Source organism: Triticum urartu, chromosome 1A (assembly GCF_056163025.1).
Source record: "Triticum urartu cultivar PI428250 chromosome 1A, HENAU_Tu73, whole genome shotgun sequence".
Classification (NCBI taxonomy): domain Eukaryota; kingdom Viridiplantae; phylum Streptophyta; class Magnoliopsida; order Poales; family Poaceae; genus Triticum; species Triticum urartu.
In genome coordinates, this window is record NC_141873.1 from 548,618,542 (window position 1) to 548,762,720 (window position 144,179).

A 144,179-nucleotide genomic window follows, 5' to 3' on the forward strand; every position below is an offset into this window, starting at 1 on the left:
ACAGCGTCCATTGGAGCTTAGCTGGACCCTGTAGTCGACAAAGCATTGCACACGTTCTTGCGTGAGAACTGGGATATATTCTCCTGGCACCCTTCAGATATGCCAGGAATCCCACGAAGACTAGCGGTGCGTAGCCTGAATATAATCAAGGGCTTCAAGACAGTTAAACAGGCACTGCGCCGATTTTCTGAACCTAAGCGTCAAGCTATGGGGGAAGAATTAGCAAAATTAGTGGAGGCCGGATTCATCTGAGAAATAAAACACCACGAGTGGTTGGCAAATCTAGTAATGGTGCCCAAGAAGGACAAATCCTGGCTGCTATGCGTTGATTTTAAAGATTTAAATAAAGCCTGCCCTAAGGATCCCTTCCCTTTACCTCGCATAGACCAGATCATCGACGCCACCGTCGGACATGACTCGATGTGCTTCCTCGACGCCTACTCCGGATACCATCAAATCAAAATAAAGGAGTCCGACCAAGCCGCAACTGCATTCATCACCCCCTACGGGCCATTTGTAAGTGCATCTAGTGCCCCTTAGTGATTTTGGTGTATTGAAGACTTATAGGTTAAGGGACTAATGCGTTTATGAGTGTACACAGGTCTATAAGTCCATGAGGAGTTTGATATTAACAGAGAAAGTCGACCCCTAAAAATGAAGTTCTTCGATTGAAGACTTTGGTATTCTGAAGACTTTTTGAAGACTTTGAAAGTGAAGAAATTGGTGTGACCTTGAAGACTTGGTATTCATTCGAGGAACATGAAGCGTGAAGACTTTTTTTTCGTAGTTTCATTTTCTCTTTCTTGAGTCATAGGAAACAATGTACTGTTAAAGGGGGTTGAGGAAATACTAAGGAAAAATTTCCATGTGATGCTCAACTCAAAATCCTACACCTACCAATCCCTTTGAGTGAAGCCATTGGAAATCGCATACAGTTCAGTCATATTCTTCAGTGACAGAGACGAAGTTCTTCTGGTCGCTGAGGAATTTGTTCTGACTGAGGAGTTAGGTATTCGCCAGTGCGGATTGCCTACATAGTGAGGAACATGATAGCCCTGAGGAATTTGAACCTCAAATTTCCGACCGTTGCTGTGCTACGCGCCAGCTGTCCCAAAATATCTTATCCACCCAACGGTCATATCATTGAAGGGCATTTATGCCTTATCATGTCGGGCTGCTCCCTAGGCTATAAATAGCCGCCCCCTGCAACCACTAGCTAGTTGGCTGCTCTGAGAGAAACTGACACTTGTCATTTGAGAGCATCCCATCCTCCGAGGACTTTGAGCGAAGATCATCGAGTGAGGAAAACCCAAACCCAAACACCTACAAACCCAAAGTGATTGAGCATCACTGAAGAGATTAATCCTGCGTGGATCCGACGCTTGTCACCTTTGAAGACTGTGCTTCTTCCAGACGGTTAGGCGTCATGGTCTAGAGCATCCAAGAGGAATTGTGGATCGCCGAGTGACCAAGTTTGCGAAGGTTCGGAAGTCACCTGAAGACTTACCACGAGTGATTGAGCGAGGTCTGTGTGACCTTAGCTCAAGGGGAATACGGTGAGGACTAACTGTCCTGGACTGTGTGTTTAGGACTGGGTGTCCGGGACTGTGTGTCCTCAGGTCTAAATACCTAGCCACCCTAACCAGATGTACAACTGAGACAGCAGTTGGAACTGGTCTACCAAATCATTGTCTTCACCAAGCCAACTGGTTCTATTTCCTCAACACTTTCATTTCCTCATTACTGTGTTGTGTGCTTGTCATATCTGTGTTTGAAGACTTTGACTGAAGACTTTCTCAATTTCCTCAGTTCAATTTCTTCAGTCTGTTTGTCTTCATCCTGTGTTATCCTGTGTTTACGCTTTCTGTACTCTGTGTCTGTCTTCATTTCATGATGACCATGCTTGTATTCTGTTATGTTTACTTCTAAGTACTTATTCCGCTGCAAGTAGTTCTTCGCTAAGGAATTTCCTCACCGGCAATTTCCTTAGTGAAGAATTCATAAAAATCGCCTATTCACCCCCCCTCTAGTGGATATAACACACTTTCAATTGGTATCAGAGCAAGGTACTCCCTTGTTCTGTGTGATTTTGGTTTAACCGCCTGGAGTTTTAGTTATGTCGACCGCAGGTATGAAGAAAGTGACATGCCCCATATTTGACGGTCACGAGTATCCCAAATGGAAGGCCATGATGAAGAAGCGCCTCATGGCGATGAACAGCGAACTGTGGACCGTCACTGAGATTGCTCTTACCGATCTGTGCAAGACGGCGGGAGCTAATGACATTCGCAAGTACACTCTTCTCAACCTCACGGCGAAGGACGTCACTTGCTTCTGTCTGTCTCTAAATCAGTTCAGGAACATCATGCATCTCGATCATGCGAAGCTTATCTGGGACCGTCTCTCTGAGGTCTATGAAGGTCATCGAACCCGTCATGATCCTTGGTTTGAGGACTTCAAGGAATATCTCAAAGCGATGACATTCGAACCAGAATCATCATCCTCTTCATCATGCCTTATGGAAAAAAGTGCTGAGGTAACTGAATGCTACCTATCCGAGTCTAGTGATGATGAATCTGGTGATGAATTTGGACCCAGCTATGTCAAACTCGCTTCCCTTGTCACTAAACAACAAAGAGCTTTAGAAAAAGTTCAATACATGCTAAATAAGAGCGATGATATGTTGGGCACTACTAGGAAAAGGGCTATAGATAGGATTGACACTAATGGCGCATCAGGGAAGTAGTGCACCACTACTATATACGAATGGCGCACCAGTTGGTGATGCGCCATTAGTGTGGAAGACTCTAATGGCACACCAGAAAATAGGTGCGCCACTAGTGATAAATTTTATTTTTTTTCATTTTTACATACATACTAATGGCGCATCCTACCGAAGTGCGTCATTACTAGTTCTAACTAGTAATGGCGCACCAGACAAGGAGTGCGCCAGTACTGAATTTTTTTTTATTCTTTTTTTTGCAAAACTACTAATGGCGCACCGCCTCACAGTGCGCCATTACTAGTTTAAACTACTAATGGCGCACCCTGTAAAAGTGCGCCATTAGTATATATATATATATATATATATATATTACTTTTACTCGATCTCGATCCCCCTCCATCTCGATCTCGATCCCACCCGCACCCTCCCCCGCTAGCTCCACCGCCGTCGACGACCCACCGCACCCTCCCCCGCTCCACCACCGCCGCCGACGACCCCCCGCACCCTCCCCCGCTCCACCACCGCCGACGAGCACCCCCCGCACCCTCCCCCGCTCCACCACCGCCGACGAGCACCCCCCGCACCCTCCCCCGCTCCTCGGTGAGCTCCGCCTCCTCTCCCCTCTTCATTTTTAAAAAATAATAAGAAGAAGTGTAGACTACAATTGTTGTTAAACAACAATTATTACTGTTTTTATAAAAAAATATTACTGTTTCATATTCATATTCATTTTCTAAAAAATTATTACATGCAACAAAAAAATTACTTATGGCGCACCTCTCGCTGGTGCGCCATTGCTATATATAAAAAAAGATTACTAATGGCGCACCTCTGCCTGGTGCGCCATTGCTATGTTAAAAAAAGATTACTAATGGCGCACCGACCGCGGGTGCGCCATTAGTAAGATTCCCCCTAGCTAATTCCCTCCCTCTTGCCAGATCCCCTTCGTCCCTCTCCCTCGCTCCCCTAGCTAATTCCCCCCGCTGCCCCGACCCACGCCGCCGCCGCCCCCGCGCCTCCATCTCTGTCGCCGCCCCTGCGCCTCCTCGAGACGAGCGCCACCTCCCTCGCCGTCCCCCCTCTGCCCGCAGCCGCGCCCTCGACGTCCTCCCGCCCAAGTGCCCCCTCCCCCCGCGGCCCCGCCTGCGTCAACCTCGTGGTCGCCGTCCAACACCGCGCAGCCTGCCCAGGAGGACCGCCGTTGTCTTCCTCTTCGACTACGAGGACCCGGACGAGCTCGGACGCCCTCGGACGCCCGCCGATTTCCTCCGCCTCGGCCACCACCGCCACGGCTCGACGCCGAATTCGCGCCGCCTCGACTAGCTCCGGCTACCCCGAGTCGCCCTCGACCTCCCCAGTGAGCACCCGAGCTGCTTACCCCTCTTCCCCCTCTTGATTTCCTTCTGATGTGTTCTAGGGTTAGGGGTTGGAGAATTTTGGACAAGAAAAGGGGTTGGAGAATTAAGTAGCTAGGGTTGGGGAATTAAGTAGCTAAGGAGATTATGTTTAGAGCATCAATGATGGGTGTTGATATACCTCTGGATAATTTTGATTTTATTCATGTTCTCAAGGAATTGGAATTATCCAGGGAACAAATTAGTAAGAAAACTGAACACTGTTTAGATATTCATGACTTGAATGGAAATGTCGCCTCCCTGTGTCTAAGTTGGCATGATACTGTAGTGGAAGAGGAGGAGAAATTTACTGTAGTTTCTAGAAGAATGAAAAAGTCTCCTGCTAAGAGAAATGTCACTATTTCTTCTCTTACCTCCTCTTCTATACCTTGTACTAGAGGTCAGCAAAAGAATATCAGTTCTACTTTGCCCCCTAGTAGATCTGGATACTATTTCTGTTAGGAGATGGTGTTATATTAAGATGCATATATTGTTATGTTACGCAAATTGTATCATCTTGCCACTTAAGTCAGCCTTCCCTTTAAGCAGAAAATTCAGTTAGGAGCTGCTGTCAAAAACTTGAGCTACTGTCAAAAAATTCAGTTAGGTACAGTTAGGAGCTACTATCAAAAACTTGAGCTACTGTCAAAAAATCAGTTAGGTACAGTTAGGAGCTACTGTCAAAAACTTGAGCTACTGTCAAAAAAATCAGTTAGGTACAGTTAGCATCATGTAAGAAAATGGCCATAATGTGCCCTGATAATGATGTATTTTGTCATAAAAATATATAGTGGACTCCCATGATAATGACATGCTGCTAGTAGTTACTTCCACCATGAGTTTCATTAACAGCAAGTCAGTTTTGTTTATAGTTGAAAGTAAGTGTGTGGTTTGAAAATCAAACAGAAATGTTTTCTTAACTCAGAAGCCTATTACTGCACCTGTACTGCACATTACAAAGTCTCCTAGTACTTAACCCACCCAAGCTATGAGGCAAAAATTTCAGTTAACTGTTATGGACAATTGTCAATTTTCTGTAATGATGATGGAACATTATAAAGCATTGTACTCCAGTGTATATGAAGGATACAAAAAATTTAGCAACTTCTTTGATTTTATAAAGTTGTTCTTATATGGGTGAAACTTCACTTGTTTTTAGGCTAGTGCAGGGTGTTGCTTTATTCTGTCATCATTTGTAACTATGTCACAAATAAATTGTTCCTTCTTCTGTATTTGAAGTAATGACTGTTCATAAGCTGAGGCATGGATTAAGTTGTTTCTTTGCTGTACCATTATATCTGGATGATTTTTTGTTTGGTGACCTATTATATCTGGAATGGAAGCTCACATAAGTTGAGCTGATTTTTTCCATATGAAAGCAGAGGACCATATGGTCTGTGGCTGGGTTTTTTCTCCGACCATTGTGTCGTGATGAATTTGCAGGTACCCCGAGAGGCCCTTGAGTTTGCCGGAATGTCGATTAACTTCCGTTCCGGCAAATTCGGGTACTCCATATGTCCTATTTTCAGCAAAGGTCATGCTGAAATTTTTCATGAATTTTAGCATGACTTTGCTAAAAAAATAGGACATATGGGGTACTTGCGACTAATGCATGGGCCGGGGTATCGTAGTACTTAGTTAAGTAGGATCAACTGCCCCGCCATTCTTGCTGCATTAAACCATAGGTGGCAATAGAGCCAAGTGATTAGGCCCAACTTAGAATTCTCCTTAGCATCGATAAACCCTAGATGATAAACCCAACATAGGTGGCAATAGAGCCAAGTGATTAGGCCCAACCTAGGGTGCCTCGGCATCGATAAACCCTAAATTATGAAAACTTAACTTGGCTTCTATAGGGTGCCTTGGTGTCGATGAGAACCTAAATGATGTACGCTTAGGCTTTTAGGGTGCCTCGGCATCGACAAACCCTAAATGATAAAAGCTTAGCTTTTAGGATGCCTCGACGTCGACAAACCCTAAATGATAAAACCTTGGCTTTTAGGGTGCCTCGGGAGATGGTAGACAAAACCCACTACATCGATGGCTCCGAATTAACAACTTACAAGGAGAAAAATCATTTGGTCGGATTTTGTACTGACATTGAGAATTACAATATCCACAATCAAACTCCTCAACATTATGGTAAATACATGCCACTAGTGCATGTGTTCAACTACGGTAACTACTATGGAGATACCCTGGTAAGATTTTTACTATTACGATATCTGTGCATCTTTTGCATACTTCTAAAACTAGTACATCATTGCTAACTATGAAGTTATTACTATGTTTTTCAACAGATAATCCCAGAGAATTGTGTGCCTCATATGATGTATCAGAAAGGTAGTCTTAATGTTTTGAACATACAGCCAGGTCATCCTACGAATCTCAACTGTCCATACAAGATTTCTAAAAGAAGTGGAGACATGAAAATCAAAGGATGGAAAAAATGTATGGATAGTTGTAAGGAGCTTCTTGGAAGCAAAAGGAAGCGAAGCGCAAGAATTGGAGACAGGATGTTCTCCATTCTCCATAATGGAGAGTCAGGGTCTATATTGTTTTATGCTATTTTAGCTTAAATAGGGTATTTAGGTCCTGCCTGATACTGATGATCATGTGCTAAGAACAATTAAGTAGGGTTGGTTCAATGACTATCAAGATGATGATCGTATGACTTGTTATGAATAATGAGTACAAGTTGTATGATGATGATTAGTAGGAATTTTTAGGATTAGTATTACTTCCGACAAACTCGATACTCGCGGTCTCGAGACTTGTAATGCTTTATCTTTGTTCGGTCTTTTGAATTCGGAGACTGATATGATGAATTGTATTCGGAGACTAATCTTCTATTGTATTCGATGAATCTGCTGTTGCTGTGTGCTACTGTCTATATTCTGTCAAATAATATATTTTGTAACCTGTGCAAAAATCAGAAAAGTAAAAAAACCTAATATTCATACTAATGGCGCATCACCAAAGAGTGCGCCATTAGTATGCCAAGTATACTAATGGCGCATCCATCTGCAGCGCGCCATTAGTGTGCCAAAGCACATGGTTAAATATGGCCCCCGGGAGGCATACTAATGGCGCATGTTGTTATATACTAATGGCGCACTAGATGGTGCGCCATTAGTATACCAGATACTAATGGCGCACCAGTGGTGCGCCATTAGTAATAAATACTAGTGGCATGATACTAATGGCGCACCAGTGATGCGCCATTAGTAGGCAAAACTGGTGCGCCATTAGTAGGCCTTTTCCTAGTAGTGTGGGTGAAGAAATGGATCAGTCAAAAGCTTTGGCTGAAAGTCTTCAGAGACTTCATACTAAGTATGATACCCTTCAAGATCAACACAACACTCTCTTATCTGATCATGAGAAGCTTTCTTATGAATTTCTTCAAAGAAAGCAAGATCTTAAGAAGCTAAGAGTGAGTTATGAAGATCTTCAGAAGGAGCGCGATTCATTACTTGCTCAACAAATCAGCGCTGCTCAGGAAGAATTTGTTCCTCCATGTTTGAAATGCATTGAACGTGAATCTGCTAATTCTTCACCTGAATGTTCAAATGCTTCTAATGTTACAAATTCTTCACCTGCCTCTGCTATCACTAATTCCTCATCCGAGGACATTGCTAGTATCACTGACGATGCAGGGCTGAAGGAATTGTACATGACAGGCATGTACAAAAGCCTCAAAGGGCATCAGACTCTTTGTGATGTGCTTAAAAAGTAGATCCTCAACAGGAACCCTAGGAAAGAGGGTATTGCCTTTGAGAGGAAACTCAATGCTGATGGTACATATTGGAAGCCTGAGAAGTACCCCAAAACCCCATGGGTTGCTGCAAAGGGACCTCCAGTTGATCCATCTAATTTATATGGCTTTACGTGTGAATCTTCTCATTCTTCCGATGAGTAATTTGACTCCAACTATAAACTGTTCAAAAATCAGAATGGTGAAGTATTTGCTAGATATGTTGGTACTAACTGCAGGAACGGTTCCCCTATGAAGAAAATCTGGGTTCCCAAAAGGTACCTTGAAAGTCTTCAGGTGAATGTCCTCATGACACCACCTGTGAAGAATAGGAACCCCAGATCAAATTCTTCATATGGACCAAATTCTTCATATGGATCCAAGTCCTCATACGGACCAAATTCCTCACGTGGATCAAATTCCTCAAAAGGATCAAAGTCCTCATATGAATATCATCGTGCTAACAACTCTATTTCGCAGGGAAGAGCCAAGGCCTATGAATATGAGCATTATTCTTCTAACCATTATGTTCATAAGTCCTCGAAGAATTTCTCTGCTTATTCATGTGCTAACCCTAACTCCTCTTATGTGAAACGAAATGGATTGGCTTCTATGCCACCTTTCTCATATGGAGCCCGCAGAGTGATGAACTCTTTGCCACCCCTTCAGATGTGGGTGGTGAAGAAAAAGAACTAATCTCTTATGCAGGGTCAGGTCTCCAGACGTGCTCAAACATATGAAGAATTTGCTGGAGACCTGAAAAGTGCCTGAAAGGATGCAGGCTAATCATGAAGAAATGAATCCTCATTTCTCACATCCTCTTACTGTTATATCTGTCTTACTGCTTCATGAAATTGATCTGATGAATTTGATATCATATTCTTCACTGATGAAGTATATGAGTTCGTAAGCTGCACTAATTCATCTGCAGGATGATCAACCCAAAGCCAGTGAGTGGGTCCTCAATGGTGGATGTACAAATCACATGACTAGTGACAAAAATCTATTGATGGATGCTCCCTTATCACCATCGCATCTGAAGCATATCATCTTCGCAGACAAAGGAAAAAGTCAGGTATTGGGTCTAGGTAAGGTTGCGATCACAAAGGATCGACACATGGACAAAGTCATGCTTGTCGAGTCCTTAGGATACAACCTTATGTCTGTCTCAACGCTTTGTGATCTTGATATGGTTGTTGTCTTTGGCAAGTATCGTTGTGTTGTGGTTATGGAAGCTGACAATCAGGGGCGGAGCCAGGATTTGAGCATAGGGGGGCAAAGAGACGATGCTCAAAATACTTGTTTATATTTTCTCTAGCGCATATAAGCACAATGGTGGACATATGTTCGACAGTTACTGATTTATGTTTAGCTCTACTACACCTGTAAGATTTGTAGGTGTTAAGAACTGAAGCAAGTGGGTTAGAACTATATATTTTTTACTCTTTCGCTTCATTTTTCCAACATAAATTATAGCTAATATAAAGACAGAACATAAATTAGATCTATATTCGTCATCTGATCACATGCAACTATTTCAAGGCATCACCACATCAGAAAAAGAAGATTACCTGAATCTATATGCATTGGGATTTTTTTCCAGGGAATATAACTTGAGAATTTGTTCAGCGACAACTAGACGTGATACATGCCTGATTACGCCACCAACGTAAATCAGCAGCGGCCTTCGGAGGATTGACGAGTGCCCAATTTGTACAAACGAGTAGTGGAGGAGGAGCCATCGTATCTAATCTGAATCCGGTAGAGATAAACTGCACGGAGAGCTGAGGCGGCAGGACGGCCTCGCTAATCATGGGAGATTTGTTCGAGAGAAGCTACTCACGGGAGAGGAGGAAGGGTTGATTGGGATTCTGTATGGGCCTTAGTATATGATTATAGTGCTTTTAAGCTTGAGGATTAGGGGGGCCAACACGTGATGACACTGCTATTTAGCAAGCCCATGTTCGCCAGTAAGTAAAATTACTCGATCGATAGTGGGGCCAGGCCCCTGCTCGCCCCCCCCCTTGTCTCCGCCACTGCTGACAATTCCAAAGTCTTCGAAGGCTTTAGGAGAGGAGACTTGTATATTGTTGATTTCTCTACAGGACCACAACCAGCCGTGTGCCTACTTGCAAAAGCTTCAGAAGGCTAGCTATGGCATCGACGTCTTGGTCATGCAGGCATGAGGAATTTGCATACGCTTGCAAAGAAGAAGCATGTCATTGGCATTGAGAATGTCAAATTCCTCAAGGATCACTTATGCGGAGCCTATGAAGCTGGAAAGATGACCAAGGCCAGGCATCCAGCGAAGACTATCATGACCACCACTCGACCATTTGAATTGCTTCATATGGATCTCTTGGGTCCTAATCATTACTCAGCAGTCACTAATGATGCATCTCTATATGGTCTTGTTATTGTTGATGATTATTCTCGTGACACATGGGTACACATTGTTACTTACAAACATGAAGTGCAGGAAGTCTTCAAACGATTTTCCTCGAGGGCTTCAACCAACTTTGGTGTGAAGATCAAGAACATCAGAAGTGATAATGAAACTGAGTTCAAGAATTCTGGTCTCGATGACTATCTTGATGAACTTGGTATTACTCATGAGTTATCTGCTCCTTATACTCCCCAGCAAAATGGCGTCGTGGAGCGCAAGAACAGAACTCTTGTTGAGATGGCTCGCACTATGCTTGATGAGTACAAGACGCCTCGTCACTTCTGGATTGAGGCAATTTATACTGCGTGCCACATCATCAACAGGGTATATCATCACAAATTCTTCAAGAAGACTACCTATGAACTCCTCACTGACAAGAAACCCAATGTGAGTTATTTCAAAGTCTTTGGTGCTAAATGTTGGATCAGAGATCCTCATCACAATGCTAAATTTGCACCGAAAGCACATGAAGGTTTTATGCTTGGTTACGGAAAGGACTCCCACACCTACAGAGTCTTCAACAACGTTCTTCACAAGGTTGTTGAAACTGTAGATGTGCGGTTCGATGAAACTAATGGCTCGCAAAGAGAGCACCTACCTTCTGTGATAGATGAACCAGCACCTGAGGAATCTATTAAGTTCAAGGCTACTGAGGATGTCATTCCTACTGAAGAATCTGGTGAAGAATTCATTCCAGAGCATGAAGAACGTCGAGCTGATGCACCTGAGGAAAATGCTGAAGAAAATGGTGCTGAAGAAAATGCTGATCAAATTCCTCGATGACAACCAGCTCATCCTCGCGTTGCAAAAGAAGTGCAAGTGGAGAAGATCATCGATGACATTGAAGCACCAGGTCCTCTCACACGCTCAAAATCTTCACATTTATCTAACTTTTGTGGGCACTATGCTTTTGTCTCTATCACAGAGCCTACTAAGGTAGATGAAGCATTTCTGGAACCTGAGTGGATTCAGGCCATGCAAGAAGAATTACATCAGTTCGAGCTCAACAACGTCTGGGAACTGGTCAAACGTCCAGATCCTCGCAAGCACAATATCATTCACAAAGTGGATCTACCGCAACAAGCAAGATGAAAATGGCCTTGTGGTGAGGAATAAGGCACGACTTGTAGCTCAACGCTACACACAGGTTGAAGGAATTGATTTCGATGAAACTTTTACTCCTGTTGCTAGACTTGAGGCTATTCGCATATTACTTGCTTATGCTAACCATCATGATATCACTTTATATCAAATGGATGTGAAAAGTTCATTCCTTAATGGTAAGCTTGAGGAAGAAGTATATGTTGCTCAACCCCCAGGTTTTGAAGATCCAAAGAATCCTGACAAAGTCTTCAGACTCAACAAGGCCCTCTATGGCCTCAAGCAGGCCCCTCGGGCGTGATATGATACTTTGAAGGAATTCCTCATGAAGAATGGTTTCACACCCGGTTCTCTCGACCCTACTCTCTTTACTAAATCTTATGATGGTGAACTGTTTGTGTGCCAAATATATGTTGTTGATATTATCTTTGGTTGTACTGACCAACGTTATAGTGATGAATTTGCCTATATGATGAGTGAAGAATATCAAATGTCTATGATGGGAGAGTTGAAATTCTTCTTAGGTCTTCAAATTCGTCAATAGCGCAATGGCATACTCATATCTCAGGAGAAATACCTCAAGGATGTACATAGGAAATTCGGCATGCAAGATTGCAAAGGCGTCAAAATTCCTATGCCCACAAATGGCCATTTATGCACCGATGAAAATGGTATTGACTTCGATCATAAGGTATACCGCTCCATGATTGGTTCTTTATTGTATTTGTGTGCATCTAGGCCAGATATAATGCTTAGTGTTTGCATGTGTGCCCGATTTCAAGCTACACTGAAGGAATCACACCATAAGGCTGTGAAGCATATTCTTCGATATCTAGCTCACACACCAACACTTGGATTATGGTACCCCAAGGGCTCGACTTTTGATCTCATTGGATATTCTGACTCTGACTATGCTGGTGATCGTGTGGATCGCAAGTCAACATCTAGTACATGTCATTTCCTCGGACGATCTTTGGTCTGTTGGTCCTCGAAGAAACAGAACTGCGTATCACTGTCTACTGCTGAAGGTGAGTACATTGCTGCTGGTTCTTGCTGTGCTCAACTTCTATGGATGAAGCAAATTAAACTCTCAAGGACTACAGCGTCAACGTGAAGAATGTGCCTCTCCTCTGTGACAATGAGAGTGCCATCAAGATTGCTCACAACCCAGTTCAGCACTCGAAGACAAAGCACATTCAGATTCGTCATCATTTTCTTCGTGATCATGTGTTGAATGGCGACATTTCTATTGAGCATGTGAAGACTGAAGAACAGCTAGCCGATATCTTCACAAAGCCCTTGGATGAGAAGAGATTTAGCAAGTTGCGGTGTGAGCTAAATATCTTAGATTATTCGAATGTTTTTTGAAAAGGACACTCATCCTAACACTTATGCAAATGATGACTTAGATGTGCAACACATGAAGAAACGTTTTTCTTAAATCAATGAAGAATAACACTCTAAGTGTGAAGAAATTAATGAAGAATTTGATTCTCAGAACCCTACGACAATTGTACGCGGTGTCTGAAACCATCATTCTTATACAGTGGGTCATGCCACCACCAAAAGTTGAAAATCTTCAATTTGAGTTTTTTTCCTCAGTTTTGAAATTCCTCAATTGTTCAAATTCTTCAACTTTGCAAAATCTTCACTGTTTCCGTCATTCTTATTCATTGGCTATATATATATATATATATATATATATATATATATATATATATGAGTTTATGTCCTCTACAACATTCACTTATGGCTAATCCTTCATTTTGCGTTTTCTGCTAAGTGAATGTGATCGGACCCTTCCCCCTCTATGCTAAACTCAACCCAATCTATTCACAAATTCTTCATGTGCATTCTATTTGAAACTCGTTCAAAATCTTCACTATGTCCTTGTCAGCTGAAGAATTTGCGAATGGAACGTTAAAACTTATCTTATCCAAATTTTCGGCTTTGCCGCTCAAACCGTACGTTCTGCATCCCACGATAGACTTATCTATTCACCCACAATCTAACATGATCTCCACTTCTCAGTACGTGGGTGACACATGTCAAGCGAATGAGAAGGGTCAGGGGCATGTTCGTCCAAAATCTTCGGGCGAACAGTTTTTCACTGTGGCTATAAATACCCCTCTCCCCTTCCTCACTTCCTTTACTCCGCTCGACCTCTCTCTCCCGCTCGAGCTTCTCAAAACCCTAGCGCCGCCGCTACTTCATCGTCGCCGGTGAGGAAGAGCTTCACTACCTCGACCTCGTTGACGTCATACTCGCGCCGACCGCGGAAATCTTCACTCCGCCGCCGCCGTAGCCGTCTTCCTCCGCCGATTTAGGGCGTGGAAGATATGCACAGACGAACTTCTCATCTCTACCTCACAGTTCGTCGTGTTCTTCGTCCAGGGTAATTAAAAGTTACTTTCACTGCCCTCTTTGATTCGAATGTTTTCTACAAAATCTTCAAAGGTGTTTTTCTTCAAATCCTCACACACTAAACACCTCACAAGTCATCTGTTCTTGATTCGTTTCTCTAAGCATCATTTTCTTAAAGATTCCTCAATGGAACCTAAGACAAAGAACGCTTAGTGAAATTCTTCAAGACTCATCTGGTAAAATTCCTCAAACTTGTTCTTTTTGAAAAACCTTCTAAGAACGCATATGACCTCTCCAAATTCCTCGCACCTATACTCTGTTCACAGGTACTCATGTCTGCTGCTGAATCACTAGGTTCTCATCAACTTAACTCATTTGCAGCGTTCCTCGAAGAAAAGTTGCATACTTCTTCAGAGAATTCGATTGTTCAAATTCCTCAACTGAAGAATATGGCAGACGGAAAGAAGCCACAGAAAGGAGGAAAGAAGCCTAAGGTCATGACTGCCTTTGAGATCCCTGATGATATATACAAAGACTATTGCACTCCTGATGAGGCCAAGTTTGGTAAGGAGAACAAAAATCAGCGCAAGGTGCGCATCCATAGGATAGAAAGGAGATGGGCAAGAAAGTGGAGGGAGTACAGGTATGTAACTCCCAAGTACATGAAGAAATTCGCTCTAAACCCTCCATGCCCAAGACCTCCATTGGCACCTGGCCAAGAAGCAGATCCCACCAGCCTCAAGCGTGGTGAGGACTATCCTGATGAATGGGCCAAGCACCAGGCCAAGTTGGCTAGACAAGCCAAAGAAGCAGTGAGGAAATTCAATGAAGACTCTGCTGCTGCTGCTGAGGCCCCTGTCAAGCCAAAGAAATCTATGACAAAGAAGCCTGCGCGTAAGCCAAGTGCTTCACCTACAGTGCCCTCAAGGCCAAGTTCCTCAGCAATGCCCTCACGGCCAGAATCTTCAAAGTCCTCAAGGCCAATTCCTCATGCTGCTCCTGCTCCTCCAAAATCCTCAGCAGCTCCTCCAAAGGCCTCAGTTGTTCCGACAAAGTCCTCAGCACATGTGCATCTTGCCATGTGCCAAAGGACTACAGGCATCTCCATTGCCTCAGGTGTCTCAGCTAGTTCCTCAGCTGCACCCAATTCTTCAACGGGTCCCTCTCTGCTGAAGACAAAGGCCACTGCTGGACGAGGTCCTCGCCCTAGTCCTCAGAAGAAGCAGGTTGCCTTCCAAGTGCTGTCTGAAGAAGACGAAGCTGATGATGAAGAACTTGCTGAGATCATCAGAGATAGGCAAGTCAGGGCCGCTAGAGCCAAGGGCACAAATGTGCCTCTGCTTTTGGATTCCAAACCGATCCTCGACTATATTGATCTCTCGCACAAGGACCCAAACACTCATATGCCTGATTTCAAGTTGACTCCTGGCCAAAGTCACATGTTGACCCATTTCATCCAAGAAGAAAAACGGAAATATGAGAAGGCCGGGCAGATCAAGAAGGCGCAGTACAGGAAGGAGAAATTTCTAAAGAACAACGTTGTCTCTATGACAACTGATGAACTTATAAAAGTCCAGTCTGAAATCAAAACCCTCAGCGGTGATTTCAATGCCTACTATGCTGATTGGCAAGGAGCCAAAGTCAGGTTTGTTAAACTGACTGAGAAGTTCACCACCAATGTTGCAGCCCCATCGCAACAGGAAATTCCTCTGGCTGAAGCATCTGCTCAGCCAACTAAAGAACATGCCAGCACCACTGATGACTTTCAGGCTGCCGAAGAAAATGCTAGTTCTAGGGTTGATGACTGTATTCCAGTCGCTGAAGAAATTGCCAAGGCATCCACTAGTGGTGCGCCTGAAGAAAATGAAGAGGTCAGGGCAACTACATCAGTTGTGCCTGAAGAAAATCAACCAGATTCCTCTGCCCCTCCTGCGCTTACCCCAACTCCGATCCTTCCATCTGCATCAGATGTGAAGAAGACCAAGGCTGCAAAGCGTGCAGCTGTGAATAAAAGGAAAGCACCAGCTACTTCAGATTCTTCAGCTCCGAAGAAAATGAAGCCTATGACAAGTTCATTTGAAAATCCCATTGATGTTGTTCCGATCTCAACCATGCCATCAAAGGACCTTGTCCCTTTTGATGAAGAATATGTGATCCCTAGCGGATCTGATGAAGAAAATCCTTCTGCTGCTTCGTCAGAGCAGATGGATGAAGAAATTGAAGCGAATCAAATCCCTTCAACACCAGTTGTTTCATCGCCAATGCCTCAGTTCACAGCTGAAGAGGCTGACGTTGAAGAAATGGAAGATTAAGATGTGGACATTGGTTGTACCACACCTGTGATGAATGATAACTTTTGGGAAAGTCAGCACCCCAACTCTCCACTCTTCACACCATTACAACAAATACCTCAGTCCCCTGCACAAACTGTTCAAATGGGCTCTGAAGAAACTCACCCCAACTCGTTTGTACGTGAAGAAATTCCAGCCACTAGTGCTGAAGAAACTGCTGCTGCTGATCATCTGAAGACGCAGACTGTCACAGAAGAGGAACCAGAAATTCTTCAGCCTGAAGAACCTGAGATTGCGATTCCTGAGGTTGTGATGCAACTCACTGACACTCCTCTGCCCAAGCCAAAGGATCCATTCTCAAGGAAGCAAAAATTCAAGGCTGAAGATTTCTTCGGCGAGCATGTATTCTTCACAGACTACAACCCCTATGACTCTGCTCGCATTAGGAAGAGGCGTTTCTGGACTGCCAGCCAGGCAAATTTCTATTCCTCAGTGCTGTTCAACAAAGACAAAATCTTCGATCATGCACACATTCCTCACGTGAATATGGAATCACTATCGTGCTTCGAGCCAGTCCTCAGTGTTCTTCACGATGCTGGATTGTTAAATTTCTGCACTGACATATGTGATTGGAATGAAGAACTCATTCTTCAATTTTATGCGACGCTGCACATCACAGGAGATTCTGAAGATGTGAATTCATGGGTCCTGGACTAGATGTCTGAAAATACACACTACAAGGCACCAGCAACTGAATTGCTTCGTGCCTTACCACTCAGTCCTCCCCTTGAAGCTGCTCGTTGCGTCTACAGTGAACCTGAGCTTACAAATCATTACATGCAAGTTCTGATGAAGCCTTTGAAGCCAGGGCAGGCCCCTCGAACCAAATTCCTCGTCAAGGAATTATTATATGTGCCTCGGACTGTCTATCGCATTTTGTCGAAGACATTGAGTCCTATCAAAGGCCACGACTCGAATGAAGAAGAAGTCGTTGGCATCATGAAGAATTTGCTTTTCAATATCATTCATGGCGTTCCCGTCAACTTTCATGATTTCTTCATGAGGACTCTGGCCAATATCGCTATTTCACCATTTGAGTTGAAGCCTTATGCACCTTGGATTATGAGATTCATCAGAACAAGGTCTTCACTCAACTACAAAGCTGATACACTGAACCATTGCAGCTATTTGCCTCCGATTGAAGTCCTCAAAACGGACATTTTCCTCAGCTGATGACAAGGGCAAGGCCGCTGCTGTTATAGATGAAGGCATTCGTCCACTGGATGGTCAATTTCGCAAGGCTACATCCTACTCAACCAATGACGACTCTGCCACCCATGACTCTGCCGCCAACACTGCCAAGCAAAATCCTCAAGGCACATCACCCAGGGTGATGACTGATCGTGAGCTTCTCCTCAGTCTTCATCAGAAGGTTGATCGCAATCATAAATGGATCAAGAGATAGTTTGGTTCAATTCTTCACAACATGACCTCAACCCACAATGCAGTGAAGAAAAACCAATACTACCTCCATGAAACCTTCAACCGTACCTGGGTTGTTTTGTCTCATGTCTATAGCGAAGAAGATCTGAAGAAAATGGGTCTCAAGGAAGATTTTGACTGGTCTGCACCTCCACCGAAGAAATACAAGAAGGTCAAGGTTCCTTCCTTGGTGGCCAGCTCCTATTCTTCATCGCGCGACACCGATGAACATGAAGACTTGGACGACACTGCGGTAGGCCCAACTACGACAAGCGACCCCAACAACGCTGACGCTCCTTCATCAACTTGATATTCTTCAGGGGCGTTAGTCCTCATTTTCGATCCTTTTGGTCATTCGATGACAAAGGGGGAGAAACTTGAGTTAGTCTTCAAGCGGGTCTATTATATGGGCGCTTTTTTGCTAAATTACAACTCTCGTTCTTCTGATGAATTTGCTGGATCGAGTTGTAAACTTAAACCCGATGGTGCTCTGATACTTCTGATGTGTTTATCTGCATGCTTATTCCTCCTTAATGTTTATGCATGCATGCTGAATTACATCAGTCACCATATTTCATCATGCATTTCAAATTCTTCATATTATATGTCAAATGCGTGTATGAATTACAAGATATAGGGGGAGATCTCCATGATTCAATTCTTCAAGTGTGCATTGCTTCAAAAGCAAATTCCTCACTATGCACATCTTCAGGGGGAGTTCCTCTATATCTTGCAATCAAATTCCTCAATATCAGTATTTACACTTCATATGTTTATCCCTGTTGAAAACTTAACCTATATTGTCATCAATCACCAAAAGGGGGGAGATTGTAAGTGCATCTAGTGCCCCTTAGTGATTTTTGTGTATTGAGGACTTATAGGTTAAGGGACTAATGCGTTTATGAGTGTACACAGGTCTATAAGTCCATGAGGAGTTTGATATTAACAGAGAAAGTCGACCCCTAAAAATGAAGTTCTTCGACTGAAGACTTTGGTATTCTGAAGACTTTCTGAAGACTTTGAAAGTGAAGAAATTGGTGTGACCTTGAAGACTTGATATTCATTCGAGGAACATGAAGCGTGAAGACTTTTGTTTCCGTAGTTTCATTTTCTCTTTCTTGAGTCATAGGAAACACCGTACTGTTAAAGGGGGTTGAGGAAATACTAAGGAAAAATTTCCATGTGATGCTCAACTCAAAATCCTACACCTACCAATCCCTTCGAGTGAAGCCATTGGAAATCGCATACAGTTCAGTCATATTCTTCAGTGACAGAGACGAAGTTCTTCTGGTCGCTGAGGAATTTGTTCTGACTAAGGAGTTAGGAATTCGCCAGTGCGGATTGCCTACATAGTGAGGAAAATGATAGCCCTGAGGAATTTGAACCTCAAATTTCCGACCATTGCTGTGCTACGCGCCAGCTGTCCCAAAATATCTTATCCACCCAACGGTCATATCATTGAAGGGCATTTATGTCTTATCATGTCGGGTTGCTCCCTAGGCTATAAATAGCCGCCCCCTACAACCACTAGCTGGTTGGCTGCTCCGAGAGAAACTGACACTTGTCATTTGAGAGCATCTCATCCTCCGAGGACTTTGAGCGAAAATCATCGAGTGAGGAAAACCCAAACCCAAACACCTACAAACCCAAAGTGATTGAGCATCATTGAAGAGATTGATCCTGCGTGGATCCGATGCTTGTTACCTTTGAAGACTGTGCTTCTTCCAGACGGTTAGGCGTCATGGTCTAGAGCATCCAAGAGGAATTGTGGATCGCCGAGTGACCAAGTTTGGGAAGGTTCGGAAGTCACCTGAAGACTTACCACGAGTGATTGGGCGAGGTCTGTGTGACCTTATCTCAAGGGGAATACGGTGAGGACTAAGTGTCCTGGACTGCGTGTTCAGGACTGGGTGTCTGGGACTGTGTGTCCTGAGGTTTAAATACCTAGCCGCCCTAACCAGATGTACAACTGGTTCTATTTCCTCAACACTTTCATTTCCTCATTACTGTGTTGTGTGCTTGTCATATCTGTGTTTGAAGACTTTGACTGAAGACTTTCTCAATTTCCTCAGTTCAATTTCTTCAGTCTGTTTGTCTTCATCCTGTGTTATCCTGTGTTTACGCTTTCTGTACTCTGTGCCTGTCTTCATTTCATCATGATGACCATGCTTGTATTCTGTTACGTTTACTTCTGAGTACTTATTCCGCTGCAAGTAGTTCTTCGCTAAGGAATTTCCTCACCGGCAAATTCCTCAGTGAAGGATTCATAAAAATCGCCTATTCACCCCCCCTCTAGTCGATATAACGCACTTTCACCATTCTGCTTTAACACAATGGCCTTCGGGCTGAAAAATGCAGGCACCACATACCAGTGCATGATTCAAACATGTTTGGAAAATCAAATCTGCAAAGCAGTTGAAGTATACATAGACGACGTGGTCATCAAGACCAAACACGTAAACCTGTTGGTGGACGATCTCCGCCAAACCTTTGATAATTTGTGGGCTTACGATATACGGCTAAACCCAGAGAAATGTGTCTTCGAGGTCCCTGCCGGAAAACTGCTCGGGTTCATTGTTTCCCATAGAGGAATAGAGGCCAATCTGGCTAAAATCCGAGCTTTATCCCAGCTAGCAATACCTACGGAGCTGAAACACGTCCAGAAATTGGCGGGCTGCATGGCAGCCCTGAGCCGCTTTATCTGCCGCCTTGGTGAAAAGGCACTGCCGCTCTACAGACTTCTCAAACGGACCAAGAACTTCGAGTGGACCGATGAAGCAACTGCTGCAGTGGAAGAAATAAAAATATTATTAGATGGCAATCCTATACTAGCAACACCCAACATCGGCGAACCCATGTTGTTGTACATCTCGGCCACAAATCAAGTGGTGAGCGCGGTTCTCATAGTAGAACGAGAAGCAGAATTAGGCCACAAGTTCCGGGTGCAGAAGCGAGTCTACTACGTACCGGAAGTGCTCACCCCATGCAAGTCTTGGTATCCGCATTATTAGAAGATAGCCTATACAGTCTTTATGGCATCCCGGAAGCTCCAACACTACTTTCAAGAGTGTTAGGTCATGGTGGCATCCGAAGTAGCACTGAATGACATAATCAACAACAGGGACGCCATTGGCCGCATTGCAAAATGGGCCATAGAGCTCCTTCCTTTCAAAATCGTGTACAAACCACGTCGAGCTATTAAATCTCGGGTGTTGGCCGATTTTGTAGCCGAATGGACAGAAGACGAACTCCCCAGGGAATACAGTACATACTCACATTGGACAATGTACTTCGACGGCTCCAAAATGCTAGCCAGACTTGGGGCTAGGGTGATCTTGACATTCCCCACTGGCGATAACATCTGGTACGTACTACAGATTATGTACACTGATTCTACCAATGCAACCGAATACGAGGCCCTGCTGCATGGGCTTTGGATGGCAACATCAATGGGTGTACAACAGCTCGAGGTATGGGGAGACTCCAACCTTGCCATCTCCCAGGTCAACGGCGAATTTGACGCTAAATACCCAAAGATGGCGGCATATCGTAATGTCGTCCTTAAAATATCCGCCCGATTCGAAGGACTGGAATTTCACAACGTCTCCAGAAACAGCAATCAAGTTGCTGACGTCCTCGCTCGCATAGGCGCCGGTCCCTAAGAAGACCCTTTTGGAACGGCATTTTGAGCCATCAGTGGTGTGGCAGGACGAGGGCAAGGACGTGGGAGCCAACAGCTCTGAACATATCGTCCCTCCTGACATTGAGCCTGATGAAGAAATCGTCGGAGGCTCGACAATCGAAGAAACATCTTCGGCTCACGAAGTCATGGCCGTAATCGTGCCATGGACCAAGCCCCTTCTTACCTACCTTCTTTGGCAAGAGCTCCCCGATGACCAGACGGAGGCACGACAAATAATTTGGCATTCTAAAGCTTATAAGGTCCATGAGGGCGAACTGTACAAGAAAAGCACTACATGAGTCCTCCAGAGATGCATATCGAAAGAAGAGGGGTAGCAAATTTTGGCCGAGATACATGCCGGCATGGGCGGTCACCATGCGCAGCTCGGGCCCTGGTAAGCAAGGCCTTCCGAGCGGGGTTTTCTGGCCAACCGCTCGTGCCGATGCTCACACATTAGTCCAACATTGCGTTGGATGCCATCTTTTCGTAAATCAAAGCCACATGCCCCCCACGGCTCTTCGGGCAATTCCGATCACCTGGCCTTTTGCGGTCTGGGGGCTGGACATGGTCGCACCACTTAAAGGGTGACCAAAAGGAAGAAATGCCTACTAGTCATGGTTGACAAATTCAGTAAACGGATTGAGGCGAAAGTAGTAACTTCTGCCAAGTCCAGACCAATCATCGACTTTATATTCGGCGTGGTCCACCGTTATGGTGTCCCCCACAATATAAGAATGGACAATGGATGCAATTTCACAGCCCAGGAGGTAAATGACTGATGTGCCAACATGGGCATCAAGCTTGATTACGCTTCGATATACCACCCACTGACCAACGGACAGGTCAAACTAGCCAATGGACTAATCATGAGCGGCATAAAGCCCCATCTAGTCCGTTCCTTGAAAGAGTCTGACTGCCATTGGGTGGAGGAGCTCGACTCCGTATTATGGGTAATGCGCACCACTCCTAACCGGTCAACAGGATACACATCTTTCTTCATGGTGTACGACGCAGAAGCGACCTCATTCATGACGCGCCTAGAGTGCGCATGTACGAAGAAAAGAGTCGAGTTAGATCGGCAAGACAACCTGGACGCCCTGGAAGGAGAACACGACATAGCTCGGGCCCGCTCTATGTTTTATCAACAACAAGCCCGGCATTATCAGAGCAGGGAAGTTCGGGCGAAGGCATACAACGTAGGCGAACTCGTCCTACGACTCCCTGAGAAGCAGAAGAACAAGCTCTCGCCCAAATGGGAGGGTCTCTTCATAATCGATGAAGTACTAGCAGGAGGAGCATATCGTGTTCGCAACCCGGCGAACAATCGCCTTGAGCCAAATCCATGGAACGCAGCTCGGCTTCGGCGTTTCTACGACTAGTCCGATGTCACCACTCCAACCAGCCTTTCCTTCGTTACAATTTTTCTTTCTTCTTTTTACATTTTTTGGGTGGTTAGCACCTTCCAGGCTGTGCTCGGTTAAACCGAAATATGTTAAGTTCTTTAGGTATACATCTTTAAATGCACTACCTAGATCTACCTGGGGCTTCTTTAACGAAGCCGATCAATATATTTTTCGTGCACCTATTCGCCTTTGTTGTGTCTGCACCCTTCCCGTACCATTTCAAGCCATTATATGCACCATTTGACTTAAGTTTTTATCAAGCTAGGTTGCCTGGCTCCTATGCTTGCTTTCTACGTTCTCAATTATTCGGCTAGGGGGTAAAGGGAGCACATCTGCAATTGCTACGACCGGGTCAGCCATGTACGTGCCTTAGACGGGTGAAACCGAAAGCTAGTGTTCTTAAGAAAATAATGGGTCGGACACAAGGAAAGTGAAAATAATTTGGTGCTCACCACCAAAACTTTGGGGTTCTGCTCCCAAAGTGACTAACACTCGCATACTATAGGTATCCAGATAAAACTTCTATGGTCAACATGAAAACCCGAAGAAAGGAAACCATGGAGGAACTATTTTTTTTGGAAGATGTTTCTTACGTTAAAAAGTAATATAACATAACTCCCCGCACGCGTCCTGTCTGTCCACACCAAATGGCCGGATTGCCTAGTTACCCGAAGTGATTTCATGTTCCCTCAGGTCACATAGTACGAAACACTCCCCAGCCACTGATTGGGGAGGCGGAAGCCGATAGCCGGTTAACACAACGTTTACAGTACGGATGGAGAATGTTTGATGTAAAGTACATATATACATAGAATCAAACACCCTATTCCTGTCCTAGATTATCTATCATGCTATCTAGGGCACAGTCCTCCTGGGAGTACCGGGCAGCAGGCATCACTTGTTCATATACCAAGTGGAGAGGTATTTCTTGCCCATCCGGCCCTGCCGGTCCAACACGAGCCATATGCTCTGGCTCGAGTTTGGTAAAATGGGTCTTCACTATTGCCCAGGCCTCCCGCGCTCCCTCTCGACAAGCTGATATCTTCCGTAGCTCAAAGCATCGTTGAGCTCCTTTAAATCGATTGGCCAGTTTGGCTATCCCTTCAGGAGGCGTCTCGATCGGCCATAACGCCTTGACTACGCTCTTCATAGCTTTCCGAGCTCGGTCGTGCATGATGGATATCTTCTTTAAAAGGTTCCCCCCAAACGAGTCAACTTCTTCTTTGGGCGCCCGGTGAGGAGACCTAACATGAGGAGTGGCACGTCTTTTACATTCACGCAATACACATATTCTCCGTGATTACAATTTGAAATATCACTTACCGAACATGGCACCTCTTAATTTTTGGATCTCCTCAAGGGCTTGTGCCAATTGAGTTTTCAAACTCTCAAGTTCTTTGGCCTACTACTGGTTTTCCACCTTGAGCTTGTTCTTTTCCTCATGGCTTCCGGCCAGTACTCGGCGGCCAGCTTCCTGCTGCGATTCAGCATACCTTTGAGATTCCTTCGCCGCGTCTAGGTCCTTTTGTAGTTAACTTATGGACTCAGCTGCTACAAGGGAAGTTTGTGTTAAACAAAGTACCCTTGACAATACATCTATATTAAAGCTTTTTACTGACCATGTGCTTCCTGGTGAACTTTTTAACCTCTTCCAGTTCAGCCTTCGCAGCGGCCAACTATGTTCGGTCTAGCTCCAGGTCCTTGGATAGTTTTTTGTTCTGTTCCCTCGAGGCTTGTCCAATGCCACCAATATATATACTCTCAGATCCTTAACTCGGCCGTCCCGCCCAAATTAAGGCTCGGGGTGCTACTGGATTAGGATTTATGTTTGGTTCTAAAAACCAATCTCGTACCTGCATGTTGGTTGATAGAAGGGTGGCAATCCCCTCAAGGCCGGCTCGAGTTGCTCCAAGGTATGCGTCTACCAAACTAAAAGCATTAAACTCTTGGTCGGAAAAGGCTGCATGACGTAGGGACTCCTTCCGCCGTCGGTGATTCATCACACTTTCGACTTCAGAATTGGTAACTGAGACATCCCCAGGATCCTCTGGAGGCTGGTCTACGGCAGGAGTCCCCGCATTCACTCCGGCCCGTGCCTAGGTTCTCAGTTCGGGATTACCCCCTGGTGCCTCCTTGATGTCTTCAGACGTTGTGGGCGGCACGCTTCTTCTACAGCTCCCATGGCCACCTTGCGCTTGGAAGCTCTGGCATTAGTCGGTGTTGACGTATTCGGCGCCGCTCTTGTCGGTGTTTGGCGCGTGGCACGGTGACCCTTGGGAGTAGAAGTCAGCATACTTGGAATGGCGCGAGGCAAACACCCTTTTGGGGAAGAGGCCTTCTTGCTACTTATAATGGAAGAAGGAAGGGTCCCAGAGTGATCGGCTATAAGGGCCACCTTAGAGCCATCAAGGCTCTCCTGGTAAAAGACCTCGTCCTCGAAATCGATTGACGTCTCTGGATCGTCATGGAATCCTGGGTCGTCATCACAGAAATGGCTCTCTGGTTGTGGAAAGGAGCAGTTGATGGTCTCGACCAAGCGCCTCCAATTCTGTTTGAAAAAATGGAAGATCCAGTCAATAGATGCGGGCGTAATGTCCGGACTATGAAACAAAAGTTGAACTTACCCGTTCAATGGGGTTATAGCTTGAGTAGTCATCCATGTTCCTTAGACGGGAAAACTCTTCTTCCTCTCCTTTGAAGAGATCGGCTAGTATGCCAGCCATTGCCGCCTGGTTATCAGGCCCCTTCCATTTGTAACGGGTCGCGTCGCTTGTCCCATTGTAACACCACAGGGGATGCAACCTTTGTTAAATAAGGAATTCTTTCTTGTTGAAGAGGTTGCACGCACCGAGCAATGGGGGCGGCCATTACATCAATAATGGTCAATTTACTGCGGGCAGCAGCCTCACCTTGGCGGCCAGGTGCTGCACCTTGCACTTTCTTCTTGAGAAGGACTTTTTGGCTGCCAGTTGAACCGCTTCTTTAAAGGAGCGTCCGAGTATTCGGGCAGACCCCTCCGAACTGGTTCGAATAGGGGAATGTCTTCAATATAAAACCATTCTAAGATCCACTCTTCGGAATCATTTTTGGGGTCCCGATAGGATACCCCGTCCCTACTATGCGCCATACCTCGGCTCCGCCTACTTCAAGAATTGACCACCACGGTACGGGGAACAAGGCAGAAGTACTTCATAACTCGAAATGGGCCCGCAACCCAAAAACATCTCGCAAAGGGCGACGTAGCCCGAGATGTGCAATATGGATCCGGGGGTGAGATGATGGAGCTGGATCCCGTAAAACTCTAGCAAGCCCCTCGGAAGGGGTGAATAGGGAAGCCCAGACCTCGTAAAAGGAAGGGCACGAAACATACCCTCTCTTCCTTGCTCGGGGCAGGGAAGTTCTCCGCAAAAGCTTCGCCGTTCACGGAGATTAATCCGGCGCGAATAGATGTAAGATCTGAAGTGGGAAGATATCCTTGTGTTTGGAGTCCGCTTAGCTAGAGGTGTGAAACTAAGAAACTAGCCCAGTCGCCTGGGAGAGGGCCATGAGGGCGTGAGGATGATCCTGGGGCACCGGGCATTTTTTCCAGATTTCTCTGGTCTTGTCTTGGCTTCTTGATTTGGGATGGATGAATCGCCCGTCACGCTCCTGACCTATTAAATAGGTACGTCTTATCTGGCGCAGAGGGGCGTCTGTAAAAGATTACTAGGTTGTTCGCCTCCTACTGGCGCACGAAAATCGAGGGGTGTCTTTAACCCTTGATAAAAAAATTGATGGCGAGGGCCCTACGGCGACTTGTTGGATCGAAAGGTCATCGGCAGCCGAACTATCAACGGCCGAACATGGAAGGGGTGAAGAACTCATCTCGCAAGCCGAAGACTTTGGGCGTACAAGGCGGTTGGAAATCACGAACCCCAGCGGGCTACTGAGGGAGTCCTGGACTGGGGGGTCCTCGGGCTACCAACGCATCTCTTATGGGCCAGACAGGTGGGCCATTATGCGACTATTATAAGGCCGAGCTATAAGGCAACTCCGTGTCCGGTCAAGAGACCTTCAGAGCCTTGGTGTGTCTATCGAAAATATGCCCTAGAGGCAATAATAAAGTGATTATTATTATTATATTTCCTTAATCATGATAAACGTTTATTATTCATGCTAGAATTATATTGACTGGAAACTTAAATACATGTGTGGATACATAAACAAATACCGTGTCCCTAGTAAGCCTCTACTAGAATAGCCCGTTGATCAAGAGATGGTTAAGGTTTCCTAACCATAGACATGTGTTGTCACTTGTTAATGGGATCACATCATTAGGAGAATGATGTGATGGACAAGACCCATCCGTTAGCTTAGCATGTGATCGTTCAGTTTATTGCTACTGCTTTCTTAATATCAAATACATATTCCTTCGACCATGAGATCATGCAACTCCCAGATACCGGAGGAATACCTTGTGTGTTATCAAACGTCACAACGTAACTGCGTGATCATAAAGATGCTCTACAGGTATCTCCGAAGGTGTCTGTTGAGTTGGCATGAATCGAGATTGGGTTTTGTCACTCCGTGTATTGGAGAGGTATCTTTTGGCCCTCTCGGTAATACAGCATCACAAGAAGCTTGCAAGCAAAGTGACTAAGGAGTTTGAACTAGGTAACGAGATTGAACTAGGTATGGAGATGCCAACGATTGAATCTCGGGCAAGTAACATACCGATAGACAAAGGGAACTACGTATGTTGTCATACAGGTTCGACCGATAAAGATCTTAGTAGAATATGTAGGGACCAATATGGGAATCCAGGTCCGCTATTGGTTATTGACCGGAGAGGCATCTCGGTCATGTCTACATCATTCTCGAACCCGTAGGGTCCGCACGCTTAACGTTCACTAACGATATAGTATTATATGAGTTATGTGAAATAATGATCGAATGTTGTTCGGAGTTCCGGATGAGGTCACGGACATGGCGAGGAGCTCCGGATGTAAAGATTGATATATAGGACGATGCTATTTGGTCTCCGGAAAGGTTTCAGAATGCACCGGGTATTCATCGGATCACCGGGAGGGGTCCCGGGAGACCTACGGGGAGTTTATGGGCCTAATGGGCCAAGGGGAGGAACACACTAGCCCACAAGGGGCTGGCGCGCCCTCTCCCTGGCTGTCGGCCCTCTTGGGAAGGAAAGGGGGGCGCCTAAGGCAAAGGAGCCGTCCCCCCTCCTGCCTTCTCCTCCACCCCCTAGGAAGGAAAGGGGGCGCCTAGGGCAGGCGCCCTAGGTCTAGCCGCCGGCCCCCTTGGGGCGCCCTAGGCTGCCTTCCCTCCCCCCACCTATATATATGAGAGGAGGGAGAGGGGCAACACACACCACGATCCCCAGGCCGTGTGCGGCGCTCCCTCTAGTTCAAGTTCCTCCCCGTCCACGTCCGTTGTGCTTGGCGAAGCACTACGGATAGTTTCACCACCTCCGTCACCATGCCATCGTGCTGCCCGAACTCATCTACTACTTCGCCTCTCCTGCTGGATTGAGAAAGCGAGGACGTCATCGAGCTGAACATGTGTTGAACATGGAGGTGTCGTACGTTCAGTACTTGATCGGGAGGATCGTGAAGGTGTATGACTACATCAACCGCGTTGATAAACGCTTCCGCTTAGCGATCTACAAGGGTATGTAGATGCTCTCCCCCTCTCATAGCTATGCATATCCATGGATAGAGCTCGCCGAGGAGTGGCTAGTTGCTCCAGGCCGGCACGCGGATGGCGCGGTCGCAGCGGTACGACACGACGTCGCCCATGGCAGCCACGATGCTTGTGCCGCCGTGGTCCCCCGCGTGCCGGCCTGGAGCAACTAGCCACTCCTCGGTGAGCTGGCTTGGAGCGGTGAGTTGCTGAACGATGCATCGGTTTGGAGCTTCTGCCTCCGCAAGATGGCCTGCAGTGGCCTGAACTATCAGGGAGGTGGAGCAGAGAGTTGCCTAGCTCGTATTTCGACGGGCTTGATGGGCCACCCAACCAGCTTTTATGCCGGAGAACTCGGCTTCCTGCTTGTCGGATGCCATGGAGATTGTGGAGAAATGGTGTGCAATGAGGAGATGGGAGCGGAGTGGTGTGATTTTTTGCCCGACGTCTGCCATCGTATAAATAGCAAGGAGACGGCCAAAGTGTGTTTGATGACGGACGACTCGTGAACAGACGTGTGGTCGGAGTAGGCTTCATGGCACACACGTGAGTTTTAATGGAGGAAGGCGGGTAGTCTGCGGCCATTTGGATACAGCGGGGAGGGGTGTTCAGCCGGGCAAGCAGCGGGCGACGCTCTCTTGGCCGACGTGCCGGTTCAATGCCAGCAGTGAGAGATTGCGTCCGTCTGCGCGCCCTTCCGTCCAGTCAAGTTGCGGGCATCAATGCCGGCCAATGTATGCTCTGGGCCGAGATGAATGCAGCGCGGCAAGCGGCGCGGGCGTTTGATGGAAAGCGCGGGAGAGATGGGTGGGACTTTTTTTAGGCAAGAGCGGTCAGACACGGGTGTGAAAGCTATTCGGAAGCCCATAAAGCCTTTCATATTTATCTTTGATTTACGAGAAAAAGTGCGTCCGGACCGTCAACCAGGTACTATACTCTCTCGTGAGTAGATCATTTCAAAAGTAAGAGGCCGGTGCTTGGGTTCCCCAGAAAAAAAGAGGCCCGTGCTTGGAGAATTGAACTCGCATGCTTCGCTCAGTTCTCGACAAAGCCCTCATGTGCACATTTACATGCACAGCTGTTTCCACTCTAATCGAGGGGCCGTCCAACATTTAATAAAGACAGTGTTCTTCCCCACAAACTTTGGTTTGGCTTTACCTTTGTTCTGTCTTGCATTAGCTTATTTTAGCACATCCCCTCCTCAGTGCTAGCTAGTCTTGCATTGGCGGCCACAAATAAACCCACACGAACACAGAAGAGAGGGGGTAAGCCATGGAGGCCACGGTGCTGAGCGTGGGAAAGTCTGCGGTGAATGGAGCGATTAGCTACGCCAAATCCGCTGTGGCGGAGGAGGTGGCCTTGCAGCTGGGTGTCCGGCGGGACCAGACCTTCATCACAGAGGAGCTTGAGATGATGCAGGCCTTTCTTATGGCCGCGCATGGAGAGCCAGATGACAACAGAGTTACCAAAATCTGGGTGAAGCAAGTCCGCGACCTGTCTTACGACGTTGAAGACTGCCTCCAAGATTTCGCAGGTCGTTTAGGAAAGCCAACATGGTGGCCGTGGCACATCCCTCGCAAGTTGCGAGTCCGGCACCGTTTAGGCAAGCAGATGAAGGAGTTGAGAGCAAGGGTTGAGGATGTGAGCCAGAGAAACCTGCGCTACAACCTCATCAAGGGTTCTGACTCCAAGCCTACCTTCAACTGTGAGCAGGTTGGCAGTGGCACCAATAGTACAAGGATGTCTCACACCGATGAAGCAAATTGGCAGAGAGACAAAGCAAAAAGGGATCTCATTCGATTGATCGATGACAAGGCTGATTGCCTTAGAGTTGTCGCCGTGTGGGCAAATAATGATGATTCCGGGGAGACGTCCATCCTCAGAAGGGCCTACCAAGACCTGAAGAAACACAACAAGTTTGACTGCTGCGCCTGGATCAAGTTGAAGGGTCCATTCAATCCAACAAAGTTTCTGCTGAGCATTGTGAGGCAATTTTATGCCAATTATCTTCAAGGTGCCAGGGAAAGAAAATATGCAATTATAGAGGGCAAAGTTCTGAGGAAGATGGGAATGATGAAGGAAAATTGTTTGGTTGATGAGTTCAAGAAATATATGAATGAGAGAAATTGCCTAATTGTACTTGATGATTTATCCAACACTGAAGAGTGGAATCACATTAGGACATACTTTCCAAACAATAAAGGAAGCCGGATTATAGTATCCACACAGAAAATTGAAGTAGCAAGTTTATGCGTAGGGCCAGAGGATGTAGCACCAGAGCACAAGGAATTGTGTGTTGATAATAGTATTCTTTATGCTTTCTATGAAAAGGTAATATTCTAATCATAAAGTTATTTCCAGTGATTCTACATTTATTGTTCTTCTTGTTGAACTTCTGAGTTAACTAAATTCCATGCGGACTTATGTCATCGGGTAAAATAACACAACATGGAAGACAAATCATGAGTTTGCCAAGTGCCATTAGTCATTGAAACTCAGGTTGTGCTTGAATGGTTTGTGAGAGTGGGTTATACATTTGTACTCCTTCACCAGGATTCAAACCCTTGGTTTAGCTCTTTGGACGTCTCATTAAAGTAGGATTCTCTTGTATTGGTAGGTCACACCTATGTTATTGGTGATGCTCATACGTAGGTGTAAATTCATATGTGTGTATGCACATCTGCAGTTTGTACTTGGTGCTTTAAAAAATAAACAAAGTACCTTCCATATTTCATTTAGATTTAGACTGGATTATTAATTAAACTAGTCTTTTTTTGGACTCAACTAAATTAGCATGTCCCAGACCTGTATATCACACAATCAACATATTTGTGTTTCTTCGATGCTGTGGAAATCATTTTAAGTTGTGTCAACTGTGAACAATACCATATCATTTTGAAGTATGCATGAGATCTACTTCAGACAAACAGAGCAGGGCTAGGTTAGTATTTTTCTGCAGGCAAAATTCTGTTATTTCCCCATGTACAAAGACATGTGGCCATCCCTTCGATATGTTTACTATATACAAATGAAGGAGATATAAGCAAAAAAAAAAAGGAAAATAAGATTAGTACCTGGTCCAAACTCCAAAGCCTTCTGGCCCATCCTAGTGACGGACCATATTGATGATTAGATGTTACTAAGACCAGATGTAAGCATAAGCGCAGTATAGTAGAATCCGTCATCATAATGTGGGCTGCTCAGCAAATTATTAGAAAGACAAACAGAGTAAATGTATATTACAAAATATATGCATGCTAACTTGCAATTTTTTTTACCATAAGCCTTGCCTTTTTATAACTCTGGAAATATCATAAATTATTGAATACAATTTTAAATGTCTACATGCTGTATCGTATTGTACATCATACCCATTGTACTTGGGAGAACTACTAGAAACGAACGACTGTGATAACTGATAAACTGGTGCGGATATGCACTATAGGTAGTATATTCGTTTTGACTACATACTTCATTTAATTTACTTTATATTGCATCCTAATTAACTTGATTATTGTGTCAGGGCTGTCAAGATGGAATATATTCAATGGAAGCAGGATCCAGTTCCAATGCATTTGGTAGTAACAGTTCTGCAGAGATCAAGACCATCACTCGCACAGAGACAAAGGTGTCCGTTTTTAAGGAATCTCAGCTCATTGGAAGAAATAAAGAAAAGGCTGATATCATCAAACTAATTACCAATGAAGATAAGCAACAACTTGAGGTGATCTCTGTGTTTGGAATGGGTGGCCTTGGGAAAACTGCACTTGTAAGAGATGTCTACCAAAGCGAAGAGCTCATAGGCAAGTTTGACAAGCGTGCATGTGTCACACTCATGCGTCCTTTCAATCCTGATGATCTCCTCCAGAGCTTGGATATGCAAATACATGAAAACGAATCTGAAAAAAAGGGAGAAGGTGCAGAAGTTCCTGAAAATAAGGGAGAAGGTGCAGAAGTTCCTGAAAAGGAAGGAGGTGTAAAAAAGGGCAAACAGCCATTGCATGATTTGAAAGGAAAGAAGTACCTGATTGTGCTTGATGATATATTGTCCTCTACAGAATGGGATGCTATAAAGCAACATTTTCCAGCAACAGAAACAGCAAGCAGAATAATAGTCACCACAAGGGTAAAGAAAATTGCTAAGCATTGTTCAGAAAAACAACATAACATGTACAAACTTGAAAGTCTGCAACCCAAGTATGCACGTGGCCTCTTCATGGAAAAGGTATCGAGAGTTTATTGTTGTACTCTGTTTGTTTGGTTAAAAGACATTCTTTCGTAGGATGTAGCGACATGCAGCAGCTATCACACGGTGGAACCAATAAATATACCCTTCACTTTTCTGCTTCTCGATGTGTGGATTAATTGAGGTTTCAGGCTGAGATATTTTATTGAATATTTCCAAAATAATTAGGCATTCGATTACTTATTTATCTTGTCAACATGCATTGGTGCCATCACAGCTAAGAGATACAATAGTACTTTGGCCAATGTTATAGTGTAGAGACAATATGTATTTAGGCTATGGATGTGAAGTAACACCTAATAATACGAAGAAATCTTTCTCTGAGTCAATCCCATTGCTCCTCTTCTTTGAGAAGCACAATGATCCTTTTCAAGTTTCCATTTTCGTTTGGAACATGAGCTCTTCTATCTTCATCTCTTTTTTGGCTTTGTACACTCTGTTTTTCCTTTTTTGAACCAACAGTTAAGAATTCATATTCTCTGACTTGCTGCATCGAATACTAAGTCACAAGATTATGTTAAAACAAGCCATTTAGTGATTTATTTTCACATTGAGTATCATTTTAGGATTCCATTTCTTTATAACATGCCCAAAATGGACTCTAGCTTATACTCCCTATGTTCCATAATGTAGTGCGTATAGATTTTTTGAAAATTTGAAATTTGCAAACTGTGACCAAGTTTATAGAGAAAATTATTTATATCTACAACGCTAAATATATAAAATATGAAACTATATCTTATAATAAATCTAATGATATATGCTTGGCACTCTATATGTAAATGTTTTTCTTCCAAAACTTGGTCAAAGTTTGTGAAGTTTGACTTCTCAAAAAATCTATATGCACTACATTATGGAACGGAGGGAGTACCAACTCATTCAAATTAATGTTCTAATATCTTTGCCATTTTTTCAAACAGCATTTATATTTGTTTCTCATCAAACAAATGTCAACTTCTGGAAATCTTATGCCCTATTTAAGATTAAAAATTTTTTGGTAATTTATAGGATCTGAATCATACTGGTTTTTTTATATAATCATAGGACAAATGAATAGCTACAAAATCATATAGGGATCTCCTCATAGGTATTTTTGAGGAAATCAAACATTTATTAAAATCATACTGCTATCCCCCCCCCCCCCCCCCCCCCGGCCATTGTCATCGCAGTGATTCCTTTCCTTAAAAAGTTATTTTGGCTTTCAGGATATGTTCAAACTAGCTCTCCAAAAGGTTTTCTAAGGCGTAAAATTCCATGCTTTTAGTGAAAGAATCACTGGAATCGAATTGTATCTTATTTGATATATACGTGGATGCTAAGAAACACATGTTATACCAATTTCAGGTATTTGGCAGGGATACAGATTTGGATGAGCAATACCCTGAGTTGGTTGAGCAAGCAGATCTGATCCTAAAGAAGTGCAGTGGACTTCCCCTTGCAATAGTTACCATAGGTGGGTTCTTGGCAAACCAACCAAAAGTCGCACTAGAGTGGATGAAACTGAATAGGCATATTAGTGCTGAGTTGGAGATGAATCCAGAGCTTGAGACAATAATAATAGTCCTTAATAAAAGTTATGATGGTTTACCCTATCATTTGAAGGTTTGTTTCTTGTATCTGTCTATCTTTCCTGAAGACCACAAGGCAAGTCGGAGACGTTTGGTGCGTCGATGGACAGCAGAGGGTTACTCAAGGGAGTTCCGTGGCAAGTCCGCAGAGGAAATAGCAGATAACTACTTCATGGACCTCATAAGCAGGAGCATGATTCTGCCGTTCCAACAGTCGATTCACAATAGGAAAGGAGTTGACTCCTGCCAAGTTCATGATCTCATCCGAGAAATTAGCATCTCAAATTCCACAGAAGAAAAACTTGTTTTCAGATTGGAGGAAGGTTGCAGCTTAAACAACCAGGGTACAATCCGCCACCTTGCTATAAACAGCAACTGGGAGGGAGATGAGAGTGAATTTGAGAACATAGTGGACTTATCCCGAGTACGTTCGGTAACAGTTTTTGGACAATGGAGAACGTTTTTCATTTCTGATAAGATGAGGTTGCTACGGGTGCTAGACATGGAAGATGCCTTTGGTGTAGTTGATCATCACCTTGAGCATATCGGGAAGCTTATTCACCTGAAGTACCTCTCTCTAAGAGGATGTGACGGTATTTCTCACCTGCCAGATTCAGTGGGTAATCTAAGACAGCTTGAGACACTAGATATCAGGGGTACAAGAATAATCAAGTTGCCAAAGAGCATAATCAATCTTCAGAAGCTAAACTGTCTTCGTGCTGGTAGGAAACCGATGGACGAGAATGATTTTAGGGGGGGTATACCAGCGGCATGTCTTTTGCCTGTTCTTTCGGTGATGCTTTGCATATATTGGTGTGCCCCTCAGGGTTCCAGTATCGATGGGATGAACCGCTGTGACATATGCACTTTCTTTTGCCGCGGACTACTCCCAGTTGCTGCAATGCACCTGGATCGGTATGGTGTTTTACTACCAAGAGGGATGAATAAATTGAAAGCCCTACATACATTAGGTGTTGTGAACATTGCACGGGGAAAAGTGATGCTACAGGACATAAGAAAGCTCAACAGGTTGCGCAAGTTGGGAGTTACTGGCATCGACAAGAAAAACGGTGAAGAGTTCTGTTCAGCAATTGCTAGTCTAGGCCACCTAGAGTCTTTGTCCATACGGGCGGAGGGGGAGCAAGGTCTGTGTGATTGTTTGGACGAGATGTCCTCGCCACCAAAAAACATGCAAAGTCTCAAGCTGTACGGCAACCTGCCCAAATTGCCGGAATGGATCGCAGGGCTCAAAAATATCGTGAAGCTGAAGCTACGGAGCACTAGGATACTGGACTCCAAAGCCGCCATACAAGCCCTTGGGAAAATACCAAACCTGACCATCCTGTGTTTGTGTAATGAGGCGTTCAAGGGTGAAGAGGTCCGTGTCAATTTTCATCTGGAGGCATTCTCGAGTTTGGTGGTGCTGGAGCTGGAATCCCTCAGTAAGCTCAAATCAGTGGAGTTTGAACAAGGAGCAACCCCTAAGCTTGAGCTGCTGCAGTTTTCTGGCACATCTGACATCAAGTTGTTTTCTGGCCTACCAGCTCTACCAAGCCTCATGGAAGTTCATCTTGGGTCTGACAAAGTTGGTGATAGTTATGTTGAGTATGGTAAGGTCTTTGTGGAACATTTGCGGACTGAGCTTGGCGATAATCCAAATCGACCCATTTTGAAGAGGCACTGAGCGGAGCTCCAGATTGCATCCACTGGAAGCTAGTATTGGTGTCTCCCTGTTTGGCTCTTCCTGTTCGCATGTCTGGATTATGTGTTCATTTTATTGATTTCCTAGATGGGGGTGAACCGTGTTCAATGAACTGTACTATGAAAACTGATGGCCTACTATGGAATTGAGTAGGGGCATCCAGTCGGTATCTATCCAGATGAGATGGAACAGTTTATTTCCTTTGTAATAAGCATTGTAATAACATAACATGATATTTCCATTCCCTTCTGTTAGGTCTGGAATGATGTTTTATTCTTCTCTCTGTTTTGTCTCTCAAGTCTATTACTTTATACTCTCCTTGTACTGATTACATTAGTTATGCTGAAATACTGTCTACAGCTAAATTCATCATAGGAAAAGTTGCTCAAATAAGTTTTCTTTTTTTTGCTTTGCAACCACACATTGATGCAATTGGATCTTGTAACTCCTTTGTTTGCAGAACAGCTATTAGTTCCTATTTTCTTCTCTCTGAAGTCTACTTATTCAGTGCAGCAATAGAAGCAACGGGGACTTGTGCATTTCCCTAAGCTTGTGTAATACTAGCCAGTTCACTTTCCATATAAGAAATCGCAAAAATACTCTGCAAACAAGGTAATCGCTACAGCCTGAATCCACTCTGAATCTACAGGAGGACTCATTGCAGAATTTCAGTGCCATTGACGACAATACGATTGAAAATAAGGATGTGGTTAGTACCTGATTGAACTTCTTGAACATCATTTGGAATTCTATCCAAGGATTTCGACTTTTATGTTCTTTATTGTGTGCCAACACCTACAATTGCACCCCCAACATGTCCACGGCATTATCCAGCCCAGAAAACTTCCCAAAAGTCATAGCATCAATTGAAATCAGCTGGGCAGACTCCTGGATTTCAAGACCATGTACTGACTTGATAGAAATGTGATCGCTTGATATAGGAACCATATCAGTTACATGACCTTAATATTAAGGCCATACCTGAATTTTTCTCAAATTCTGCTGCATATCTGTTACTAGAAACATCACTTTGGTTTTCTGAAAACAAACATTGGTGCTAGTGCTTGGCAATATATGGTGATTGTAATAGAACAAAGCATTGGTAAACCTGAATGTCCTTTTTTGTCTGCATTTTGAAGATAGTATTCTGTACGTATTCCAGCATCATTGCATTCCAAAATTTCCAAAGAGAACAGCCTGACCATTTTCTAAGTGGTATCTGATAACTCAAAAGCTTCCCCTGAAGGTTAAGAATCAGTCTTCTTTACGATATCAGTTACTGACTTGATAGAACTGGTAGCTTGAAAAAGGAATCAATGTCTTCGTGAATGTAGCTCAAAATCTGTCCGAACTGTTACTAAAAACACCGCTCTTTTTCTGAATATGGGCATCTGAAGCTAGTGCTTGACAGTACATGCTGTCTGGAATGTACGTCGCCACTTGATTGGAACAGAGCTATGTTTTTACATGTGCGGGCAATCAGGTCAGATAATGTAGAGGAGAAGATCCAGGTGGCCAGTGAGCTACTTACCCAAAAAAGAAACAGCGTGACTGATTTACTACAATCCTATGGTCACCGCACCCCGTTCCAATTGTTTCTTTGCTGATGATTTGGTGGCATACACCAAGTTTCTTTTCTTCTTCTGCTAACGCATAGTAGTTCAGATTTGATGCTGTCAGGCCACTGAAAGCTTGTGCAGGTCAGAGTTCCAGTAATGGCCTGTTGAAGATCAGAAGTTAATTAAGAAGGAATGACATCCCCGTTAAGTCCAGCACGAACGATCAAGTTACCCAAATCAGGATCAAAAACTCCACGCCTCGAGGTACATCGATCGCGACAGTGCAAATCACCAAAATTACTGAACCAGGTGGCGTAATTATGAACTCACTGTAGACTGTACGGATCGCCCGCCGCAGTATGCCCTCCGCTCCGATGAGGCAAAGCCGCGACGAACTCGCGGCCCTCGTGCCCCACATCACCGCCGCCGCCGCCGCGCTCTTCCACTCCTCTCCGTTGGCTGCCGCCGGCGCACTCCCAGCGGCGACATGTTCAGGTATGGTAAGGGCCAGCGCCGCAAAAAAAAAAAAAAAAAAAAAAGAGAGAGACAGGGCCAGTGCCGCATAGGAGAAAGTCCTACATCCGTGGGCCGAGGGCGATTGAATTGGGCCGTAAAATAAACTTGGGCTGCAATGGATAGGTTTTTCCTTCACCGCCGTTTAGTGTTTCTTTTGTTCAGTCAGGTTGACCGTTTCTTTCGCTCGGTCGTCTGGTCGATCAGGATCTTCTTTCGTTGATCGCTGTCAAGAAATAAAGTTCGCAAATTTGAAATTAATACATCAATTTGAAAAAGACACGAATTAAAAAATCACGGAATTAAAAAAACATTCACGGATTTGAGAAAAGATCATGAAATAGAAAAAGTTCGTGAATTTGAAAAATGTCTACGGGTTTGAAAAACAATTCACGGATTAGAAAAAGATCATGAATTCGAAAAAAGTTCATGAAATTGAAAAGGTTAACTGATTTCAGAAAAGTTGATGAATTTTAAAAATAATTCACAAGTTTGAAAAAAGTTAACAGATTTTGAAGAAGATCATGGCATTTAAAAAAGTTCACTAATTTGAACAAAGTTCACAGATTTGAAAAAGTTGTAGATTTTGAAAAGGTTCATTAAATTTGAAAAAATATTCATGAAGTTTGAAATAAGTTCAACGCTAAAAGTTCATGAAATTTGGAAAAAATTGTGACCTCGAAGTAGTTACGAGTTCAAAAATGTTTGTGGGGTTTGAAAAAAAATGTGAATATGAAAAATCCTCATACATGCAAAAAAAATATTTGTGGATTTGAAAAAGTTTCATGTTTTTGAAAAAGTTCATGGGATTTGAAAAAAATTCACAAAATTGTAAAAAGTTCATACATGTACAGTACTCACTTCAAAGCACACAGAGACAGGAGAAATTACTCTATGTTTTTCTGATTTATATTGGGCTGAATTGACAGCTAGTACTATATAGATCCCTAAATAAATAACAGTGCGTGCGTTTGAATGGCAACATATGTTGTGCAGCAGAGGGTCCTGAGCCATGAGTCTGCATACTCATCGGTGTGAATATTGTTCTGTACCTTGGAGAAAACTTGTGCCTTATCTGTTTTAGCCGCTGGAGTTTTTTTTTTTAGGGAAAGCCGCTGGAGATGCTCTCTAGCTTGGGAATTGCTCAAATCTCTCTACAACATCTTCGAGCCCAAAAGGCCAAAAGGCCGAAGTGGGCCGACACATCCTCTCGCAGCTCTGCGCTGTGGCCCAACTAATTAGGGCCCTGTCCCGGGGAAAAAGAAGTCGCACCGGTTTCCTCTGTTCTGTTCGGTAATAATTCCCGAGTGTTCGCCGAGCCGCCGTCTCCGCCTGCGTCGCCGGTCCAGCGGGTTCGCTTCTCCGGTTCTCCCGTTGCTGTTCGTCGCCGCCCTCTGCCCCCTCTAGCCGACGGATTCTTGGTAAGGAAGCTATAGCTTGCACCGTCGCATGGATCTCTTTCTGCCATCGTTTTTTTCCCCTTTGTTGACAACCAGATCTCGCTGCGCTATTGTCTTTCCTTCTGCCATAATCAATTATTTCGACAACTCTTAATTACCCACGCTAATGCAGTAGCAACTACTACTAACAGCAGTAAGTATGAGGCGAAAATTTATTGGGTTGATCTTGCTGGCTCGTTTCAAATCAAAATAGTACTGTATGTGCTACTGTCCAAAGGTGCCATGTGTTTCGGTGTCTATTTCTTCTCAGGTACTTCCTCTGTTCCGAATTACTTGTCGCACGCATGGATGTATCTAGATGTATTTTAGTTCTAGATACATCCATTTCAGCAACGAGTAATTTGGAACGGAGGGAGTTCTGACAGCAGCAAGTGCACTATTCAAACAGAAAAGAAACTGGGTTACCTCGGACCCAAATCTATTCAAATTTATAGAAAAGTATGCATCGAGGTTCACAATACTAACACCCAAATTATCCCCATATGTTGTGTTGATTTCACTGCAGACCATCTTACTGTATTTTACTAGATTATGACAGGTTAAATGGCCACGACTGAAATTGGGGGTGACATGATGGATAGCAGCAGAAGGAAGAGTGCCGAGGCTGCGATGATCACAGGAGCTCAGGTGTTCCCAAGCAACAACAAGAGGAAGAAGGCCCTTCTACTATCTCTTTGTGCACGGTTGCTTCCTGATGAAATGATGTTGGAGGTGCTGCTTCGGCTCCCTGTCAAATCCATTCTCCGCTTCCGGGCCGTCTGCCGCGCTTGGGCTGCACTATTCTCCTCCGAGGATTTTTGCAGCCACCACATGGCCATCTCCAAGGTGGTGAGACCAGCACCAAAGCTACTCATGCTTGTCTCGCCCACAACAGGATTGAACTCCACTGCAATGTACTCATGCTCGCCGTCAGGCTCCAGAGATGACTTACTCTTCACAGTTGACACCGCACGCCGCAATTCCATGGGAATAGTGACGCCCTCGACAGGCCATGGACTCACCCTTCTATATGATGATGCCGTGCCAGCTTACTATGTTTGCAATGCGGCTACACGGGCAATCACACGTCTGCCGCCTCATGGTTCTCCAACATATCGTTCCGCTACCGGGCTGGGATTTGATGCCCGGACTAGGGAGTACAAGGTGGTGAGGTTGATCACTGGGGGTTGCGGTGACAAGGAGAGGAACAAGTGTGAAGTGTACACGCCTGGAGCTGCTTGCTGGAGGCCGGCTGCCGGTGGAGGAGTACCTTTCAGGTTGTCCAGGTATGCAATTTCTGCAGCTATACATGCGGCGACGCACAAAGTGCCACCGGTGTTTGCCAACGGATTACTACACTGGTTCATCGGTCCTTCCCTTATCGCCACAAGGACAAGAGCTCCCATCCTAACATTTTCCTTGACGGACGAGACCTTCGGATGTGTCCGATCACCACCACCCTTCTGGACATCAGAAGTGGACCTGCGCTACGGGTCTGAAAAAGAACACCTGGTTGTGATGGATGACCGCCTGTGCATGGTCCGTGACCTTCGCAACACAATCCCTCGTGATGACACTTTGGAGATCTGGAAGCTGGTGGATTATAGCCCTGGTGAATGGTCACTGTATCATTGAATTCATTTGTTCGGGCACGTGGGAATATATTTGCTTGATGCGATGGCTGTGAGGGTTGTTGGACTCATTGGCGGCTGCAGTTCAGGGAAGAAGATAGTCATTGCTTCTAGCAATTACAAGTTCCCCGGCCAGTTTGAGCAGAAGCTTCACACCTATGACCCTAGGTGCCAAGCTCTAGAGACCATCCTTTCCATCACCGAGACACACACACATAACAGGCCTGGTTCAACATTCAGTTTATTTGAAGAGAGCCTTGTTCAAGTGCATAATAAACCAATAGATAGCTAGCCATGCGATCTATCATGGCTAATGCATGCCACTAAATCAGACAGACATAAGGTCTAAGCTTTTGTGCAACTAGCTGCTCAGATTGATTTTTGACTGGAAATTTTGTTCTGTAATGCATTAAACAGTAGAATATGGTGAATAGACCAAAGGTCACTGTTGTGGATATCTTCTATCACCCGGAGTACTTCAAATCTCGTCGATATTATACCTGCCACATGTATTGTGGCGGTTCTAGCTTTGAAGTTGGTTAATGTTATACCTGGGGTAAGAGAAGCTCAGCCAAAGTGCTATCTTGAGGCGATGAATTTCTTTTTGGTTGTTCATGCTCCATTCATTTGAAAAGAGTATTAGTTTGGTAACACGACACAGAATGATTTATGGGAAATTAGTCTGTAAAGAGTAGTAGTTTGGAAAGGTCTGTAACATTTGGGCTTAGAAATTATTAGTTGGTAGATCTATGACGAGGATAAAAATGTTGAATGCATTGATTAATGAAATTTGTCAACCACAGTTTACTTGGGCGTCTGAACGTTTTAGAGATTTCTGCATACAAGTTTTCATGTTGGAACTAAATTGTCCCAATTCTCATGCATGTGGGTGTTGTGGTAGGGACATGACGAGATCGTGATGATTGGATTAATTTCCAGTTTATTTGGGTACGCATCAAGTTGGTGTTCAAAGCGGCCAATATTTTTGTCTACTCTGTTGTGTGCTTAGCTAGATGGTCACATGTTCAGAACCACTCTTAACGACACAATGATCATGGTAATTGCTTGCACTGTTCTACGCGCTGTAGTTATGTTTCTTCTATACTCTCCTTGAACGTCTCATCGATTGAATAATGCACTTTCCTGTTTGTAGCTTGCAAATATATCCATCTGATGTTTCAGTGACAAATTGATGATCAATAGATCAGGCTTTGTGCTTCAAATCCGTCTGACCGAGAAGGCGATGGCAAAGATTTATGCGGATCTGGCTTTTGATACGAAGCATCCATTCATGTCCATAATATGTTCTGATCGTGCTTGCATAATTGTCTGTAGGTATATGCAACTTTTTCAGGAATTTTCTCAATAGTTTCTTAAGTAAAACAATCTTATACCATTGGAAGTAACACCACTGGCTAGGCGGTAATGATGTTCATCGTTTACATGTTTTATAACAGAAGCTTAAACCAAAATCATGGAGATTGGGAACCTACCATACACAGGAAGCGGCACGCCCTCCCAATGATGTTGTGGTAGTATTGAGGAAGATTCACCGGTCACCACGGTTGGCTACCTTGCCCGCAACCACTACTAGCAAGCTCATGCCAATCACGGGTCACCTCTTTTGTTAACGGCACCTGCTACATCATTAGCAATTCAAAATCAACAAGGACTTTCAGATTTGTTCTTGTTTACCAAAACGTCACTAGTAGAAAACAGGACTTTGGTCACGGGGCAGTTTTCACATTAGTCCCGGTTCAGTCAAGAACCGGGACTAACGTGAGCATTTATCCCGGTTCGTGCGGCTAAGGCATTAGTCCCGGTTCACCTGGGCCCTTTAGTGCCGGTTCGTGCCATGAACCGGGACTAAAGGGTGCGATGCCCATTAGTCCCGGTTGATGGCACCAACCGGGACTAAAGGTACCTTTAGTACCGGTTGGTGCCACCAACCGGTACTAATGGGTTTGGAGGCATTAGTACCAGTTCATGGCACGAACCAGTACTAAAGGTCCCATTTTCAAACTCCCCCCCCCCCCCTCCCCCATGTGGACCACCTTTTCAGTTTTAGAAACAACAAAAGAAAATGATGGAAATGTCAAAAAAATAAAATAAAATAAGTTTCCCATGTGATATGTGGTCTACTTGTTGGGAAAATTTACAAATATGAATTTCGACTTTATTTGCAAAATCTCTCTGGAATTTGTAAAATGGGGATAACTTTTGCATACGAACTCGGATTAAAAAAAATTATATGAAAAATCATCTACTCGAAAAGTTACATTCGAATTTAACTGGGGGAACCCCGTTAAACATTTTTAAAATCCTCAAAAACCTAACAGAAAAAAAGTTACGAGGCTTTTAAGATCTAGAGTGGAAAAAATCGAAAAAATAACTAGTCAAATCTGGTCAAACAGTGGTCAAACTGTCGTCAAACAATGGTCAAACTAATTATTCTAGAATATTAGTGTTACTAAATAATTATTTCAGTTATTTTGAATTTTGGTCAAATCTGGTTAAACTGTGGTCAAACTAATTATTCAAGAAATATTAGTGTTACTAAATAATTATTGTTTTTTAAAACAATAGTTTCAAATTCAAACAGTGAAATGTGTCACTTCATGCTCAAGCAAAATTCATGAAGGTTAATAGGATTGACATCTTAATATTGTCAGGAAAACAACAAGTGCAGACTTGGAAACGAGAGAGAATAGAACCCGGAAGTTAAGCGTGCTCAAGCTGGGGGAATGGGAGGATGGGTGACCGTTCGGGAAGTTAGATGATTTGGAATGATGAGGGGTGATTAGAGAATAAATTGAGCAGTGATGAGGGGTGGTGATTACACACTAGAGGTTAAAATAATTCAGAAATTTGAAAATTAAAAAAAATTCAAAAAAAAATTCAAAAAAAAATCATAAAATTTCCTTTAGTCCCGGTTGATGTTACCAACCGGGACTAAAGGTGGAGCTCCACATGGCCGCGCCCTTTAGTCCCGGTTCGAAAACCGGGACAAAAACCCCTTTTTTTACTAGTGCGTGACAGGAAAATGGATGAATAATTATGAAGTACTCCCTCCGTCTCAAAATATAAGAACGTTTTTTACACTAGCATAGTATTGAAAACGTTCTTATATTTTGGGACAGAGGTAGTATCTGTTTATGCATATTGTACATCGAAACAAGAAAAGGACATACATGTAAATTATGTCGGGTAACTTGCTTGGATTCTTACCTGATTTTGAGTTACTTCATAACAATGCACAATTAACTGTCTATGATTTTCCATTCACACAATGCAGCTATTTATCTTTCGATATCACAAGAACGTCAAGAAATTCATATCTTCGTTATCCTTAGTGCTCGACTACTTGCAAAAAAAAAACACATAATACTACTAGTACTACAAGCCAAACCACAAAAAACAAGGGCAATGACGACATCAAACATGTTCTTCATACTTAAAGGTTGCGCCTGGATTTAATTGGGCATAATCACGTGCATGACAACTACATAGCAAAAATCTTAAAGTCCTTCAGTTACAGAAGATTTCAACAACAGTGACTTTTCGTCTATTAGCCTTTTAGCATGGATCCGTAGTTTCTTTAGCACATTTTTGAATGCCAGGTCTTGATGAGTTTTATGCACTGGAGCAAGGCTCTCTTCATGTAAGCTGAATCTTGAACCAGGGATGAAGCCCATAAAAAAGGCGTGTGTCTCGGTGACCGGAAGAATGCCCTCTAGAACTCGACGGCTAGGATCATATGAGTAAACCTTTTTCTGAAACTTGTCGTGAACCACGTGCTTGCTAGTACCAATCACAATCTTCTTCCCCGACTTGCAACTGCCAACAGTACCAATAACCCTCACAACCTGTTCCTCAGCAAATTCACCTTTTACCTGCCCGAACAAATCGATTCGATGATTCAGCGACCAATCACCGGAGCCATAATCCAGCAGTCCCCAAATCTCCAAGGTGCCGCCATGAGGGATTCCGTCGCGAAGGTCCCGGACAATGCACAGCTGGTCGTCCATCACAACCAGGTGCTCTCCTTCTGACTGGGACCAGGAGCGCGGATGTTCTCTTGGTCCCCAGAACGGCGGTGAACGGACACATCCGAAGGTCTCCTCTGCGACTGAAAAGGATACGATAGCAGCTCTTAGCCTTCTGATGATAAGTGAAGGATTGATCAACCAGTGCAGGAATCCGTTCGCGAACGCAGGCGGTATTTTGTTCACCGCCGCATGTTGAACTGCAGAATTTGTAAACTGGGACCATTTGAAGGGCACTCCTCCAGTCGCCGGCCTCCAGCGATCGGCTCCGGGTGCGCACACATCACAGCTGATCGTCTCCTTCTCATCGGAAAGCCCATTGATCAACCTCACGACCTTGTACTCCCTTGTCCCGGCGTCAAATCCCAGCCCGGCACTGGAATCGTATGTGGAACACGGTGCGGTGTCAGGCGTGTGATCACCCTTGTAGCCGCATTGCAAACATAGTAAGCCGGCGCCGCGGCGTCATACAGGAGCGTGAGCCCGCAGCATGGCGAGGGCGTCACCATTTCAACGGAGTTGCGGCGGGCGCAGTCGAAGGTGAAGAGTAAATCGTCTACGGGGCTTGACGGAGAGCAGGTGTACACTGCAACGGAGCCAAATGTTGGTGCGGGCGAGAGCACCAGTAGATTGGGGGCGCGGGGCAGCATCTTAGAGGCGGCCATGTGGAGGCTGCAGAAATCCTTGGAGGACAACATTGCGGCCCAGGAGCGGCAGACGGAGCGGAAACGCACAATGGATTTGACCGGGAGCCGGAGTAGAAGCTCCAGTATCATGTCATCAGGGAGCAACGGTGCCGATGCACAAACAGATACAATGGCCCTCTTCCTCTTGTTGCTCGGGAGCACCTCCGCCGCCTTCTTCTTGGCGGCCGCGCTGCGGGATGGCATGGCAGTGGCACTCCTCCTTGTTTCATGAGATTAAGCCGCATCCTGGACACTAGTAGTAGTAGTAGATATGCTGTATATTTGTATTGTTTTGGCACGAACAAGCAAGTTGAACCAAATTCCTTGGCAAAAGAAACGACGATGGCAAAAGGAAGAAGAGATCTGAGAAAACTAGGGTTTCCTTACCAAGAGCTCACTCCAGTCCAGGCGAATCCATCCATCCGCTGGAGGAGAGAAGGAACTCGTATGAGGAACAATTCATAAGCTAGGCATAGGAGGATTGGCGGAGGTGGGGTTGTGGATGGATGGCGGCTCGCCCAAAGAAAGATGCGATCTTCTCGTGGGAGAGACGGATTTTTCGGCATATATAGGAGAATATCGGTAAGATGGGTCGATTTGGAGGTTTCGCCTTACCAGCGGAAACCGATCCCGGGTTGTTCCTTTTCTCGGTTGGAAAGAGTTTGTCTCTCGTTGATTGCTTATTACTGGGACTATAACAGCGAGAGGCCCCCTTTTGGACCCCAAGATCACACGGGATTATTAGGGGCAGATAGTCATGTCGTAGATTTCCTCTTGGTTCACGTGAGAGTTTATTATGTGGGTGCTCAGGCACTGAGTCGATGACCAGCACCCTGAGAATGGCACCCCCACTCGAAATGAGCAACAAGAATGGATACAACTTCCGACTAAGCTGCGATGCATTACATACAAATTTGGTAAACTCTATCCCAGAACTCTGCATATCATGAAGCATTTATTCCATTTTGTCAAGCATCACGAATATAGTGCAAAAGGGGCCCTCTGGCACATTCCTTTGATTGGAATTGTTCATTAGGTTCTGACTTGTTGCTTGACAAAATAAACCGGCAAGGTGCCAGAGCGTATATTTGAGCGTGCCAGCTTTGGCGTCAAATTGTGTACTATATAGGACCAAAGATACAAGAGGACTTGTGTTATGGAAATCATAATAACATGAACTCGTACGTGATACAGACAAGGTACAGCAGAAAGGTGTCCCCTAGACAGAGAGATCCTCAAGCACAAGGAGCAAAAGCACAAACACATGACACACCTCACAGCTGCTGTCATCTAATAAGAATATAATATGACCTAGATCGGAAACAAAGAATCAGCTATATATGCCCCCCAAGAACAGGGGAGAGATCGATGTCACCAAACAAGGAGTAAAGGTGAACACACACTAGGGAACGATAAGTCGACAAAAAATTATTTTGACCATGCAACTGCGTCGATCTCTGCTTGGGCGCTCCGGTATAGCTCCAGCCTCTTGGCGAGGTTTGTCCTCCGCTCCATGACCGCGGGGTCCTCGTCGAGGAGCTTCGAAAGTTGCCTAATCTGCATATGCACATGTACGTTAATTATTGATATTCCACCGGATTTCTCTTAAAGACCCAAGGGAAGTGTGAATCATGAGTATTAAAAAACTAAGGACTAAAATTGACTAGTTGGCTGGCAATGTACTACCGCATGGTACAGACAGAAACATGCATCACCATGGAAGAAACATAGCTCAGAAATAACTTAAAATCTACATATTAGCGGTTTTCTAAAGTACGCAATGAATAAACAGAGAGTCCATGTTAGACTGTGGTGAGAAATACATGCATACCAACAGCTAGAGTCTAGAGATGATAAAAGGAAAAATGAACTCTCTGAAAATATATATTAAGCAATAAAAGAACCCTATATCAAATCTACAGTAACATCACCAATCAGGTCGCACTTGTATGTTCCAAATCGAAGACTCAAAGGACCTCCACGTGTTTCAAAAATCTTACCTCTCTTGCTCCCAGCTCAGTAAAGAAGTGGTCGAGCAATGAGCGCTTTGCCTCACGGACTTGGCAGTACACAATAGATTTTGGGATGGAGTTTCTCAATGTTGAAGATACCATGTTAACATATGCCAGAACAGTTGTCCCTGAGGTTGAGTAGTAATTAGTAAATACAAATAAAAAATAAGGTATCGATCAAGCAATACACAAAGACGTGCTAAATAGAGAACATATCAAGTGAGACTCAATTGTGACCAAATATGGAAATTTTAGCTGCTTCAAACTCTAATAAAGATGAATCAATATACTAGCATATCAACCTTGAGAGAATACCACTGTCATTGGGCAATTATGGAAGGGTATAATAAAGGAGTAATAAGTGTATAAAAGATACGTAGATGCCTTACCAATTCGTCTTAGATAAGAATCATTATATCTATCGAAAATAGAGTGGCTTGGATTTCCACCCTTCTCAACATCCTGAGGAAGCTTCCTGAAGAAATCTACAGTTAAGTAGCTTGTTTCCATATCAACTAGCTTTAATGTGTTCTTCTTGCTTTCATCCCTCATTCTTTCCAACGACTCAAAAGCTGCATTGCCAACTTCCACACGAAGAGTGGGGAACTGCTTGAGCTCCTGGAGAAAGGTAAATGAACATTTCAGCTAAGTATTTAACCAGCATTTTTAATTAATTAGACTACCTTTTCTTTTCAAATCCACTTATACATCTGCCTACAATCTTAATGCTCAAAGTTCTGCAGAAGATCTGAGTTCATATCAATAAGAAATACCTATCCGATGCAAGTACTATCTTTATTTATAAAAAATCAAACACTACAATTTTATTTTGATTTAGAAATGTATCCCGTCCTAATACAGCCAGTTAATAACTCATCACACCACCAGAGAGCACATATGCTCTAGTTTATACTCCCTCCGTTCTTAAATATAAGTCTTTTAAGAGAATTCACTATAGACTACGTAGTGAGCAAAATGAGTGAACCTATATATACTCTAAAAGGCGTCTATATACATCCGAATGTAGTCTCTATAGTGAAATCTCGAAAAAGACATATATTTAGGAACGGAGGGAGTAGAAAATATTATGATTGCATCATGTAGATAGTGTAAGAAAACTTATTTGGTAGGAACTGCAGAACGACTTACATGAGTTTCATTTATAGCCTTGTGGACTAGTTCCTTTAGGATTCCATGGACCTGTCAATGTGGCAAAAAAAAATCAAGTTCTGAAACTATTAAACCAGCATTGCTGAATAAGTAACAATCTGGTTGCTCGGTGAACCCAGTGGCAAAAATAAATAATTTTGAACTGCTGAAGCTTTTATTGAGCAGATTAATCTAGTTGGCCTACCGTGTCAACAGCTGCCTCGGCAGGACCTCTGATACTAACAAGACAAGATTCTATGAGGCGCCGATATCCTTGCTCTGGAGCTATCAAGTGAGGCTGGTATCCATCAGCTTCCGTTATGAGCTTCCTCACATTTTCCATTGACAGTTGCTTATCAAACTGCAACCGTTTAATTGCCACAGGAAATTGATTGTCAAAGACATGGTAAATTTTCTCACCACCAGGGCGCCTGGATAAAAGAACATTTGGTTGGTCATCATGATTAGAAACAGAATAACAAGCACATAAGCAAAGTTGCAACTGGTGGAATGGAATGAGTGTGTGACATTTTGACATGATATTGCACACATTAGCAGCAAATTATTTAGTTGCTCATTTAGCAAAGCAGTTCAAGGGTCATGTAAACATGGTATTGTTTATTTCAACATCCGTGAGAATAAAGAAGGTCAAAACAACAGACAATTAGCTGGTAACACAAAATTGCCAGACCAGCTATGCACAGTGGTGAGTATAGTATTCGTCTTGCATATGTATTCATTTTGCATATTCCAAGCTTAATTACTAGATTACTAGATGGTTCCTTTCATCTGAAAGGAAATTGTTATGGCAATTGTACATCTAAGGCTGATCAACCTACGCAATACAATAAGTTTATGAAAGAGAAACCGAACATTAAGAACTTTCTGTACAAAATACAAGAAACAAGGACAATCTACTAGAGAGACCTGCGTTGCATATATTTATTTATTTTACTATAGACCTGTGTTGCACCACACATGTACACGCCACAACACCAAATTAGTCAACAGGATTAGGAACTTTACTAGTATTAGATTGCCTGTATGCAGATCAGGAAAGATTAAACGTTGCCATTCAAAATTACAAAAGACCTGCTAGATATAGCAAGCATGATATTAAAAAAACTGAGCAAAAGAGAAATTCCGTTTAAGACATACACTCCATCCAGATGCTCTTTGTAGATGCCATCAAACATGCGGCATATTTCCATAATCGTGTACAGCTTTCCCTGCGTGTCACAAAATATACGATTATCACAATGTATGCAAGTTTATTGAGTGCTGAGCAAAGAAAAGAAAGTCACACTTAGACCCACACAATACAACGAAAATAACATCAGTGCATCCATCATAACTTGTAAAACTGGAAATAATCTATACAGGATTCATGAAAAGGATGTCACAGAAATATGACTATTGGGAAGAAAGGTAAAAAATCAAGAGATGAGATTCATTTACTTTGCACCAAGCGAGCATAAAGCATAAAACACAATCCCATCATGCGCAAATCGAACTAAGAACATTACAAAGATGGACATCAACAGTGCACAAAAATTTAATAGGAGTACATTTACTTCTACTCAATAACTAAGGCCATAAAAATAAAGACGGGTGATAATAAATGTATGCTGGATCAGGTCAAACAAACTCATTTGATTAAAGAAGAAGCAAACTCGAGACTTACTCCAGCATCATTAGCAATGGGCTTTCCAAGACGAGTAAGTTCAGTTTCCAGCTCTGCAACTGTCTTTGTTATAAGAGACTGGAGACCAGGGATTCTTGATTTAATAACAGACTCCAAATGCTGCATTTACACCAAAAGTTTGTCAGAAAAAAAGCAAAATAGCATAAAATGTATTCTGCATTAAAGAGCAAAGGCATACCTTTGATAGACTCTTTGCTAAATGTTCTGATCCCATCCTATGAGCGAGATGCTTGTATTCTGGTGTGTTTGCAAAATAGTCACGCTCTCTACGCCTAGCAGCAATCATGTCCACACTCTTGTTAATATCTTGCTGGGATCGATTGACAACACCAATCCATGGAAATTGGAGCCGGTAAGCTCTTCCTTCCAGTATCTGCACAATCAAACTCAGTAAGATCTGGTTCGTGGAAATCTAGGATGGTCAATGATCAGATTAGCAAACATATGTTCTAACGCATGTTATCTATTTGCAGCTGGGATAATATTTGTGAGTGAAAACACAGTAATCAGGGGGTTGTTAGAACTGAAGTTGTGTTTGGATTGTGTTTGGTGGACGATGGTTACCGATTATTTGGCATGCCAAATGCCACCTAGCCCACTCTAGTTCATTTTTGTTGCCAACTTTGGCTAACTCATGGGCAAACAAAACCTTCACCATATTTTGGCTAGCCAACTTTTTGGTAGGGAAAGTTTGGGCTAAAAGCAAACACACCATGAGTTTCTTTGAACAAACATTAACTCAAAGGTTTGGGCATACATAAGAAGATTCAAAATCCATGGTATTAATGGTATTAGTCCATATATAGCCATACTGAAAAGGAGGGCCGTACAATTTCAAGAGTGGAAACTTATGGAAAGGTGGGGCAAAGTGAGGCATAATTGTCAACAAAGATCGGCAGATCGCTAGTAGTAACAAGATTGGGTGGTCCGTAGAAGATCGATCACCTTAAGCAACATCACAGTAAGGAAGATAGCATAACTATAAAAAAGGCCAGTGTTTAACTTATGGAAAGGTGGGGCAAAGTGAGGCATAATTGTCAACAAAGATCGCTAGTAGTAACAAGATTGGGTGGCCAGTAGAATATCAATCACCTTAAGCAACATCACAGTAAGGAAGATAGCATAACTATAAAAAATAGGCCAGTGTTTAGCACTTGATGGTTGAACTTACATCAACAGCATCAGTACCCTTGTCCATTAAATCAATTTTCGTGAGCACACCAAAGGTCCGTTCACCTGAATCAACAAAAAGTAAAGTTCAAGCTCAGAAATGGTTAGAAGTGCCAAGAGCAATGGTACTTGAATTAAACGCAATTATTATATGTGAATTTTCCTTTCCATTAACAGAGTTGGCCCACAATAGGATCACACAAAAAAAACATATCAAGCCAATTGTCAATATAATATGGTTGATATCCACAAAGACAAATTGCAAGGTACAGGTATTATCAGTAGACAGTAGTTATCATTATATCTCCTATTGGTTCAAGAGATAAGGTGAAGATCACATCAGTCTGAAGTTTTGTAGCATATTAAAAGTAAAGAAACCCAGAATAATAAGCTTTAAGAGACATTAGTAATAGGGAACATACTATGACATTAACCACATTACACAAAATGCAGTTCACCGAACCGGCTGCAACAAAGGCATACCTTTTGGGTCAACTTCCCGTGAAATCTTGATAGCATCAGAAGTCGCAAGATCCTGATTGGCTGGAGAAACAGCCAGAATGATGCAGTTGGGCTGAAAAATACCGAAAAAGTTGTTTACACAGTGCATGACACGATAATTAGCCCAAACATGCTACCATATGGGATATGGCTGATAAAAAAGCATATTAGACCAAATATGCATTACATAAATACTTGTAAAATTTGTACATAACCAAATATAGCCCCATCTTATACAGGCAAGACAAGCATGGTAAGCAATGATAAAGAGCGATTACTGGGAAGCAACATTTAAGCTGGTTACACTTAAATACCTTTTCAATGAATGCTCGAACCATGTTTTCAATTTCCTGAACAATACTCTCCGGCTGACCCTCTAACAAGCATAAAGACAGTAGCATATAAAAGAATGAACATCTTAAACAAGAATAATAGAAGAACGATGGCTCATATGGTATAGTCACTTACCAACAGCAACTTTAGTAAGCCCGGGAAGATCAATAAGAGTCAAATTCACAACTGCAATGATAAGAAGTGTTACGACATGACAAAAATAAAGAGGACAAACCATACAAAGAAGTTTTGAAGGGGGAATACAACATGGCTATCCTACCAATGACTAGGATGACTCCGTACTAAACTGATCAAGGGATAAGCTAAAGGTAAATCACAATACCAGCAGCAAACAACAATCTTTTGAATTGAAAAATGGAGGTGCATGACTATTTGAGATTGACAAAGCACTAAAATAACACCATTAAACCACTCCCCTGCTGTACAGACTTATTACCAGCATTGCTATCAGACCACTTACCGTTTGGAGAAAATATGCTTAGATGGATGGGGACAGATGATATTCCCTTTCCATGGCCGGTTTGTCTGTCAGTTTCATCAGCTATCTCCTTCCTCACCATGGCTGCAACGATACAAATTTCATCATGTGACGAGTAGCATCGAGGTGAACTATAAGAAAATGAATTAAAGAAGCACTTGACAGAGTGCCAACAATTGCAAGGCTTGGCTTATCTTTTAGGAAATAACAAGCTACAGCTTAGTGTGGCAGTTTGAATAACAGTGAGTTCTGACATCAAGTTGGATGTTTTGATGAGCCTCACAAACTCAAATTACATTCCACATATGCCAATATGGTTCAATATTATCACAATAACCCCTCAACCATGCATTAATCATAATATTATCATCATAACAGTAGCACTTGAAAACAAGACGAAGAATAGATGAATTACCGAAATCGGTGAATCTCTTCCTGGGGACATGCATGAACTCTGCATACTCCCTGTCTCCATCAATCCTATGGAGTTGCAGAACCAGCGGGCGACGGGTGACAATGCCTGCAGAATCAAACCAAACCAAACAAATTAATGCGTCAGAAAAAGCAAAACAGGACGCCAAAATCGACAAGCTCTTACTGCTTGAACAACCATACCTGAACCCCTGGGCAGGAAATCCTTCCCAACAACGCTCTCCAGCACTGAAGATTTGCCCGAACTCTACAGTGTACCAAAGGAGTTCAAATGTCAAAACACAGAACCGTGTACCCACTCGCAATGAGATGCGCTTGAACTACTCGTAACAGAGCAGGTTCATGCAGAATTGCTTGGAACTACGAGGATTTTCAACGCACAGCTTAGTTGATCCCAAGTAGTGGTAGTATCTAGCTTCCAATTACTGAATTACTGGTCATGTGGGCAGCTAAGTGCAACGAAACTGTAGTGGCGGGTTCAAACAAGCAGCAGCGGCCCAAATCTAGCTGCCAGCGCCTACGGCAGCGGCAGATCCGAGCACGGCGAGACCGCGTGTCCGCAGCCAAATCGCGCAGTCCTACCAGCAAGCTCGCGAGATCCACCAGACACAGCTGGGGCGCCAGATCCGGCGGAGGGGGGAGAAAACGAACGGGGCGCGCACCTGGCCGCCGACGACGGCGATGGACGGCAGCGAGTCCCAGAGGGTGGGGAGGGCGCTCTCCTCGCCGTGGTCGCCGAGCGCCGTGCAGGCGCGCTGCAGCTTGTTGACGAGCGAGATCAGGTTCTCCATGGCCGCCGGCGCGGGATCTGGCCGGATCCGATCGGGCGGGCGGGATGGTGGAGGTGGGAGGGGGGAGACGAGACGACGCCGACTGCTGAGCCGAGCCGCGTCGGTCGGGCTCGAGCTGCGTCTGGTGGTGGTCTCGGGGGGGCGCGTGCGCGTCGAGTTGGTTTGGGTTTGGAGAGGGGAGGGGAGGGGAGGGGACGGGGGCTGCTTCGTGGGGAAGAAACGGAGCGTGCGGCCGTGCTGGGGGTGGTGCTGCGCGAAATACCGGATAGCCCCTCCCCTCGTGCCTTCCTACTGCCGCTTGTGAGGTTCGAATTTTTTTGAACTTCTCAAGCAAGTTGGTAATAAATGTGAACTGAAATTCCAAACATGCTTCCATCTGACCATTCCTCAATATTTTTGGACCCCCAGGTGGCGAACGTTGGCACTTGCGAACGATTTCGTTGGCATTTTTAGTTGTGAGGGGTGGCCGTTCTTCGGAGCGACATGCCAGTTTCTAGCAGAGAAAGCAATTTTTTGTTTAAAGCTGCCACCGTTTGATCTTGTCTCAGAATTAAAAATGCCATCAAAAGGGGCTCGTTTGCCACCCATCTCTCAGCGAACAGTCGCCAGATAGGATTTTAAATGTTTTTTGTATGAATTCGGGTGCCTTGGTTCTGGCCATTACTTTAGGTTTGGTTTTGTTTTCCTTGTAGGGACGGTGTTCAGAAAATGAAGACGTCTCATCTTCGAGCTGGTCTTTCGGGCTCTAATTCTCCTCGAGCATGTCCATTATGACGGATTCTATGGAGCTTTGGCATAAATTCATGTCGTGTTGGGCGAGGGGGGGGGGGGGGTTTACTTTGATTTGGTTTGTGTTGGGGTGGTGGCCACGTGATGGAGGTTTCCTGTGTTGGTCGTGACGCGTTTTGTGTGCCATGTGTCCTTCTCTTTGCCATCTGTGGCCAGTGTTCGGGCTAGGCGGATGTTTAGGATGTGTAGCTTGTTAGTGTGGTGCTCCCTGTCTCTCTGCTATAATTGTTCTCTTCTACCTATCAATGAAATGATACATAATTTTTGTGTATTCACGAAAAAAAGTAAATTCATGTCGTCTCCTTAAGGCAACGAGGTTATTGTTTCTCACTCCGCGTTTGTGATGACGACATACGATGTTAGGCGCTTCGGATCAATAGGGTTCAACGGCAACGAATGCGGCTCATGGGCCTCGGTCCAGGGACATGTGCACGAAAACTTACCAACTGTCATCGGCAAGCTCGAGCTCCTGTAGGGGAGCGACGACATCGGCGCGCCAACGAATTGTATTGGCGGCGGTAATGGTCGTTCAATGGTTCAAGGACCTTAATGTTGGCTTTTATTATGTTGGGAATGATTTGTACTTTTAGTGTACTCTTATAATAGATTCGAGCCCTTCTTCGCAAAAAAAGGTCTCCACATCAAAAAAAGACACTAGGCGAATTTGAATTCTTGAGAACGTGCATCGATCTGACAGCAATCCTCTTAATCATTTTTATGTTGCATATAAATATTGACTTTACCAACTTTATATCATCACTTGGAAAAAAGTGTAACTTACTTTTGCGCCCACTTATGCTATCGTACAACTTCACATCTTCGAAGATCGATCTCATGCCATGAAAGGTGTCCTAGACTACTTTTTTGGAAAGGACTTAGATCTATTAGATCAGTTATAAAAAGTTGTACAAAACACCCAAAAAAATTTACTCTGAGATCCCTAGACCACCGATCACTCTTGCTGTCAGAACGAGCCGTCAACACGTCGTTGTCGTCACTCGCATACCAGAGTCGACCCGAACTTATCGATGACAACCAAGAAAGCACGTGTAGGCCCCTAAGAACCAATGCTCCAGAGCCGCAGTCGTCGTCGTTGAATCCTTGAATTGATCTAAAGAACCTGAAATCAAATCTCTTCATTGTGTCCGCACAATGAGAAATACTATCCTCCCTGCCCCGAGGAGGTGTCAGGAATCTATGCCGAAGCTCCTTCCAACACATCCTGACAAACGAATTTGAGGAGAACGGGGCCTGGAAGACTGACTCAAAGAAGAAGCGTCGTCATCCATCTGAACTCCACCTACGCAGACCGAAATCCTAACCTATCTACTGCTAGAATTCACCTCCATGCAATGGTCGTCAGGCAAATCAACAAGCTCGCCGACGGAGATTGAGGGAAGGAAGGCATTAACCTAATCTCCATTAGAGATGGGAAAGTAAGATTATCCAAGATCACTAGAGTTTCTTTTTTTAAGACGCTACATATTGAGTCCAGCTTGAACCTACGAGCCACATCAGAACTTGAGCTCGTGAAATTTTTTATGTGGAATGTTTTATTTTCGACCTCAATAGCCAGCGAATGTTCGTTGGGAGAGATGACATTTGCGAACATTTTTATGACAAATTCTTCGTAATACACATGGTAAAATCTTCAGAACACATGACAATTCTGTCAACAGAGGATTTTGCTATGACAACTGTCGTGTCCGCTTGTAGAATTGACATGTTCCCGCCACATAAATTGCCCCCAAAACATTTTCCATACACCCCTAGCGAAATACCTCTTTTTTGCGAGTGTGGAAGGAGGGCACACAATGTTAGCTAGAGCCTTCAAAAATGAAGTGCAACACCATGCAAGAAAAAAAATGCAGCACAAGCCCATTCATTCCAAGTAGGATCGGTTGAAACTTTTAAAACTTGAAGATCCTTGAAAAAAACTGTAAAACTTTTTATGTTTGAGATGTAAACTTTTAAAACTCGTTGAAGACAGAAGGACGTGGGAGCGCGTGTGTACGGCCTGTGGCGTCGCGCGATCTGGTGCGTGTGCGGTGCGGTTGGGGCCGCCGATGGGTGGTCGCGGTCCACGAGCCCCCTCGTGGGGACCGGCTGGCTTGGCGTTTGAAATTCGAACATCCGTCGCGTTCTTCTTTCTAGCCATTTGATGGCGGAGCGGTTGCATGCTATTGCAGGTACTGGAGCTGCAGCGTAGCATAGTTACGTCTTTTTTTTGCGGGGGCATAGTTACGCCTTCTTTTCTTTCACTAATGTCACGTGTCAAACGAGGTTTATTACGTGACAGCGCGGCGTAATGAGATGAGCTCGCCGGCATTATTTACCATCCGCGAGACCGTGACTAGCCTACACACCGCGTCAAAGCGTCCGTCACTGTTGGTTTTTCTTTAGGCAACCGTCACTGTTGGTTGCATTGGGCTATGCCACGTTCGGCCTAGCCATGTCTCAGTTTTGGGCTCATCAATCATCATACTCCATGATAGCGTACGAGTGTGTGCATGCAATCAGGCAAAGGAAGAGAAAGAAACCTTTATGTGCCGTCAAACTAGATATGATGAAGGCTTATGATCGAGTGGAGTGGTCGTTTCTGGAGCAAGTCTTACAGCGGGTGGGTTTTGTCCAAGGCTGGATTGATATGATTATGAGATGTGTCCGGACAGCCAGATTTTCGGTGAAGCTTAATGGAGGTTTTTCGGAGCTGTTTCTGCCATCTAGGGGCCTTAGACAAGGTGATCCGTTGTTCCCATACTTGTTCCTGTTTTGTGTGGAGGGTTTTTCGGCCTTGTTGAAGAAAGCTCAGCAAGATAATCGCATTCGTGGCGTGTCATTTGGAGGCACTGGCCCCCAAATTACCCACCTGTTGTTTGCTGATGATAGCATCGTTTTCTTGGAAGGTTCACAAGGAAATATGGAGGCCCTTAGGAGTATTCTGCAAGTGTATGAGGGTGCGTCAGGTCAAAGGGTAAACCTTCAGAAATCATCCATTTTCTTTGGGAAAGGATGCCAAGAGGACAATAAGGCAATTCTGAAAGGAGTAATTGGGATTAATTCCGAAGCCCTCAGCGAGAAGTATTTGGGTCTACCGACCGCGGTGGGCAGATCTAAGGACGGGACCTTCAAGTATGTTAAGGAGAGCGCCAAGGGCAAAGTGATTGGCTGGAAGGGTCAAGGGCTATCCAAAGCTGCAAAGGAAGTTCTGAATAAATCTGGTCTGCAAGCAACGCCGACATTCACTATGAGCTGTTTCAAACTCTCAAAGAAAATGTGCCGGAACCTGACATCCATCTCTTCCAACTTCTGGTGGGGTTCAGCTCATGGTGAAAATAAGGTACACTGGGTCGCATGGGAGAAAATGTGCATGTCGAAACGTGAGGGTGGCATGGGTTTCAGGAACTTCGAAGCTTTTAATCAAGCTCTTTTGGGGAAACAAGCATGGCGGATCTTGCAAGTCCCTGATTCGCTATGTGCCAGAGTGCTTCGAGCGAGGTACTTTAAGGACTTGTCTATCATGAATGCTACCTGCCCCTCAAATGGATCGTTTACCTTCCGCAGTATCCTCATGGTCGAGACCTCTTGAGGGAGGGATTGGTCTGGAGGATCGGGGATGGGTCTAAGGTCCTAATTCACCATGACAATTGGATCCCTAGGAAGGGCTATCTTCGTCCACTGGGACAGACTTTCATGCATGGTACTACGCGGGTGGCTGACCTGCTGATTGAGAATGGAAACATGTGGGATGAAGCAAAAGCTGATGCCATGTTCTCTCCTGAAGATGCTTCGGACATCAAGCAGATTCCGGTGGGAGGGATTGGAGTAGAGGATATCTTGGCTTGGAATTACACTAAAGATGGGGAGTACACAGTTCGGTCTACATACCACTTGGCTATGAGCATGAGAAGAGCGGCGTCCGGACGGCCGGGGTCGTCGTCTTCGGTGGTGACTCATAGGAACTGGCTTGCATTGTGGAGCTCCCACGTGCCTAATAAAGTTAAGGTTCATACATGGAGGCTCATATCAAATGGATTGGCAACTGGCTCTGAATCGCATCAGCGAAGAATTAAGCCGGGGGTTTTCTATACGGTTTGTGGAAGAGAGGAGAATCTGATGCATCGCTTTTGGACGTGCTATCACTCAAAGTTGTTCTGGCAGGCATTGGCGGAGAGGAGAAGCATTGCACCACCCTACCCGCCGGCCGGGATATCTTCAAATCATGCTGTCGGAAGGTGGCTTAGGGGCTGGATGGGAGATGCAAGGGACGAGGAAAGGGAAATGCTTATGCAGGGTGTCTATGGTTTGTGGTTAGCCCGGAACGAGATGAGGGAGGGCATGCGCATCAAAGCAGCACATGATATCGCGGCATCTATTTCCTCGTTCATGGATGTGTGGTACGAAGCGGTGAAGAAGAAGGCCAGGGACTCTACACAACCGGTGCCGGAGGCGTGGCTACCACCGGAGCTGGGCTGGATGAAGGCCAACGTGGATGGGGCGACTTCCAAAACTTCAGGCCATGGGGGCGGGGGTGTGGTTCTCCGCGATCATGGGGGAGCGTTCCGGGGGGCGATGGCCCACTTCTTCCCTTATACCTCAAAGCCTGAGCTTGTGGAGTTGAAGGCGTGTAGACAAGCGCTTCTATTTGGGCGTGAGCTGGGGGTGCAACAGCTGCAGGTTGAGATGGATTGCAAAGAAGCGGTGAGCATGATCAATGGCAACAGCAAGAACCTATCGGTGGCTGCTCCGATCGTTGAAGACATCAAGCGATTGATGCATGAATGGAATGGCTGCAAGGTCACTTGGAGACGGCGGACAGCGAACAGGGCCGCTCACATTCTGGCTAAGCTAGCAGTAGGGGACGAGGTGTGTGTTGAATGGCGGATGTCGCCGCCTGACTGCATTCTTAGTGTGTTAGCGGATGAAATTCCTAACTTTGCTTAAATAAATTTGGTGTTTCCCTCAAAAAAAATCATCATACTCCATGCCCCGTACTGAGCCCATGATAATCCATCCATGCACGTCGGCTTCCACTCAAATTAAGGCCCAAAACCAGCAGAGCTATCCCTGATCCGTAACGCAACATTCGTAGTTTCGCACCGGAGAACAACACGTCAATCGGCCAAAAAAAGTCTATCGGCCGGAAGAATCGATCTCACGCAACCCTAGCAGCTCCTAGCAACCACACCCCGGCGCTGATCTACCAGCGCGCGCACCGCAGGCACGATGCTCCGGCCGTTCCTCGCTGGGCGTCACCCTCGCCATCTCCTCTCCCGTCGCCACGAGTGCCGCCGCCTTGGCCGCCGTGCGGACACGATCCCGTCCGGGAGCTACATGTCGTCCGAGGACAAGACGACGAACAGCCACATCGATCGCTGCTCGGAGGCCAAGGTCGTGACCCCTGCCTCTGCTCACCGGTACGGCCGCACGTTCGCAGGCTACAGGAAGGGGCATCTGTACCTGGTGCTCGACGACTGGAAGAAGGGCTTCAGCATTCACAAGCTGGACCTGCACGACGGCTCGGACGGCGGCGACTTGGCCCTGCGGCCTCCCGTCCACCGCCAATCAAGCAAACAAACTAATTACTGGAGCTTCGCCGCCGTTGGCAGCAACATCATCGCCATCGGAAATCTAAGCTCCTCGGGGACAGGTTGCGTCACCCTCGCGTACGACACCGAGACAGCGGGGCTGTCTATCATCCCTGATCTTCCAAAACCTTTGCATGGTCATTAGATCCACGCCGCAGCGGCAGGGAACCAGCTGTACACCTTCGTGGGTAACTTGGATGATCAGGAGGGTTGCTCCGAAGGATGCATGCATCGCCTCGAAGATGTGCCTCCGTCGACGGACAAGGAGGCGTACTGGTGGGGGAACAAAGACCACTGGTCATGGAGCAGCATCCCATCGACACTCCCTTTCAACGTGTACCAAATGTTGTCGATCGCAGTGCATCCGGAGGGAGGAGGGCGCACACTGTTTGTATCGGTGGAGGGGGGGTGGAGCCTCGGACCCCTGGAGCGAGGGCGCTGGCAATGGTGCCTTGGGCCACTTCGGCGAGGGCATCCCCTCCCGCACCTACTCCTACGACATCGAGAGCGGCAAGTGGACGGGCCATTGCGAGTGGGGTCTACCCTTTTTCGGCCAAGTCCACTACGACAAGGAGCTCGATGCATGGGTTGGGCTCCACAAGGCGCATGGAGACCCAGATGGCTACATCTCCTCGTGCGACGTCATTTGTCCCAACGAGAGCCCCCCGCGCGCAGCCGGCCTGGAAGTTATGCATGGAGAGGTTGTTCGATCCTCATGCGGAGGCCATGAGGCTATACAGGGATAGGCACGTCCCAGCTAGTCTTGCGTACATGGGTGACAGTACCTATTGTCTCGTCGAGGTTGTGCCGCAAGAAAGATTTAAGCGGAGGCGATGCACCAGCACCGGTAGCAAGTGCATGATCCGTTTGTCGATGTTTCAGCTCAAGTACGGCAAAAACGGCGAGCTCAGAACCACCGCGCAGAGGCCTAACCGCTCCTACCTCTTTCCCAAATATAATGAGAATTTTCAGGTGCAGGCATTCTGGATGTGATGGAGGTTGTATGGCACCACGTGTTGGATGCATCAGGGCGCATGGTTAAAATTAGAGGTAATAGCAGCCTAGGTACCCTAACTTGTATAGGATGTGATGATCTAGTCCCAAACTTGCAAAACTAGACTAAACCATACCCCAACTTGCATCCAATGTGATGTTTTAGTCCCAGACCAATGAGAACTTGCCAATTGGCTGGGCCGGTCAGCGCATGCATATTTTCACAAAACCCCCTGCCGTTTCGCTGAATCAACCCGCACTCACCCCCACCTGAATTAAATCTGTCGGAATCGAGTTCACGTTCGTTCGAGAGGGAGAGGTTGGTCGCTGTCGGGGCGACAGAGCTCACGGGCTGGCGAGGCGATGGTGACGTCAGCGACCGAGGCGTCGTCGACGCCGTTCGCCGGCGGCATGGAGACGCCGGCATCTGCTCATCTCGTCCGGCCGTTGGGTGCATTCCCTCCTGATTACTGTGAGCTCGGCGCCCCATCTCTGCTTTCTTTTCCTCCCTCTCCTCTCCTCTGCTTTGCTCCTCTGAGCTCGTCGCCCCGCCGTTTGCAGCTCGAATCGCGTCCATTTGTGCTCGAATCGGGGTCGTCTAGTTGTGTTTTTTCAGTAGGGTCATGTATGGCGAAGTGGAGCTAGGTTTTCGGCCGATGAAATTAGGTTTGGGTTCGACACGATAGCTAGGGTTTATGGGGGACAAATTAGATGTTAATGCCTTTGTAGTTGCCTTTTTGTTCTGCTTTAGCCTGTACTCTACTCAAGCATCTGTTCGTGTTGTGAAATTTAACTAGTTTTTGTTGTTGAACATGTTCAGTTATCTGTAGTTCAATGAATATGTTCAGTTACTATATTTAACTGAATATGTTCAGTTACTGTAGTTAACTGAATATTTGCAGTTACTATAGTTATCAGAATTTTGTCAAGTACTGTAGTTATCAGAATTTTTTTCAGCTTACTATAGGTAACTGAAAGGTTCAGTTAACTGAACCTTAAGCTATTGTTCAAGTATGTTAAATCTTTGTTTATTCAGTTAACTGAATATTTGTTTTTCAACTGATGCATCTTTGTTTTGAATATAGTGTGTGATGCAGCAAATGGAGAAAATGTGGACAGTCCATTTTTTACACTGAAACTTGAGCATGGTGGAATTTTCTGTGGCCCAATCAGAAACCTGGAGTACTGGAACCCTTCTGTTGAGGTGCTAGACTTTGTTGACTCTGGCACTTTCTCTTATGCATTCCTTGAACAACACTTGGTTTGGTTGGGATATCCTTTGAATGAGCACATCATTTACTTGAGAAAACCAAATAAACCAATCTCAGATGGTTTGATCAGAATTAGCAGTGATGAGGATGTGCATCATATGATAAGAGCTAGTGCTGAGCATAAGATGCTTGTAGTCATGGTTGACCATACAGATTTCATCAGTAACTTCAGGTCTGACTTGGTGTGCACATTGCCCCTATCTTTGATACCATCAACAACAAGTTCTGCAACAGCAAATGCATCCCCTTCCCATAGCCTAGTTTCAGTCTTTGTAGAAGATCCTTTGTCAGAGATTGCAGCAAATGGAACAGGCCCAGAGATTTTGCTTATTGATGGTGCTGAGCAGAACTTGCTAACTGAAGATCCCTTTTTAGAGATTGCACCAATTGGAACAGACCCACAAAGTTTGCTTATTGAGGATGCTGAGCACAACATGCTAACTGAAGATGGAGAAACAATTATTGAAGATGTAGTTGTTTCAGATTCTGATTTCAGTGACAGTGACTATGACATAGATGATGGTGATGATGATCTTTATGATGACAACATTGACTTTGATGTTGATGAAGAAGCTGATCAGGATGAGGATGATGTGGAGCCTGAATACTTGCTTGAGGATGAAGATCTCAACCTATCAACTGAGCAAGCAGATGAACTTAGGTACAAGTTTAAAACTTTCAATGCAAAGGTGGACATGATTTCCCCTGTGTTTAAAATAGGGATGGTATTTGCTGATATGGTTGAGCTAAGACATGCACTGACTGCATATTCAGTTAGAAACAGAGTGCAGATCAAGAAGATAAAGAATGATAAGAGGAGACTTGAAGCAGTTTGTGAAGATGGTTGCCCATGGTATCTGTATGCTTGCAATGACAACAAGACAAGGGGTTTTGTCATCAAGACTTACTATGGAGAACATGTGTGTCAGAAGAAATGAAAGATAAGGTCACTGACAGCAAAATTCCTGTGCAAGTATTTCATAAATGAGTTCAGAGATGACCAGAAGATGTCACTAGGTACATTTTCAAGAAAAACCACCAATGAATTTCATGTCACCCCTAACAGATGGAAGCTAGCTAGGGCAAGAACTGCAGCACTTAAGGAGATCCATGGTGATGAAGTAGAGCAGTTTAGTAGGCTTAGGGACTATGGTCATGAATTGAGGAATACCAACCCTGGGTCTACATTTCTTCTGTCAACTGAGGTTGTTAGAGACAAAGACTTCCCGCAGGGCAGGAAATGTCTGAAAACTCTATATTGGTCTTATGATGCATGCAAAAGGGGTTGGCTCAAGGGATGCAGGCCTATTATTTTCATTGATGGCTGTCACATGAAAAATAGGTTTAAAGGAGTGTTGCTTAGTGCAGTGGGTATTGATCCTAATGACTGCATTTTCCCCATTGCAATGGGTTGGGTAGAAGTAGAGTGCACTAGTTCTTGGGAGTGGTTTCTCACTACATTGAGAGATGACCTTAACATCACAAATACTGCTCCTTTCACTATTATGAGTGACAAGCAGAAAGGTTTGATCAATGCTGTGCAAATAATCTAGCCAGATGCTGAGCATAGGTTTTGTGTTAGGCATATTTATCAGAATTTCAATGAGAAGCACAAAGGAGAGCAACTGAAGCAGGATCTGTGGGCCATTGCAAGAGCACCAAACATGGTTAAATGGAGCCAAAACTGTGAGAAAATGGATGGACACAGTGCAGCTGCTTTCCACTGGACTGAAAGACTTGATCCAAAGACATGGTGTAAATCATTTTAGTGTCTTTCCCAAGTGTGATATTGTGACGCCCCCGATTTGACCGTACACTAATCATACACGCAAACGTGTACGATCATGATCAGAGACTCACGGGAAGATATCACAACACAACTCTACAAATAAAAATAAGTCATACAAGCATCATATTACAAGCCAGGGGCCTCGAGGGCTCGAATACAAGAGCTCGATCATAGACGAGTCAGCGGAAGCAACAATATCTGAGTACAGACATAAGTTAAACAAGTTTGCCTTAAGAAGACTAGCACAAACTGGGATATAGATCGAAAGAGGCGCAGGCCTCCTGCCTGGGATCCTCCTAAACTACTCCTGGTCGTCGCCAGCGGGCTGCACGTAGTAGTAGGCACATCCCGAGTAGTAGTAGTCGTCGTCGACGGTGGTGTCTAGCTCCTGGGCTCCAACGTCTGGTCGCAGCAACCGGGTATAGGAAAGGGGAAAAAGGGGAAGCAAAGCAACCGTGAGTACTCATCCAAAGTACTCGCAAGCAAGGAGCTACACTACATATGTATGCATTGGTATCAAATGGAATATGGGTATCATATGTGGACTGAACTGCATGCCGGAATAAGAGGGGGATAGCTAGTCCTCTCGAAGACTACGCTTCTTGTTGGAAATATGCCCTAGAGGCAATAATAAAATGATTATTATATTTCCTTGTTCATGATAATTGTCTATTATTCATGCTATAATTGTATTATCCGGAAATCGTAATACATGTGTGAATACATAGACCACAATGTGTCCCTAGTGAGCCTCTAGTTGACTAGCTCGTTGATCAACAGATAGTCATGGTTTCCTGGCTATGGACATGGGGATGTCATTGATAACAGGATCACATCATTAGGAGAATGATGTGATGGACAAGACCCAATCCTAAGCTTAGCTCAAAGATCGTGTAGTTCGTTTGCTGTAGCTTTTCTGAATGTCAAGTATCATTTCCTTAGACCATGAGATTGTGCAACTCCCGGATACCGTAGGAGTGCTTTGGGTGTGCCAAACGTCACAACGTAACTGGGTGACTATAAAGGTACATTACAGGTGTCTCCGAAAGTGTCTGTTGGGTTGACACGAATCGAGACTAGGATTTGTCACTCCGTATGACGCAGAGGTATCTCTGGGCCCACTCGGTAATGCATCATCATAATGAGATCAATGTGATCAAGTGGTTGATCACGGTATCATGCATTACGGCACGAGTAAAGTGACTTGCCGGTAACGAGACTGAACAAGGTATTGGGATACCGACGATCGAGTCTCGGGCAAGTAACGTACCGATTGACAAAGGGAATTGAATACGGGATTGATTAAGTCCTCGACATCGTGGTTCATCCGATGAGATCATCGAGGAGCATGTGGGAGCCAACATGGGTATCCAGATTCCGCTGTTGGTTATTGGTCGGAGAGCCGTCTCGGTCATGTCTACGTGTCTCCCGAACCCGTAGGGTCTACACACTTAAGGTTCGGTGACGCTAGGGTTGTAGAGATATGAGTATGCAGTAATCCGAAAGTTGTTCGGAGTCCCGGATGAGATCCTGGACGTCACGAGGAGTTCCGGAATGGTCCGCATGTGAAGAATTATATATAGGAAGTGTAGTTTCGGCCATCGGGAAAGATTCGGGGTCACCGGTATTGTACCGGGACCACCGGATGGGTCCCGGGGGTCCATCGGGTGGGGCCACCCATCCCGGAGGGCCCCATGGGATGAAGTGGGGAGGGGAACCAGCCCATACTGGGCTGGTGCGCCCCCCCTTGGGCGCCCCTGCGCCTAGGGTTGGAAACCCTAGGGTGGGGGGCGCCTCCACTTGCCTTGGGGGGCACTCCAACCCCCTTGGCCGCCGCCCCCTTGGGAGATCCCATCTCCAGGGCCGGCGCCCCTCCAGGGGCCTATATAAAGGGGGGGAGGGAGGGTAGCCGCACCTCAAGTCTTGGCGCCTCCCTCTCCCCTGCTACACCTCTCCCTCTCGCAGAAACTCGGCGAAGCCCTGCTGCGATCACTGCTGCATCCACCACCACGCCGTCGTGCTGCTAGATCTTCATCAACCTCTCCTTCCCCCTTGCTGGATCAAGAAGGAGGAGACGTCATCCGCTCCGTACGTGTGTTGAACGCGGAGGTGCCGTCCGTTCGGCACTTGGTCATCGGTGATTTGGATCACGGCGAGTACGACTCCATCATCCCCGTTCTCTTGAATGCTTCCGCTCGCGATCTACAAGGGTATGTAGATGCACTCTCCTCTCGTTGCTAGTTGACTCCATAGATGATCTTGGTGAAACGTAGGAAAAAAAATTTGTTTTCTGCAACGTTCCCCAACACTTCTGGTAACCTCCATCTTGCAGTAGGAGAAGAGAGTAGATGGTAAGTTCACCAAGTAGCATCACATAGCATAATCCTAACCGATGATCCTCCCCTCGTCGCCCTGTGAGAGAGCGACCACCGGTTGTATCTGGCACTTGGAAGGGTGTGTTTTATTAAGTATCCGGTTCTAGTTGACATAAGGTCAAGGTACAACTCCGGGTCGTCCTTTTACCGAGGGACACGGCTATTCGAATAGATCAACTTCCCTGCAGGGGTGCACCACATTTCCCAACACGCTCGATCCCCTTTGTACGGACACACTTTCCTGGGTCATGCCCGGCCTCGGAAGATCAACACGTCGCAACCCTACCTAGGCACAACAGAGAGGTCAGCACGCCGGTCTAAATCCTATGGCGCAGGGGTCTGGGCCCATCGCCCATTGCACACCTGCACGTTGCGTACGCGGCCGGAGAGCATACCTAGTAACCTCCATTACAAAGGAAGTTGCGTTACGCGGTCCAACCCGGCGCGCGCGCCGCTCAGTCGCTGACGTCACGAAGGCTTTGGCTGATACCACGACGTCGAGTGCCCATAACTGTCCCCGCGTAGATGGTTAGTGTGTATAGGCCAGTGGCCAGACTCAGATCAAATACCAAGATCTCATTAAACGTGTTAAGTATCCGCGAACGCCGACCAGGGCCAGGCCCACCTCTCTCCTAGGTGGTCTCAACATGCCCTGTCGCTCCGCCACAAAGTAGCAGCAGGGGGCCGTCGTGAACCCAGGCCCACCTCTACCGGGATGGAGCCACCTGCCCCTTCAGCCCCCATCTCCGAACAGTATCATAAGTAATGTAACAGTATAAGTATATATGATATGCCCGTGATCACCTCCCGAAGTGATCACGGCCCAGTAGTATAGCATGGCAGACGGACAAGAGTGTAGGGCCACTGATGATAATCTAGCATCATAAACTAAGCATTTAGGATTGCAGGTAAGGTATCAACAGCTGGAGCAACAATGACATGCTATGCATCAGAATAGGATTAACTGAAAGCAGTAACATGCTACACTACTCTAATGCAAGCAATAGAGAGAAGAATAGGCGATATCTTGTGATCAAAGGGGGGGCTTGCCTGGTTGCTCTGGCAAGAAGGAGGGGTCATCTTCGATGTAGTCGAACACACGGACATCGGCAGCGGTCTCGGAGTCTACCGGAAAGGAGTAACAGAGGCGGAACACAATAAATAACAGAGCAATCAAATGTAACACAAAGCAAGACGCGGCAATACGTTGTGCTAGGGGTGACCTAACATAGGGACAGGCGATACCGGCGAAGGGGGGAAACATCCGGGAAAGAATTCCAGGTGTTTTGCGTTTTCAGGCAGATGAACCAGAGGTGGAAAGTTGCGTGTTTGCTATGCTAGGGATGTGTGACGGACGAACGGACTGCGTAGCCGGATTCGTCTCATCGTTCTGAACAACTATCATGTACAAAGTATTTTCATCCGAGCTACAGTTTAATTTTTATGAATTTACAAAGTTTAAAATGATTTTCTACATTAATTCGAAAATGAAACAGCGAAATACTTTTGTCACCTAGTGTTATTCTAGCAGTAGTGTATGACAGTGGGACCAGTGGGGTTGGGTTGACCCAGTCAAATGTTGACTAGTCAACATATGAACAGTGTAAGGGGCCACATGTCATTGACTTAGACTTTTGTGAAATTTTGTTCTTCTTTAAACTAACAGCGGGTCCACATGTCATCTACTATTGGACTAATTAACTAGTACTCCTACTAATTAGACTAAGAAAATTAACTAGCCCCTAAACTAGTATTTGGGCCAGACACACACAACACACTCATGCTCGGCCATGGCCATGGATTGGCCATGCCAAATTAGTAGCGGCTGGAGCATCACCTAGCAGCCGCGGCAAGCATCAACATTTAGGAGCAGTAGTAGCTAGCGTCCAGGATGTAGTAGCACGCGAGGATCAACGATGCTGCGTAGCAAGTAGCAGTGGCGAGAAGCAGCAGCAGTACGAGCAGAACAGGGAGCAGCAACAACTAACATCGGCAAGCAGCAGGAGCAAAAGGCGAGCAAGGGCGCGGCGCGCACGCACGCGGGCTAGCATAGCGGGGCAGCAGCAGCGGCAGTGGCAGCACCGCAGGAAGCAGTAGGCAGAGCAGCGCGCGACCGCGGCGGCAGGGCAGAAGCAGTCGCGGCAGCAGGCGGGCACCGGCAGGGAAGAAGCAGGGCGGTAGCGGGCACGGCGGCTCACGGCGTCACGCGCACCGGCGGCCGCCCGGGTGAGCAGGGGCAGCCGGGGTTGGAGCAGCAAACATCGGCAAGGGGTGGCGCGGGCGCGTGTGTACGCAAGAAATCGAGCGCGGCCATGGACAATGACGGCCGAGCTTGGGGACGACGGTCCACGGAGGCGGAGTTGAAGGGGAAAAAGGTGGGAACCGCGTAGCTCACCGAGATGGGGTCGGAGACGTGCTCGGGTGGTTCGAGGATGTGCGGTGGCGCGGATCCACGACGGAGGCAGCGGTGGCCGAGGACGATGAAGCCGCCCGATCCACGCGATGTAGGGACTCCGGGCTCGAGGTCGTGGATGAAGAGGAAGCAGCAGACGATGGCGATTCTCCTGGCGCATTCCTAGACGGCGTGGAGGTCAGTGGCCGCGACAACTACGATGGCATGGCGTGGTGGTTTCGGGTGTGTGTTTGCGGCGAAGAGAACAAGCGAGGGAAAGAGGTAATGGCGCTAGGGTTATGTCCAGGGGCTCGGGTGTGACCTTATCCACGGAGGGGAAGCCGCGGGATGGCTGCCACCGCGGCCATGGCGCCGTGGATGGCCGCCACGCCTTCCCCCGCCTCCTGTAGAGATAGGTTGAAGGAGCTGGGGGTGGGCTGGGCCGTGAGCTTTGCTAGGTGGGCTAAGTGCCCAGCAGGTTAGGTTAGTTTCTATTTCCCCCCTTTTTTTGTTTTCCCTTTTCTTTTTCTGTTTCTTTTTATTTGTTATGTTTGTACTTATCTTAAATAGCAAATAAGTATAGTAAAATAGGAAACTTGTCCCCATAATTCACATTCCAAAATTAGACAATGCCACAAAAAGTTCAAACCCAAAATAAAATAGTTTAGTATTTTAAAAAATACAAAAGCATTTAACTAATGGTTTTAGCTACTGTTTTAATTAGCTTAGTGCATTTAAACATTTTATAAAAATGTGGTTTCTTCACCAACCTTTAGTATGGATTAATTGGCACAAACCGAACATATTAGCTTTAATGCTTCAAAACTTTCACCAGTCGACTTTTTTTGAAGTTTAATTCTAAACCGGTTTGAACTAACGTGAGGTTAACAACCGTAATCGAGGTGACGCGGCATCATTAACAGAGGTTCACTGTAGCTTAATTATCCGGGCGTCACAATTTTCCTCCACTACAAGAAATCTCGTCCCGAGATTTAATAGGCGTAGGGGGGAAGGTTCTGGTTACGAAATTCTAGCGAGTGTTCTCGGTCTTAATTGCTCTCCTCGAAGTGGTCGATCCATAACGCTGGTGTCTTCACACTTCAGCCTGAGGTCATCATGATGAAGTTAGCATCCTTTCTTCGGGAACTCCATCATACTTACGAAAAGGATAAGGGGTAGCTTCAGAAAAACGAAACTCTACAAGGTGGCTATCTAGTTTATAACTCAGGGAAGGTGGTAGAAAGTAACTCTCAAGTTGAAACTTAAGAAAATATCGGGAGCAAAGTAAGAAGGTAAAATAAGAAGTTTCAAGCGGGTAGGCAATCGTTCGATGCCTGAAACAAAGTGTGAAAGGGGTTCAAGCAACGGGAATAAGTATTGTGTCTCATACCAGAATTGATGATCTCTCAGAAGGTGGCTCGCGAATTACATATGAGGTCACGCGTGAGGAATAACTTCGGGAACAAGGGAGGTGTACAGGAGAGTCAAGTTTCGATCCTGTGGAACTGTGGGTTATGGGCCCATCATGTGGGATAAAGGTGGAAAGGGCGGTGACTTCTTGCACGATCATGTAAGTAAGGCATGTCAGAGGGTAGCCTGCCATTTATGTTGGCAACAACGTTGGTACCAAGGGCGAGGGACGAAGAGAACCATTTTCCTGCTCGTTGAACGAGGCGGACCAACAGGCAAAGTTCTCGTCCATCGGTGGTTACCGGAATATTATCAACAATATTAACAGGGTCTTACTGACAGAGTAGTTCAACGAGGTGCTTACCTAAGCAGGAGAATATTACTGCTTAGCTCATATAGATCACCAGTAAGTTTAAACAAAACAATGGAAAGGAAAAGGTGATCATCATATTAAACATAACAATGGAAAGGAAAATGTGTTTAAACACATGTTTCAGGGATATATCCTTCCCAAGGACAAGCAGAGCATGATATCCATGACGGGATAGAAAGTAGAAAACCATTTAGATTAGGGGAGAGGAAGTTCATGACATTACCCAAACAACGGTGTTTGAATAATTGATAAAGGAAATTTAGCATGGTGTTTCAAATGTTCTTATCGTGATCAGAGTACCACAGACATGCTTCGAGATAGCATTGATATGGTCTTCAAGCAAGGGTCGGACTTCGGATACACGAAGGATCCATCAGGATAACTTATTAAACAAGGCATTCAATTTCCTCATGGAAAAATGGTTAACCTTGTTAAAAAGGAAACTATAACACTAGGTCCTCCGGCCAGGTGTGCTAGGCATGACATCACCTTACCAGGTCACATGAAGACCAATGTTATAACGCTTGGAAAATGTTCCAACCATCATACCTGACCGAGGTTCAGATCCGATTGGTGTCAGGATACCTCAGACTTAGGATGCCTGAGAAGAAAAGGTGCAACACAAATTGACAAGATGACATTATAAGATTCTCGGGAAATGAACTATAGAAGCAAGTTCCAAAACAAAAGTTCATCATTAACCAAGGAGAAAATGAGGATGTGGTTGATGGAGTCAGCGACAATTCATCGAGATTAACCAAAGACGGATTTCCATCATTATGTGAACAAGGAGGTAACACTTGTCAGATCAACTGATATAATGAGGTATGCTCAAGGAAAACATACATAGTTAAACATTGGTTGAAAAGTGCACCCAAAATAAGGGCTTAGGTAGCATGATCAATGTTAGAATGGTGATTCGTTATCCAAGAGTCTAAGAATGAACTGTCAACCATTAACTGCAAAGCAATAGGGTTGCTAGAAGTTTTGAATTTTACACCTCATAGTTCATTTGTCGGCATTCCGGTTATAAATAACACGGGTACTAAGAAGGAATGATGATGGTGAGAAGTATCACTTGTATTAAGAGTTCTCAAGAGGTGGTGAAATTTCCCATGACATCTTGTCATTAAAGGTGGTAATATTCCAAGGTAAAGAAGAACAAATGATGGATAGCAAGGAACTCAAGGTATAACCCAGAACACGAACAAGTTTGTGTTCGAGGGAAGGCAATAAAGTGGTCGATGACAACACAAATCATCGAGGGCAAGCATGGAATTTCTCATCATGAATTTAATTGATATCTCGGAAGAAGTTAAAATGTTGACGATGATCACGACACACTTGTCGAGAGGTTTCTTGAAGATGTAATCGATGGGCAATGACATCAAGTCAAAAGAATGGTGATGCGAAAAGTTATTGCAACCAAGGGTACGACACAAACTCGAAATCAAGCTTGATGTTCAAGGCGAAATGGTATGACAAGGAAGATCGACGTAAGTTTAGCTCCTCATCGAAAGTTGTGCTCCGAGAATAAGGACCAGGTAGCACAGTTAACATTTAGCACAATAATGAATATAGCCGATCAGGCTAGGAATGACGTGATGGAGTATTAAACTCCTCAACAACAAAGTACTAGAAGGTACTGAATTGTAGTGCAGATTCGATTCACTAATCGGCATTCTCGATTGACGACAACCCAGAATCCATGGACTGATTATGACGGGGAAAGGTACTACTTCATCAGAAATTCATAAGATGAAGTGCAATGGGTTGATATCCTCGAGATACCAGGGGGTAATACTCGAAGGTAGAACAAAATAGAGGTTGGACTGGTGTATTGATCCACAGAAGACAAGTGCTCAAACTTGCCCGTGAAATGGGGTCAAAGAAGAACATATGGTCGAAACCACAATTGCAAAAGGCCAGATCCCAGATATAAGAACTTATACCAAGGGAAAATTTAATTTAAGAGAAGCTCTAATGATAAGATCTACATCGTGTCCATGGGCATGAACACAAAGTTCAAGGTCGACTCCCACTTCTTCAATGCATAACCTTTCATTTACTGCTCTAGATAAAAAAATGATTTCAGTGTCAAAACCTACCTGGTGAATTACCAGAGGAGTATGACCCATGAAAACTTTCAGGTTCACACAGATTAAGAAAGGCATAGGTTCAACCCGTCAGGGTATCGTGGAAACATATACCACAAGCTTCAATCGTAAATACCACCAGCTCGAAAACAGAGCATGGTTGAGAAAAACAGAGGATACAATTTACCAAAAGCATTATGTATCCGAAGAAAGGCTTACAAGGTTATTGAATAAGGAGGATACTGTCGAATAATAATCCAATAAAGGATCTGACGGTCCATAGCGGAGCTGATGTGAGCATCGGCACACAGTCAGTTGAAGAAAGGTTGCAACGGCATCAGATTATAGGACACCTGAATGATTTGATGCTTAGATATCAAAGGCATTATGATTTCCAAATAGAAGGATCAGAAGCAGACGCTCTGATCAAGGGTGGATAAGTTCAATAGACCTAAGGGTACAATTGACGGCAAACAGATTGGTCGAGAACAAGCTCATGTTCAAAAATGACGTCTGAGCCAAAAAGATAATTTAAAAGGATCAACTGATGATTGCGTGCATTCGCACTCATGTTGAATCAATAGGATCAAAATAACGGTGTCTAAGGATACTAACGAATATTGCCAGACATATGTAAAGCATCCATAATGCAAGCAGACAAGTATTACAGAGCAATAAGCTACTAAGGATTTTTGGAGGATCAAATAGTATTTCGAAGACCATTGTGAAACACATGAACAACTGGGGGATGAGTGGATACTCGATAAGTGCGAGAATTATCCATAGGGGTATTCAGATGACAAAGAACGGCAAGGCAGTAAGCTCAAAATATTATCGAAACAATGACGAGTATTTCGGGGTATCTTGTAATAACAAGACCAACTGGGGACGAATGTAAGAATAACAACTGCAAGTAGTTATCCATAAGGGTTGACGGTGGAAGAGGAATTGCAAATGCGATGAACACAAGCTCTCGGGTTAACAGCAGAGAGTATCTTCAGGGTCTTCACGTGCAGCGGACGATCATTGGTAATAAGGGGCTCTCCGGGTGAAAGTGATAACGAGATCCTAATGTTAGATTTAGCAAAATTCATTTAACCCGAATAGAAGAGAGATCAGAGTTCCAGAGTATAGACAAGGAGTGAAATATCCTAATACCACCCAATGGCGACGTGGGCCCGTAAGCCACACAGCCATGTTAGTAAAAAAAATTCAATGACTAGACTCAACTTCGGCCAAGGAGTTGAAAAGGGGGATTCCTACAGGCAGTCGGCTCTGATACCAACTTGTGACGCCCCCGATTTGACCGTACACTAATCATACACGCAAACGTGTACGATCACGATCAGAGACTCACGGGAAGATATCACAACACAACTCTACAAATAAAAATAAGTCATACAAGCATCATATTACAAGCCAGGGGCCTCGAGGGCTCGAATACAAGAGCTCGATCATAGACGAGTCAGCAGAAGCAACAATATCTGAGTACAGACATAAGTTAAACAAGTTTGTCTTAAGAAGGCTAGCACAAACTGGGATATAGATCGAAAGAGGCGCATGCCTCCTGCCTGGGATCCTCCTAAACTACTCCTGGTCGTCACCAGCAGGCTGCACGTAGTAGTAGGCACCTCCCGAGTAGTAGTAGTCGTCGTCGACGGTGGCGTCTAGCTCCTGGGCTACAACGTCTGGTCGCAGCAATCGGGTATAGGAAAGGGGGAAAAGGGGAAGCAAAGCAACCGTGAGTACTCATCCAAAGTACTCGCAAGCAAGGAGCTACATTACATATGTATGCATTGGTATCAAATGGAATAAGGGTATCATATATGGACTGAACTGCAGAATGCCAAAATAAGAGGGGGATAGCTAGTCCTTTCGAAGACTACGCTTCTGGTAACCTCCATCTTGCAGAAGGAGAAGAGAGTAGATGGTAAGTTCACCAAGTAGCATCGCATAGCATAATCCTAACCGATGATCCTCCCCTCGTCGCCCTGTGAGAGAGCGACCACCGGTTGTATCTGGCACTTGGAAGGGTGTGTTTTATTAAGCATCCGGTTCTAGTTGTCATAAGGTCAAGGTACAACTCCGGGTCGTCCTTTTACCGAGGGACACGGCTATTCGAATAGATCAACTTCCCTGCAGGGGTGCACCACATTTCCCAACACGCTCGATCCCCTTTGTCCGGACACACTTTCCTGGGTCATGCCCGGCCTCGGAAGATCAACACGTCGCAGCCCTACCTATGCACAACAGAGAGGTCAGCACGCCGGTCTAAATACTATGGCGCAGGGGTTTGGGCCCATCGCCCATTGCACACCTGCACGTTGCGTACGCGGCCGGAGAGCATACCTAGTAACCTCCATTACAAAGGAAGTTGCGTTACGCGGTCCAACCCGGCGCGCGCCGCTCAGTCGCTGACGTCACGAAGGCTTTGGCTGATACCACGACGTCGAGTGCCCATAACTGTCCCCGCGTAGATGGTTAGTGTGTATAGGCCAGTGGCTAGACTCAGATCAAATACCAAGATCTCATTAAACGTGTTAAGTATCCGCGAACGCCGACCAGGGCCAGGCCCACCTCTCTCCTAGGTGGTCTCAACATGCCCTGTCGCTCCGCCACAAAGTAGCAGCAGGGGGCCATCGTGAACCCAGGCCCACCTCTACTGGGATGGAGCCACCTGCCCCTTCAGCCCCCAACTCCGAACAGTATCATAAGTAATGTAACAGTATAAGTATATATGATATGCCCGTGATCACCTCCCGAAGTGATCACGGCCCAGTAGTATAGCATGGCAGACGGACAAGAGTGTAGGGCCACTGATGATAATCTAGCATCATATACTAAGCATTTAGGATTGCAGGTAAGGTATCAACAGCTGGAACAACAATGACAGGCTATGCATCAGAATAGGATTAACGGAAAGCAGTAACATGCTACACTACTCTAATGCAAGCAATAGAGAGAAGAATAGGCGATATCTAGTGATCAAAGGGGGGGCTTGCCTGGTTGCTCTGGCAAGAAGGAGGGGTCATCTTCGATGTAGTCGAACACACGGACATCGGCAGCGGTCTCGGAGTCTACCGGAAAGGAGTAACAGAGGCGGAACACAATAAATAACAGAGCAATCAAATGTAACACAAAGCAAGACGCGGCAATACGTTGTGCTAGGGGTGACCTAACGTAGGGACAGGCGATACCGGCGAAGGGGGGAAACATCCGGGAAAGAATTCCCGGTGTTTTGCGTTTTCAGGCAGATGAACCAGAGGTGGAAAGTTGTGTGTTTGCTATGCTAGGGATGTGTGACGAACGAACGGACTGCGTAGCCGGATTCGTCTCGTCGTTCTGAACAATTATCATGTACAAAGTATTTTCATCCGAGCTACGGTTTAATTTTTATGAATTTACAAAGTTTAAAATGATTTTCTACATTAATTCGAAAATGAAACAGCGAAATACTTTTGTCACCTAGTGTTATTCTAGCAGTAGTGTATGACAGTGGGACCAGTGGGGTTGGGTTGACCCAGTCAAATGTTGACTAGTCAACATATGAACAATGTAAGGGGCCACATGTCATTGACTTAGACTTTTGTGAAATTTTGTTCTTCTTTAAACTAACAGCGGGTCCACATGTCATCTACTATTGGACTAATTAACTAGTACTCCTACTAATTAGACTAAGAAAATTAACTAGCCCCTAAACTAGTATTTGGGCCGGACACACACAACACACTCATGCTCGGCCATGGCCATGGATTGGCCATGCCAAATTAGTAGCGGCTGGAGCATCACCTAGCAGCCGCTGCAAGCATCAACATTTAGGAGCAGTAGTAGCTAGCGTCCAGGATGTAGTAGCACGCGAGGATCAACGATGCTGCGTAGCAAGTAGCAGTGGCGAGAAGCAGCAGCAGTACGAGCAGAACAGGGAGCAGCAACAACTAACATCGGCAAACAGCAGGAGCAAAAGGCGAGCAAGGGCGCGGCGCGCACGCACGCGGGCTAGCATAGCGGGGCAGCAGCAGCGGCAGTGGCAGCGCCGCAGGAAGCAGTAGGCAGAGCAGCGCGCGACCGCGGCGGCAGGGCAGAAGCAGTCGCGGCAGCAGGCGGGCACCGGCAGGGAAGAAGCAGGGCAGTAGCGGGCACGGCGGCTCACGGCGTCACGCGCACCGGCGGCCGCCCGGGTGAGCAGGGGCAGCCGGGGTTGGAGCAGCAAACATCGGCAAGGGGCGGCGCGGGCGCGTGTGTACGCAAGAAATCGAGCGCGGCCATGGACAATGACGGCCGAGCTTGGGGACGACGGTCCACGGAGGCGGAGTTGAAGGGGAAAAAGGTGGGAACCGCGTAGCTCACCGAGATGGGGTCGGAGACGTGCTCGGGTGGTTCGCGGATGTGTGGTGGCGCGGATCCACGACGGAGGCAGCGGTGGCCGAGGACGATGAAGCCGCCCGATCCACGCGATGTAGGGACTCCGGGCTCGAGGTCGTGGATGAAGAGGAAGCAGCAGACGATGGCGATTCTCCTGGCGCATTCCTAGACGGCGTGGAGGTCAGTGGCCGCGACAACTACGATGGCCATGGCGTGGTGGTTTCGGGTGTGTGTTTGCGGCGAAGAGAACAAGCGAGGGAAAGAGGGAATGGCGCTAGGGTTATGTCCAGGGGCTCGGGTGTGACCTTATCCACGGAGGGGAAGCCGCCGGATGGCTGCCACCGCGGCCATGGCGCCGTGGATGGCCGCCACGCCTTCCCCCGCCTCCTGTAGAGATAGGTTGAAGGAGCTGGGGGTGGGCTGGGCCGTGAGCTTTGCTAGGTGGGCTAAGTGCCCAGCAGGTTAGGTTAGTTTCTATTTCCCCCTTTTTTTGTTTTCCCTTTTCTTTTTCTGTTTCTTTTTATTTGTTATGTTTGTACTTATCTTAAATAGCAAATAATTATAGTAAAATAGGAAACTTGTCCCCATAATTCACATTCCAAAATTAGACAATGCCACAAAAAGTTCGAACCCAAAATAAAATAGTTTAGTATTTTAAAAAATACAAAAGGCATTTAACTAATGGTTTTAGCTACTGTTTTAATTAGCTTAGTGCATTTAAACATTTTATAAAAATGTGGTTTCTTCACCAACCTTTAGTATGGATTAATTGGCACAAACCGAACATATTAGCTTTAATGCTTCAAAACTTTCACCAGTCGACTTTTTTTGAAGTTTAATTCTAAACCGGTTTGAACTAACGTGAGGTTAACAACCGTAATCGAGGTGACGCGGCATCATTAACAGAGGTTCACTGTAGCTTAATTATCCGGGTGTCACAGATATTCTGCTGAACAATAACTCTGAAGTATTTAACAGCTACATTCTGGAAGGCAGAGAGATGCCAGTGTTGTCCATGCTGGAATACATCTTTTAGAAGATCATGCAAAGGCTAGTGAGTAAACGGGGAGAGGCCATAGAGAAGTGGGCAGGGCAGAGAATATGCCCAAAGATCAAGAAGAAACTAGACAAGAACACTGAGTTTGCTGCTAATTGCCATGTCTCTGAAGCTGGCCAACAATTGTTCAGAGTTCAGTCTGGTAACTCTAGTTATACAGTTGACTTGTGCTTGCACACTTGTGACTGTAGGAGATGGCAGCTCTCTGGAGTACCATGTGGCCATAGTATAGCATGCTGCAGGGAGGAGAGAATTGATCCAGAGACAATGGTTCATGACTGCTACACTGTGGAGAATTATCTGAAAGCATATGGATACACTCTGGTTCCACTTAGAGATCCAAAACATTGGGAGAAACAGAATGGAGACAAAGTATATCCACCAGTTTTCACTAAATAGTTGGGAAGGCCAAAGAAAAACAGGAAGAAAACACCAGAAGAGAAGAGAAGCAGGAATGGTGTTAGATATCTGAACAAAAAAGGTGTGACAATGCACTGCTCAATTTGTGGCAGAGCTGACCACAACAGGAAAGGGCACTACAGGTGGCAGGAATCACTAATTGCAGAAGGAGTAGAGCTTGTTGATGATAACTATGATGATCCAACATTTCTTCAGGTATACTTCTGTTGCATCTCATTTTGCACAGTTGGCTCTAATGCATGAACTCCCTAAAATGACCTTATCTGAACATCTTTCTTTGCAGAACATCTTTCCAAATAGGCCAGATCCTAGGTTGGATCATACTGAGTCACCAACTAGTATGGTTTTTAACATGGCCAGCAGGGAAAGAGCAAGAAGACCTCCTCAAAGGGTCCATGGCCCACTGCCTGAGCTCTCTTCATTTGTTGCTGCTGCTGGGGCTGAAATACCACAACCCAGGGTGACTACAGAAATGAATATTGCTAGGCAGACAAGGGCAAGAACTGTAGCTGACATTGCAAGAGGAAAGAAAAGGAGAGGCAGAGGAGAGGTACATCCAAATGCAAGAAGAGGAAGGGGAGCAAGTGCAGTCTCAACTCCAGGAAGAGGTGCAAGGCAAGATGCAGGGTCAGCTCCAGGAGAGGGAGCAAGTGCAGGTGCTGGGAGAGGGAGAGGAGCAAATGCAGGTGCTGGGAGAGGGAGATGAGCAAATGCAGGTGCTGGGAGAGGGAGATGAGCAAATCCAGAAGCTAGGAGAGGGAGAGGAGCAAATCCAGAATCTGGGAGAGGGAGAGGAGCAAATCCAGAAGATGGGAGAGGAAGAGGAGGCCAAGCAGGTGAGAGGGCATGGTGGCTGATGTTTGGAGATGACATTGCCAGTCATATTCCTGACCTAAATGCTCCCCCTGATGATTTTCCTGCTGCCTGATCTAGTGGCAGTTCTCAGCCACCATTTTTTGACAAGGCCTATACTTATGTAACTCATAAACTGGCGTTATTTTGTTATGTCAAACTGTGGCATAAATTACCTCATTTTTGGTGGCAAAATGTGGCATATATTGCCTACTTTTTTGGATGACAAACCATGGCATACATTGCCCTTTTTGTAATTAAATATTATAATTAGGAGTTAACTGAATGCTGGAAGACATTTGAATCTTGGAAGACATCTGAATGTTGCAACATATCTGAATTTTCCTGTTCATTGAATTTAACTGAATTCTGTGGTGTTAACTGAAGTGATTTTTGCTGCTTTTGACTGAAAAAAAACTTTAAAAATTGTTTTGGAGTCAATACTGCTGATGTTAATTAAAAACACTTTTTTAAAAAAATGTTTGTCCTGGGTATCGAACCCAGGACCTATGGATAGCAAATCTAACTGCATTGCCAGTGTGATAGTAGTAGCGATTTGTTTAGATAGTACCACGCACTATAGTTAAGCAGACCCACCGTTCCACTAGCTCGGTCGCTCCGCCAATTCTGTGGTGTTAACTGAAAAAAAGATTAAAAATGTTTTGGAGTTAATACTGCTGTTGTTAATTAAAAATAATTTTCAAAAAGAATTGTTTGTCCTGGGTATCGAACCCAGGACCCATTGTTTCATAGGTTGAGCTCAATGCCAATGCACTAGTAGTAGTAATCTTGCTAGATGCTCATTGCTACACTTCTTATATTGATATAAACTCTAAGTGCTAATCAGAGTGGTGTCATTCGCTCTTCCACTCGTATTAAGAGGCCACCAGCCACCAGCCACCGCCCCCACTCACCACTTCCGTTTCACGACGCCTCGGGCTCTACGCTCCCCACCTCTCACTCCACCACAAGAAAACCCTCGCCGGCCATCTCGCCGCCGCCGCCGACGCCATGGACAACCACCCTGCTTGGTAGAGGATGGTCGACGAGCTGGCAGGCGACGATGAGGTCGCACGCGCGGAGCTCCAGGAGATAGGCCGATGGTTCCCCAGCGTCGACATGCTTCGGAACCACGCGCGGGGCCTCATCGACGCGATGACCGACGACGAGAAGAGGCGGGCTCTCGTGGACGGCCCAGGTACCCCTCCGGCCAACATCCTCCGCTTCGCAATGGTGGAGACGCGCTCTGACGATCCGAGGCAGCGCGCACGTTGGTGGATGTACATGTCCGCCACCACGCCGTAGCCACAGCCGGATCCGACGCGCGTCTGGTCGAGGATGCAGCGCATCCACAATGTGGTTCTGGCCCTGCCTGCGCCGGTGCCCCTCGTCCACATCGACGATGAAGACGTCTCTCTGTCGTCCGACTCGTACTGCAAGGTGGACTCCGACAATGACTCGGGCTACAGAGGGGATTCAGACTCCTCTGACTCGTATGCCTCGTCTTACGATGTCGACGTGTCGGTCGTTGTCCTGTCAGACGATGAAGAAGAGGAGGAGGAGGAGATCCAAATGCTCGCGCCTGTCCACAATGCCAAGGAGGGCGACAGAGACCTCCCGATTGACGTGGAGGTGCTCCCAGATGTGCCTGACATCGTCAAGCAGGAGGTGGTGGCTGACGCAAAAGAGGAGAAGGTGGCGGCGGTAGCACAGGAGCCGGAGAAGACGAAGAAGAGGCCATTTGGAGGGGAGGTGCGCCGCTCGGAGCGCCTGAAGCAAATGAAGAACTGAAGATGCTGAAGATGCTGGACATGCTGAAGATGATGCAGTAGTAGTTAGGTATGCTGAGTAGCAAAATTTCAGCATATAAGTTATTGATATTTTGGCTTAGTCAAGGTAGGTGTGCTCTATATAAGCAGAGCACATACATTAATTCTAATGTGGAATGCTATGGTAGAACTGCTGCTATATTGTCTGAACTTTGCTGCCATGGTTAGGCACTTAAGTTGTTATCATGGATGCTATCTATATAGTTATGCTGCTTTGCAATCCCTATATTGTTATGCTGCTTTGATTTGCTGTTGCTTCTGCTGTTAGAAATGTTCTGTTAAGTTAACTTTTAACACTGTCAAAAAGTCAGTTACAATGCTCTGTTACAGTGATGTTTTATTTCCATTGTTGCTGTAATCTGGTACTATGTTGCCATGGTGTTCCACTTATGATGCAAAACTTCTATATGCCTTCTGTAGGTGTGCTCTATATAAGTAGAGCAACAACAATGATTATGATTTTGGTTAGTTTATGTTAGGCCTATATATGGTACTATTTTACAGTTCTGTGTACAAGCTTAAATTGGCATTTAACATTTAAATTCATAAAACCTCAGTGCACTGAATTTTTGTTAACTGAATATAACTTCAGTAACATAAACATGTAGCTAACTGGATCTTAGGTTTATCTTAGGGTTATCTTAGGTTATGTTAGGGTTAAACTCATAATCCATGTAACTACAAATTCAGTTAACTGAATTTGCAATGAACTGAATCTTCAGTGAACTTGAAATTCAGTTTACTGAATCTTCAGTTACACTGTCAAAAATTCAACCAGGTTCAGTAAAAAGAGTACAACTAATTAATTGCTGATAAATTCAGATAACTTGGGCAGTACTACAAAATAAGTTAACTTAGAGCAGTCATACATATTCAGTGCAGTACATAAATCTACCATAGAAATTAACTAGGTTCACTAAAGGAATACAACTAATTAAAAGATCCATCTTAAGGCAGCATTACACCAACAATGAATTACTCAAATTCATCTAAGATCTCCTTCACCCTCCTTATCTTGCTCTTGGTCTCCTCCTTGTGCCTGAATAAATCACCAATCATGTACTCAAGTTTCTTCTTCTCCTTCTTCAGGTCATCCCTCTGTGACACAACTTTGTCCAACTCTTCCTTCATGTTGTCCATCTGTTCCTTCATGCTGTCCATCTGTTGCTTCATCTCATCCCTCTTCTTCTCTGCCTTAGCCCTCACAAACTGATGAATGCTAGTGCTAGATTTATCGGACAGCTTCTTCTTCTCAAGCTCTTGCTTTAGGTCAGAAACAGCAAGTCTTGCATTGCCCAACTCAGTAATTGCCTGCTCCTTGTCAGCCACCATCTTAGCAAAATATAGTTTAAAAAACCTCAATTCTTTTTCAATCTTTTCTTTCTCTCTCACAACCCTAAGATTTTCTTCAGCAAGATGTAAATTCTCACTGATCCTTAGCTTGTTCTCATCATCATACATGCCCCAAACCCTGGCTAAACTCATCTTCAGAGTGGCAGGCCATTCAAGGTCAATCCACTCCACAAACTTGCATTTAGGTATTTCCTAACAGATAAGATAGAATTCAGTTAGTTCATTTGAATTCAGTTAAGTTCAATTAACTGAATTTAAATTCAGATAAGTTCAGCTATTTCATTCTAATTCAGTTAAGTTCTGTTATTTCATTTAAATTCAGTTCAGTTCAGTTAGTTCATTTGAATTCAGTTAAGGTCACTAATAAGATGTTGTTAACTCAAAGATTCAATTAAGTTCACAAACTAGATGCTCTTAACTGAAAATGCACTCCTCCACATTTACATGGCACACTCTTATTCAGATCACATTGCAAGTTTGGTAGATCTACTAACCTTTTGTGCACAAGCAAGATACCTCCTTCCACTATCAACTGATTCAAAGCACATAAACTTCACACACACACACTAGTGTTCACATCTAGCTGCAAGATCTGGAGCAAGGCCTGTCCACTCAGAGCAGAAAATGGTGGCAGGAGCAGGAACCTACAACATTGTTTACAACATATTCTAGTCAGCAAAGAGGCAGGCATCATCTATGCTGAAATTTTGCTACTCAAGAACATACACCCTTCCCCATTTTTGCTCAATCCCTAACTGCCAGAGACATAGTCAAGAACTAACCTCACTTGTCACAGAGTAGCCGTCGGACGACGAGCTCGATCCTTCACTCCAAGATACCATGGGGGCGACCTGGACGGCGGCGGTAAGCTGGACGGCGGCGGCGAGCTTGCTGGCGACGTCGAGAAGCTGATGCTGGAGCTGAGGGGGCAAGGGGGCAGATGGGGAACGAGTGGAGCTGGATCTGGACCGGACGTGAAGTGGATTCCTCCGATAGATTTAATTCAGGTGTGCTATACTGCGGGTTGAATCAGGCAAACGGCAGGGGGTTTTGTGCAAAACTGTGCGCGCTGACCGGCCCAGCCACTTGGCAGCCAATTGGCGCGCTGTGATTGGCCTGGGACTAAATCATCACATTGGATGCAAGTTGGGGTATGGTTTGGTCTAGTTCCGCAACTTTGGGACTGAATCATCACATTGGGTGCAAGTTAGGGTACCTGGGGTGCTATTACCTCTTAAAATTAATTTGAATCTCCTGTGAATTGCTACAATATTTATGAGGTTGTCTGGAGGGTGCTTGTTAAATGCTTAATTTTCCAGATCATTACATATGTTCTAGCTAGACACACTTTAAGCTGGACTATACGTACTTTAAGTTGGACTACATGAATTTCTGGTGTCTGGGAAAAAGTGAAACTTGTATGATCTGTTTCAATGTTTTGAGAAATAATTATCTTGCAATTAACAAACACAATTGGCGTAAATGCACCTGCGTCGCTTAGGTTGTAACTGTTTTGTCTAGTGTGCTTCCATGCCCCCCCCTGAATTTTCGGTTGTGGTGCATGAGTAAAGCGTCGGATTTCGACCTCTCTATTTTGGGTGATTTCTAAAATTGAGCTTTGTTGTGCAAATATGGCATGTGACCATGCGCTGAGTCCAATGCATTTTGAGGTGGAGGCCATCTTCATTTTTTGGAGAATCGGATCTCCAAATCTAGATGAATAATTGTGAGTTGGTCGTGGCATCACAACATTAAACTATAAAGCAGAAAAGATAGCTAATAAAAAGAAAATTTAGACAATACAAGTTGTGAAGAGGCGATCTCTCGTGATATGAAAATCTAGTGTTGATTCAACTTCAATACTAGTTTGAAGATCATGCTCAGTAGACTAACCTCAAACACACATCCCCCGAGTGCGCTGCCAAAATTGTCTGCATCTATGCAGACACGGCCACTAGGAGTTTCCTGATGACCACATAGATGGAGCTTGTCATGGCCACAGGTGATGAATTATGGGCGATAATGCCGGGATGTAAAGAACAACGGTAAAGAACTTACCTTTTTGCCCCATTATGTTTTGCTTCTAACACAATTGGTTGTCTACACATGCTATTCCTGGGCTCTTACTGACAAATTGTTACATGTTTTGTCTAACGTTCTGACCGGCACCCTCGCGCCACGGCGCGAACCCGATCTAGTGACAATTATGTCAACGGAGGATTTTGCTATGACAACTGTCGTGTCCGCTTGTAGAATTGACATGTTCCCGCCACATAAATTGCCCCCAAAACATTTTCCATACACCACCAGCGAAATACCTCTTTTTGCGAGGATGGAGGGAGGGCACACAATGTTAGCTAGAGCCTTCAAAAATGAAGTGCAACACCATGCAAGAAAAAAAATGCAGCACAAGCCCATTCATTCCAAGTAGGATCGGTTCAGACTTTTAAAACTTGAAGATCCTTAAAAAAAACTGTAAAACTTTTAAAACTCATTGAAGACAGAAGGACGTGGGAGCGCGTGCGTACGGCATGTGGCGTCGCGCGATCTGGTGCGTGTGCGGTGCGGCTGGGGCCGCCGGTGGGTGGTCGCGGTCCACGAGCCACCCCATGGGGACCGGCTGGCATGGCGTTTGAAATTCGAACGTCCGTAGCATTATTCTTTCTAGCCGTTTGATGGCGGAGCGGCTGCATGCTATTGCAGGTACTGGAGCTGCAGCGTAGCATAGTTACGTCTCTTTTTTTTTTCGGGGGCATAGTTACGCCTTTTTTTCTTTCACTAATGTCATGTGTCAAGCGAGGTTTATTACGTGACAATGTGGCGTAATGAGATGAGCTCGCCGGCATTATTTACCATCCGCGACACCGTGACTAGCCTACACACCGCGTCAAAGCGTCCGTCATTGTTGGTTTTTCTTTAGGCAACCGTCACTGTTGGTTGCATTGGGCTATGCCACGTTCGGCCTAGCCATGTCTCAGTTTTGGGCTCATCAATCATCATACTCCATGCCCCATACTGAGCCCATGATAATCCATCCATGCACGTCGGCTTCCACTCAAATTAAGGCCCAAAACCAGCAGAGCTATCCCTGATCCGTAACGCAGCATTCGCAGTTTCGCACCGGAGAACAACACGTCAATCGGCCAAAAAAAAGTCTATCGGCTGGAAGAATCGATCTCACGCAACCCTAGCAGCTCCTAGCAACCACACCCCGGCGCTGATCTGCCAGCGCGCGCACCGCAGGCACGATGCTGCGGCCGTTCCTCGCTGGGCGGTACCCTCGCCATCTCCTCTCCCGACGCCACGAGTGCCGCCGCCTGCCCCGGTCCGGCCGCCGCGCGGACGGGATCCCGTCCCGGAGCTACATGTCGTCCGAGGACGAGACGACGGGCAGCGACATTGATCGCTGCTCGGAGGCCAAGGTCGTGACACCTACCTCTGCTCACCGATATGGCCGCACGTCCCCAGGCTACAGGAAGGGGCATCTGTACCTGGTGCTCGACGACTGGAAGAAGGGCTTCAGCATCCACAAGCTGGACCTGCACGACGGCTCGGACGGCGGCGACTTGGCCCTGCGCCTCCGGTCCACCGCCAATCAAGCGAACAAACTAATTACTGGAGCTTCGCCGCCGTTGGCAGCAACATCATCGCCACCGGAAATCTAAGCTCCCCGGGGAAAGGTTGCGTCACCCTCGCTTACGACACCGAGACAACGGGGGTGTCTATCATCCGTGATCTTCCGAAACCATTGCATGGTCACTGGATCCACGCGGCGGTAGCCGGAAACAACCTGTACACCTTCGTTGGTAACTTGGATGATCAGGAGGGTTCCTACAAAGGATGCATGCATCGCCTCGAAGATGTGCCTCCGCCGACGGACAGGGAGGCCTACTGGTGGGGGAACAGAGACCACTGGTCATGGAGTAGCATCCCATCGACACTCCCTTTCAACGTGTACCAAATATTGTCGATCGCAGTGCAACCGGAGGGAGGAGGGCGCACACTATTTGTATCGGTGGAGGGTGGTGGAGCCTCGGACCCCTGGAGCGAGGGCGCTGACTCACTCTGTGCATTTAAAAACCGAACCGAAAAACTATACCGAAAATAAACCGAACCGAATCAATTTTATGGTTTCTGGTTTCGGTATGGTATGAACTTTTCATACCGATTTGAACTTGGTTTTTATGGTATATACCGGAAAACCGAATGGTTAAACGAATAAACCAAAGTAAAAAATAAATTTATATTTCTTGAGATGAACAACCATACAAGTTGTTATTTTTCTTGTACATGAGTCAAATGCACTATTAAGCACGTAATTTTTTCTTGTAACATAGTCATTTTTCTATTTTAAAATGCTAAGCACGTTCATAACCATCAACAGATGAATCAATGCATGCATATATACTTATATATATAGTCATATACTATTTGTGTAGAATAGTATGTGTTTTGAGTCATAAATTTGCTAATTATTATTACGTCATTTTCAAATTCGCGTCAACTTTGGTTTTTATGGTATATATCGAAACCATACCGAAATAATTAGGTATATACCGAACCGAACTGTATTTTAATTTCATACCATATTTACCGAAGTATTAATACCATACAAACTGAAAAACCGTATAAATCGAACCATGTAAACCGAATAAACCGAACGCACAGGTGAGCGCTGGCAATGGTGCCTTGGGCCACTTCGGCGAGGGAATCCCCTCCAGCACCTACTCCTACGACATCGAGAGCGGCAAGTGGACGGGCCATTGCGAGTGGGGTCTACCCTTTTTCGGCCAAGTCCACTACGACAAGGAGCTCGATGCATGGGCTGGGCTCCACAAGGCGCATGGAGACCCAGATGGCTACATCTCCTCGTGCGACGCCATTTGTCCCAACGAGAGCCCCGCGCAGTCGGCCTGGAAGTTATGCATGGAGAGGTTGTTCGATCCTCATGCGGAGGCCATGAGGCTATACAGGGATAGGCACGTCCCAGCTAGTCTTGTGTACATGGGTGACAGTACCAAATGTCTCGTCGAGGTTGTGCCTCAAGAAAGATTTAAGGGGAGGCGCTCCACCAGCACCGGTAGCAAGTGCATGATCCGTTTGTCGATGTTTCAGCTCAAGTACGGTAAAAACGGCGAGCTTAGAACCACCGCGCATAGGCCTAACCGCTGCTACCTCTTTCCCAAATATAATGAGGGTTTTCAGGTGCAGGCATTCTGGATGTGATGGAGGTTGCATGGCACCACGTGCTGGATGCATGGCGCATGGTTAAAATTAATTTGAATCTCCTGTGAATTGCTACAATATTTATGAGGTTGTCTGGTGGCTACTTGTTAAATGCTTAATTTTCCAGATCATTACATATGTTCTAGCTAGACACACTTTAAGCTGGACTATACGTACTTTAAGTTGGACTACATGAATTTCTGGTGTCAGGGAAGAAGTGAAACTTGTATGATCTGTTTCAATGTTTTGAGAAATAATTATCTTGCAATTAACAAACACAATAGGCGTAAATGCACCTGCGTCGCTTAGGTTGTAACTGTTTTGTCTAGTGTGCTTCCATGCCCCCCCCCCCCCCCCCCCCTAATTTTCGGTTGTGGTGCATGAGTAAAGCGCCGGATTTCGACCTCTCTATTTTGGGTGATTTCTAAAATTGAGCTTTGTTGTGCAAATATGGCATGCGACCATGCGCTGAGTCCAATGCATTTTGAGGTGGAGGCCATCTTCATTTTTTGGAGAATCGGAATTCCAAATCTAGATGAATAATTGTGAGTTGGCCGTGGCATCACAACATTAAACTATAAAGCAGAAAAGATAGCTAATAAAAAGAAAATTTAGACAATACAAGTTGTGAAGAGGCGATCTCTCGTGATATGAAAACCTAGTGTTGATTCAACTTCAGCACATGCACCACAAACAATTATGGTTCCTCCATGTGACAATTGATTGCTCCGTGATTCCAAGACTTCTTGGAACCAGAATGATTTGCTGAACTTTTGTAGACGAAGAAGTGAATAAAACACCGATAGCAATGCTTAATAGGAGAATTTTATCCTACCGCGCGCCAATACTTTGGCATTGTACTAACAATATCCAGTAAACACACCTATGTGAGCCAGTTTAGCTGCCCATCACAATTACCTAATCTAGCAAGACACAAATGAAAATAATTTAGAGCGTAGAGTATCCTTTAATAATTAAGGTTCATGGTAACCCAACAATGTCACATGAGTTAGAAGTTTAACATAAAGCACAATGATCAACATGCATTTTTTTAAAAGATGAATCAAGTCTAACACACTAATAGGGTTACACATAACTCAGTTGTCAACTTTCATTTGTGTGGCCAAAAGGATACCCCCTTTTTTGATCCATTGGTCTTCACACCAGTTATATACCGTAGCTACAAACACTACTTTTGAGTCGAAATAAACTCGCATTCTTCAGGCACCCGAGCTTATTCGACATCAATTTGTATAGCAACTAATCAAACACCCTTCTCATTAGTTGGTGGAGGGATTCCACTCTTCCAAATAAACTCTATAGCTAACCAATGGGTGTATGAGGACTGAGGGGCCCGCTCCACCAATGCGTGCATTAAAATTTTCAAAGTTGTTGCAAAAAAATATGATAGAAATGAAATGCAGATAAACCATACCAATCCACCCATGTAAGAGAATACATGGTATATCCCCAAAAAATATTTTAAACATTCCTTTGACATAATAACTTAACCCCGAACACATTTATAATGAGCTCCTCAATCACTTGCAGAATTGAACATCTCTACTCCTAAAGGGGAGTTGATAGTCTGGCCTCACTTTCAAAACCCAATATTTTGCCTGTGAGCGTCTTACAAGAGACATTTCGCTCCAGCGCAAGCAATTTGGGCCCGCCTGTTTGACGCTTGCATTAACTAAATCAAATCGACAATTTCCCAAAACAATGTCATGCATTAACTCATCAACTCTTAAGAAAAGCTGAATCAAATTGGCAATTAACAAAAACAACATCATACATTAATTCGTTCAAATTAATCGACACTTTCGCAAAATAACATCATGCATTAACTCATTCAAATCAAATCTTAAGAAAATATCAATCGAATTGGCACTTAATAAACCAACATCATGTATTGGCTCATTCAAATCAAATCTTAAGAAAATCTCAACTAAATCCAAACTTTCCTTGCCTTCCACTACTCATACCCAAATGGAATCAAATCTTGCCAAAAAAATCAACTATAATCAAAGTTGGCTGGCCCATTTGATGCCTGCACGCGTTTTTCAAAAATTTCAAAGTTTCATTTTTTGGTTTCTTTTTTATGTTTTTTTATTTATCACTAACCTATTATTTTGAGCTCGGCATCTCTACTCTTAAAAGGGCAATACATAGGTCATTTCTTCCTTCGTTACTACCCTCACGATCGATCGACAGGACCCCCTCGATCCCCCTCCCATGGATTTTCTTTTGTCGATCTCCGCCACTGATTTTCCTTCACCAATCCACCAATTTTTTACTCAGCGAACTTTCCATACCCAAAAAACCTGAACTTTCGTATATTCGAGCAGCGAGCTGCTCACCCCCTCCTCGTGCGAGCCACTCCTCTTCCCAGTTACCCTCGTACTCCCTCCGTCCGGAAATACTTGTCATCAAAAGGGGATGTATCTAGACATATTTTAGTTCTAGATACATCCCTTTTTATCCATTTTGATGACAAGGATTTCCGGACGGAGGGAGTACCTGCTATGGTTCATTGCGTCGCCACCGCATGGTTGCTCTTCGACCAGCCACGCCTCCTGCCGCTCCGACCCCCACTTACCTCCCAGCACGCCGTCCTCGGGTCACTCCGTCCCGCTCTCCTTCCTCGCTTTCCCTGCCAGCCGCCACCTTGGGGTTGGCAAACTCAGCGGGCGTGGGGCGGTACTCAGAAGCCACATCGACTTGGGTGCGCGGCGGCGATGACTTGGGTCGAGCGGATGCAACATGGGATGTTCGACGCGATGCACGCAAAACAAAGATGGAGGGCCGTGCACCTGCTGGTGCGGATGCTCGCAAGCAATTGGAAGCTGGACGGGATCGAACTCGAACTCAATGCCGCCGAAATCTGGCTTCCAGGGCACCTGTTTGGCAGCTACGTGGTCCTGGCCATCAGCGAGTCCAGTGCTGATAGCACGTCCTTCCATGAGTTGTGCCTAGGAAATGGAGGCCCCAACCGTGGCTGCAGGCCTTTTTATGAAGTGCTATATAATCCATTCAATTTTCCATGTTAGGAAAACTAAAGGATGTAGCCTGGTACTCCCTTCATTTTTGTATACAAGGTCACTATTAAAATTACAATTTGCATTTATACAAAGCCACTAACACCAACCGAGATAAAATTGATGAGGTTTGCCTCATACTAGCAACCGAGGGCATTAATACCCCATGCATGCATGCGGGGGTGAGAAGGTTGGTTTGAATGCACCGAATTAATCAACCAACGAGGAGTGAGAGAGTTGTCTTGTTGTGCGTTGAAGAGAAAAATATGCATTAATTAACACGTCAAGTAATGAGAAAAGCCTAGTTTGCAATATTGACTTAAGTGGCCATTAGTTTCTATGTTGGTACCTGTAATATCGGTTTGTGGCCTTATATACAAAAATAGACGGAATACCATTTTTTAGTATGTTCTTAGGTTGTTAAGATTAAGTCTGAGTGATGTTGTTTCTTAGCAGGTTGCAAGTCTTTACATAGATGGTGGATCAGTTGCCATTAAAGGCCGTCGCAACACATGCAATTGGTGAGCATGCGTCTTCCCCTACATAATATATAGTTTATACACTGTTTGATCCATAGGCGCTTCGTAGTTGCGATTGACGAAGTCATCATTGGCGCCTCGTAGTTGCACACCACGTGGTACACTCAGCTAGCAAACCCATGATTTTTGAACATGCCAAGACTTGGATTGAGAAACTTCATATGAAATGTTCCATTTGTATTTTGGCACAAAAATTAACATACAACTTCATCAAGTACACACTTCTATCTTGATACAAAATAGATGAGTACCTACTTCATATATTTATGTAAATTCTTTATATCCTGCTATAAAATGTACGGGGGATTCCTCCTTGGCGGTCCGTGGGGAGGTATGATGTGAAGGAGAGAGGGCGCCATAGTGATGGTGTGGTGGCGTCATCTGATTTTAAGGGAGAGGGCTCCAGCAAGAAATGTCCTGCTACGGCGAGAAATTGAGCAAGAAGGGGAGGGTCCGGCAGGAAAAAGGAAGGGTGCATCATGGGGTGGGCTTTTGTGTTGGGCCCATGTGTTGAAAATAGCATGGAGGATAGTACGAAGAACCATATTTCTGTTTGGATTTGAGCGAGTCCGGACTATCCAGACGGTTAAATTTCGGGAAGCCTGTTGGGCGTCCGTTTGATCTCCGAACATGCACGGACGTATGAGGAAGAAATGAGCCTCAACCTTGGAAATGACCTTAAATATTTGTTTGATTCATTATATGCATTATAGTCCGTAGTAACGCACGGGTGTTCTACTAGTAGTGGATTTAGTTTTGAGATAACTGAGGAAGGTATAAGAAAAAAAATCTGTCTCTAGATGCAATATACTCCCTCCTTCCATCTATATAGGGCCTAATACATTTTTTGAGGCTAAGTTTGACCAAATGTTAGAGCAATAATATATGACATGCAAGTTACACGAAGCACATCGTCAAATTTGTATGTGACAGGAACTTTCAATGATATAATTTTCACATTATGCATGTCATGTACTATTAATCTTGTCAATAGTCAGACGCGGTCTTGAAAAATGAATTAGGCCCTATATAGATGGAAGGAGAGAGTATCAATATAGACACATCATGCCTCTAGGTAATTTTCATATTACTTCCATAACCAGGTACAATCGGTATTATAATCATTTCGTAAGTGTCAGCTGTCATAAACCAAACTTTATCTTTACCATATCGATGGCATCTAATTAAGTAAGCTCCATATTACTTTCAGAATAACGTATGGCCAATATTAAAATCGTCCAGCAAGTGAGTATCGGCATAAATGAAAGTGTTTCTAGTTTTTCAAATCCACAATAAAATGGTTTCATAGATCGAATGGCCCTACTGAACCTAAAAAGTTCTGTTGTTAGATATTATACATTGTTTTAATACGAAACCATCAAAATGAAAATGTATCATTGACCAATTTTCTTTTGCGGATCATTGTTGTAAATCTTGATATCTTCTAGAGCAAATTCATATTCTTATAAACATCCAACCTTGTGTACATGATCTTTTGATAAGACACTCCTCTTCTTTTCTTTTCATTACAAAGCTTCTTAATCCTCACATTTTAAAATTTGACATGTCCAACATTCTAATGCTCATCCAACGTTCTTTATTTTTCAAAGCAGGATTACATGGCGTCTTACAGTCGAGTTACCAACATATGACTTCGCTATTTTGCTTGCAACCTTGTTGGATATGGGATTGTAGTGAGGCTCGTTTGCCAATGCCACCCTTCCACTAGTAGAAAAAGGGTCATTTGTCCCGGTTGTTGAACCGGGACTAAAGTGTCGTTACTAATGCCCTAGGCCTTTAGTCTTGATTCTTACATGAACCAGGACAGATGGGCCTCCACGTGGCCCGCGCGGCGAGCCCAGGCAGGAGGCCATTTGGTCCCGGTTGGTGGCACCAACCGGGAGGAATAGGCGTCCACGCGTCAGCAACTGAGTTTTTTTGAAAAGGGGTGGTTTAGGGGGGTTAATTTAGGTGTTTCATATATTGTGTTATCTAGCTAATTAATAGAGAGAAGTGTCCTCTCTTATCTCCGTGCTTGGTCGATGTATGCTACATATTATACGTATAGAGAGGACTCGACACGCTAGCTAGTAAGCAAATGAAGGAAACAGTAGATCGTCATGAACATATGCATACAGAGAGAAGTGATATCGACCACCTCTCCTTCTCCGAGAGATTGGTCGAACAACAAGTTCTCGTATATCTATCCGATGCTACTGGCTACATATATACAACATAATTATCTCTTACAATATAATCTCCTAATTATATATGAAGTCAAAGTTCACATGGTATTCTTCGTCTTTAGCGATCACGTGGTCAAGAAAGAATGCTGTCAATTCCTCTTGAATTGCTCGCATACGATCTGGTGGTAGGAGTTCATCCCGCATCCGAAACATCTAATTTGAAGAAGGGGGTCAATACACACACACACACATATATGAATAAATGAAACTCAACACAAATGATGGTAATAAAATAAAATTGTGAATATTATTATTTACACACTTCATATTGTTTGTCAGAGTAGCCCCGCTCACAGGTCGTGTGGCGGATAGACTCATAAACGTAGTATCCACGGTAATTATTCCCGGCTTCTTGCCACAAAAAATAGAGGTCAATCAAACTGATAAGCAAGCATGCTATAAATGGTAATGATGAAATTAGCACTTGAATCACTAGGAGATGCGCGGAACATGCTAGTAGTACTTATTTTCGGATGTCTAAATGACAACTTCTTCAGCAGTCCCGGAGCTTTTGAGGTGAATTTTGTCCAAACCCTGCCAGACAAAGAAAACAATCACTTGATATCAGGAAATGAACAAAGTTGCCGATATGATGCGATAATGATCGATTTAACTTACTTCTCGAGCATTTCAGTCATGTCCGCATACTCCTCAGGATTTTCTCGTCTCGAGTCTAAGACGGTTACTAGTCCATGCTCAAGCTTAATCTCTAGGAGAATATAGTGGAACCTGCGCACGCATGCATAACTCATCAATTACATTACTATAACCTGGACTAATAAGGGAAACCGAATATGCACAAGACAATAACACTCACTTGAAGTTGTAAGGAAAGAATATTATATCTTTGTTTTCATTTATTACCAACGATCATAGCAAGATGGCCTCGGTCTCTCCGGCCTTAAATTCAACCGTATATGCATCTATGAGATTTGTGTTAATGAACCCAATATTACCGATTTGTCTTTTCTTCAATTCGGCGATCTTCAATCTGCATAATATAGTGAGGATAATTATAAATACATGCAATGAAAGAACTGACCTATATATAGAGACTTAATGACAGAAGTAGTACTTACAGACAGTAGCAAGTGACCGTTAATTTATCGAGGGCATGTTGATTGAAAAACTGGAAGAACTCCTCAAATGGAACATTCAACAGTTCAATTCCAATGAGGTCATGCTCCTCTTTAACTCTCAGCGTCAAAATATTCATCCCCCCAGACTCTCTGCAGGTTTTCATGTATCAATCATGGAATCTTCGCATCATCGTTGTTAGAGATCTTTTATCTTTGACGAGAGGCTTCCCGTACACGTATCTGTGTTCGTCCACCTCCAAGAAATCATAATGTACATCGTCGGGCAGGTAATCTCTGAGATCACCGGACACCATCCTCGGATCATTAGCAACGATATCGCTAGACACCTTGAGCAGGGGGAGCGATTGGTTCGCTTGTTCTCCGAGCTGGGCAATTTTTTTCCCAGCTCGTTGTTCTTTTAACCTTTGATCACTGATAGTACTTCCTGATCGCCCCGCTTCGATAAATGACCTTTCAATAATGCGCTCACAGTTGCCTTTCGGCGGAGACTTTGGTGGTTTCGTCAGGGCAGCCAGAGTGTGCTTCGCTTTCACCGGATCTACCTTCTCCTCCGGAGGTGGATGTTTCTTTGCTTTCACCCCTTCAAAAAAGTTCTTCACTTCGGCCCGCACGATCTTCGTCCTGGCTCCTCTCGCATGGTAACTTCTTTGGAGTCTTCAGAGAAGGACCGAGTCTGTATTGCCTCCTGCCTCTGGCTGTACTGCTAGATGCTGGAGCAGACGGAGCGGCTGCGGCTGTCTTCTTTCGTGCTTGCTTACGAGGCAGAGGAGAAGGACTACGACGTGCCAGAGCAGCCGTAGCGGCGGCGGGTCTCTTCCGCCCTTGCTGGCGAGGCGGAGAAGGAGGAGGCTGGCTGCTCGGGCGCGCTGGCGCCGCAGGCGGAGAAGGAGGCGGAGTGCCGCCACACGCCGGAGAAGGAGGCTGAGTGCCCTGACCACTCGCCGGAGGAGGCGGAGTGCCCTGACTCGCCGGAGGAGGAGGAGGCGGAGGCGTCCAGTTCGGAAGGTTGATGAGCTCCTTCCGCCATAGGCATGGAGTCTTCAGAGAAGAACCCAGCCGAGTCTCCCCTTCACCGGTAGGGTGGTCGAGCTCGAGGTCCTCAAATCCGTTCGTTATTTCATCCACCATCACCCTAGCACATCACTCTGGAATCGGCCGACAATGGTAGGTTGCGCCAGGTTCAGTAGGTAAAACAGAGCCAACAACTGCCTTGACTTTGAATTTCATCCATTGCGTCATAAGGTGGCAATGTTGAGACTCTGTGATAGCATCCACGGGGTAGCTAGCAGGAGCCGTGAAGACAAGCTCCAGCTGAAGCTGCTCGGTGGAAGCCACACTGCTTCTCCGCTGAGATGGTGGGGTAGCTTCAGGGAAAGCTTCGGCAGGTCGTTTGCTGCGATTTGCTTCTCGTTCCTCTATCGTTTGTACCCTTACGTGCAGCGCTTGCAGTTGGGTATGCTCAACTTTTTTCCTCCTCTCCTGGCATTTGTAACCCCGTGCGTCTGGAAAACCAGCCTTCCACGAAACGGAGCCTGGCGTGCCTCGTGTCCGTCTAGGGTGCTCAGGATTCCCGAGGGCCATTGTGAGCTCGTTGTTCTCTCTGTCTAGAACGAACGTCCCTTGCTGCTCTGCCTCAATATACTCCTGAAGCCTCGTGACGGGTATTCTCAGTTGCTCGTCCGTCCAAACGCACTTCCCTGATACAGGGTCCAAGGATCCGCCAACCCCGAAGAACCAAGTCCGGCAACGGTCTGGCCAGTTCAATGTCTCTGGTTCGACCCCTTTATCAATCAGGTCATTCTCAGCCTTGGCCCACAACGGCCGGGCTTTGAGGTAGTCATCTGACCCCGTGCGATGGCGATGCTTCTTCTTCGCAACATTTTTCTTGTTTGCCACTGACATCTTCTTACTCTTGTCCGATGTCTTGTGGGCCACAAATGCGGGCCAGTGATGTCTGATCTTCTCATACCGGCCGGTGAATTCTGGTGTCTTTTCTTTGTCGACAAACGATGTTTTCAGCTCATTCTTCCACCTCCTGAATAGTTCTGCCATCTTCGTAAGAGCATGAGACTTGATCAATTGCTCTTTAACTGGCTTCTCCGGATCCTCCTCTGGCGGTAGGGTGAAATTTGCCTTAAGCGCGGTCCAAAGATCATCTTTCTGCATATCGGAGACATAAGACACCTCAGGGTCTTCATTCTTAGGCTTTAACCATTGGTGGATACTGATCGGGATCTTGTCCCTAACAAGAACCCCACACTGAGCAGCAAATGCTTCCTTTGTCCGGATGGGTTCAATCGGCATGCCATCACGCGCAAATGCTGTGATCTCAAACCTTTCCTCCGAGCGCAACTTTTTCTTCGGGCCTCGTCTCTTTACCGAAGTTGTGCTCGATCCGTAGGGCTAGAAAAAAGAAGAAAGATGAGAGTTAATTAATATGTGTACACATACCAAAAGAATGAATGCATCAATTAGCTAGTCAGCATAGGCTTAACTAATATATATACCTGGCCGAACTCGGTTCGGTCACTGGAGCCGTCATCACAGTCTCCTTCTTGCACCGGCATTGGGTCACCGGAGCCGTCATCACGGTCTCCTTGCACCGGCATTGGGTCACCGGAGCCGTCATCACAGTCTCCTTCTTGCACGGGCATTGGGTCACCGGAGCCATCATAATCATAGCCTGCTTCTTCACCCTGTCCTTCCAGACCATCGGTGTCATTGAGAAATGACAAGACGGCATCACTTCCTTGTGCGATTATGCCCCCCAACACCGCTTCTGTTGCTTCGTCTCGGGGGTGCTCCATAGTTTCTGGAAATATTTACAACATGGCAATTATTATTCAAACATGACAGATGGATATATTAGTGGCAAACGTAGAACTAGCTAGCTAATCACAATAAGGAATCATATTAGTTGCCTCGACGCTGCTTCTCTAGGGTTTGGGGTGGCCTCGGCAATGCTTCAAGGGTTTGGGGTGGCCTCGACAACGCTTCAAGGGTATGGGGTGGCCTCGACGACAACGCTCTTTTAACTTGGTAAATTTGGGTGACCTTGAGAGAGTTTGTCGGGTAGGGGCACGGCGGGAGGGGGTAGGAGACCGACATTGTTTTTTCTAGGGTTTGGGTGTCCTCGAGAGTTTTGGTCGAGCGAGAGGGCCGGGGGGTGCTCCCGTTGTATAAGTTATCACGGTCGAGAGGGGGTATATATATCGACCGCCCATCATGTCGAAGTTATTTTGGAACAGAGTTCCCGATAAAAATTAAGAAGAGGAAGTAGAAGATAAAAAAAGAGGAGATGAAGAAAAAAAAGGAGAAGAAGAAGGAATAGAGGAGAAAAAGAAAAGATAGACTCTATTTTTTCTTCTTCTCCTCTTTTTTTTCTTCTTCATGTAGGGTGAAAAGGTATATATAGGCAGCTCATTTGTCCCGGTTCGTGGCTGAAACCGGGACTAAAGCCCAACCATCTGTCCCGATTCAAGCCAAGAACCGGGACCAATGGTTGTGGGCCAGGAGTGATGCCCATTGGTCCCGGTTCGTTCCTAGAACTGGGACAAATGGGTCCACACGAACCAGGACCAATGCCCACGAGGCCCCGGCCGCCCCCCTGGGCTCACGAACCAGGTCGAATGCCCCCATGGGTCCCGGTTCGTGGCTGAACCGGGACTAATGGGCTTGCCATGCCCGAACCAAAGCCCTGTTTTCTACTCGTGTTCGTTCAGGTTTGCATTGCCAAAGAAAGCTAGGAAATCTAAAGCCAAAGTTAGGGCAGAGAAAGGTAAAACCATATGCAGAAAAATTAGCACTAGTGTGGACTGGCATCAAAACATGGAGAAATGACAAGTCAAAAGGTCAATGAGCAAGTGTCGTACACTAATACCGGGTATTAATTCTAAAAATGAAATTATACTAACCATACAACTACTAGTAGCAAATATCTCTTCTTAAAGAAGTAAACATCCAGAACAACAAAATCCATATAGTTAATAATAGATATTATGATGCAACCAGATTGTAATGCCAATGCTGAACAACTAAATGGTGTATGTAAAAAAATGCATTATGGTTGGACGATAATCGAAACCAAATCAACCTAATTTAAAAGGTTCACATCGACAGATCCTACCTACTCAATAATTCCATAATGCCCCCAACACATGCTAGGTGTGGGGCAGATGATTTCATCTCTTGCCGCTTCACTTTGGGACATTTCGCTCATGTCCATCAAGTTTCAGCAATATGGCGTCATATATTCCCATTAATCATAAGCATGGGACCCGGCCATGAGGAATTTCAGCTTGCACGTTCGTTCATGCTAGTAGCTAGATTCATGCGGTATGGAGAAGGTTGGGGGTTTAAAAAGGTTGGAGGTTGATCAATCATCACCATGATTCGGTTTCAGAGAAGGAGATGAAGAAAACGGGGGAATGCTGAGAGCAAGAGAACCTCCAAATGGACCAATGTCCACAACACAACCTATAGACCATGAAGGCACAAACAGAAAATAAAACTTGCACGAGGCCCTCACGTCGTCCCCACGGGTGACTTGGGTGATACTCATGTAAATCGCAACGAAAATAAGGTCAGTGTTAGTTTAGCTAAGTTTGCTCGTAGTGAAGGCAAAACTATGACTTGGATTGGTTTTGGCCTAGTAGAAGCAGTACAGCTAGCTATGACTGATTTTATGAACACTATGAGTTGAGTAATGCATTATTTCACTCGCAAAAAAGGTGTAATGTGAGGAAGAGAGATTTGAAGTACAAGACAAATTACACGTGGTTTAAACCTAAACTACCTCTATCTTCTTATCTTTAACTTTAACATAATTATACTCCTAACATCCGTAAAAAAAAGAGCCCTCTCCACATGCTATGTTCGTTGTTCGTAGCAACCGCATGTTACATTTAGCTAGATTTATCTTGAAATGTGAGTCTGAGAGACATGGGTCATCCACTCAATTTCATTCTCCCTCTAATAATATGTGAAGAAATATTAAACAAGACCACATACTATCAGCCGCATTTGACAAACTTGTGACAGAAATGAGGTGTGTTGTGCACCACTACCACAAATTTAGAGTTGTGACGCTAGCCTACGCACCGAACTAATGACATGCCTTCTTGAATTTTTGTGTCTTCTTTATATTATCGACTTGTTTTGGGGTTGTTTATCCCCATTTTGTATGGCTGTAATAAGCTTCTGGTGGTGTGAATCCTAGATGCAGAGGCCGGCCAATGTATATTGTAAAAAATTACTAAAAATATCATTTCCAAAAAGACAAAATGAAGAAATGGAATTAGCAAATGACATGGATAGCATTATTGTTTGCACATATATTTCATTTTTTTGCGAGGGACATATATTTAAGTTTAATGACAAGCACCACTACTTAACCAGATGCTTATATTTTTTTCACAAAGAATTCACAATATTATCTTTTATTTGATAATATCAAAATATGACTTGTTTTAGGGAACATGACACTTGTTAGCAGAAGTATTACTGAGCCTGTTGAACGTTTGTACCTGTTATGTACACACTAGCAAAACCCCGTTGATTGGTTTGCATAGCGAATCAACGATTTATTCATCTGCTCAGCAAGATCAACCAGATTGTAATGTTCAAATTGCTTTCTATTCTCCAGTCTCTATTGGAGACCTTGCTTACTCTAAGATGGTGATATCACACCTTACACTAAAAGCATCATCTTTCAGGTAGCCGGATCCCTCCAAGACGCTCCTCTCGATGAGCTTCCCACCATGTCCTCGCCCATGGGAGAATTCGCGTGGTGAACTGCTAGCCCTACTGCACCATGGCACCGGGTTTCTGTCCTGGCCGAGCAAATTGATCTCGTACCATGCTTTGACAGCGCCTTCATCATCGTCACGGGTGTAATTACGCATGATGGTGATGGATATCCAGCCGGTGTCCTCTGAGGTCTGGCCCTCGGGGTAGTATTGCATACTCCAGCGAAGGCCTCCGATGACGAACACCATGGACGTGATGCATCTGCCATTATCGAGCCCTTTGGTTTGGGAGTAGCCGTCTATCTTGAGAACGTGTGATCCAAACACGGCCGCGGCCTGGTCGATGATGATCTTAACGAGGGAAGGGCAGCTTGTCTTAAGGTGTTGAAAGTCATCGCTCGCCATGACGGCCTCAAGGTTGCCCGGAATCCGACCGAGGAAGTTGAAGCACGCCTCTTTGAGGCCACAACAGCCATGTTGCTCGGCTAGTGTCAGGGTGGTCGCCACCATGCTCTTGTCAATGTTGTCACACAACATGTCCTCGCAGATCAACTTTAGCCTTTCGAGAGTATACCTATCTGCCGCCACGAGCAGGTGCTGGGCCATCTCCACCTTCTCGCCACCGTCATTTTTGGGCAGTGAATCTGTGTAGATGAACTCGAGCATGGCCTCGAAGACTCTCGGCTCCATGTCGTCGACCTGCACCTTGCCCGCAGTGTTCTCCGACATTGGGCCGAAGAGCTCTGCCATGAAGACCGAGGAACAAGCGGCGAGCATGTACCTATGCGCCGTGAAGACTTCACTGCCGACCTCGAACGTCACGTCCCCTCCCCGTTCGCTCCTCAAGAGGGCGAGGAGCTGCCGCTGCAGGTCAGACGATGGGACGACGACAGGCCGGGGGGCGTCGGCGGGCTTTGCACAGATCCTGTGGACGACAACATCATACTTGAGTGTGAAACGATCATCTCTTACGTATCTCTTCAGTTAATGTCCGGTGATCAACCGGGGAGGGCCCCACTGGTATATTTGGAAGCGTAGGGTTTGATCTTGGAGCTGTTTCTGCTGTACGACGGCACCACTCCCCGTCCTGGTCGAGCAAGCTGACGCTCAACTGCGCCATGACCATCTCGCCGACGATGTTGGTGCCACCGAGAAGCTGCAGAAAGACGGAGACCCAGCCGGAGTCGGCCGAACCCTTGCGGCCGTCGGGGTAGATCTTCACGCACCAGTTGTAGCCTGGCGTCGAAGACTAGAAGTTGGCGGTGTGTAAACCGGTGTTGAGCCTGGTCTCGACGACGAAAGAGTCGATCGAGGGCTTGTCGTACCACGCCATAATGCGCGACGCAGTCTGCCATGGCATTGGCGTGCCGGTGGCGGCGGCGACACTGGCGTCACCATCCACGGAAGAATGAGACGCTGGACGTGACATAGCGCCACAAGATTCAGAGGAGACCCGAGACCCCGATGCCGAGCTAGAAGTGAAGACCTACCCTTCCATGGATGCCACTCAAAAAATCACGCATTGGAATCAGGAGCGTCTGTTAGCTGCTAGGCAAGACATACACGTATGGTAGGTCACAACAAAATCACGATAAACATGGAAAGAATTACGGCACTAATTTGATCCCATAAGGTCAGCCATAATTATACGATCGTAATTGGCTGGGTATCACGTGAAAGATAAATGACGCGAATATCCGGTGAACGTTCGCTGGGAGCAAAATTGCCAGCCAACGCCCGAGTTGCCATGCAGAATATTTTTTAGACCTGCGGAGAATTTTTGCAATTTGTGAACAAACTTTTCAAATTTGCATTCGAAAAAAACTGAACACTTTTCAAGCCCATGAAATATTTTTGAATTCAAGAATCTTACTTTATTTGAAATCCATGAATATTTTTTCAGTCCACAATTTTTGAATTCATCAACATATCTTCAAATTCATGAATATGTTTCGAATTCATTATAATCTTTTGGACTGACAATTGTTTTTTGGAATTCACGATATTTTGAATTTGTGAACATTTTTGGAATTCAAGAACATTTTTTTAACTGACAAAACTTTTTCAAAATCATGAACATTTTTCAAATTCTTTTTTGATTGAAATCCCGAACACCGTGCATGGGTTGGCCCAAAACGCTCGCGGCAGGAGCGAGAGGGGGTCCGCATTTGCTAGGCTGGCGTCGCACAATTTGATAGGAGGTTCAGGTAGGCCTCTGCTGCACGCCTAAGCTTCCACTCCAAGGCCCAAAAGCAACAGAGTGGTTCTTGATCCGTAACATTCGCAGTTTCGCACACCGGAGAACAGAAACGAATTGCAACGACCCCGGCGCTAATCTGCCCGCGCGCGCACCGGCCACGATGCTGCGATCTTTCCTTGCTCCCCGTCACCCTCGCACCCTCCTCTCCCGTCGCCACGAGCGCCGCCGTCTCGGCCGCAGCGCGGATGCGATCCCGTCCCGGAGCTACATCTCGTCGGAGGACGAGACGACGGCCACCGATGCTGATCGCGCGGCGGCCAAACCAGTGGCAGCTACCTCTGCTAACCGCCACGGCAGCACATCGCCCAAGCACAGGCGGCAGCATCTGTACCTGATTCTTGACGACTGGAAGAAGGGCTTCAGCATCCACAAGCTGGACCTGCTAGGCGACAGATCGGACGGCGGCGATTTGGCCCTGCGGCCTCCGGTCCACCGCCAATCGAGCGAACAAACTAATTACTGGAGCTTTGCCGCCCTTGGCAGCAACATCATCGCCACGGGGAAACTAAGGTACTACCGGGAAAAAGATTGTGTCACCCTCGTGTACGACACGGAGACGGCGGGGCTTTCTATCCTCCCTGATATTCCAAAGACACTGCGTGCTCATTGGCTCCACACGGCGGCGGCCGGAAACAAGCTGTACACCTTCGCGGGCAACTTGGATGGTGATGAGAGCTACTACAAAGGATGCATGCATCGCCTCGAAGATGCGCCTCGACGGACACGGCGGCGTACCGGTGGGGGAACAACGACCATTGGTCTTGGAGCAGCATACCATGGACACTCCCTTTTGACGTGTTCCAAGTGCAGTCGATCGCAGTGCACCCGGCGGAAAGAGGGCACACACAGTTTGTATCAGTTGAGGGGGGTCGAGACTCGGACCCCTTGGGCCAGGACAACCCCTCCTGCACCTACTCCTATGACATCGAGAGTGGCAAGTGGAGGGGCCATGGCAAGTGGGGTCTATCCTTTTTTGGCCAAGTCCACTTCGACAAGGAGCTCGCGTGGGTTGGGCTACACAAGGCACATGAATACACAGATGGCTACATATGCTCCTGCGACGTCATCTCTCCCACTGATAGCCACACAAAGCCGGCCTGGAAGCTATGCAAGGAGATGATGTTCGACCCTGATGCAACCATGAGGCTAGATATGGATAGGCACATCCCGGCTAGTCTTGTGTACATGGGTGACAGTAGCTACTGTCTCGTTGAGGTCGTGCCGCAAGAAAGATTCAACAAGAGGCATTGCACCAGCACTGGCAGCAAGTGCATGATCCGTTTGTTCACACTCAAGTACGGCAAGAACGGCGAGCTCAGAACCACTGCCCACAAGCCTAACCGCTCCTTCCTCTTTTCCAAATATAATGAGGATTTTCAAGTGCGGGCATTTTGGATGTGAGGGAGGTCGTATGGTACTACGTGCTGGAAGCAATATCAGGGCACATGGCTATAGTTAAGTTGAGTCCCCTGCGGATTGCTACAATATTTACGAGGTTGTTTGGCCGGTGCTTGTTAAATGCTTAAATTTCCAAATCATTACATATGTTCTAGCTATACACTTTAAGTTGGATGACACGAATTTGAGATTTCTCAAAAGCTGTGAAACTTGTATGACCTGTTTCAATTTTCGATAAATTGTTATATTGCAATTGACAAAAACTAGAAGCGTAAGTGTGATTCAGTGCACTGTGACAGTTTGTCTAGTGTGCTTGCATGCTCCCCCCCTGCGCAGGAATTTTCAGTTGTGGTGCACGAGTAAAGCCTTGGGTTTTGTTCTCTCTATTTTGGGTGGTTCGTAAAAGTGAGCTTCGTTGTGCATACATGGCATGTGTTGGGTCCGGCGCATTTTTGAGGTGGAGGTCGTGGTAGAACAACATTAATCTACAAAATAGAAAAGATAAATAAAATTTAGACAATACAGGTTGTAAAGAGGTGATCTTTCATGACATGATAACCCAATGTTGATTCAACTTCAGTACATGCACCTCAAATAATTATCGTTCTTCCTTGTGATAGTCGATTGCTCCATGAGTCCAAGACTTCTTGGAACCAGAATGATTAGCTGAACTATTGTACATGGAGAAGGGAATAAAACAATGATAGCAATGCTCAACAGGAGCATTTTGTCCTACAACCAATACTTCTGCATTGTACTAACTTTGTGGGTCAAGATTGATCACATATTTGACCATATCCAACAAACACACCTATGTGAGCCATTTCAACTGCCCATGACAATTAACTAATCCGACAAGAAGCAAACGGAAATAATTTGGAATGTAGAGTATCCTTCAATAATTAAGGTTCATGGCAATCCAAGATTATTACATGAGTTACAAGTTTCACATGAAGCATAATGATTAGCATGCAATTTTTTAAGATTACTCCAGTCTAACACACTGATAGGGTTACTACAGAATTCAGTCGTCAACAATTCTAAGCCTACATTTATCTTATTATAAAGGAAAAGTTCCATTTTTGTGTCCAAAGAAGATACCCCCATTTTTTGATCCATTGGTCTTCAGAGAAGTTCTGTATCATAGCTACATACACTACTTTTGAGTAGAAAGTGACTCGCATTCTTGAGACCCCCGAGCTTATCCGACACCAATTTGTATAGCAACTGATCAAACATCTTTCACCGTAGTTGGTGGATGAACTGCACTCTTCCCAATAAACTCTGTAGCTAACCAAGATCTTCAATGGATATGTGAGGATTGAGGGACTCGCTCCACCAATGCGAGCATTAATATTTTAAAATTGTTGCAAAAAATCTGATAGCAATGAAATGCAGATAAACCATACCGATCCAGCCCTATAAGAGCTGGGCGCCTCTGGTGTTCCCGCTCCCTCCTTCAAAGAGCTGGGCAATTCTCATTGGTGCATGAGCGCTGGAGATCACTGGTGTCACGATCAGGGCTCCCGTTTCAGTGTGGGGGTGTCGTCAAGGACCATGGCCCGATTTCTCTCATAGACCGTGGGTTGATCCTGAATAAGGTGAGGGTCTTTTATGCAAAAATGTATGATGGATCAAGAATATCATCTTCCTTTATTAGCAAAGTATAGATTCCGTTTCACTTACTGAAGTGTGTTTTTCTTTTCGTTAGAAGTGGATTTTTCCTAACCAGTTACCCGCACAACCTGTATCCTAGCCCTCCATCTAGGGTCATGTCCAATCAACCTGCCCCACTGCGTTGTCAGCCATGCAGTGTACTTCCCCGTCATATTCACATGCATGCTGCGGCTCATTTAACAAAATTACTGAATAACCAAATATGCCACCATTACTTTTAAATAAATTACGTAAATTTAAATTCGTTTATGTGTTCGAGTTTGTCACAACCAGCTCTACAAAACAAGTCTAATATCAATATATTTCAAATTAAATTGTGAGCCCAAGATAAAATTAAATTGTATGTGGCTCAAAAAAGTTTCATAAACATTTCATCAAAGTTCGGCCAAGCTGTTGATAAAGTTCTTTGTTTCCAGATACATTTTCTAGCAAAGTTCTTTCATACTCCTAACAAAGTGCAGACCCACTATTTAGAAAATTCTTCAGCCCTGATTCTGTTTTTTGGCACTTTAGAATAAAAATGAAAAGTTCTTCACTGTTTAAAGCAAACGTTTTTTTAAAAAGTGTTTCAAATGTATCCAAGACTGTACTTGTTTTAAAGGGCTTGGTGTCACGAGTTCAAATATGTAAAAAGTTTTGAAAATGACTTTTTGGTTCTAAAGATATGTACCATCTAATTGTCAAAAGAAAATGAAAAAGATGGGAGTTAGAGGAGAGAGGGAAGCTAATGTAGGCCATGCATGTGTCAGGAAGAGAGAGAGAATCCACACGCACATGCAAGGGCGCGCATCTGCAATTCCGCATGGACTAGCAACGACACCGATTTGCGTTGTGCGTCTAACTGGTTAGGATTCGCCATATTCGCTATTTCTTCTGTTACCTAGTCATCATGCTAGCCTCAGTTCTGCTATTGTTATTTCAGTTCTTATTGAGTAACATGATTGTATTAGGAAACATAGGTTAGACTAGGAATATTCTGACTTGCCTTGTACTTTAAGTAGATCATGTACTCATATATATGTCCATGAGGCTCAAGCAATACAACAACTATTCCATCAAATCCCTCTCTTCACCGATGCGTGCCTTCGTCCACGAGGTGTCTCCGGGTTTTGCAAGCATGGAGCGACGCTTCGTCAACTTCGTCTTCGTCCGTCTACGCATGCCCGGTACTGGCAACACCGACGCGTGCCTTCGTCTACGACGTGTCCCCAGGTTTGGCAAACCCGGCGCGGCGCGACGCGTCGTCAACAACGTCTTCTTCCCGGCGCACCACTACTTCGACACCACTGCGCCCATGACTAACTCAGTGCCTCCTTGCGCCCGCGGCTCCACTGCGACTTCCTCGACACCGGCTACCCCGACTTGACATCGATCATGACATTCTTCGCATGGTTACCTCGACCATGGCTAGACCATCCAGGCTTTCGACTCCCTCGACAAACGGCACAAAGGGCCACCGCCTTGCTTGAGCAACCTCGTCGGTTTCCACTCCGGCCACGACTCCGCGATGCGTCGACCGTTACGACCGTGGGGGGTGTCCGTCGGCTTACCTTCAGATTCTTCTCCAGTCTCACCGTCTGCGTTGCTATCGTTGTGACTGCGGAGGGATGTTGAGTAACGTGATTGTATTAGGAAACATAGGTTAGACTAGGAATATTCTGGCTTGCCTTGTACTCCAAGTAGATCATGTACTCCTATACTATATATATGCCCATGAGGCTCAAGCAATACAACAACTATTCCACCAAATCCCTCTCTCCCGTCTAACAGTTCTGATTACTTGTTTTCTTAAGTTTCTAGACGCATGGCTTAAGTTATTCTTCACTACTAGCTCAAATATTTCTTCATATTGTTTCGTATTGTTCCTGTTTACTCTCTTTTTCTTCAAGGAATTAACTTATTTCGAAGAATTGTCGTAATCTCCCATTCATCCCCTTGGTCGATTAACTCGATCTTACAACATCAATGAAATGTTGTCATGTAACAGTTTCCTAGTAACATGGCGTTTATTTGGCCGCCTCCATGGTCATCTTTGTCGCAACCTGCATGGACAGCCCGATGACATCGTTCACCACCGGCGTCCTGACATCTCTTGGTTGTTTAGTAACAGACTGCTGCAGATATAACATAGATCCATGTTCAGGTAAAACTGAATTCTTGTTAAAAAAATGGTGAGATTTGTAGAGTGTGCCATACATAGCTCTGCCATGAAGTGTGCCACACATAGCTCAAAAGACGAGAGAGATTTCTGTAGTTCATGATTGTAGGCGTAAGTGAATAGAAGGAATAGTTATGAACAAGCTAAAAACAAAATTATAGAGTATATATAATAGCCGACCAATTTATCTTCGTCTCCAGCAAATGGCTTGCATGATACAAAAATTGTAATATAAAAAGACATGGATGTGGCTACACTTTTCCTTAATACTAGACCTAAAAATATTGCCCTTTAACACACATAGCTCTGCCATTGCTGGAAACCTTGGCTTGGAGCGAAACAATGAACTTCCTACTCGCTCCCATTGCATGCCACTGAGCCATTATTCATGCAATAGCAGTAAGAATTAGTAAGCAGATATATAAAAACGATACAACAAATATTGCTCTTCTCTTCAGACAGGTGATGCCGCTTTCTTGCCGAGCTGCTATTGCTTCCTGAAAAACGCCCTCCTCTTCAAGAGGTCATCAGTGACGCGTAGAGCTTCGATCGAAGGCATTACCAAATTTTTGTGGTGCGATACATGGGCTGATAATTCGCTCGCTGCAATGTATACACACACACCTGACCAAATCAACCGTCCATCCACTTCATCCATCACCACCATGGCCACGTTGCTGCTGCCTTAAACCTACACCTTGGCTCTTGTTGCCATCGTCATCACCCCTAGTGTCCAAACCAGAACTAGAACCCGTGGACGCCATCAACGCTACGTGCGCGACCGCTTCGGCCAAATTTCAATGCAGCCTATGTTACTAACCAACCTGGATGTCAGGACGCCGGAGGTGAAGGACTTCATCGGAATGTCGGTCCATGTGGCCGCCAAGAAGGCGGCAGAGGCAGCCGCATTCAGCAAGGACGTAAAGAAACCCTCCACGTGCATCGCCGACTGTCTCCACGACCTTGCCATATTATCCAAGCACATCCAAATGCTGCCAGCAAAACTCGAAACTGTCAACGATGCGGGCTTCTTTGAGCAATTCGAAGAATCCGAAAATAAGAAGTGTGGAAACGGCTGCACTGACCTGTCAGACGAGGAACGTACCATCCATGGCGAAAATTCGGTGATGCCTTTGAAGCTCTATGTGTCACTGATGACCTCTTGAAGAGGAGGGCGTATTTCAGGAAGCAACAGCAGCTTGACAAGAAACCGGCTTCACCTGACTGAAGAGGAGGAGAGCGTGATTTGTTCCGTCGTTTTTCATATTTCCGCTTACTGATTCTTATTGCTGTTACATGAATGATGGCTCCGTGACATGCAATGGGAGCGAGTAGGAAGCTCTGTGTTTCGCTCCATGCCGAGGGAAGGTCGTCGAGGCAGTCGGCGATGCACGTGGACGGTTTCTTGACGGCCGCCTCTGCTGCCGCCTTGGCGCCCACCTGGACCGACATTCCGATGACGTCCTTCACCTCCGGCGTCCTGACGTCCAGCTTGGCTAGTAACACATGGCTGCACTGAAATTGGGCCGCAGCGGTCCCACACGTAGCGTTGGTGGCCTCCACGCTCAGGCCGGGTTCTGGTTCTGGTTGGACATCCGAGGCGACAACAACGACAAGTAGAGCCAAGGTGTAGGTTTAGACATGGCCATGGTGAGGAGGGATGAAATGGATGAACGGTTGATTTGGTCAGGTGGGTGGGTTGACGGTTCCATCGAGGAGCCCTGCTCCAGTGCTCCCCCCTAACCTAATTTCGGAGGGGTATTTTTGTCCCCGCGAATTTGTTTTTTTCCTGGCCCGCCGTAGTCCAGATCCAAGCCCTGTCTAGCCTTGTATAGCCCAGAACGTATACGTACAGTACCCTGGTCCGAAAAAAAAACATCACACGACCCCACGTCCACGTAAGACCTGCCGAATCCAATCATTCACGCGAGCAGCTCCATCAATCTCGCGAGCATTGACGCAGCTCCATAAGTCACGTAGTAGATCTCCAGCGGCGGCTATCTCGTCGCCGGCGATCTCTTCGGACAGCGGGCGCGACAACGTCGTGAATCTCCAACGAGCGCGCACAGGTACCGCATCCCGCGTCCCCCCTCTAGTCTCGCTCGCGGCAATATCGAACGAACTGCCGCCGCCAGTGGTAGTGGTTAACCTAGCGGGGCGGGTAACCTAGCTACCCGGCGGCGCATGCGATCGTGGATCTTGTTCCGGTAGTGCTGCTCCTCGTGATCTGGGTTCACGTAGCGTCGGTTGCCGTCGGCTGTGCGCACCATCGGTATCGTTATTTGATGTGGCGGCTAACCTAGGTATCCGGCGGCAGAGGTAATCACAGATCAAGCTAGGTTTTGAGATCGTGCAGTTCCTCGCGATTGAAAGTGATCACGACGGGTGCCGTGGCCATCTTCCTTACTAAGTTGGGCAGATCTGAACGGCCTCGGTTGCGGTTGTTTACATAACATCCGTGATCGTGTGCTATGTGTTTTATATTTCATCATTGATAATGTTTGCACATGTGATGATACATAATATTGGTTGTAGGAAATGGCGGACGAGGAGTTAACTGATATCATGGTAGACATGAAGTTTGGAGAACTGATGAAAGACTGGATAGAAGATTGGTCAGATGATGAAAATTCAGATCGTGAAGATCGGTCAGAGAATGGGAACGAATGGGACGATCTTAATGTGAGTGGCATTGTCATGTTGTAATTTTTTGGTGGCATCCGACAACATTAAATCTTTGTGTTGAAAATTTATAGATCGATGAGGATCAGGAAAACAACTCGGAGCTCTCGAATGAAGATTACATTAGTCAGGTACGTAAGTGAAATTTTTTGTTGGCATGCAAATTGAATTTCTTCAGGAATATTATATGATAAGTAATTATGTATTTGTGTTGTATTTTTCAGTTCATTTCCGAATGTCATAATGCATACGATTATTACGGTGAATCCGACGCGAAGACATGCCTTAACGACGAATCATTAGATGCACCTGGTTCTGGGGAGTCCGAGTCGTCGGTCATCATGAGTGAGGTATGTATGTAATCAATGTTCTATGGAAGTAAGTAATGTTAAACCTTAGAAATCTGTTTTCATGGCTGTGGTTTGATTGTGTAGGTGACACAAGATGATGGGGCAAAGAATGTTCAAGATACTGCTAGTGCAGATGATAAGAGGGATATGTTCATGCAGATAATGGAAATGACCTTTACGTCTCACGATGCTGCGTATGATTTCTACAACAACTATGCTAGAGATAATGGTTTCAGCATTAGAAAGAGTAAGGTCAGGTATAGCAAAACAGAGTCTTGTCATATGCGTTATAGGCGGTTTGTTTGTTCAAGACAAGGGAAACGTGAAAGCAAGTTGCTAACCGAGGAAGGACACAGCCGTAGGCTCAGAGCCGAGACACGCTGCTTTTGCGAAGCGCACCTGACCGTCAAGCTTGACCAAAAGCGTGGGGTTTGGTATGTTGAAAGTTTTGAGGACAAGCATAGCCATATGTTGGCAGGACCGGACGAGGTACCTTTTCTTTGGTCCCACAGAAAAATCAAAGAGTACCAGAAGCATGAGATAATGTCCATGGGAGCTGCAGGGATTAGAATTCACGATATGATGGATTGCTTCATCAGCAAACATGTATGGTACGGCGGTGTTGGTTTTACCAGGCGTGAAATATACAACCTTTGCGCCAAGGAGAAGAGGAAGCTGCTTTCAAAAGGTGATGCTGCCACAGCCATAAGCATCATGGCCAGTAGGAAACAGAGGGATCCTAGCTTCTTTTTCGAGTACATGCTAGATAAGGAAGGACATTTGAATAGGATGTTCTGGTGCGACTCCCAGTCTCGTCATGACTATGAGGACTTCGGCGACGTGCTTGTATTTGACAGCACGTACAAGATGAACCGCTATGGTATGCCATTCATACCTTTTGTTGGTCTTAACAATCACCGGAAGACCACTGTTTTTGGTTGTGCCATAGTTTCGGACGAGACCGAGGAGACATACGTGTGGCTTCTGCAGACTTTTTTGAGGTCCATGTGTCAAAAGATGCCTAAGAGTGTTATCACAGACGCCGACGCTGCGATGATCAAGGCAATTCGTGAAGTCTTGCCAGACGTGTGGCACCGTATATGTACGTGGCACATAGAGAAAAATATGAAGATTCACCTCAGTCACAAGTCCTTGAAGGAGTTCCGAACTCTTCTGTACTACAGCACGTCCACGGCAACGTTTGAGGAGAGATGGCATGCATTTTCCAAAAGACGGCAGTCGGAAAAAACTATAACATGGTTGAGGCAGATGTATAAGAAGAGGAGACTGTGGGCCGCGTCATATCTAACTGAGGGGTTTTGGCTTGGCATGAAAAGCAACCAGCGGAGTGAAAGCCTGAACTCATGCCTTCACCTCCACCTAGACGGTGAAATGACCCTGGTGGATATGATTTTGCACTATGAGAACGCCGTTGTGCGTATCCGTGAAAACGAGGCGCGAGATGACTGCACGGCCTCACAGAGTTTACCGGTGCCAGTTACTAGCTCGAGGGAACTTGAGATAGCTGCTTCTCACGTCTTCACTCCAGCAAACTTCTATATGTTGCAAGATGATCTTAGAAAAATTGACAGCATGGAGATTGTAGAAATTAAGCTGGGAGACGGATCACAGCAGTACATCGTGGCCTGGAAGAATAACCGGAAGCGTCGTTTTTGGCTGGAGTATACACCAGTAAATTCCGCAAAAACTATAAGGTGCAGCTACAGAAGAATAATTCGAAAGGGTCTACCTTGCAAGCACATATTCCATGTACTGAAGCACTTGAACATATCTGAAATACCAAAGTGTTTAGTTCTTATTCGGTTCACGAAATAAGCAAGGTTGGGACTGCCGGCGAGGGGCACAAGCGATCTGTTGGGATTTGGTTGGACTGGGGCCGGGGAAAGAATGAAATATAGCCAGGTCAGTGTGTTAGCGTCTGAAGCTATGCATGCGGCATGCAAACACCCTGCTTTGTGGGATCAGTTACAGGAGAGTTTGAAGGCTGTGATAGCTAAGAGTCATGAGTATGATCTGGTACAGGAAAATGTGTTGAAGCAAACAAATGACATCAGTAAGTGTGCAGTTGAATATGTGGACGATGGTGAAGGCAACATGATTGAGGTTAAAGATCCTATGAAAGTGTCAAGCAAAGGTGCAACAAAGGCAGATGAGAGCCGCCCTGTGTCGAAAAATGGTAGACCACTCTCTTTTGATGAGTTGAAAACCCGGTGCGGCGCTTGCAAATTGGTAGGACACACCAGACGTAGCAAGAAATGCAAACAAAATCAGAAGTAAGTGTTTGTATGCATTGTGGATTATTAAAGTTTGTATCATTCATTAACTTAGCTTGTCTTCTATCAGGTGCAGAAAAGTGGAGAAGGAAAAAGAGTAGAACACTTGCTTCAATTATTTACTGTGTTAATCGGCCGGCTCATACTTCGGCTAAGGTAGCTGTAGGCGCTTGTGTTTCTTTGGTTTGGAGGCTTTGGCCCGTGATTGTATCCTTAGTGTATTAGCAGACGAGATCCCAGTCTTTGTTTAAATAAAGTAAGATGTTTCCCTGTAAACAAAAATCAAAATTTTTTTTTACTGTGTAATGATCGGGGCGGGAGGTAGAAAGAATATTATTATACATTTCCCCTGCCCACGTCCTAAATGCCATTAAATAAGTAACTGTACCACTCTCCTCCCCACCACACACTCACCCACCTCCCACGGGCGCCGGTTCGAACTCCCCTCTTATCCCCACCTACAGTAGATCGAGAATACCCTCACCGGCGACCGCTGCAGCCGCCTCCATGGAGAGAAGCCTCGGCTGGCAGAGAGCAATGATGGACCTCGCCGGCGATGATGAGGGGTGGCGCGCGCAGTTGACGGAGGTGTGCGGCTGGTTTCCCAGCACGGAGATGTTGGTCAACCACGCGCATGGCCTCGTCAAAGTCCTCACCGACGCCGAGAGGAAGCGCGCCTTCCCCTACGGCTGCGGCGTCCCGCCGGCTGTCCTACTCGTGTGGGCAATGCGAGAGGCCACACTAAGTGACTCCCCTGTTCAACGCGCAAGGTGGTGGATGTACCGCTCCACCACCATGACGCTGCGGCCAGATTCAGCACGCGTCGCGTCGAGGGAGGACCGCGTCGACGTCGAGCTCGCTGTCCCTGCGCCCGTCAGCCCGGACTACCAGGTCCGCCATGTGTCGAAGCCAGTGCTGCCGTTGGACCATGAGGAGGGCGAGGAGGATGTTGTGCAGATGGTAGCGCCGGTCGCCGTCGAGGGTGGCAAGACAATGCCCATCGATGTCGAGCTCCTTCCCCTCCTCCCTGGCATAGTGAAGGTGGAAGAAGAGGAGGTGGCTCAGGATCAGGTGGCGCAGCTGTCCAACAGAACGGTGGTCAAGAAGAAGGCTTCTCCGTGTGTGGTGCGCCGCTCACGCCGCCTCAAATTTCTGAAGAAGTGAAGATGGGCACAGTTGCTGAAGGAGGAGGAAGCTGCTGATTATCTTAAGTTAGGTATGCTGTTATATGTTTCAGCATATAAGTTAACATTATTTTGGGTTTGATGTTGTTTAGGTATGCTTTTATATGTAAGCATATAAGTTATGCAATCGGTACGGTTTGATCGGGTTCTTTGTGGCTGAAGAACTGAATATCTACTGCTCACCCTAAGTGCCAAGTTCAGTTAAATTTCTGAATATTGAATATGTATTGTTGCTTTGCTTCAGTGTTGCATGGAAGCTGCTAGATGTTGCTCCTATGTTGCAACAAGACAATGAACTAGTCTGCTACATAAATCAGTAGTGTTGCTAGGTGATGTGCCCATGTGCATCACATACCAAATATAGAACATGCCAAAAGTGCATTGTCTGTCAAATACAGGACATGCCAAAAGTGCATTGTCTGCCAAATATAGAACATGCCAAAAGTGCACTGTCTACCAATCATGATGGCCCCATGTTATTTATGCTGCAATCTCTGTTACACTTTGCCCATAAACTGAATAGCAAATAATTTAGCATCATTTCATCATGTCAATTACAATGATGTCAATAACTTTATGAACAATCTACTTGCTAACTATGACAACAATCATAATGGCAAGCAGGGCAAGATACAGAAGACCTCCAAATCCTAAAATCCCATCCCTATAGAGCAATATCGCCTTGTGCATCTTAACCATTGCCCTCTTTTCTTTCTCATTCCTTTTAATTTCAGCTTCATATTCTGTAATCTTAGTCTCCAGTTTCTTGTTCTTCATGGCAAGATACTTAATGACTGACTTTGCTTTGCTATCCCACTCCCCATCAACCCATTCAACATACTCAGAAGTGATATCATCCTAAATAAATCATGAGCAATTCAAGTCATTTTATAACTGAACTTGTTGCTGCAAGCGTTAAGCACTGAACTTTTTTGCAGCTTGACCGCAATAGCAGTACTAGTTTGAAGATCATGCTCAGTAGACTAACCTCAAACACACATCCCCCGAGTGCGCTGCCAAAATTGTCTGCATCTATGCAGACACGGCCACTAGGAGTTTCCTGATGACCACATAGATGGAGCTTGTCATGACCACAGGTGATGAATTATGGGCGATAATGCTGGGATGTAAAGAACAACGGTAAAGAACTTACCTTTTGCCAACAAAGTGTAGGACTAAAAAAACCCTAGCCGTGGGTTCTCCCGGCCCGACGCCGCCCATGAAACCCTCGTCCCCTGTTCCACTAGATCCGCCGCCGCTGCCTCCTGTGCCACTGAATCCGGCCCACCTGCTTGCAGGACCCAGGGTTCGACCTAACTTGCGGTCGCCACCGCTCTTCTCACCGCAGCCGCCGCCGCCCGATGCCCAGCTCGCTGTCATGCTTTCGCCGCCGAGATTTGGAGGCGCAAATAGAGAGGGAGGGCTAGGGATTTGGAAAGGGAAACGAGAAAAGGGGAAAGATCGATGTGAACCTGGCAAAATGGGCTGGTGTAGCGCTGTCGGGAAGATAGCCCACCTGTGGGGCCCCTCACGTGGTTAGATGGGCCGTGCCTGGCATTATGGTGAGTACAGAAAAAGTTAATTATACATATAATAAAAAAACGACGGGTTTGTAAAACAAACTAGAAAAACATGATGCCTGATAACACGCGATAGAGCCAACGAGCTGACATGACTAATTTTGATGAGTGTAATATCACATTTTGGCTCGATATATTTACTTATCTACCATGACTACTTTTCATAATAATGTGATGGGGGGGAATTACTAGGAGATTATGCAAGATGATGACATGCAGATAGCTAAGGCAAAATGCTAAGCTTGGTAGAGTTTAAAAAAAGTTAAGATTGTGAAAATTTTAATATGAAACTTACGAGAGCAGTTGAAGAGAAAAATAGACTATTATAAAAAATTGGAGAAGGAGAAAAATATTAAGCAAGACCACTTGATAAGTGAAGCCGTGAAAAATACAATTATAAAAAATTGGAGAACGAGAAAAATATTAAGCAAGAACAATTTATAAGTGAAGCCAACACTTTATTGGTACGACCAAATTGTCTTCTCCGAGCGAATTTTATGACCGAATTGTCTTGTACGAGCGAATTGTCTGACAGACACATACACATGCATGTGCCCTGTTTATTACATAAAAATTATAGAACCCCTAAGATAATCATGCCGTCGAAACCTTCGACCGGACTAAATCCAAACCACTAAAACTTCAATCTTGCATGCCGCATGAATTCTTAAGGCGCCTTTTTCTTGCGATTTCACGAATTTTGTTCTTCACACACTCCATCGAGTTTGAAGGTGACATAATCAACTCTGCGACGAAACGTCTTCTCCTTGCGTCAACGGTGGCCTGCAAAAAATGACATAAATGTTACATGAACCGAAGTTGCTACACCACCATATTAGCTAGTCTACAAACGAAAATAACAGCATACCTGTGTAAATTGGCGGGTGATTCGGTCCCCGTCGCAATGTTCTAGACATTCTGTGACAAAAAGGCCACAAGAGTTCCTGGTACATATGCAAACATTAGCGGTGGGCAATACAAACATGTGTGTTGTTGTTTGATTGTGCATGATGTCCTATTAACTCACCCATCCTCTTGCTGGGGTATGTCATACTCGTTGATAGACCACTTACTTACGTCCGGATATTTCCCTGGTGTAATAAGATTTGCCTGACGCATATCGTTTGCTATAGCCATTCGCTATAAAGAGGATAGTGTTAAAGAACAATCATAAACAATATGTAAGAGCAATGATACAAATGTTGGTTACATTACCAGTGCTTTAACAGTCCTTTCAGTCAGGTCCATAGGATAGAGCGAATCGAGAACTTGGAATTCTTTCTTGATCATGTGCATGACCACGGTCATCCAGTGGCTATTGTCAATATTCAACGCGATATACGTCTACAGTGCAAAAAACCATTACGGATCAAAAGAAATACTTGATGAACTATCATGTAGTGATGAATCACAAACATTACGTACCTTATCACGCACAGTATACTCTTTTGTGACTCTATTAAGTGCTCCAGCTTTGGTTAGAGCACTATCCATGTTGCAGCTCGATGGCAATGGATCGTCATGTGCGATAGCACGATCTACAAGGAATTTGGACCTCCACGCTGGACAGAGGTAACGATCTTGACCAACACGCAGCTCCAAATGTACCATATAAGCATCAATAACCTGCATAGAATATCAGCGCATTACATGTTGAAAGTTGAGACATAGATTATTGAGCATTTTAAAAACAGGACATGCAAGTAGTACTTACATCGTCCGACAGCCATCTATGAGCTAGTACCGGTAGAATCCTTTCGGAAGTCAGAGTTATGCCATGCCCTTAACTGTAGTAATTTTTTTGTTCTTGTTCTTCTCAGTGCTAGCAGCTAACTCGACAAATGAAATAGCTGCATCAATTATTTCCGGCGTCAACTCATCTGCCACAACCTCCGGCACATTATTGTTCGAAAATAGAGCTGCATGAAATAATATGAACGTCAACAATGGTGATCATATGCATTGGTAGTAAATAAAAAAAATTAAGAATGTTAGTTACGATACCTCTAGTAGCAGTACTAGTACCAGAGGTTCTCTGACCACGGCTGGTACGCCTGCCGGGCTTGTCAAGTGCGTAGGGGGATTCAAATTTCTTGGGAACGGTCCGCTTCCGCTTACCGGACATAACCTCCTCATCCTTATTGATTGTTACACCTTTTTTTTCATTCGCCTTAGCCATGAACTTGCTGACAGAAGATGGACAAATGTCTATGTCCGATGAAGGTGCTAGAGTAGAAGTACCAACCACCCAAGGGTTTTCCGGTGTACCCCCACATACATCATTACGCTTAACAGGTGAAGCTTCCTTGTGTCCATTCATCTTTGGTGGGGTTTTCTGTTTGGCAAACTAAATCGTGTGAACATTTCTGGACGTAAAAAAATTAAACGAGAAAATTATAGACAGAAAGATAAATACATAGTACCTCAGGAACGGTTTTATGGTTGGGAAGCACTATATCAGGCTGCGTCATGTCAATGATCGGCTGTCCATCACTGTCCATGTCTTCCTTGTACACGAATTCCTTCTTTTCATATGGACCATTCTCGAACGAATCCACTTCGTCCGGATCATTCTCCGCGGATGGCACGGCAGCAGCCGGCTTGTACATGACACCTGCTTTGTTCAACTTCTCCAACAACCTCTGCAATAGAAATATAAACTTAGTAATGGTAGCATGGTTTAAAACAGCAAACATACTATAAACTATAAAGTTTGGGTGTGATACCTCAGCAACTTGATCAGGGATTTGCCTCATCTGGGTGTGTATGAAGTCCATGCACCGCTTCATTAGAAGCTCCATCAAATCTTCTGACAATGCGGCTGTCGTCGACTTCTTTGCGTTTCCAGTTGCAGGCTTGGTTTTTGGCTTCATGGTAGGCGCATTATTTGGGATGTTGGGCTCCTGAGCCCTATACTCCTGGGTGATATTATTTTCGATCTGCATGCGATATTGAAGTACATGTGATGAATAAAAAATAAATAGTATTAAGTTACAAAACATTTAAGAAAGACGAAACACAATGACTTACCCTTACGTTACCACGGCCGCACCCATTATCATAGTCGAACCTATCTCTCCTAGTGGCTGCACCTTCTGTCCAGTTCCTCATAAGAGGTTGTATGGACAAGTTGGGATTATAGGCGCATTCGCCTTCAACCGGTTGCACCTTCTCCCAGTACAAGTACTACAAAAAAATATAAGGATTTAGAGTTAGTAATACATCACATAAAATTGCAATGATATGATAATTGACATTATGCAACAGGTCTCATATGTGTACCTGCAAGAGAGCCAAATTGCCTTTCGGCCATTGGCGGAGGTGTTTGCCTTTCTTCACTATGCGAAGGCAATCAAGGAGAACACGCATGGTGAAGGCATTCCAGTTAATCTTTGAAATACGTTTCACATCTTCGACCAAAGCGTAGTACTGCTTTGGCACAATCTTGCTCGACATGGGAGCAATAATTGTTCCTAACAGGACAAGCACTACTTTGCGAAGGAAATCGTCATCGGTGGCTTTACTTTTAATTATGTCCTCAATGAGATTATCTATCACTATGTTTTCTGATGTCTTACTGAGAAATTGTGGCGGCACCCGCTCCTTCATGTCCTCACCTTCTTCAGTCAGAATGTCCGAAGTGGACAGTCCTTGGTTCTCGAGGTTAAAGATGCACTCGACGTCGACCGCACCGAGAGTCACCTCCCCAACCTGCTCTTGTATAATGAACCTTCCCGTCCTGGCCTGAAAATTCTCAATCATATACCTAATCAGCAGGGTACGCATCTTAATAGATGGTATCTGCAGCATGTTGCGCAATGATGTATCAGTCACTCTAGCGCGTTGACCGCTCGATAGATCTGCAACAAGCTTGCACCATTTCTCAACTGCGCATACTATTTCTCCATTCAGCTCGTCCATCCTGTTGAAAGAAAATATATAACTTCGTGACATTAGCTAACACTAAAGGAAAAATAACAATAGGCATGCAAAAATATAAAACTTTCTGGCAGTAGCTAACACTAATGCAAAAATAACACTAATGGAAATACAAAACTATCACCATGTATACTGCAACATAGGGCTGGAAAAAAAGCTCGAAGCTCGTGAGCTAAACGAGTAGCTCGTGACTCGGCTCGAATCAACTCGAACTCGAAGAATAACGAGTCGAGCTGAGCTTTAGTTTAAGATCGTTTATAGACCAAGTTAAACGAGCCAATCTCACGAGTACTCGTGTAACTTGTTAGGCTCGGTACAAAAGATCAGCCACTCTCAATATAAAAAAAGATCAGCCACTGAGCACCCTATGTCCCAGGCGCACAACACAAGGCCTAGCCGTTGAAGGCCCAACCGCCTAGGAGACTCATGCGTTACAAGGAAATTACTATTTTTTAGTGATATATATGTTTAATATATACATAATAATTTTATAGTGTTTGAGGGTTTTATGTTCATATCTTTAACGAGCTTAACAAGCTAAACGAGCCAGCTCGCGAGTTATACGAGTCGAGCCAATCTTGGATTTGAGCTCGTTATAATAACGAGTTGAGTCAAGCTAGCTCGTTAATGAAACGAGCTCTAGCGAGTCGAGCCGAGCTGGCTCGACTCGGCTCGGATTCCAACCCTACTGCAAGATGCAACCAAGTGTGTGCTGTCATGAGGTAATAAAAAAATAACTACAATTGGTAATTGAATTTACTTGCATCTGATCAAGTTCTTTGAGTATCATATAAATTATATAATCAATAAATTTAATATGGTAAACTGTTACTAATTCGTCTGGTTGTCTTACTAACAGGGTGACAAATTGTTCACCTGTAAATAAACTAGAGTCTATAGCAATGGTACCTATTTGAGGTTCATCAACATCTAATGTTTATAACTCTTTAATGTTCTATGTGCACAACAATATAATTGGATCGTGTGACAAAAATATAATTGGATCTTGTGACAAGAAATGTATTGCATCATGCTTCTCGAGAAACAACATCTTATTCTACCATGCTATGAAAGAACCAAAGAATGTTTTCATCTACGCCATCTGGTCAGAACGCATCTAGTCGAGTTCATACTAGCTGAAAATATGTGGTAAACCTATGTCCATCAAAGAAACGAGACGGAGGAAGTAGCTTGCTATGAAGGCGCGAGGGAAGGAGGACAATTTACTTGATCGGTCGACGAAGATGAAAGAAGTCGGCGATGCGTTCTCGACGTAGTTCGTCGAGGTCGGCCTGCACGTGCGGACGACCTTGATCTTCTCGGGCTTTTTGTGGCGTGTGGGATTTGGCGGACGGAGCTGTCGACGCCTCGCCGGCAGGAGTCGATCTAGTCGACGACATGTGTGAGGAGGAGGAGATTATATACGAGGTCGACGCCTAGGTCGTCGTAACTTCCCTGTGGCCAATCTCGCGATCTATATTTTTCTCCGTTGAAGCGAGGCTGAACGTGCTCCTCAATCGTAGGATTAGGAACATATGGATTAGCACGATCCCAGAATTGTGTAACAGAACGGCAACTACTCCCGTGATCGACGTGCGTGTGATCGACGTGCATGGAAAGCGCAGCGTTGTGGGCTCCACAGTATGGATCCGACACTTATTTGCGGTCTGGGCCGGCCCACCTACCTTTATTGTTTCTTCCCTCAAAATAAATATCATTGGTTCATCCCTAAAAAAAACTCTTTGTGACACGTATTAGTTATTGTATACTTGTATATGTTCAACAATATTTATAGTATCTCTATCATTTCTACAATATTATACATGCATCGAGTGTCGGAAATGAACGATGCTTGTCATGCATGCATGCCATGGTCATCGTAGGTTACGGATTAAGTTTGGGATCATTTCATGAGATCGTAGGTTACGCATAAACCACTTTCAGACCTGCCCTCCGGCAGACCCGAATGGTCCTGCTTGTACATGGTGCATGTGGAAGCATGCATGAGATGACCCCAACTTTTGGGAGCTTGTGGGCTTGGCCAATGTGGTCCCCCAGGCAAGGTGTGCATGAATTCGGACACAAAACGCACGTTGCGTCACGTGGGGGTAGTGTTGTAGGGTTTTGTCGCCAGAAAACCCTAGAAATTGCATCGAGTGTCGCAAATGAACGATACTTGTCACGATGCAAGCCATGGTCATCGTAGGGTATGCATGAAGTTTGGGATCATTTGGTGGGACCGTCAAGGAAAACAAATTTCAGACCTGACCTCCGGTAGACCCCAATGGTCCTGCTTGTACATGGTGCATGTGGAAGCATGCATGAGATGACTCCAACTTTTGGGAGCTTGTGGGCTTGGCCAATGTGGTCCCCCAGGCAAGGTGTGCACGAATTCGGACACAAAACGCACGTTGCGTCACGTGGGGGTAGTGTTGTAGGGTTTTGTCGCCGGAAAACCCTAGAAAATGCATCGAATGTCGCAAATGAACGATACTTGTCACGCATGCATGCCATGGTCATCGTAGGGTATGCATGAAGTTTGGGACCATATGGTGCGACCGTCAAGGAAAACAAATTTCAGACCTGACCTCCGGCAGACCCGAATGGTCCTGCTTGTACATGGTGCATGTGGAAGCATGCATGAGATGACTCCAACTTCTGGGAGCTTGTGGGCTTGGCCAATGTGGTCCCCCAGGCAAGGTTTGCACGAATTCGGACACAAAACGCACGTTGCGTCACGTGGGGGTAGTGTTGTAGGGTTTTGTCGCCGGGAAACCCTAGAAAATGCATCGAGTGTCGCAAATGAACGATACTTGTCACGCATGCATGCCATGGTCATCGTAGGGTATGCATGAAATTTGGGACCATATGGTGCGACCGTCAAGGAAAACAAATTTCAGACCCGACCTCCGGCAGACCCGAATGGTCCTGCTTGTACATGGTGCATGTGGAAGCATGCATGAGATGACTCCAACTTTTGGGAGCTCGTGGGCTTGGCCAATGTGGTCCCCCAAGCAAGGTATGCACGAATTCGGACACAAAACGCACGTTGCGTCACGTGGGGGTAGTGTTGTAGGGTTTTGTCGCCGGAAAACCCTAGAAAATGCATCGAGTGTCGCAAATGAACGATACTTGTCACGCATGCATGCCATGGTCATCGTAGGGTATGCATGAAGTTTGGGACCATATGGTGGGACCGTCAAGGAAAACCAATTTCAGACCTGATCTCCGGCAGACCCGAATGGTCCTGCTTGTACATAGTGCATGTGGGGGCATGCATGAGATGACCCCAACTTTTGGGAGCATGTGAGCATGGTCAATGTGCCCCCCAGGCAAGGTGTGCACGAGTTCGGACACAAAACACACGTTGCGTCACGTGGGGGCAGTGTTGTAGGGTTTTATCGCCAGAAAAACCCTAGAAAATGCATCGAGTTTTGGAAATGAACGATACTCGTCATGCATGCTTGCCATGGTCATCCTAGGGTGTGCATACAGTTTGGTCTGAATTGGTGAGACCGAGAAGATAAACCTGCTCCTAGTACATGGTGCATGTGGAGGTATGCATGCGACTGTCCCAACTACATTTGATTTAATATTATTTCAAGTATCAAACAGAAAATAAAATTTATAATTTGGAATGAAGAATTGAAATAATGAAGAAGTGCAATAGAACATAACATATTATCTTACATTTTGGAAATATTTCGAATATAAAGAAGAGAACAAATATTAGAATGAAGAAGTGAAATAAAATAGAACATTTTATCTTACAAACTAAAAATATTTCAAAAATAATAAAGATAAGAAATATTAGAATTAACAGTTAAAATAAAATACACCATTTTAGTTTATATTTAGTAAATATTATCAATATACAAAAGAGAACGAACAAATGAAATAAAACACAACAGAATTTGACATATTTTTTAAATTTTAGTAAACACTTTTAGAAATAATATAGAAAAAAGAGATTTGATTTTAAATATTAGAAATATAAAAAGAAAATATATAACATATCAGCGTGCGGGTAAGGCTGCCCTGGGTCAGCCCGCCCGAATTGGGCCCAAGGCGGAGCCGCGCAGGGCACATCGCAGCGCACAGCCGTTGGGTGGTGGGAGTTTAGTCCCACCTCGCCAAGCGAGGGAGCGCCGCACCGGTTTATATACCCGGCTGCGACTCCCCTCACAAGATCCTATCAATTGCAGGCAGTACATTGCCTAACTCTCATCCCCTCTGCCCCATGGGGCCTACTAGCAGCAGATATATTCTGCACCACGGGCCTGCATCCTGGCCCATGCACCGCAGGGTTCCTAGTCGTATGCAGGCCATGGAGTATGAATTCTCCTGCTCTAGTAGGTGGGCACTTTTTTTTGGCATATTGCCATGTGTATTGATCTTCAAAGCACACACTAAATTATACACATGCTCACTTGCATTCAATACACAATTTTTGTGTGCATACATGACAAGTTAATGTTTTGACCTTCAAGTCATCTAATAAATTTTACACATGCTCACTTACATGTAATACACATGGATATTAATTGTATTTCAACAAAAATGAGGCCGTGGTGTATGAATTCTACTACCACATGCATGCCATGATCATGGTACGGTGTGCAAAAAGTTTGGGATCTTTTCGTGGGACCGTCAAGGAAAACCTCTTCCAAACTTGCCCTCTGGCAGACCCGAATGGTCCGGCTTGTACATGGTGCATGTGGGGGCATGCATGAGATGACCCCAACTTTTGGGAGCATGTGAGCATGGCCGATGTGCCCCCCCAGGCAAGGTGTGCACGAGTTCGGACACAAAACACACGTTGCGTCACGCCGCGGCAGTGTTCTAGGGTTTTATCACCGCAAAATGCCTACAAGATGCATAGAGTGTCGGAAATGAACGGTAGTTGCCAGGCATGCTTGCTATGGTCATCGTAGGGTGTGCATAAAAGTTTGGTATCAATTGGTGAGACAGAGAAGAAGAACCTGCTTGTAGTACATGGTGCAAATGGAGGCATACATGCGATTGTCCCAACTATATTTGATTTAATAATATTTCAAGTATGAAACAAAAAATAAAATTTATAATTAGGAAAGACAACCATGAAAAGTGAAATATGAGAGAACATTATATCATACATTATTTAAATTTATAACTATCAGAACAAAGAAAAGAGGAGAATATAGAAAACAGAAGAAAAAATTTGAACGAATAAGTGCAATAAAAGACAACATATTATCTTACATTTTGGAAATATTTCAAATATAAAGAAGAGAACAAATATTAGAATGAAGAAGTGAAATAAAACAGAACATTTTATCTTACAAACTAAAAATATTTAAAAAATAATAAAGATAAGAAATATTGGAATGAAGAATTGAATTAAAACACAACATTTTAGTTCATATTTCGTAAATATTACTCCCTCCATTCCAAAATATAGTGCGCCCGCGCTTCCCGAGGTTCAACTTTGACCATAAATTTAACCAACGAGACCAACTGCGGCGGGAGAAAAAAATTATATAATTGAAAACTTCTTTCGAATACGAATTCACTGATATAATTTTTGCTCCCGCTGCAATCGGTCTTGATAGTTAAATATATGGTCAAAGTTGAAGCACGTGGATAGAGGAAGCACTACATTGTGGAATGGAGGGAGTATCATTATACAAAAGTGTACGAACAAATGAAATAAAACACAACAGAATTTGGCATATTTTTTTAAATTTTAGTAAACACTGTTAGAAATAATATAGAAAAAAGAGACTTGATTTTAAATATTAGAAATATAAACAAGAAAAGAAACAAAGAAAATATAAAACATATCAGCGAGCGGAGTAAGGCTGCCCTGGGCTAGCCCGCCCGAATTGGGCCCAAGGCGGAGCCGCGCAGGGCACATCGCAGCGCATAGCCGTTGGGTGGTGGGAGTTTAGTCTCACCTCGCCAAGCGAGGGAGCGCCGCACCGGTTTATATACCCTGCTGCGACTCCCCTCCCAAGCTCCTATCTATTGCAGGCAGTACATTGCCTAACTCTTGTCCCCTTTGCCCCGTGGGGCCTACTAGTAGCAGAGATATTCTGCACCACGGGCCTGTATCCTGGCCCATGCACCGCAGGGTTCCTAGTCGTATGCAGGCCGTGGAGTATGAATTCTCCTGCTCTGGTAGGTGGGCACTTTTTTTGGCATATTGCCATTGTGTATTGATTTGATCTTGAAATCACACACTAAATTATACACATGCACACTTGCGTTCAATACACATATTTTTTTGCATATATGACAAGTTAATGTTTTGACCTTCAAGTCATCTAATATTTTTTTTTAATTTGTTTGAATTTTTTTATTAATTTATAATGCCCTCTAGACTGACTAGTCAAAACATCGGTCTATACCTCAGGGGGGCATTGTAAAATATTCTTTTTCAAAAGTTTCTTTCATAGCCATGATTGGCACATGTGGGTCACCATGTTCAAGAAAGTTTGTGTGATTTGGAGGTGGTGGGAAAAATCACATTTTTTCAAAAACTGGTTAAGTTAGACCAAATGGCCCCTCCGGAATGCGGTCATTTTTTCGACCACCTCCAAATGACCTCAACTTTGGCACACATGATCTATTGCACAAACAAAGGTGGGTTTCCAAGGATTTATATTTGTTTGAATTTTTTATTAATTGCCCACTAGACTGACTAGTCAAAACATCGGTCTATACTTCAGGGGGGCATTGTAAAATATTCTTTTTCCAAATTTTCTTTCATAGCCATGATTGGCACATGTGGGTCACCATGTTCAAGAAAGTTTGTGTGATTTGGAGGTGGTGGGGAAAATCACATTTTTTCAAAAACTGGCTTAAGTTAAGACCAAATGCCCCCTCCGGAATGCGGTCATTTTTTCAACCACCTCCAAATGACCTCAACTTTGGCACACATGATCTATTGCACAAATAAATGTGGGTTTCCAAGGTTTTATAATTTTTTGAATTTTTTATTAATTTATAATGCCCTCTAGACTGACTGGTCAAAACATCAGTCTATACCTCAGGGGGGCATTGTAAAATATTCTTTTTCCAAATTTTCTTTCATAGCCATGATTGGCACATGTGGGTCACCATGTTCAAGAAAGTTTGTGTGATTTGGAGGTGGTGGGGAAAATCACATTTTTTCAAAAACTGGCTTAAGTACCAAAAGGCCCCTCCGGAATGCGGTCATTTTTTCGACCACCTCCAAATGACCTCAACTTTGGCACACATGATCTATTGCACAAAAAAGGTGGGTTTCCAAGATTTTATTTTTTTTGAATTTTTTATTAATTTATAATGCCCTCTAAACTGACTGGTCAAAACATCGGTATATACCTCAAGGGGGCATTGCAAAATATTCTTTCTATATTTTTGAATTTTTTTGAATTTATAATGCCCTCTTATATTTGTTTACTTTTTTAATGCCCTCTTATTTTTTTGAATTTTTTATTTATAAAGCTAGGTTTCCAAGATGGCTAGGATGGCTCATGCTTTTCCTATTGTTTATTTTTTTCCTTTTCCTTCACTTTACATAAAAATTACCTGAGCACTCCAAAAATAACATAAAAATTACATGACCCCTCAAATAATAACATACCAAAAATTCAAAAGGTATTTTTATCAAACACATCTTTTTGAATATTTATATTTTCTTTTCTTATAAATAAGTGACATTTTCAAAATTCTAATAAATAGGGTAATATAACTTTATTACAAAATAAAGTAGATCTTATTTCAAATTCCTTTTTTTGCACACATTATTTTTAACTAGTATTACATTACTCTTCTAAATTTACATTTAATTCCTTCACACTTTGATGATGGAATATTTGCTCTCTAATTGCAACATAGATTCAAATGATGGAACATTTGATCTTTTTGCTTATTCAAATTATGCGTTGATGGAATGTGTGAGGATGAGCAATTATCAGTAACTTTACTAAACCCCATGTACTATAATTCATGTCAGCCATTTTGGAACATTGCCACATTCAATATTTGGTATAATTGGCACATGGGCACAGCATGTTGCACTTGCCCACAGCATAGACAAGTGTTGCAGCATGTCTCAAGCAACACTGAAGCGCCATTTGTGATCATTGCACCATCGAAACAACAACTAAACATGAAGGAAGCATTCACCACCAATAAAGTTAAGGCCACACATATATAGATAGCATTCTAGGTTACCACCATAGGTAGCAGGCAGTTCACAATAGATCCAGTTCAAACACACAATACATTACATTACATTACATTAATATAGCAAGTTTTCAAGCAGTTCAGACCCAAATGCAGTTTTCCAAAAGTAAAACATCATCAAATATATTGATGATGAGTACGGCTTCCAGCTTTCGATGATCAGCATGCTGTACGACTAGAGGTCAGGGTTTCTCAGGACCTTCATGAGGGCAGAATGCTGACCGATGATCTTGTAGTCATGACTGGAGATCGATGTAGCCCGGCAATGTTCCATCAGATGCTCCAATAACCCAGACCTAGGCTTGGGCTTGCTGCAGTAGGGGCACCAGTACTTTTCATTCCTCTAGTTGTAGTACTTAGCAGGTCCTTGGACCCTGATCTTCAACACCTCCTTCTCTTTAAAGGACTCGATGTTCCCCTCGACCACATCATCTCCAGATTCATACTGCACACATTAATGACTGACATTAATACATTATGCATTCAAAAACTATAAACACATAATACTAACTCAATGCAGAAATAACATTTCAACTAGGCCTTACCTCGTATGGCTCATCTTCATCAGACTCATATGGGTAGAACCCAGTCTTGTCCCACTTCCTCTTGTTGCCCAGAAGATCCTCCTCCTCCTGCTGTATTGTCAAACATGCACATCAATTACAATGAATTGAATTGCAGTTCACAGAATGTCATTACAAACAAAATTGTGAATGTGAACCACATTGGTATGTTGCAAGTGACCAAATGCTTTCCTTATAAATACAGAATCTAAGCAATCAATCAACAGATAAATGATGTCCTTCATAAATGCTAATGAGAATGCAAGCTGGATTCTTGACATTCCCTGGATTAACCCAACACTTTTCTTTTGAGGGAATCCCCCCCCCCCACACTACTTAATGGAAACATATAGTATATTTTGTTGCTAGGATCCTGCCTTGGAATGTTTACTTCACACTTTACATATAGTATATGCTAATTACAGAAGCCAACTACAAATTTTAATATGCACAAATTACTGTTTTTGGGATAATGCAGCAAAGCTCCTACACATGTTAACATAATGCAGTAGTTAATTAGGTACAACTTCAACTATAAATGCATACATCTCCAACAAACATCTAAAATTTCATTACTTACCTAAACAACAACAAATTATACTATAGATGAATCTTGTATCATCTAAATCAATTCATTGGCACATCTTAATTAATGCATTCCAAATCAAATATGTTTCCATCCAGTATCATTGAACCACAGATCAAATCAAATAATCATAAATGTGAGCAACATTGAACAACAGATCTAATAATCATATGACATCTATCTGACCTTAAATTCCCCCTTAAATAAGGTATTCATCCTCATACTAATTAAATTCTAACAAGCAAAAATTCAACTACTAATCTAATAAGCATATGAAAAAACCCCAAGATGCTTTTATCTCTGAAGCAACGGCATTGCAGAGGATGTTCAATGCTGTCAATATCTCTGAAGCAATGACAAAATTCCACTACTAACCCAAAGTAAATAAGCATAGACTGCCCCTTCCCCTCGACCACGCTTCCCCTCTCCTTCAGAAGCCCCAATCCAGCACAAAAAAATCCAGCCCTTGAGAATCTCTTTTTGATTAACATGACAACACCCAGTACATGAGCACATCCTTCACTATATTTAAAACCAAACTAATGCACCATCTAATCACCTCACGTAGACAATTTCCAAAAACACAAGGCCATGCACAACTCATCTCATAGCCTCTGCCTGACAGGCATCAATCAAGCATCAAATAACTGCAACTATGACAACATGCATCAACCAAGCATCTAAGAATTGCAACTATGACAACCATAATCCCTAGAACTAAGCATCCATTTAATTAATCATCAAGCAGAAGTATATATTTGACTCCAAACACCTAAAGAATTGCAGAAATTCCACTACTAATCTAATAAGCATCTGAAAAACCCCACCCCTCAATCTGGCTACTTCTAACCTAATCTAATAATCATATGTGGTCCACCATTCTTGCATGAATCAAATACAGAAAAACCCTAATGCAGAGAAAACCCTACCTCCAACAAATCTAACCAAACAAAGTTCTGGCCACAAACCACACAATCTAAAAACTACCAACTAAAAGTTAGCTGCAGATACCTTCTGCTCCGCTTCCTCCTCGCCGGAGTCGGCCTCCACCTTCTCCACCTCGTGCGCCTCGCCGGAGCCCGCCCCCACCTTTTGTGCCTCGCCAGAGCCCGCCTCCACCTTCTGCGCCTCGCCGGAGTTCGCCAGAGCGGGCGCATCTAGCTGGACCGCGCCGCTGCGGCCCGCCCCCGCCTTCTCCAGATCTCCAGCGGAGGGAGCATCGCGCTGGACGCCGGCACGCCCCCTCACAAAGGTGCCCGCATCGACCTGCCGCGCCTGCTCCACCAGATCTGCGCCCTAATCGGGGCGCTTGCCTCCTGCGTCCGCCATGGCGATGGAGAGGATGCGGTGAGGGAGACGAGGAGGTTGGAGAGGAGAGGGAGTGGGGAGTGGAGAGTGAAGAGAGGGAGACGATGCGGCGGGGGGAAATGGTGGGCGATGCGGCCGGAGGTGGTTGCCGTCCACATTTATATGATGTGACAGTTTTGGCAACTACCCGTGACACGTGCTGCCCCACGTGCGGGCGGCTTCACGCGTGCACGAAAGGCCGCCGTATACAAACAAATATGTATACGGACGGGCATACGTATACGGCCAGGCATACGATCTAACCGAGCCCGTACGGGCCTCCCAGGGCTCCTCGACGGCTATACGCGGGGGCAACAAAGACGATCGTGCCCCTCGTTATGAACCATTTTTGGTTCATCCTGGCCGTCGATGTGTTTTTCCACCCCGCGTTCAGCCCAAGGGGGGGGGGGGAGCACCGGAGCAGAAACGTCCATCGAGTGAGCGAATTAGCTAGCTGGTGTTTCCCTTATATATACACCTAGACTAGATAGCAGCCCATGCATGTATTGCCTACTTACTTTCTTGTGGACGTCCAATTTTATAGGCAGGTGATTAAGGAGGAGCTAGCTAATTAAGTTGCGGCCATGGATCCATAGACTTGTTCTTCCTATACCTAATATAGATAGAGAAGCTTGTTAGCCTGCTTAGCTTAATTGTTGGTCTTCTTCAGCCTCTGCTATATTTTTAGAAAACAAACTCCGCCCGACCTAGTTTTTTCCAAACAAAAACCATACCCAATTGACTCCTTCAGCTTTGCTATGTTTAGACCAAAAACCATCACCGGCCTACTTGTTCTGACGAAAACAATATATACAGCTAAAAGTCATTGCTTTTGAGGATTCGGGCCCTTTTTCGGCTACCTCAGAGATGGCAAAAAAAGACTTACAAAGAGAAATGACATCAAACATTGTTCTTTTGTGTTTTTTTCGAAAAGGGGGAGCTCCCCGACCTCTGCATCAGAGTGATGCATACGGCCATCTTATTAACCAAAAAACAAAATGTGCCAACAAGGTTCCAAAGTCTCCAGCTTAAAGAAAGAAAAAAGATAAATGCAGCTCACACGGAGCTAAAAGAGGCTAGACACACAAACTAGCCAGGGAAAGGTGCCACAACCGGCTGGCTAAAAATAGATAGGAAAACTAATTTCCTATCCTATTACATGACCGCCATCCAAATCGGTTGAAGATATCCCGAGCTACCATCTCCCAACGGATAGATCCAGTAACCAAATGCTCCCTGGACTCCATCGGAGTGAGTAGCGACCACGAACGGATTAGTGCCGTAGCTCGGAAAGTAACCTGCAAGAAATGAAACCGTGATGTTCTGTTAAAAACCAAATCATTTCTGCAATTCCAGATGGTCCACAACAGAGCGCAAACTCCAACCCGAATATGTCTTGCTAAGTCTGTCTCAAGCCCATTAAGCCATGTCCCAAATAATGCATTGACCGAAGTCGGTGGAGTAATATTAAAAGCAATATGGACCGTCTGCCAAAGAACTTTGGCCAACGGGCAATCAAAGAATAAATGCTTAATCATCTCATCCCGATCACAGAAACTACACCTAGTAGGTCCTGTCCAATTACGCTTGATCAAGTTGTCCTTTGTTAAAATAACTTGTTTATGGACAAATCACATAAACACTTTAATTTTTAAAGGAACTTTGACAGCCCAAACATACTTGGAAGTTGGAATAGCATTCGAATTAATAACATCAATATACATTGATTTGACTGTAAATACTCCAGAACTAGTCAACTTCCAGCGTAATACATCGGGTTGGTGAGAAAGTTGAACCTCCATCAGTCTCCTAACTAGATGGAGCCATTCTTCCCAACGATTGCCCGCTAGCGACCGTCTAAACTGAATATTAAGGGGGACAGATTGAAATACCGTCGCCACGAACACCTCACGTTGTTGAGCAATCCGATATAAAGACGGATATTGAATGGCTAAAGGTGAGTCTCCAAGCCAAGTATCCTCCCAGGAACGTGTACTTGTACCATTTCCAATAAGAAATCTCGTCCTATTGAACATTGATTGTTTGACTTTCATTAGTCCTTTCCAGAAAGGCGAATCAGTCGGCCTGATTGCGACCTGGGACACTGTTTTAGTCTGGAGGTACTTATTGCGGAGGATCTGTGCCCACATGGCCTCAGTTCCGGAAGAAAGCTTCCACAACCACTTACTAAGAAGGCTTCTGTTCTTAACTTCAAGATTTTCAATACCAAGGCCCCCTTGGTCTTTCGGTCTACAGATGATGTCCCATTTAGCAAGCCGGTATTTCCTTTTAAGTTCATCACCCTGCCAAAAGAAACGTGACCGATAGAAGTCTAGTCGTTTCCTAACACCAACTGGGACCTCAAAGAACGATAAGAGAAACATAGGCATACTCGTGAGCACCGAATTAATCAATATCAAACGGCCTCCGTATGACATGAGCTTACCCTTCCAACAGCTCAGTTTTTTCTCAAATCGATCCTCGATGCACTTCCATTCTCTGTTTGTTAGCCTACGATGGTGTATCGGAATACCAAGGTATGAGAAGGGTAAACTCCCCAACTCGCACCCAAACAATTGCCTTTAAGAATCCTGGTCGTCTTTGGCTCTACCAAAGCAGAACAACTCGCTCTTATGAAAGTTAATCTTTAACCCGGTCAGTTGTTCAAAAAGGCATAACACTAGCTTCATATTTCTCGCCTTGGCCAAATCATGCTCCATAAAGATGATTGTATCATCTGCGTATTGAAGGATGGATACACCTCCATCAACGAGATGAGGTACCAAACCACCTACTTGACCATTCTCCTTAGCCCTTCCTATCAAAATTGCTAACATATCCACCACAATGTTAAACAGGATAGGGGACATCGGATCTCCTTGTCTGAGGCCTTTATGTGTCTGGAAGTAATGACCTATATCGTCATTCACTTTAATTCCCACACTCCCTTTTTGCGTAAAGGATTCGACCTGTCGGCGCCAGGCTTCATCAAAACCTTTCATACGCAATGCCTGTTGGAGGAATGGCCACTTAACCTTATCGTACGCCTTTTCGAAATCCACCTTAAAAATTACTCCATCTAATTTTTTGGAATGGATTTCATGGAGCGTTTCATGAAGAACAACCACCCCTTCAAGGATGTTCCTGTCCGGCATGAAAGCAGTTTGGGATTGTTGCACCACAGACTACGCAATCTGTGTGAGCCTATTGGTCCCGACCTTGGTGAAGATTTTGAAACTAACATTGAGGAGGCAGATCGGTCTGAACTGCTCAATCCTCGCAGCCTCCGCTTTCTTAGGGAGCAATGTGATAGTTCCAAAATTCAAGTGAAATAATTGAAGCTGTCCAGAGAATAGATCATGAAACATAGGTAGTAAATCCCCCTTAATAATGTGCCAGCACTTTTTATAGAACTCAGCCGGGAACCCATCCGGACCGGGAGCCTTATTGTTTTTCATTTGTGCAATAGCATCAAACACCTCCTTTTCTGAGAACGGGGCAACCAGGATATCATTATCAGTGGCAGACAATTGAGGCACGTCCTCAATCCTAGACTCATCGAGGGACACACAATTATCCTCCGGAGGTCCAAATAACTGTCTATAATACTCGGTAATATAGGTTTTGAGATTATCCTGACCTAAAATAGTACCATCATCCTGTTCAAGCTGAAAGATCCGCTTCTTTCTGTGCTTACCATTAGCAATGAGGTGAAAGAATTGAGTATTCGCGTTCCCTTGGACCACTTTGCGGACCTTAGCTCGCAAAGCCCACTTCAATTCTTCTTCGCGGAGAAGTTCTTTCAGCCTCTTCTCTGCCTCATTTTTGACCTGGAGCTTAGGAGGCAGCAAAATCGCGGATTCGGCTTTTATGTCCAAGGCCTGTACAAGAGAGAGAGGAGCCTATCCTTCTCGATCTTATACACCCCACTGAGGTGCTTAGCCCAACCCTGTAAGAAACTTCTCAAATGCCTAATTTTATTCTGCCAGCGCTCGACCGCCGTCCTTCCTCCTACACCCTTGGCCCATTCCCTGGCTATGAGGTCTAGGAACCCCTCGCGTTCGAACCAGGCCATCTCGAATGAGAAGGTGTTTTTGTTTCCCATATGGTTCGGCTCCCCTGAGTCTACGAATAATGGTGTGTGATCTGAAATTCCCCGCGTGAGAGCTTGCACCGTAACAAGAGGAAACTTCTGTTCCCACTCCACGCTGGCGAGAACCCGATCAAGCTTTTCATATGTCGGGTTTGGCAGAGCATTAGCCCAGGTAAACTTTCTACCAAAAATCTCTATCTCCCTTAGATCCAAGCTTTCAATAATGGTATTGAACATAAACGACCACCTGCCGTCAAAGTTATCATTATTTTTTTCCTCTCTCCTCCTAATGATATTGAAATCACCCCGACCAAAATCGGAAGCTGTTTGGACCCACAGATCCGAACAAGGTCCGCCAGAAACTCCGGTTTAACCTCGGGTTGTGCAGCACCATAAACCGCCACCAAAGCCCAGTTGAACCCATCAACTTTAGACCTAACTCGAAACTTTACCGCAAAGTCGCCCATTACTACACTCCGGACTTCAAGGGAATCGCATCTCACACCCAGTAAGATACCGCTCGATCTACCTCGTGGCGGGAGGCAATGCCAGTCGAAATCAATACCACCCACAAGAGGATAGAAACTGCGGTGCAAAATTCTCTCTACCGGTTTCCGATAGAGCAATGAAATCTAACCGATGTTCCAGAGAAGCCTCAGCAAGAAACCTTCTTTTAGCCAAGTCCTTCAGACCTCTGCTATTCCAAAAGATTCCTTTCATAATTCATCATGGAATTTTTTAGCAGTCCGAATCCTAGCACTCCTACAAACTGCAGAATTGGGATAAATCTTTCGTTTCCACTTACGCTTTGGCTTAGTGGGCTCTGTCACCCGATCCTCATAACTGGGTTGAACGGAACTAACAACTGCAACATCTAAGGGCACATCATCGTCCTCAGACTCCTGATTAGAAGGTGCTAGATCCACATACAGATTATCTAGCACTCTAAGCCCTAACACATCAATCTCCTCATCATTCATGGGTTTAACCGTAGCAAGATTATGAATAGTCTCTAAGGCCCGCTCCGCCTCTAAATCTAACATATCATTCACCGAATTGGAGATTTCATTATCAGTGGCACCTAGTGAAACTCCTAATTGGTTTGCATTACTAATAATCTCCTCAGGAGGAAAATGCAATAAAGAATTAGATATGTTAACGGACATACCAGAAGATATCGCAGCGTCGTGAAGCTTGGCCGCCCTCATAGCGCACCGCTGCTGCATATCATCCACCTCCGGAAGGTCCAGAACGCGAGAACTCATCCGTCTCCCCGTCGAGACTGGGTCCGGGATCCCGCCAAAGGCAACAACCTCCTCTCTAGTGAACAGAGGAGGCGGCTGCGGGTTCCCAAGGCCCTCGGACAAGTGCCCTGCGGGTAGGATAAGAGACGGGACAGCTGGGGCCACCTGCCTACTCCCTCCTCTTGCCCCACCCACTGGCTCAGAGCGAAGCGTCGAAGTCGCAGAAGGCGCGGTCCTCCTGACCGCAGACGAGGAAGGGCGGTCTAGGGTCACGTGCCCCAGCCCCCCTTCCCCAGCGCCACGGGAGACCCGGGTGCCACTGCCAGGACCTGAGGAAGAAGAGCCGAAGCCGCCTGCCTCGGGCTCGCACTCCCAGCGCTGGCTGGCCCCGATGCGACCGGCGTCACTGGCGTCTGTACAGGTAGGGGAGAGGTCAAGGACACCTGCCCTGACCCCCCTCCCCCAAGGCCCACCTCGAACGCAGAAGACATCACCGGAACCGCGTAAACCGGTGAAGCAAGGGAAATAGGAGCGACCTCCGGCTCCACTTCCCGAACTGCAACCCCCTCAAAGTCCAACAAAGGAAGCGTGTGTTCAAACACATCATCAGTCTCCACCCTATCACTCCAAAGCCTGGGAGGCGCAGAAGCAGGCGCAAAGGACCCAAAACGCAACGACGTCGTAGGCACCGAAGGTGACGGTGCCGGCTCAACCCCGGTCCCCTCCACAGGCAACTGATCATCTGGGCGAGACCCGGTCGACCCCTCTCGAGCGTACTCGGTCGGCGCCCCCGTGTTTCCTGCACCGCCGTCACTCTCGTGCATATCAACATCATCCCCAGTACCCTCCTCAGCAAACATCTCAACGTCCTCAAACTCTATGTCGAGCGGGAATACCTCTCCCCTATATGTCCAGTGTACCACATCAGGCACGAAATCAACATTCAGAACACTCACCAAGATCCGAGCCACTCCATGCACCCGAGTGAAAGCCATATCCACTCTTTCCGTCTTCCCCACCATGATACCCATACTGGCCACAACTCGAACATCCTGCAAAGGCTTAGATGGGGCCCCAGAAAACCTCAACCAAACCTGTGTAAGCGGCTTTCCTTTAGGCTCCACCTTCGTCCACTCGTGAAACTCCAAAATACACGTAGTACCAGGAACTCTACACAAGCCAAAGCTCAGCAGTTTCTGCAAATCCTCCACAGAAGGGAAATCCACCTTGAATACATTAGCTTCGAGGCTGACCAGCTCCCACTGGAAGTCACCCGGTGCCAACTCCTGAAGCCTCCGGATAATCTGAGCCTCAGTCACCTCGCCCTGAGTTGCTTTCACAATCCCGGTAGTCATGCACTGTGTCTCCTCTGGAATCTCCCTCGCGGCCGGGGACTCGAAGAACAAAAGCTCCGCACAGTAAAGCCCATACATAGTCAGAGATGGAGCCTGGTCACGCACTAACGGGCATTGTCCCGAATCATGTGCTTGCTTGCCACACGAGTCACACAGCTCTGCCACGCACTCTACAATAAAATGGCCCTTCTCACCACATCGGTAACAGAGCATCCTTTTCCTTCTTGCGCGCCCACTTGGACGCCCTCTCTGAATCAGATCTGTCAGACGCCTCACCCACAGCCCCAGGCACAGGAACAACATTGGCCAGGGCCGTTACCACCTCCATCGCCTAACTAGTAAGATCAGTAGACTGAGCGTTATCTGTCTCAGCATCGGTAGCCGCATGGTCAATAGCAGCCGGGGGCGGAGGCTGCCGACGATACCTCCCACGGCCACCGCCCCGACCACCCCGAAGTCCACGGTAGCCACCTCTCTGGCGGTGATCCGGACCGGATGCCCCCTCGACAAATCCACCAGGAGGCCCGAGGAAAGGTCTCTCAGGAGACCTGTCACTCTGCCAAGTATAGCCTCGGCCTCCACCGGTAGAAGAGGAACCACGGTGCTGTCCGTCTCCATACGCATCAACACCATCATCACCCCACTGACCTCGGGGCGGCTCAAAAGACTCTCGAACTATCGAAATTTGCCTAGTCTGCGAAGGCCCCGACCAATACTGAGCCGGCCTCGCGGCATAGTGCGGCGGCGGAGCAGCCCGAGGCGGAGCACCACCCGGGACCGACACCACAGGTCTTGGGCCAGACCCGCCGCCACAACCCATGGCAGTAGCCACCGGAGGCATTGGCCCCGGAGGCCGCGGCCCTATTGGGCCCCCTCTTCCCGCGGGTAGCACCGGCGGCCTGGCAGGCGTTGGCCCTGTAGGTCGGGGACCAGCAGGTCCCCCTCTTCCCGCAGGTAACCCCGGCGGCCTGGCCGCCGCAAGCACGGGCGGCCGCGTCCCTTGGTTGCCGCTAGCCCGTCCCAAGGCCAGATTAGGGGCGGGAGCGCCTTGCCCGGCGCCGGCTACAACTAGCCCAGCACCGGCTGCGCTAAGCCCCGCGCCGGGGGCCCCTCGACCAGCACTCCCATGCGGCGGCGGCACGACAGCCCCGGCCCTACTCGCAGCCGCTTGGGACTTCACCGCCGGCGGCCCACCCGCTCCTCGACCAGCCATCGCACGCAGTGGAGGAATCCGGCGAGCACGGCCAGGACCGCACGGAGGTAGAACAGGCATCCCACGCCGACGAACCCTAGGCGAAGATGCAAACACGCATGCGCAGGAGGATTCGATCACGTCCGTGCATGCAGCGCTCGCGGCTATGCATGTGGCGCCCGGTATGGCCTGGGCCTCATACCCAGCCATCTCTGGCCCACCTAGCAAGGCGTCAACGGAAATTGAATCCGGCCCAAACCGGCCCAGCAGCTGGTTCAAGCGCTCGCTGCGAGCCTCCCGGATCCCGCTCGGCAACCTCGACGGCACCACAGCCGCCGCCGCCGGCAGCGATCCGGCTCTCGGCCGGCGATCAGGCCTTCTCTTCTTGACCACCGTCCACGAATCCGGATGAATTAAATCGAAAAGCGTGAGGTTTGGAAGGTGTACCTTAGGTATGGGGCCCTTCCAGGGCCTGACCGCCGTCTCCGCCGTTCTCCGGTGAACGACACGGCGCACCATCTCCTTCCTCTCGTCCAGATGTAGCCCGATCCGCGCCGGATCCTCCACCGGCAATACCGAGTCTACGGTTGTGGCTACATCATCCTCGGAGTAACCTGCGTGAAATAAATCTAAAATCAAATCCGATGGAGTAGGCGACGTCGGTGAACCCCCTGGATCCTCTCCGTCCCCGTCGGCATCCTCGTCGTCCGAATTCAGAAGAGCCCAGAAACGGCCGCCGACGCCTGCCCGGTCCGCCGCCGCGGGGCGACGCGCCTCGGTGGTCGCCTCCACCGTCGCCCGGGGAGTCGCCCTCATCGCCCGGGGAGTCGCCCAGTCGCCCCTCTTCTATACTTTCTTGTTACTCTCGATGAAGAATTGTTCTTTTGTGTGTCTCCTCCGATTAATATGTACTGCATGTGTCAGTTTTGCAGAAAAAAATGCGTGAGGGGATAAACAAATTTTTTTTGGAGAGACAAACCTAACATTCTTCTAACTAGTTTTTTCTTGAGACAAGACCTAAAAGGATAATTTCTTCATTTTTATTTATCTTTTAGAATGATCCGACTATATTCATTAAAATAAACAAATTACATCAGATCTAAGAAACTGAATCACAACAGGGCAAAAAGATCTATTACACAACAAAAAGTTACACCAAAGATCTTTTTTTTGCGGGGAACACCAAAGATCTTTGAATTTGTTATCTCTAGCTCCATCTTTTGCACCTTCACTTTTCTTCATGCCTCTTGTGAAGAAGCTACAGAAGATCAGACCTGCACAAGCTGCACTAACCACAAAGGTTTTGAAAAGCCACCCACTCCAATGGGTGAGAACATAAAATCATTGAATGCACTGTTGTTTAATAGCTATTAAACTATAGGTATTTTGTTTCTATCTCGCAGAGCTGAAGAAGGAGGTTACATCTATAGCTAGCTTGTTGAGTGGAAAAGGGGAGGTAGCAAACTCATGAATTTTTTTCTGGCATGCGGAAAAATATAGTCAGAGTTTTTTTTAAGTCCCAAGTCGCCCACACGCTATTTACGTGTAACTCAACACTGTTTCATGTAGTTTTCGTATTCTAGAAGACAAGAGTATGACTATGATCACTATATATGTTGGTCCCCAAGTCTCTGTGTGAGCAGTATGCCACTAAACATAAGACATCCTTTGGTATTTTACAGAATTCATGGGCCAAATCTGCAAATGGTGCACTCCAGTTAAGCCCACTAAGAAATCATGGAGCTTTCGAGTCCGTGTGCATGTGAGAGCATCTCCAGCCGTTCGCCCCCCAGGATGCATAAAATCGCCCCCTGGGGGCGAGCCGGCGATACAATCGGCGCTGGGGGCGGTTTTGCGCCCAGTCGTCGCTCCCAGCTCGCCCCCAGGCGCCGATATTGGCCCACTTTTCAGCCCCATTTCGGCGAATAAAGGGCCCATATGGACGACAATAGGCCCATATTCGGCGTGGTTCGTCGTTGTTCGGCGTTCAATTATCCACAAATTTTTTTATCACATATTTCATCACATAAATATCAAATACTTCAACAAAATAGTACAACAACAAATAGTTCAATACAAATTATATAGTTCAACAAATAAAAACTCATATTTCATCACACGTCGCGCCCGGCGTCGCCCTTGAGCCTCCATAGGTGCTCTATCAGATCTTGCTGCAGTTGATGATGCACCTGTGGGTCTCGGATCTCCTAACGCATACTGAGATAGGCAGTGCAGGTTGCCTGTAGCTGGTGATCAACTTCGGCTACAGGACCCTGCCTCTAGTATGGTTCAGTGTCAAACACTGGGTCTTCTTGCTCGCTCTCGATGATCATGTTGTGCAAGATGACACAACAAGTCATAGTCTCCCACATTTGATCTTTCGACCAGGTCTGAGCGGGGTACCGGACAACAGCAAATCGAGATTGGAGCACACCAAATACCCGCTCGACATCCTTCCTGCAAGCCTCCTGAACCTTCGCAAATCAGGCGTTCTTGCCTCCTAGAACAGGGTTTGAGATCGTCTTCACAAATGTCGACCATCTCGGATAGATGCCATCAGCTAGATAGTACCCCTTGTTGTAGTGCCGCCCATTGATCTCGAAGTTCACCGGAGGAGAATGACCTTCAACAAGCTTGGCAAAGACAGGAGAGCACTGCAGCACGTTGATGTCATTGTGAGTTCCTGGCATACCAAAGGAGTGCCAAATCCAGAGGTCCTGTGTGGCCACCGCCTCAAGTACCACACTGCAACCACCTTTGACGCCTTTGTACATCCCCTGCCAAGCAAATGGGCAATTCTTCCATTTCCAATGCATGCAGTCGATGCTTCCAAGCATCCCATGAAATCCTCTTGTTGCATTCTGTGCTAGGATCCGAGCAGTGTCTTCCGCATTGGGTGTTCTCAAGAATTACGGTCCAAACACTGCCACCACTGCCCGACAGAACTTGTAGAAACACTCCATGCTGGTGGACTCGGCCATGCGCCCATTGTCGTCCAGTAAATCACCGGGAGCTCCGTATGCAAGCATCCTCATCGCTGTCGTGCACTTCTGAATCGAGGTGAATCCAAGTTTGCTGGTGCAATCCATCTTGCACTTGAAGTAGTTGTCGAACTCCCGGATGGAATTCACAATCCTGAGGAAGAGCTTTCGACTCATCCGATAACGGCGCCGAAATGTTTTGTCGCCGTGAAGTGGAGCATCGGCGAAGTAGTCGGAGTAGAGCATGCAGTAGCCTTCGAGACGATGCCGGTTTTTTTGCTTTCACCCGCCCCGGCGCCGAGCCACCCCGCCGCGGCTTTTCATTGCTAGCCAGCAGCTGGGCGAGGGCGGCGAGCACCATCAGATGCTCTTCTTCCTGGACGTCGGCCTCGGCTTCCTCCTCCAGCGGCGCGGCGAGCGCTTCCTCGTCATCCGAGTCCATCGCCGAGGCAGGCAAATCGCCGAACACCTTGCACCCAGTGGGCGTGCACCCGCCGAACTGCCCCTCCGCGGCCGGAAACGGCGGCCGGAAACACCTAGCTGTTGTTGGAGGGGCTGCCGCGGTGAACCTCTGCTATTTGTCCGGCGAAGAATGGCTATCTAGCGGTGAAGGGCGGTGGGCAGCGCCGGGATATAGCTAGTGGCGGCCGAGGGCGCGGGGGGTGGAAGGCGGGTCGGGGAAGAAAATCTTGACTTTTCGCCTGACGGTGTGGGCCAGCCGCGCTTTTCCCTTGCGCCGGAGCCCCCGATCACCCCCAGTGCGCCGGGTTCGGCCTGCGGCCGCCGGACGGAAAAAAGGACCGAACCGGCGCTTTTCGTCGTCCTGGGGGCGCGACTGGGACGTTTTTTTTGGCGCCGACGCCGAAAAAATGGTCTGGGGGAGGGCCTGTTAGGGACACGGCTGAAGATACTCTGACGGAGCCTATTTTCGCCAGTGGACTTGAGTGAGCTCACGTGCACTAGTCTTGCACAATTCAGTAATTACTGGCACGCTGATATCGATGAGTCGAGGCTTGATGTAGCATAGGGGATTGCTCGCCTAATGAGCGAGGGAGGGAAAATTGCACAGATTTGTGTTTGTGTGTTTTGTTCTAATAATTATTTTCGTTCTTCTAATGATCCAGGCCTCTTGTAAGTTGAACTACAATGATTGCAATGAATTGTTTTCGTCCTAATGAACCATGCCACTTCTAAGTTGAACTTCAATGATTGCAATGATGAGCATTAAGGTTGGAGGTGAAATCTTAACTACTCCTACCGTCCGGAATTGCTTGTCATATAAATGTGTAAAAATGGATGTATCTAGAACTAAAATACGTCTAGATACATCTTTTTTTCCGACACAAGTATTTTCGGACGGAGGAGTATTAGCTGATCACACGTCAAGTTTCTTGAGCCTCCTTTTAGTTGTCAAGCTCGAACCTACTTATCATATGGGAAGCTTGAGCTTCTCTCGAGCTTGTCTTTTTTCTTTACAAGGATATTTTCTGTGGAGACGTGAAATCTTAGCTAAATGAACGGCAGCATTATCTGCAAAAATAAATAAATTTTTTGAGGCTAAAACACACGCTTTATTACTCAAGAATGTTCTGAGGAATACATCTCAAGTTTGGAGGTTCAAGCAGCCAAACATGGCGACCAATAGACAGACTAAGCGTGTATTTAGCGAGGCTATGTGCCTCGATATTTATGGTTCTACGTTCAAAAATAAAAGAACAAGATTGAAAATCAGACTCCATTTGCTTGATCTCCTGGATAATGTGTGCATGTTTTCCTCATTACCTTCGGAAATATTAGAGACCACTTCCTTGCAATCCGATGCGACCACCACCTGTGTTTGCACTAGATCGGACGCTAAAGCCAAAGCCTCCCTGCAAGCTAGGGCTTCAAGAGACGCCGGGTCGTAAACACCCTCAAAACATATGGCTGAAGCTCCC

General features: G+C 45.4%; 5 protein-coding genes and 4 pseudogenes across 5 annotated transcripts; 5 read left to right on the forward strand and 4 right to left on the reverse strand.

Moving 5' to 3' along the window:
- Window positions 1-29,540: 29,540 nt before the first annotated feature.
- LOC125538569 (disease resistance protein Pik-2-like) lies at window positions 29,541-36,016 on the forward strand. The gene is made up of 3 exons (XM_048701836.2): window positions 29,541-30,649; window positions 31,842-32,543; window positions 33,909-36,016. Exons 1-3 carry the CDS (start codon window positions 29,591-29,593, stop codon window positions 35,814-35,816), a joined length of 3,669 nt encoding a protein of 1,222 aa, XP_048557793.2. The 5' UTR covers window positions 29,541-29,590; the 3' UTR covers window positions 35,817-36,016.
- A 3,164-nt stretch (window positions 36,017-39,180) lies between these two features.
- LOC125528450 (putative F-box/kelch-repeat protein At1g13200) lies at window positions 39,181-42,402 on the forward strand. Its single transcript, XM_087530843.1, has 2 exons — window positions 39,181-39,327; window positions 39,895-42,402. The coding sequence occupies exon 2, from the start codon at window positions 39,910-39,912 to the stop codon at window positions 40,978-40,980; it is 1,071 nt and encodes a 356-aa protein (XP_087386969.1). The 5' UTR covers window positions 39,181-39,327; window positions 39,895-39,909; the 3' UTR covers window positions 40,981-42,402.
- A 2,026-nt stretch (window positions 42,403-44,428) lies between these two features.
- LOC147992545 (putative F-box protein At2g02030) lies at window positions 44,429-46,660 on the reverse strand (annotated as a pseudogene).
- Window positions 46,661-46,857: 197 nt separating this feature from the next.
- LOC125528460 (dynamin-related protein 5A) lies at window positions 46,858-54,487 on the reverse strand. The gene is made up of 16 exons (XM_048692935.2): window positions 54,172-54,487; window positions 53,693-53,756; window positions 53,493-53,597; window positions 53,060-53,161; window positions 52,714-52,764; window positions 52,560-52,621; window positions 52,228-52,318; window positions 51,746-51,810; window positions 50,753-50,947; window positions 50,554-50,673; window positions 50,028-50,098; window positions 49,075-49,300; window positions 48,870-48,920; window positions 48,110-48,338; window positions 47,709-47,848; window positions 46,858-47,265 (listed from the first exon to the last, which is right to left on the reverse strand). Exons 1-16 carry the CDS (start codon window positions 54,298-54,300, stop codon window positions 47,137-47,139), a joined length of 1,830 nt encoding a protein of 609 aa, XP_048548892.1. The 5' UTR covers window positions 54,301-54,487; the 3' UTR covers window positions 46,858-47,136.
- A 7,546-nt stretch (window positions 54,488-62,033) lies between these two features.
- Window positions 62,034-64,728, forward strand: LOC147992546 (uncharacterized; annotated as a pseudogene).
- A 14,133-nt stretch (window positions 64,729-78,861) lies between these two features.
- Window positions 78,862-84,091, reverse strand: LOC147992547 (uncharacterized). The gene is made up of 3 exons (XM_087539062.1): window positions 84,032-84,091; window positions 83,007-83,441; window positions 78,862-79,116 (listed from the first exon to the last, which is right to left on the reverse strand). The coding sequence occupies exons 1-3, from the start codon at window positions 84,089-84,091 to the stop codon at window positions 78,862-78,864; spliced, it is 750 nt and encodes a 249-aa protein (XP_087395188.1).
- A 16,970-nt stretch (window positions 84,092-101,061) lies between these two features.
- Window positions 101,062-102,373, reverse strand: LOC147992548 (BTB/POZ and MATH domain-containing protein 3-like). The gene has a single exon (XM_087540769.1). The coding sequence runs from the start codon at window positions 101,920-101,922 to the stop codon at window positions 101,062-101,064; it is 861 nt and encodes a 286-aa protein (XP_087396895.1). The 5' UTR covers window positions 101,923-102,373.
- A 6,129-nt stretch (window positions 102,374-108,502) lies between these two features.
- On the forward strand, window positions 108,503-109,866 carry LOC147992549 (uncharacterized; annotated as a pseudogene).
- A 1,085-nt stretch (window positions 109,867-110,951) lies between these two features.
- LOC147992550 (protein FAR1-RELATED SEQUENCE 5-like) lies at window positions 110,952-113,968 on the forward strand (annotated as a pseudogene).
- Window positions 113,969-144,179: the final 30,211 nt, after the last annotated feature.

What these genes read in the sequence shown, in the direction of transcription:
- LOC147992547 (XM_087539062.1), bottom strand. Translation starts at nt 84,091, where the DNA reads ATGGTATCTTGGAGTGAAGGATCGAGCTCGTCGTCCGACGGCTACTCT. An exon ending in GCTACTCTGTGACAAGTGAG is followed by an intron (nt 83,442 to 84,031) that starts GTTAGTTCTTGA and finishes CTTATCTGTTAG; the next exon opens with GAAATACCTAAATGCAAGTT. An exon ending in TGAAGGAAGAGTTGGACAAA is followed by an intron (nt 79,117 to 83,006) that starts GTTGTGTCACAG and finishes AAGTGGAACCAG; the next exon opens with AGTGTATCCATATGCTTTCA.
- LOC147992548 (XM_087540769.1), bottom strand. Translation starts at nt 101,922, where the DNA reads ATGCTCGCCGCTTGTTCCTCGGTCTTCATGGCAGAGCTCTTCGGCCCA.
- LOC125528460 (XM_048692935.2), bottom strand. Translation starts at nt 54,300, where the DNA reads ATGGAGAACCTGATCTCGCTCGTCAACAAGCTGCAGCGCGCCTGCACG. An exon ending in AAAGAGCATCTGGATGGAGT is followed by an intron (nt 49,301 to 50,027) that starts GTATGTCTTAAA and finishes TCTTTTATCCAG; the next exon opens with GCGCCCTGGTGGTGAGAAAA. An exon ending in TTCTTATCTAAGACGAATTG is followed by an intron (nt 47,849 to 48,109) that starts GTAAGGCATCTA and finishes ACTCAACCTCAG; the next exon opens with GGACAACTGTTCTGGCATAT.
- LOC125528450 (XM_087530843.1), top strand. Translation starts at nt 39,910, where the DNA reads ATGGCCACGACTGAAATTGGGGGTGACATGATGGATAGCAGCAGAAGG.
- LOC125538569 (XM_048701836.2), top strand. Translation starts at nt 29,591, where the DNA reads ATGGAGGCCACGGTGCTGAGCGTGGGAAAGTCTGCGGTGAATGGAGCG. An exon ending in TTTATGCTTTCTATGAAAAG is followed by an intron (nt 30,650 to 31,841) that starts GTAATATTCTAA and finishes TTATTGTGTCAG; the next exon opens with GGCTGTCAAGATGGAATATA. An exon ending in GTGGCCTCTTCATGGAAAAG is followed by an intron (nt 32,544 to 33,908) that starts GTATCGAGAGTT and finishes TACCAATTTCAG; the next exon opens with GTATTTGGCAGGGATACAGA.